Consider the following 144,179-nt stretch of genomic DNA (forward strand, 5'->3'; position numbering starts at 1 on the left):
TTCTTTTCTGTCTACTGTTTTACCATGAAATGAAAAACTGAGCTTGTCCTCATGCTTCAGAGCACCCAAGAATCAGATGGAAAGCTTGGTAAATACAGATTTCCTGCACAGGTCCCACAGCATCTGACTCAAAAGCCCTGCGAAATCTTGGAATCTGCATTTTTAATACAGATGAAAATGCCTGCTGGAGAGGCCTATTCAGGTGGTCCGTGGATCACACATAAAAAATCAGGCCAGAGCTTCCCTGGTGGCGCAGTGGTTGAGGGTCCGCCTGCCGATGCAGCAGACACGGGTTCGTGCCCCGGTCCGGGAAGGTCCCACATGCCGCGGAGCGGCTGGGCCCGTGAGCCATGGCCGCTGAGCCTGCGCGTCCGGAGCCTGTGCTCCGCAACGGGAGAGACCACAGCAGTGAGAGGCCCGCGTACCGCGGGAAAAAAAAAAAAATCAGGTCAGTGGTCACAGCAATTACGTTTTTAAAAATGTCCTTAAATAGTGGAGTTATTTCATTTTCTCAAGGTTACCAAGCTGGTACCCACTTCACTTCCTCCCAGAGTTGTGGATCCAAACCTATGGGAATCCCAAATAATAAGGATATTTTAGCTAGAGCTCTGTTCTGATCTGATTGACTTGCAAAATACCCAAATAAGAGTAAATATTATAAACCGTTGAATAATGTATATATTTTGAAGGCATTTTGAGAATACTTATACTACTAAACCACCTTGTTTGAAGTGAAATATATGAGTACTGTGCAAAGTTCTTTCTTTCAGGGACAGAGTGCTGCCTGACACATCCAAGGTATCCAATCATACTTCCAGCAGAATTTTGGAATATATCACGTCACAAACAGAAAATGGAGTCGCTCTTACTTGGATATGAATTTCGGAATGCAAAACCAATTTATTTTTGTTTTGACAGTTTTAGATACATTGTGCATGGCATCGTGACACCAGCCATCAGGACATCTCTACGCGTTTTCCACAAAGCTAATATTTGAAAAATGATCACTGTCGCCCAGGTCCTGGGAAAAATACATAAACCTCCAAGGTCTGTGTAAATTATTTCTAACTAGGTCAAGTGCCCTGAGTCCCTCAAGACACATTCAGCACCTTTTCTGTCTTTAATTTCTCAACTCATCTACCACCTAGAAAATGTGATAATTAGAAATATGTAAAGGTGTTTTGCAAAATGACTTGCAGAACTGGAATATGATTTTCCAAATTATTTTAACCCATAATTGTTTTCCTATTAATTCGCTAGTGGCACAAAGAATACACCTTCATACAGCGCTTCCCTCTACACGCAGGAGGTTGCATTTGTACATTTCAATCTCACGTGTCATTAAGCTGACTTGGCAGCGAGGATTTTACTATACATTCTGCAGATGTTGATTCTAACCAGGCTCAGGGTCAAAAATGAAAGTGACTCGGTTCTCCAGACCCCTTCTCTTCTAGGATTCCTTAGAGTCGCCAGGCAACCACCCTGCCTGCTTGACTCAGGTGACCGTCCAGGGAGGCCTGTGACACCAGGACAGCTCACCTGAGGCTGCAGGTGTTGGCCTTGTGTACCCACGCCTGCTATTCTCACCTAGGTGTGACCATCCACACCTTGGGTGTGAACTGAATTTGTGCTTGGCGTGTAGAAAAATAGGCTGTTGTGTGAAAGATAAAACAAACACTCTTTTTTTTTTTGTCCTAAAGTGTGAGCTTCCGCTGAGCTGAACATATGTAATGTTATAGTGGAAAGACCAGTGAACTAAAACAAGTAGAGATAGAACTTTCTAGAATAAAATCCAAAATGGACTCGCCCCAAAACTTACATTTGTTTGATTTTTAAACATCATCACAATGACACACAGACCTGTTCAGGCACTTGGTACTTGGCCTCCATCCTCCCAAGAGAATCGGTCAGCAGTGGTCATTGGGAAGTTGTTTATTCAACAAGCCATTCATCTAAGAATGTATTGAGTGTGAGTGTGCGTTTCTCGAGCGTGAGCTGGACACTGTCGCATCTTCCTTGCCCAGTTTACAGTCTGTGAGGGCACAACAAGCAAACACACAGCTCTAACATGGACAGATTCGGGTTATATTTGTGGTAAGGGCAGAGGGCTGGCACGTGGGCTTGCGTTTTCTGGGTTCCACGCAGAGCAAGCGTGTCCTCAAGAGGAGGGCAAACGGACCACCTGGAAAGCATAATAAAGCCGCTAGCTCAGTGAGGTCGAAACAGCCACAAGAGCAAAGAGCCAAGGAAACATAGTTCACCTTGTATCTCCCTTATTTGTCCAACGATAGGAGTTGTGAGCGACGCACGGGTGTTTGTCATCAGCCAACATTGTACTTTGCCAAGAAAGGCATTAAAACAACGACGACAATTTACTATCTTTATCAGTTGGCCAAATAAAGGACACGTTAACACTAAAAAGGCTTAATCTCAGGATCAGGGAGCGTGATCTGCTTTCTGTAAATCTGGCTTTCATGAAAGCCCTCCGGGCACTGTCCTCATTCCTCTCATTTTGGGGGACAGGTGGAAGCGTAGCAGGGCCAACAAGAACCTGTGCGCCAGCATCTGGGAGACACCCCTTCGTCGGCCCGCAAGGGTGGGGGTTATGGGCATGGGTTTCTAGTTCACAAGGACCATGCTGGCGGCCGGGTGGAGGATGAGCTCAGGGGGCGCGGCTGGAGTTGCAGGTACAGGGAGAGGTGATGGTGGCCAGGACCAAGGTGGAGCCCCGGAGAGAGAGGAGAGGAAATGAGGGGGCGCGACACAGAAGCCTTAGAGGTCCATGTGATGGCGCGGGTGTTGAGAGGGGAAGCCCTGTGGAGGGTGTCCGTTCAGGTTTCCACACTGTCTGCTCCAGCTTCTCACTGGCTTTTTTGGTCTAAAATATCTCAGTGACGCCTTCCATTCTTCTGTTTGGAGCCTAGAACTGCTCACCCCTCACTGCTCCCCACGACAGCCACGTCCTCCACAGCTTCCCTCCCCGACCACGATGCTTAACCAACCCCTCCCCACTTCCCAGTGAAGCCAGTCGTCAACGCCTGGGACCCCCCAGTCCTGACCCGCCGTGTTCTCAGACGCCCCTCTTGGCCTCACTGCGCAATCAAAAGCCACACCGAGTCCATCTCCCCCTTCCGTCGCCCACACCCTCCGGCCCCTGACATCCAGGGCAGTGCAGGGGCTTTGGGACCCCCGGCTTCTCCGCGGCTAACCCGACCCACACCTCCTGTCCGGGTCTGTCACCTCCTCACCCCAGTCCCCCAAAGCCTTCCCTTCCCTCTGGGTCTAACCTGGCATTAAGCCTGCACACGACCCTTCGTAGAGCAGCGTAAACCCCAGCGCCTCTGAACCCCTCATTGTCCCCGGACTTCGCCTCTTCAGAGGCCTTCCAGGCCGTCCTGATCTACACCCGCTCCTTCCCCTAAGGTCACGGTTTTCTCAGTGTCCCTCATAGCGCTTAACCTCCACCTGACCTCACACTGAACATGGATCTAGTTTACTGGCTGTTTCCCCACTAGCGCGTGGGCTCCATGGGGACACGGATTACACCCCCAGGGCCAGTGCCGGACAACAGAAGGCACTCAACCAGCATCTCTTAGTAACCCCCTTCCCCTGCCCCTCCAGAATCTTCTCAGGATTTCCCCTCCACCTTGGGGTTTCTTCTCAGAACCCCCAAATATACAGCCACACTCTCATTCAAAGCCCCGTCACCCAACAGGCTCCCCGCTCCCTGGAATTCTTTCTTGGTCCACTCTCATGACAGTGCCTCAATCTCCCTTGAGTGTTGAATATTTGCCCCTGCTCTGGGTTACAAACCCCTGGAAGCCCAGGAACTACTCCTCTCCCTTGATGGGTCGCCCTTGAGCCTCTGCGTGCCCATGACGGCACCCAGACCACATATACCGATGAGCAGCCTGCTAGCCCTTCTGCCAAGCTGCCTGTATCCCGCTGAGGTCTATGCTGCTCCCTCAGTTTTGGTGGTTCTTTTGCTGTCCCCAAACTGGAAATTGCCTTGAAAATTGTACCATATACATATGACATGAACATAGATATTCTTGTATTGATAAAAAGTAAACCAATTGAAATAGAAAGTTGAGAAAAATGACTTGAGATATTAAAAAAGTCATAGACACAACCAGCTAATTTCTTCCAGTTTTTCTTCTCCCCTGTTAGGTACGCTATTGGCTCAGAGAAGCAAAGCTTTAAAAAGACTATTCTTGCCAACCTGGAGCAGAAAATATTAATACAAGCAATTCAAACAACAGGTATAGCAAATCTTGATGATTCACTTTCCTTAGGAGGAGTTTTTTTTTTTTAAATAAGGGAAAAAATTGCATCTTTATTTTCATGAACTTTTAACTGAACATGAGCATTTCCTTCAAGTATGCATGGAGGCAACGAACCTCTGTAATATTAGAAATTCCTGTGATTTTGTAAACAACTGCTAAATCTCAGATATTTTTATGCCCATTAATGTTTTTGCAGCTATTGAAATCCTCATCACTACCTGGAGCTTATGGGGGATACGAGACCTGCTACTAGACAGTGCTATTTGGTATATAAAGCACATCACAATTTAAAAAAACCTTTGGGTAACTGGATGTAAGGATAATTGCTTTCATTTGTGATCCCAGGTCACGAATGCACATCACTTGATGCATTTATGTGATTCTGAGGTGTCTACAGACTTCAACACACTGTCAAGGGGGTCATGGCACAAAAAGAGTTAAGAGCCCTGAATCTCACTCCCTAGTTTTCATAACCAGACCCTGGGGGTGCAGGGAACTGGAGCTATAACTTTTTTCTTTCACATTAAAAAAATTGTGGTAGGGCTTCCCTAGTGGCGCAGTGGTTGAGGGTCCGCCTGCCGACGCAGGGGACGTGGGTTTGTGCCCCGGTCCGGGAGGATCCCACGTGCCGCGGAGCGGCGGGGCCCGTGAGCCATGGCCGCTGAGCCTGCGCGTCCGGAGCCAGTGCTCCACAACGGGAGAGGCCACAGTGGTGAGAGGCCCGTGTACCGCAAAAAAAAAAAAAAAAAAAAATTGTGGTAAAATGAACATAAATTTACCATCTTCCTGATTTTTAAGTGGTTCCCCCAGTCAGCAGCGTCAAGCACACGCACATTGCTGTGTAACCCACCAAGGACGAGCTCTCGGGTGGAAACGACTGGGTCTTAAAAAGGAAAACTTTGTCTATATGTTCACTGTACCTCAATAAAGCTAAAATTCCAAAAACAAACCCAAAAGGGAAAACTTTGGCTAAGTGCAAATATTTTAAATACTCCTGATTTTAGGGAAACGGCCACAAAATAGTGATGCCCAGCGTGCACACACATCCTGCCAGAGATCTGTGAGGGCAGAGTGGAGACACCCGTCTAACCCTGACCCACAGCCAGGCTGTCAGTGAAACTGCCCCGGCTCTGGCTTTGGGCATTTGCTTCTCAAGCAATGGCCTTTACGCCGTTTCCTGCTTCTCATGTGGCACGGCTGGGGGTGGACAGAGCTGGGCGTTGGCCACTGGGCCAGCTGGGCCTGTTCGCTTTCCCTGAGTCTCAGGGTTCCCATTTGTGAAACCAAGGTGGTCCGGGGGGTTAAAGAGAACCAACCCTTCATAGAGCACTGGCGCTAAGCAAAGCCTGGGCACTTGGCATTCCCTTTTGCCCCAACATTCAGGTTACTTGACTATTTAGGATGAGGTCATTTCACTCTATTCTATGTAAAACTCAATTTTTATTACAGCAAAAACCAAGGTCCAAATATATGTGGCCCTTGTGCCAGGAAATGAATCATTAGGGCGTGTCATTTTTGTTGGTGTGCACTCCATTGAGTTCCATCCCTGCCATGCTTTTCCCTTTGAATTCTTTTTATTTATTTATTTATTTTGCGGTACGCGGGCCTCTCACTGTTGTGGCCCCTCCCGTTGCGGAGCACAGGCTCCGGACGCGCAGGCTCAGCGGCCATGGCTCACGGGCCCAGCCGCTCCGCGGCATGTGGGATCTTCCCGGACCGGGGCACGAACCCGTGTCCCCTGCATTGGGAACGCGGAGTCTTAACCACTGGACCACCAGGGAAGTCCCTGAACTCTTTTTAAAATATGAGCTGGGTTTGATGCCTTCACTGCTGGACAAGTTCCACTTATTGCTAACACTGGTTGTAAACCCAACACAAAGCCCATCCTACGCACTCCAGTAGCCAAAGTCATCCACATTCTGAGATGCATTCTTATGGCAGAGATACGGGTAGTTCCCTCATGCAACACTCATTTATTGCACAAAGCTCTGGGGACTCAGAGACGAGTTTAGACACGGTCACTGCCCCAAGGAGCTCAGTGTGGCTGATGAAGGAAGGACAGGTGTTTCACCTCAAAAAGAGCCCAGGCAAAAGCAGGGAGCTCTGAGAAGGGGAGATAGTCAAGGGACCTCTGCAACTGGGGGTGGGGAAACCCAGAGCTGACTGCACAACGGGCACTAGGAGTGTCTCTGGGTCTTCCTTTGTATCCCATGGAGGGGGCAGGAGCCTGGGCAGGTGGACTTAGGTGAGAGGGTGCTGGAGTAGCTTGGCCATAAAAAGGAATGAGAGCAGAGACACAAGGCAGAGGTCGTTAAGTCCAGGCATGGCAGTAGGGATGGTTGGAGGACCAACTATGGGCTGCGGGGATCTGCAGACCAGACCCCTGGAGGGGAGGGTCCCAGGACTAAAACGGGGCTTGGTGACTGTGGCCAGGTGACCGGAGACTACCTGAGGGGTGAGGTCTTGGTGACCACAAAGCAAACGATCTGGTGCACGCCCCGTCTGACGTGACTGCTCGACAGTCAGACGAAGGCCAGGGCAGGAACTGACCATGCGCAAAATGGCCCTTTTCCTGGGAAACCAGAGCACAGCTTTTTTCAACGAAGTCTTTCTTCTGAATATGTGGTCCTCAAAAACACCTACAAATACTATAACTGTATATGCCAATTATTACCATTATCAATGTCAAAATCAACATCAATAAAGGACTGGAAATTTTAACCAAGCTTCTTGGAGTAGCCTAGAGAATATTCAGAACAAGTAGAAAAGTCGTTCACGTTCAGACTAGTAGTGGCCAATTCCGGACGTGCGCAAGCCAAGGAAAGCTAGTGTGACTAAGTTCTCTTCATGTTTACCTGACATCATCCAGGTGTGAGCGGGATGTCTCCCTTTTAAGAGCAAACCCGTCACCCCTCCAGCTTTCCCGTTTACAGCAGTGATCTGGGAATACCGGGACCTGAGATTAAAGGGATGCCGGCCACCATAACGCCACAGCCTCCGGGGCCTGGAGGTAAACTCTGGTTGCTGCAAGGAAAGCCTTCAAAGGGGTCATTCGGGGACCTGGGCTTTGCTGCCTGACTCTTCCTCACCTTTAGGTCCCTGGAATTCCTTCTGTTCAATTGGGACAGTGGAGGGCTGCCCGGAAGGTTCTATGGGACCGGCCTGATGGCGCCTGTATCACCAACACTCATGTGCCACTCGCTGAGTCACTCGGCCACACTTACTTGCAAGGGAAGTTGGAAAACACTTGAGCTGTTTGCTCAGGAAGAAAGTAGGTTTGGTGACCTAGCCAGTCCCATCCCAAGTAGTTTCCCCTTTTAAAGATTTACCTTCCTCTGCCCCTCTGACTTTTGCATTAACCTGGGCAGAGACCTCCAGATACTTCCAGCTGGATTCCTTCCCTACCTTCCCCCAAGCAAGCCACATGCAAAGGCCTTGGAGAAGGAGGCGGGGCTGTGAGTTGAATTCTGTCCTTCAAGATCTGTTGGAGGTCCCATCCCCGCAACCTGTGAATGTGACCTTATTTGGAAATAGTGTCTTTGTAGAAGTAATCAAGTTAAGATGAGGTCACACTCAATTCAGGTGGGCCCTCATCCATGACTGGGGTCCTTAAGAAAAGAGAGGTTTGGATGCAGACACAGGGCAGACGGCCAAGCGATGCCTTGATCTTGGATTTCTGGCCATCGGAACCTCAAGAAAATAAATTTGTTATTTTACGCCACCCGGTATGTGGCACTTTGAGACAGCAGCTCTGGATTAAAACCTCCACTTCTGCCACTGGCCGTGCAAGTCAGTCAACTGCAAAATGGGTGTCAGGATACGGCTGGCGGGGCTGGAACTGAGAAGCACGGAGGATACAGGTGCACCCCGAGGTTCTTGCTTGTACAACACGCCCCAGGCCCATGGTGGGGAGGAGGTGAGCCTTTTGTGGTCCTTGTACTCTCTCGGTGCTGCAGACACCCTGTTCCCCAGGTCTGGCCTGGCCTTGGGCTCACTGGTGCCTACTCAGCCTTTGGCCTTGGATTCAAGTTACTTCTCAAGGGGGCTCTCCTTAGCCCCACTCCTCCCTGCCACCTGCAGGTGGGGCTGGTCCCCATCAGTTGCCCCCCTACCCTCATCCTGTTCTCTCCCTGGGCTTGGTGAGCGCAGGGCCTGTGGGAGTCCGGCCTGTTGTAACCTGATGAAGATGCCCGGCCCTGCCCGGCCCTCAGCTGTGGATTTTGGGTTTGGGATTGGCCAGTTCCAGGTACCCAGGACCAAGAAAAAGGAAAGCCACCCACTTGAACCCTTTGGGTGCTCTAGGCAACACTGATTCCCATTAGTTAGTTGATGACTGAGATCCCTAGATTTCAAGAACAATTAAATCAATAGCAAGAAAACAGATACCCACTAAACCAACTGTCACACTGTCACCTAGGGGAGACCGGGTTGGGACAGAGCCATGGTTCTATGCACAGACACTTACGCTAGGTTTTGTGTTTTATTAAAAGTCTGGGTGCGTACGGAAAAAAAACACACACGCTTATGTTAAAATATCCAAAGAAAATTTACTGCAACTTTCGTAGAATTGAATTTGTGCTACAAGACATGTTGCATAGGAAACTATTTAAAGCCCCTGAGGAAAAAAATCTCAGTATTTAAGGTGCGACTGGTTTTGTTTCTTCTTTGGGGAAGAGTGAGAGACGCTCTCTGGGAAGACTGAAGGCGGAGAGTGAAGAACCAGTACGTAAGGTGATTTCGTGTGATGATTTGGGGGAATTGTGTATCTTGGTTCTTGCAGCATAAAACGTGTAGTGTTTTTTTTTTTATTGTTGTTTTCTAGTCAGTTGGCCTTCCGTATTTGAATCAATAGATATATAAGAATGTTTTAGCCCAGTAAGGGATTTACATTGATTATACTAAGTAATTAGCATGTTTCCAGAAAGCAGATTTAGAGAATGAGATGCCAGAACCCCAGATGGCCCAGTATCACTCACGTAAGCACAGCACATATCCTGGCCCCTTCCTGGGGATCAGCTCTATTGATCTGCCAGTATTTCTTCCTCCCTGTCCCTCACTCCCTTCCGAGATGCACGCACAACACAACTGTAGAATTCAGCGCAAGTTGATCTCCGACCATCAAGGTTATCAATGCAACAGTCCGCCAAGTCCCAGATTTTATGTGGGAAACATTTTCAGACGACATTCATCCGGCACAGATAATCTTCATATTGTTTAAAAAAAAGAGATTCCTCTATGCTATTTATTTCCAAAGAGAGACGGGCACACCAGGAGGGGAGAGGGGTTACGTTTTAGGTGGAATGAAGTAGAGAGTTTGGCAAATGGCAGCAGGAACCTCTGGACATCAGCGTAGGGTGTGCTTGTGTTGACGTTTTCTTCGTGCCCAGAGGAGAGGCTTCGAGCTCTGCAGCGAGCACTCCCCTGTCCCTGGGGAGAAGCAGGACCTCTCAGAGCTGCAGGGGCTGCCTCTCTCCACGTGGCGTAGCTCTTTTTTTGGATTAAGGGCGCACAGGCAGGGGCCGTAGAGAATGCCACCTGCCCGCCGCCTTCTCATCTCAAGCGCACCCAATCGCTCCTGCTGGATTTCACTCCTCCTGCTAAAGCTCAAAAACGCTTCCCCTGTGCTGCGGCCGTTCCTCTACTGCAACACGAGGCCACGGTACAGAAGGTAATAAAAATCACAGGGAATCGCAGGCCTAGGACAGCCTCAGGGAGAAGGCGCACGGACCACACTCATTGACTGAAACACCACGTTTCCTATTTGATTTCTTTTCTTTTTTACAAGTACAGAGGCAAAAAGGTCCAACATCTGAACGAGTGTCTTTCCGTGCTAAGTGTTGAAATGCAAAGAGAATCCGGCGATCAGAAATGCCCCCATGACCCTTAAATACATATATACATCTGTAACATAATTTAAAAAGGTCTTTATAGAACATAAAAACCTCAACAGTATCTGCCCCTATGAAGTATTTTCTTTTTCTTTTTTTTTTTTTACCTTTATGGTCCATTAAAAAATTAGATACCACCTTTCTCGTACGCCCCCCCCATACTTTAAAAAAAAGTTATTTAAATTTATACTTAACAAATAGAAAGCTATTTGATTGGCAACAACCTGCAGTAGAAATTCCCTCCAGGTCTCTCCCGTGACAGAGGAGGCGGGTGGAACATCGCGTGTGCTCGGTCCTGGGTGTGGGTCCAGCCAGGAGGGACCCTGGGTCTGTCTGAGCTGACCTTCCCTCCCTCCCCAGTTCTAAGTGCCCGCCTGGGCATCCGGGGCAGACAGAGGGCACGCACCCCGGGGCAGCCCTCTGGGAGGGCGTCAGAAGGTCGCAGACCCGTTCAAATCACGAGGTCGTCGTGGTCCACGGGACTGAAAGCGGCCGCTCGCAGGATGTCCAGGGAGTTGACCATGATCAGGGTCCCTGTGAGGTGTTTCCAGCGCTTGGTGATGGGGTTTTTCATCTTATCCAGGCCAGTGTGCAGCTCCTGGATGACATCCCGGTAGCTGTCCCCGACCTGGTGGCTCCAGGTGAGTAGAAAGTCGTACGCAGGCTTCCACATGGCCTGGGTAGTGGAGTTGTCCAAAACCAAAAGAGAGAGAAAAGATTAGGGGACACTGAGAGACTGGGTTCTAGAACCTCTCCTAGTACCAGTGTCTCTGTTCATCACTGACACAACTTTTTTTTTTCCAGTATGCGGGCCTCTCACTGTTGTGGCCTCTCCCGTTGCGGAGCACAGGCTCCGGACGCGCAGGCTCAGCGGCCATGGCTCACGGGCCCAGCCGCTCCGCGGCATGTGGGATCTTCCCGGACCGGGGCACGAACCCGCATCCCCTGCGTTGGCAGGCGGACTCTCAACCACTGCGCCACCAGGGAAGCCCCACTGATGCTACTTTTTAAAAGTTTATTTATTTTATTTTATTTATTTTTGTTTTGCGATATGCGGGCCTCTCACTGCTGTGGCCTCTCCCGCTGCGGAGCACAGGCTCCGGACGTGCAGGCTCAGCGGCCATGGCTCACGGGCCCAGCTGCTCTGCGGCATGTGGGATCCTGCCGGACGTGGGCACGAACCCGCGTCCCTTGCATTGGCAGGCGGACCCTCAACCACTGCGCCACCAGGGAAGCCCCCTGATGCTACTTTTTAAAGAGTGAAATGAACCCAAAGAAGCCGCCTCCGTCCCGGGCCAGCACATTTCAGAGGGAAGAACCACACGCCTTGCGTGAGAGCAGGTGTTTAGTACCAAGCAGTGACCGCACAGATAGAAAGGTTTCTCTCTCCTTCCAACCTCCCGCAGCACTTTCCGTTTATTTAGAAACTCCTCACATCCATCAAGGATGCCCTTATTCTTGGGACTCCAGCTTCCGAGGTCCTGCAAGCCTGACCGTCTTTCCAGAAACTTAAAGTGACCACCACTAGACAAGTGAGAAAACAAAGACTCCCTGAGCAGGAACCCAACCAGCCTTGGCCGAAGCTGACAGCATCCCAGGTATGCATTTCACACCGTGTGGGGTGGAGCCCCAACCAGAACTGATCACGAAGGGCTCCGTCAAGCACCATCGGGCGGAAGGTAATTTAAGATCAGGACCAGGGACGGATGGGCAGCTCTGAGGATGCTGTTCCAATGCCCCACTTGACGGGATAGTGGCCTTGCCGCCGCCAGGGCCCGGGCTCACAACTAAGGATCCCGGGAAGGATGAGACTTGCTCCCGCTCGGCGAGAGCCTGCTATGTGCCCAGCACCTGCCTTCACGTTTTACCTATGTTGTCCTCGTAAAAACGCTGTACAGTAGACATGGTCCTCACTGCATTTTACAGGTGGAGGGAAGGGCAGCCCCACTCACCTCGCTGTCCACCACCCCATTCCTGTCCCGGTGGGGAGACTCGTATGCGTCCATCTGCTGCTTGGACACCTTGGCGAGCTTCTCGGCCAGCTCCCTCCAGCGCTGGGCCACCTCGACCGCCGTGGTCAGAAGCACGAAGTCCTGGATGAGTCTGACCACCAGGCCCTGGCAGTCCATCTTCAGTAAGGCCTAAGGAGGAAGGAGCAGGCATGAGGCAAGACACAGGGCAGGCTCTGGTTTCACGGGAAGCCTGCACCGCAGAGACCACGAGCCAGCACCCTCAACACTGCAAGGCCTGAGCGCCAGCACTGCCGGGACTCCCAGGTGCAGGAAAAACCACGATCTGTGGGAGGTACTGGGTCCCCCCCCACAAATTCTCGTCCTCCTGGAACCTCCCAACGTGACTGAATGTCAAAGTAGGGATCTTTGCAGATGTAATTAGCTAACATGAGGCCCCATTGGACTAGGGTGGGTCCCTCGTCCAATGACTGGTGTCCTCATAAAGAGAGAAACAGACATGCAGAGACAGAGAGAAGCAGTCCACGTAAAGATGGAGGGAGACATGGGGTGATGCAGCCACGTCACTGGAGCCACCAGGAGCTGGGAGAGGGGCACGGGCCAGACCCCCTCAGAGCCTCCAGGAGGAGCCAGCCCTGCCGACACCTCCAGACCTGTCACAGGATAAACCTCTGCGGCTCAGAGCCTCCCAGCTTGCGGTACTTGGTCGCAGCAGCCCCGGGACGCTGACAGGCGGGGTGAGTGGGATGACAGCTGTTCATCTGTTCCCTCCCCGACTGGGGCACCTGGAGAGGTGATGCCCTTTGCCCAGACAGCCAGCTCGGCATGGCCTGGGGCTCAGGGCAGGACAAGCTGACGTCTGCAGGTGGGGAGCCCCAACGGGCAGGAGAGGTGCAGGTGAGGGCTCAGACCCAGGCCTCTCACGTTCTCGAGACACATGAAGGCCTCGCGTGGGGGGGAGGCTAACAGGACCATCAAGAAAGTCTCCAGGATTGATGGGACTGTTCCCTCGGCAAAGCTGCGAGAGCCTTCTAGTGTCTCTAGGATGGGGATCACTAACTATGGAGGGACAGGGGCTCAGGAGGGAAACAAACGCCCGTCAGCCAGGAAGGAGGCAACGGCCAGAGCCTTGCCCAAGTCCCGGCACGGCCCGAGCAGCACAGGGCCACCTTGGACTCGATCTCCCATCCAGGAAAGGGGCTGGTCAGTCAGGTGGGCTTCCAGCACAGCGCTCGACATCCTGCGGGTTCTGAGTGGCCCCAGGCTGGAGGCTGTGTCACATTAGCATTTCTGGCTCAAGGAAACAAAGCCACATAAGCAGCACAGACCCGCAGCCCTCCTGTCCGCACGCATCACCCCAAGCTACGAGCTGCACGGATGGCTGCTGCGTGTTGGGCTGCGGGTCCGGTGAGAGCCGGTACAGTGAGTGTGCAGCTTTGGGCGGCCAGGATGGAGCCCCAGGCAGGGGGAGAAGGCGCGGTGAGAACCAGACCCTCATCTGCAGAGCCTCTGCCGTCCAGCACATCCTCGGGCTACAGCCTGACACCTGCAGAAGCGGACGTCGAGGATGCAACCAAAGAGATGCTGCTACCAGTCACCGGGCCCGGCCTTCTTTCTGTCCCTCTATGCTCTGTCCAAGCACCTGACGTCACTTCAAGGCTCCGAAGAGAAAGTGTTAAAAACAGCAACTGACCAAGCAGCAAGGCCCTCCCCAGCTGAGCCAAACGCACGGCTCACGCGCTCCCTCCAACATCCCGTGAGGACGCAGGCGGCCTGGCGTCTGCACAGCATCAGTCTGCGGGGCTGCTACTTGAAAGAACGCCGCTATTTCTGAGTATTCTCACCTGCGTTTTATGTTTATTTGGGGGGAACTTAACAAATGAAGAAATGGTGACTTTTGGGGGAGTCCCTGAATGCAGAGGCTGATGCCCCAGCATCTCAATCTTTGCCTTTAAAACATAGGATCAATCTGAGGCCGTCCTGGGTCCGAGGGGGCCATAACGGTGGGAAGGCAGAAGGGAGCTTGAGGACCACATGGTCCTTTTCTGATTTTTGTTTTTGATTTTAAATAAACTACCTTCATTGAGTATTTCCAGTGAGCCAGGTGCAGGGCGCATCTACCTCTCAGAACCCCCATGAAGGGAAGCCAAGCTCACCCCAATTTGCAGGTAAAATCGGAGGGAAAGGGAGGGGCTCCCATACCTGGTGAGGGGCTCCAGGCAGCCTGTCCCCAGCTGCTACCCACCACGTGGGTTGCACGGTGTCTGTTTTATAGACCCCGAAGAGGCTGAGTGGCTTGTCCAGGGTCCCACAGCTCGAGGGCACAGAAGTGGAGGCAGGCCCAGACCTCCCGGTGCTCAGGCCAATGGCCTTTCCAACTGTGTGGGCACCGCGTGACATCAGGAACCGAGCACGAGGCGTCATCTCAACGATTTACAGACTTCAGAAAATGGTCTCTGAACTTTGGTATCTTCAAGTGAAATTGTTTGAAAGAACTTAAATGTTTACTAGATTTGTGCTGCAGAAGATGTGAAGAGTATACAGGGGTGTGTGTGTGGTATGGGGGAGACGTGTGATAAACTGGTAGAATTCTGGATTGAAATTCTTTTGCCTGAATAAAAAACAACAACAAGGTCCTACTTATAGCACAGGGAACTACATTCAATATCCTGTGATAAACCATAACAGAAAAGAATATGAAAGCAATGTATATATATGCATAACCGAGCCCCTTTGCTGTACAGCAGAAAGTAACACAACAATGTAATTCAACTCTACTTAAATAAATTTAAAAAAAAAAGTTAAAAAAAAATTCTTTTGGCGTGGTGTGGTTTGAGCCCAGACACACAGGAGAGGCAGGGTGCCCTCCAGCCACGCCTGGTGTCCTGAGAAGGTGTCTGGCCAACCTCCCGTGACAATGGTCCCACCCAGGCTTCCTCACAGTGTCCCAGCAGTGTCTGTGCGCTCAGTTATCAGGCTCCGCAGGTGGCCTTGTTTTCTAGGTAACAGAACACTTCAGAGTCACCTGCTTCTGATTCGGGTATCCCTGGCGGGGGCGATCAAAGCTGCTCTCTCCCAGGACACCGGGTGCAGGCACAAAGGTCCTGAGAAACTCAAACCCTCTCTCTGGCCCCGAGCGGTCACAGCTGGGGCAGAGCGCTGCCCACACCACCGCCAAGGGGTAGTTCATGCCTTTTTTTTGTCTGAACGGCACATTCTGGGTGCCCACCAAGTCTCAGCAATAGAAAATTTCTCAGGGGCAGGGATACGGTGCTGGAACCTTTTCCCTGTAGCATCCTCTTTGATTTCTGCACACACACCGGTATACACAGGTGATACCAGAAATAAAGCACAAGGCTGGTTCCAGCTGGACTCTCGCGAGCTGGAGTGACCCATGACTTAAGTCAGGGTGGCCAAGTCTGTTCCAAGGGCAAGACAGGACCTATTTTTGGCTTTGTGGGCATGGCGTCTCTGCCTCAGCCCCTCGACTCTGCCAGTGGGGCGTGAGAACAGCACGACAACACTTGAACGAGTGGGCAGGGCTGCGTTCCAGTAGAATTTCATTTACAAAAGCAGGTGGCCCGCGGGCCAGTGTGTCAATCCCTGTTTGAAGAGACATTCTTATGAAAATACAACAAAACATCACTTTGCTGTATGTTCACTTCACCCCAGTCGTGCTCCCATTCCTGAGATGCTGAAACACCAGAAGGGCAGTCACCATGGCAACCCTGCTCCTCCCTGTAGTAGCAGCCTTGGGCTGTGGGACCACCTGGCAGGAAGTCCCCAGGAACCTCCCTAAGTGCACAGCAGGTAGTTAACTGTGTCCTCTTCTGAAGGATAAAGAGATTTTGCTCCTGATTCAGAGAATCCCTCCACACTGTCCTCTCCAGCCCTAGCTCTCCCCGATCTCAATCCCCCCTTATTTCCATTAGTTTTCAAGGTTCTCAGTGTTGATTTCACCCCGCACCTCACTCCTAAAGCAACCACCCATCTTGACTTATATCCTACAGTAACTTTCCCTTTTTCAGAGAAACTTCTCTGAGAGCCCAGACAATCCATCCTTCCTTCCTTCCTTCCTTCCTTCCTTCCTTCCCTCCCTCCCTCCCGGCCAGAAGGACAGACACTGTGCCTCTCGTAATCCCCAAAGTTGGGAATAATCTCTTACACTGAAAGCGTGTTGTTGAACAAAAATACTTCCAGTTCAAGGAGAGCTGGGTTCCTCAGTGTTCTGTCTGCCACCCTCCACACACACACACACACACACACACACACACACACACACACACACACGCACACACGAGATGGCCATCACCCAAATCCACGCAGCTCTACAGCACGAGCCAAATCCTCCTCTCTCCTCAGTGCTGAGTGTTGTCATTAAGTCCTGGTACAAACACATAGCAATGTCTTCTGCTTGGGCTTTCGACCACGCTCAGAAAACCCTTCCCCAAACCCACAAAGTGTATGAGAAGCAACATTAATGCCCTAAAAACAGAGGAACGTACTCTGTCGTTTCTTGCCTTCATGAAACAAAACAAAAACCGACATCGAAACCCAAGGCTCAGAGAGGGGAGGAGAGTTATACACACACCAGCAGGGCTATTCAGTCTGGTCGCTGCAGTGATAGCTCTTGACACCAGCAGGGCTGTTAAGGCAACCCCTGTCATTCTCAGGCCTTGCACGCCCCGAAGTGACACCCACTGCCACGCGCCAACGCTGGCTCCTCCTGTCTCGGGAGGGCTCCTACAGCTCGCAGAATGTTGTCACGGAACGGACAGGGACAAGCGTGCAGAGCCACGGGGCCGGGACCCGGCTTGGAGCAGAGCTGGTAATGGTGAGACCAGGCACCGCTGCCCTACCGGAGACCGAGGACCAGAGCACCTGCCCGGCTGCGGGGCGCGCAGGCTCCACGCAGACACAGAGCCGCTTGTACATGCTCTCCGGACGTGTACAGGATGCAGAATATGGACAGCACAGAGCAAACTCCAGGGACTGAGGAATATCGGCAGTGTCTACACTGCAGACCACTAACACGGGCCGCCTCTGGGAGACGGGCCGGGCACTTCTGCTGCTGGCCCTCAGGACAGGCAAACAGCACCGCAGAAAGCAGCATCTGCTGTTTTCACAAACAGAAAAGTCAATGAGGATGATCTTCATTCCGGAAAAAAGCAAAACCCGGGGTGAGCCACGGCAGCGGGGCCGACCCCAGGACCCCAGGGGTTCTGACGGTCAGTACGCGTGCACGTGGCCTGGGAACTGCCGCAACCCAGACCCAGGGCCGTCGGCCATCCAATCCCCACCCGCCAGGGCAGGATGCAAGAACACCCCGGGCTACGGCACAGGGCGCCCTCTTGCTAAGGTCGGCCAGGTCTGAAGGCAGATGTGGGTAGAAGCCAAGGGATCCAGGCACAAGCGTGTGAGGGGCTCCCCGCCTCGCAGCACTTCCGTTTGACCTGTACTTTCCATCTCTAACCTCTGCTAAAAATGACCCGCCCACTCATTGCCTTAACAAGAGGAGAATCCAGGGGTGTGTGTGAAAATTAGATCCTCCACTGCCAGGTGTCCCGGTATTCTGAAAGAATGACACTCAGAGGGTGTGTGTGGGGGAGGGGGAGACTGGCTGTCACCTGAGTGGCTCTGAGACTAGAAGGCAGCAAGGAGCAACACACCTGGGTAGATCCCCAAGGAGCAGGGACACACCTGGATCCCCAAGGAGCAGGGACACACCTGGATCCCCAAGGAGAAGGACACACCTGGATCCCCAAGGAGCAGGGACACACCTGGATCCCCAAGGAGCAGGGACACACCTGGATCCCCAAGGGGCAGGGACACACCTGGATCCCCAAGGAGCAGGGACACACCTGGATCCCCAAGGAGCAGGACATACCTGGATCCCCAAGGGGCAGGGACACACCTGGATCCCCAAGGCGCAGGGACACACCTGGATCCCCAAGGCGCAGGGACACACCTGGATCCACCTGGCTCCCCTTCACGTCCCCTAAACACTTAACACCCCCCTCCCCAATGCCCACAGAATAAAGCACAAGCATTATCCAGCCCAGGTGGCTGCGTGCCTCCCTCCCATCCCCCCATGTATCATCATCTTGATTCAACCCAGCCTCCGGCCTCTCCCAGCCTCTGGTTCTACCCCATCCCGTTCCTCTGCACCCTTGGCCCTTGCCCATACTGTACTTTCAACCCGACAGCCCCTCCCTGTTGGATGGGATTCTGCACATCCCTCCCTCAGTCAGGGGGGATGTTTGCCTTTCCCTGGTCCACCCATGCCAAGGGGATCTTTTCTTCGGGGCCCATTACGAGTCTGTCTTGCACTCCTGTGGTTGTTCACTCGGCATCTCCCTCAGGGGAAGGCCCAGCACCCAGCACCCGCACTGAGCACACAGTAGGCACCCAAGAAATGCTGAATGAGTTTGGGGCACAGACACCTGCCTGGCTGGCGGCGACGGCTCTTCCGAGCTCCGTCAGAAGCTGCAGCCTTACACTCGTCACCCGTTCTCGGGTGTGCCCATTCCAACCCACAAGTCCCCCCAGCTAAGAGATCCCCAGGGGTTCATTCAATGACCTCTAATGCCTGGGGACTCTCGGAGCCCTGTCCACCCTGGTCACTCTCTTTGGGGTCAGCCCAGCATCATGCCTCCCCCCATTTTCATTATAGTCGGGGGGGCATCATCGGTGTTGGATGGCCGTCCTCTGTCACAGACATGCATGGCTTCTACTGGAGAGCTGGGCGGACCGGGGACAGACGGGTATTTTCCACGGTGGTCACACCATGCGGGTGAGCAATGCAGCAGAGGCACAGCAGGAGGTCACACGGGTACATAAGGTGCCCCTGGACCAGCTCTGAGATTGAAAACATGCACTAAAACAACAGAAAGAGGGGACGGAACCAGAGCACAGGAACATGTCTGACCTCACGAGACTGCGTCCAGATCAGATTCTTAGCCTGCATCCGTTCATTCATTCACTCATTCATTCACTCATCAACCATCTGGTTGTTTCCTATGGGCCAGCATCCCTTCCCTCGTGGAGTTCATATCCAGTTAGGGTAATGACAAGAACCATGAATACAAGTAAACAAGACCGTTTCGGATTCGAGAAAGCACCGTGAAGACAATGCTACAGTAACACAGACGGTCAGTGACCCAGAGACACAAGGTTGCTTTATCCAGGGTTGCAGGAAAGGTCTGACAAGAGGACATTTGAGCTGGAATCTGAAGGACGATAAAAAGCCACGACGTGAAACTGGGGGAAGAGAATTCCAGGCAGAGGGAACAGCACGTGCAAAGGCCTGGGGCAGGGCAGCTGGGTGTGTCCAAGATACAGAGAAAAGGCCAGAGTGGCCGGTGTGCAGGGGCAGGGAGGGGCCCCCGGGCTGTGATAGGCGGCGCTGGGTCTTACAGGGCCTGTGGGGCAGAGGAAGGGGCTGGACCTTGTGCTGAGAGCAGTGGAGGGAGGGACAACTCAGTTCTTGATTCTTTCTTCCTTCCCATCTCCCCGCAAATTTACCATCCAAAACCTTCACCCCTTCTAATTCGTTCAATCACTGCTTCCAAACCAAGGAGCCATACTAAACAGAAAACTACCTTCAGAACGAGAGCGGTGGGGAAGAGGTGGTCTGGCTGCGACACGGCCGGAGCGGGGGCGGGTTAGATCAGTGGCTGAGGCCCCAGGAAGCCCGAGTGCTCAGTGGTTTGTTACGTCCCTGGAAAAAAAACACCTGGTTTCCAGTGACTCCTGAGACATGCTGGGATAAATCAGCCTGTGGTTTCTAGAAGTCTGGCCAACCATTCAAATCTGCCAGCCCACAAGATGAAGAGATAGGAGAGGGGGTGGTGGGGTGGGGGGTGGGGGGGGGAATGCTGCAAAACCGGTTTCACTTCTGTACCGCAAATCTAACCTGTCTCAGGGCCACGTTCCTGCCAAGGTCAAGGTTCATTTCCTCCTCTCTGGGAGTCCTGGTGGCTGTGGGCCTGGCGGGGGGTGGGGGTGGGGGGAGGGGGGGCAGGGAGATGGTCTTGGACGCACACAGACCCCCGTCCTCACACACAGTAACCCAAGGAAGCCACCTGAAAAACCTGCTCTCAGGGAAAGTTCTCCAAGTTGAATAAAACAAGATGGAAAGAAATGAGCAGGAAATGGAAGTGAGAGCCGCCTCTGTGCCGCCCAGGTTGATGCATCCTGCACCTCTGCCGGTTGCAGGTGAGCATCTTCTAGCTGTGACGAAGGAACGGTCGATACCCTTTATGTTCCATGAATGCACATCATTCCACCGTCCACGGAGGATCCCGGCTGGACGCTCACCCCGGCCCGCTGTGCGAGGTCCATCGCGAGGGCACCGGGCAGCTCGGGCCGCAAGCAAGCTCCGGGAATCGATCTCACAGGTGGGCCAGCGAGGCGAGCCCCTGAGGGGAGGGTCCTGGGGCCCAGCTGTGCAGGAGCCCCATCAAGCGCAGGGGTAGCCTCCTCTGCTGCCCATCCCTACCCCCGCCTCACCCCTCCCCATTGCCATGACAGCCGGCTTCCTCCCCACCTCCCCCAGCTGGAGCTGCCATCGCGACCCGTCAGCGACGATGCCCCCAATGACCCCCTGGATGCCACCTCCAGTTCCCGTCTCCCTCCTCCGGGCAACGTCAGGTTCTCGCCTTGCTCCACGCATCTGGCACTTTCTAGTATCTTGGGGCCACCGACAAGGGGTCTTTCTTCATGCCCCGATCCCTTGCCGGACTGCAATGCATACTCCCTGCAGCAGGGGCCATGCCACCGTGGACCGTATTCCCTTCTGTCCCCCCAGCCCCACAGGGCAGTCCAGGACGTGCATGCAGTGATGACCCTCGGCTGTACACCTCTGCCCACGCGTGCATCCTCACTCACGCAGACACGCCTGGCCCATCCGTTCCAACAGGCATTCCCTCAGGATGGCAAGTGCTGGGGGGAAGGAGGGGAGTTGAAGCGGCAGAAGTTCAGGGGCGCTGGGAGTCACACCTCACAGAGATAAGGAGGCGAAAAGGACTGTGTGGGGTCGGAGGAACATGAGAGAAGAGCCTGTGACTGAGGCCCGGGGGTTTCCCGTGGGAACAAAAACTAGGGGCGTGTCCACATCACGAGGACCAGGGAGAGACCCGAGTCGGCTTCTATCACAGAAAGAAGTCGACAGAGAATGTCCGGCACAGATCTGACTAGGGATGCCCAGAGGACATTAGGCTTCTCCCAGGTATAACTCCTCCAAGGCCACCACAGCCGAACTGTGGTGAACAGTTAAGAGTGGACTACCTGAGGGCGTCATGACCGGCGCAGAGCCCAAGCCTGTTGGAGGCCGTGATCGGGTCCAGAAAGCTTCCCATTTGGCTTGCGGGCCGGCTGTGCCCAGCAGTGGGACTCCCCCCTCTTTACTTCTTAGGGTCCAAGTTCCCAGTTGTGCTGGCAAAACAGCGGCCGTCCTCACCCCAACTCCAACACACGCAAGAAGGAGGAAGAGGAAATGACACAGAGAGAGGGGAGAAACTTCAAGTAAGGCCTGGAGAGAAAATCTCACAACAAGATAAAGTCAGACTTTGGGGCGAGTCACAGGTCCCGCTGGGAATCTGATGAAAGGATGGATCTTGTCCCAAGAGATCTAAACAGGGGCAGGTGGCGCACAGGGTCCCCCCTTGCGTCCCCGACCGGGCAGGCAGAGATGCATGCCGGACCTCCAGAGGAGCTCACAAATCCAGCAGGAGGAGACCTGGACGACCCTCGCCGCAGTGGCTCCGAGCTGTTTGGGGGCCCCTACCGGTCCCACGTCAATGCCTATCCCCAGGCGTGTGTGAGTTTCAGGGAGCAGAACGGGGGCCCAGACCCCGGCCCACTGACTCCCGACACCACACCCGTTCGCACACGCGCAAGGGCAAGGCTGAGGCTGGACCGAGCCCCATCCTCTAGGAACCCAAGCCCCACCGGGCACTTACCATCATGAGCTCCTTCTGGAAGGATTTCCGGTCTTTGTTCTCCGTGCTGTTGCAGTCCTCCTTCAGCTTCTCCAGGACGGACGCCACCCGCTCGGGCTCGCTGTCCAGCTCGGCCCGGCAGAAGAAGGTGAGCGGCAGGTTCCCGTAGCCCAGGGCGTCGGCGAAGGAACGCCAGCTGCTGATGTTCTCCATGAGCAGCGTGCGGACGGAGGCGTAGATGTAGGTGAGGAACTTGCACGGGCGCAGGATCTGTTCCAGCAGCAGCGACGTGCTCAGCTCGGGCCCAGAGAGGAGGCTGGGCCGCGCCTTGCCCACCACCAGCACGTTCTTGGCGTGCACGAGGCCGACCCTGCCCTGGTGGTAGCCAATGTACCACTCCTTGGTCCACAGCTGCCCCTTCAGCCGGATCTTCTCCTCGCTGAGCAGGGCGATGGCGTCCCCCTTCTTGTACTCCAGCAGGTAGTGGTTCTTGCTCTGCCGCACCACCGTCTTGAGTAACTTGCCAAACTTGAGGCTGGACACAGGGCGGTCCTGAAAAGTCGGGTACTTGGTGGTGGCAGCAAACGGGGACAGGATGATCTTCCCGACCTCGTTCTTCTTGAGGAACCGTCTCTGCCCGGATGGCTTGACGGCACTTTTCGGGGGTGGCTGTGGGGTCTGGACGCAAAACTGGGTCAGGATGGCCTCCTGGTCGTCTTTCACCTGGACCCGCAAGGTGAAGTCGGAGAGCTCGCTGGCGTTGTGGCAGCTGATGGAGAAGATGAGGCGGCTTACCTTGCCCAGCTTCACCTGGAAGCCTCTCACGGCCTTGGCCTGCTCGCTGGCTTTGACCTCGTAGTTGGTCATGTTGGAAAACATGCAGACTCGGAGATCCTGGGGCCTGGACAAGACGAACTGGTGCTTGCCCCAGAGCTGCAGTGCCACTGGGGCCGGGCTCGGGGCCTGGCGGGTGACCTCGCTGACCAGTAGGGTCTTGGGGGCACAATCATGCCCGAAAATGGTCACCACCGTCTTGAAGGATGGGTGGATGTGTTTGGGGCCATAGAGACCCACGGTGACTTTCTTATTGATGAAGTCCCAGACCGTGGAAGGGTAGAGGATGTTCGGGCCGTGGGCAACGATGGCCAGGTACATACAGGGCTCCAGGTCGTCCAGCTGGGCCTGGACCGTGTCCCCATAGCTGTAGGTGTGTGGGATGGGGACATAGGGCCCCTCCTTTGAGTCGCTCCTCAGGCACTGGAGGCCCACTGTGCTTTTGCTGAAAATGTCACTTTTCACCTCAGCTGAAACCTTCATCTCCAAGACGATGTGGGTTTTCACCTCCAGGGTGCTCAGCTTCACCTCCAGCACCGGGCTGATGCAGCTGCACCTGTCGCTGTTGAGCTCCAGCGGGGGGTCCAGCAGAGCCTTCATGGAGATCTGCTGCGTCTCCCCTGGAGCCACGTGGCCTTCGGGCACGTGGATGCTGATGCTGGTGTCGGGAAGCTGCACGGCGCCCCCCGAACTCTCCAGCTTGCACACGATGTTCGTCTCCACCGCTTGGGTCTGGCCCCAGCCGGGACTTTGGCCCAGCAAGTCCAGGTCGTGGCAAGACCGGGCCAGCTTCCGGTGGCTCAGCCAGGCAGCCCGGAAGTCCTCCCGGCTCTGGAACTGCTCGGGGGCCGGCGATTTCAAGCCCGTGAAAAACCCCGAGGATGCGGGAGTGTCGGACTTGGCTTGGAGGACGGAGAGTTCCGAGAGGCTGTAGGAACGCTTGCTCCGGAAGAAAGGGTTGTCCCGCCTGACCGTCGGCTCCGCGTGAAGGCGGCTGGTGGCCGGCAGCTCGTCGAAGATGTTGGTCGTCGCTGAGCTGGACTCAGTGAACGAAGATGTGCCCGTATCAAAGAGCAGCAAGTCCACGGTGCTTTGGGGAGTCGGTAGGTCCACGCTGGGCAGCGCTGGCACATTCCCATTGAGAAACGGGTTTGTCTGGACACCGTTCCAGAAAGGATTATTACTGTAGGTTTTGCTCGACTCCCTCCTGTCATCTGTCCATCCTCCGAGCAAATCTAACTCCTTGGCTACTTCGTCCGGGCTGTCTGGAAGATTGTCGATCATCCCACTGTCACTTAAGGTGGAGTTCCGGTAGTTTAAGGGCTGCACGTAAGAGGAAGGGATGTAGCCCATCTCCGTGGTGTTGTGTGCGTACCACCACTCCCCGCCTGACGTATCCAGGACGTAGAGGTGGTCGCCCTTGGAGAACTTGAGGGTGGTGAAGTTGGTTGGGCAGTAGTCCTTGATGGCGATCACTTCCTTTGCATTTCCAAAGGGCGTGGGATTGTCTACTAGCAAGGCACTGGGAGAAGGCACTGCGTAAACACAAAGAACAGGAGGTGAGGGTGGGCCCTCAGGGCGAGGCAGAGCATCGTCAAAACCAGGGAGAAGAGAGGTCTGGAAAACCATCACTCCCGACAGGGAGACAACGTGTCTGGCAAGTAAACGACAGAAACAAACCAAAGTAAAATCTGGTGGGCGATTCACCTGACAGACAGCCTAAATCGAGCGTTGTCTCCCCAGATTCTATCACATCCCAACGCACGGTCTGAGTCAGGTGGAAAGGCCACAGAGAGTCTCTCCACCATCCACAGAAACATGAATCAGCATAATGGGATTATCAATTATGTCCCAGGTTTTAAACATCTCATTTTGACCCAACTTTTCTTTATTGTTACTAACTTACCGGGACTGCTGCTAGGTCGAAAGAGAAGCTGAATGTGATTTACTTAGAAAACACAGTGATGCTGCGTTAAGTGACCCACTGCATGTAACCAGGGACTGGAAAAGACCTGCAACAGAATCTCTCGATGTCTAAGAGCTGATTCCATGTCCTGCCTTCAGCATAAAATACATAAACCAAGGGGAAGGTTCCCTTGACTATCAGGCCCGTTTCCTAGTTTCCAAGTTGAACCCATTCTTCATCAAACTGTTTATATGAAATAAGATTTTTGAGGTTGGTCTCTTTCAACCTCTTTTTTTTTTTTTCTTCTGTATGCAGGCCTCTCACTGCTGTGGCCTCTCCCGTTGCGGAGCACAGGCTCCGGATGCGCAGGCTCAGCGGCCATGGCTCACGGGCCCAGCCGCTCCACGGCATGTGGGATCTTCCCGGACCGGGGCACGAACCCGTGTCCCCTGCATCGGCAGGCGGACTCTCAACCGCTGCGCCACCAGGGAAGCCCTCTTTCAACCTCTTTTAAACGATCATTCAGAACAACATGGAAATGGTCTCTCTGTTACCCCTTGAAAATCAAAGGTTTAGGTCTGGTTGTAATTCACATTCTTTTTGAACAACTCTTTAAGCAATGTGAAAAATGCCAACACTTTAAACAGCGACTCAAGCTAATTTATGGTTCTTGGCGTTCAACTGCGTGTTACCAAGGTAGACAGCAATTGGAACAGCAAAAAAAAAAAAAAAAAAAAAAAAAAGTCATCTAAACAAGTAGGGTGTGTTTTGAAAAATAACAGATAATTAGAAATCTAAGTGTTTTCTCTCCCTCCCATACATAACAAAGTACATATACTCAGAGGATGAAGAAACTTCTTTCTGATGGAAATAAGCCCATATATTTCTCTCCAACCGCCCCATCCCAACTGTCCCTTGTTTTATGGTGTTTGCTGCCTTCCTGTAACAAACAAATGAAAGTAAACTTTTTTTAATTGCTTATGTAAACAAGCAAAGAAAGGACTACATTTTTAGTGGAACAACACCTACGTCTTGTCTAATATATGATTAAGTCAACAGACATCCTATTCTACCAAATTGGTCCTCCTCCCCCCCCAAAAAATCATTTGCCAGTTTCCTTTTCCTTTAAAAGGAAACAATGAGGGGACTTCCCTGGTGGTCCAGTGGTTAAGACTTGGCCTTCTAATGCAGAGGTTGTGCGTTTGACCCCTGGTGGGGTAGCTAAGATCCCCCCCCCCACAAAACCCAAAACATAAAACAGAAGCAATATTGTAACAAATTCAAGAAACACTTAAAAAAATAAAAAAGGTCCACATTAAAAAAAGATCTTTAAAATTCAATAAAAGGAAATAATGAAAATTAAATTGCACGTCCTCAGCAAAGTCTCAGGCAATAGAGTAGGAAGCTTCTATTTATTTACACGAACTAAATTACAGAGATATGCTTCTTAGCAGGGTGTGAACCTGGGCCTCGAAGGCTGTCACCTACCACCCTGTCTGGGGTGTCGGGGAGAAGCTGGTACTGGGATCACCAGACCTGGGATTTGAATCCACACCCTTAGCAGCGGTGTGATCTCTGGAGCCTGACATTCTTCACGGTGGATGAACCAACCACCTTCCCTCGACGGGCTCTGGCAAGGATTAAGCAAGACGATGGTGATGACGTGATTAGCACAGCGATGCTTAGTACAAGGTAAAGACTCACACAATGTTATGTTTAAAGAGACATCTCCGGCCCCCTCCTAATTTAATTTTTCTCCACAGCATTGGTCATGAACCAATATAAAATGTACCATACACATCTGTGTTGGTTTTGCCGGGGAGGGCGCCATTGCCCCACTAGGGGGTAAGCTCTGTTCGGGTATGTTTTGCTCGCAGTGGTGTCCTTGGAACAGGGCCTGTGTCACATAGCAGGTGCCCAATAAACACCCGTGGAATGAGTGCTCATCCTGTGCGCTTACAACAGAGACGCCATATCCGTGTCACTGGGACAAGGTGCTGTCCAAAGGCTAAGTTAGAATCCCCCTGGGCTGCGCCCTTCTGCTATAAAATCACACTTGACCCTGAAGGGGGGCAGTGACTAAGAACAGCCAAGTCAGAGATAATGGCTTCGAGGGGAGGTGGCAGAAGGCAGATGGGTCAGCTGGGGTCAGGGGATAATATAAGATTTCCCCTCCCACTTTGTTTTCCAGTCACAGGCTCCAGTTTCCTTGACACATCTCATGAAAATGTCACGTCAAAATTAAAACCAAATGAAGATCAAAGAAAGCTGGCCAGCTACTAAAATCTTGTTAGAATTCCTCAAAAGTTATATCCCTATTGTGTTCCTCCAGAATAGTTCCCTTACAGTAATATTTTTTAAATTAAAAACCAAAGCTATTAGGCAGGCTGTGTACATAACCTGAGAAGACGTATCAGTGCCAATGATCACTTTAGTCTTCTTACCAGACCAGAGAATAAAACTGGTTTTACTCAAATTTGCAAGCACTCTCCTTAGGAGAGGAGCAGTAATAGATATGTCACTCAAGGATGAGGCTTGTCTGATGGGAGACGGCGCCCCTTCCTGTTGGGCCCCCCGTGGGAGTGGACCGCGGCGTGAGCTCCCTTCCAAGACCAGCCCTCTGTCAGACAAGGGCCGCACAGACACCTGGGGTGTACACAAGGCTGGGGCTTCCGGCCAATCAAATGCAGGAAAATCCGTATCGAATTCCATCTTAATGAATTCTGAGAGTGTTGCCAGATTCCCAGGTACCTTGATTTTAATACAAGAAAAATATGCCTGGGTGTCAGGAGGTTCAGTTCGCTGAATAATACATTTCCTACCCTCTGCCTCGGGTCTTATGCAGGAAAAACACTCATTAGGGCAGAAGATTCTGCAGCAGATATTCTGGTTGGAACAGATTCCCACCTTGAAGCCGTTTCTACCGTCGGCACGTGTGGGGAGCAGCTGGGCCGAAATGCTGCCTGGGCCACAGCCTGCCCCTCGGCAGTGGAGTCAGGGGGTCTCTCTCCCCCCCTCTGACCCCCCCCCCAAGCTAACCAGCCCCTCCTCAGCCTTCCTCCCCCAGCTGCAGTGTTCTTTGAGGAATAACAGCTCCTCCTAGATCAACATCATCATCTTTTAAAATCCAGCTCTCTGCCCCTCGTTTCAAAATCCCAGCCCAAACGGCATGACTTGAGCTCCCAGTTTCCCACTTCAACCATGACTAGCTGGGTTACAAAGTAAGAAAACAATGCCCGTCACCAGACTGCGAAAAACAAACGGCGCGATTACTCACAGCAACACCCAGTAGGTCCGCTGCTCTTATTAATAAAACCTCATGATTCCCTTGCTAGGCTTTTGTTTAAAAGAACATTTTAAGCGATGCTCAGGGCCACAAGCCTAAAGGACAGACAGGAAAGAAGGGGAAGTTGAGGATAACTGGAAGAGAGGAGAAGAAGGGCAGAAGCAGGCACGGTATGATTTCAGTACATCGGGGTCGTGCATCATGATTTTATCTGGGAGGCAGCAGATTAGCTCCGGAAATATTTATTTAGCACCGATTTTGTGCCAGGGGCTAACAATACAAAGGTAAAGCGAAAGCTCTTGCCGTTGAGCTGTCTGTGGGCAGCGCAATGGATCATTTCAACAGAATTCGGTGAACGCGGTGGGAAAGTCAACTGACGGTGGTGACGGTGATGAGGGCGACGAAGTACAAGATGCCAGGAAGCTCAGGGGAGACACTGACCGTGGCCAGTGAGGGCAGGATGGACTCTAGAAGGAAAATGACCCGCTGGCATCCACCTCGGTGTCCAAAAGATAGGCTTTATCACCAGCCCAGTTTTACGCGGCTGTTAGGGAAACCCCGGGGCCACCTCTAAACCAGGGGTTGGCAAACTCTGGCCCCCGGGCCAAATTCAGCCGGCCGTTTCTGTAAAGTTCCGCTGGAACACAGCCATGCCCGTGACTGCTTTCTCGTTACAATCTCGGAGTTGAATAGCTGTGACAGAGGCCGTAGGGCCTACACAGATTCAAGTATTCACTCTCTGACCTTCTGCAGAGAAAGCGTGCTGACCCCTGTCCCCGGACCCCCTTTTATTCTGCAGTGGCTCTCAGGACCTCATCGACTTAGTACGCTCTCCTTCCCCCTACTTTTGTACGCCACCAAGCTCTTACCTTAATGTCACCAAAACTCATGGAAAGAGAAACAAAGTCTGCATTAACAAGAAGTTTCATTACAAAGAGGAAAATTCAAAACAACCTCCCAACCCATCAAAACAAAACAAGTGGGTATTGTTCCAGGGCTGAATTCATAACGTGATGAAGTTTAGAGAGCTAAGATTTAATTATCTGAACGTGAACTTGGCAGCCTGTAAGTAGAGGAGTCCTTGGGTCTTAGAGCTCTTGCAAACCCCAGCCAGTGCTATTCCCAGGAGCTCACCTTTGACATCATTAAAGCTTGTTTCTGAAAACCCTTCACTCAGGTCAATCAAGGTCCCCTCGGACTTGCACCGCGGGAGGCCGCTGGAGTTGGCAGCTCGGATGCGCTGAGCTGCCATCTTGAAACTCTCTTGCCGGGTGAACGGCTAAGGTTTCATATTTCCCCTCCAGTTATTCCAGCAATTGCTGAAGCTTCTGTCTCAGGCAACCATGCTGCGCTACGGCATCAGCTCTGCAACGTGCTTCTTCCTGTGAGCAGGGGAAGAAGAAAGGAATTTCCCTTGAGCAAGTGAAACACGGTTAAAGAGTAAACTGATGGCAAGTGGGAATCCTCTTTCTTGCAGAGGCCGTGTCACTTTTCCTGGCCCGAGGGAGCAGAGCAGGGCTCACTCCCCGGATTCTATGCCCACTTTATGCCCGTCTCATCTGTTCTGTCGCTGCACACAGCCCCGGCAGTGTTCCCTATCCTGCTGTTTGCACTCCCTCTTCCTGGGGCACAATGAGGCTTGTGAGATCTGCTTGAGCACCTGGCCGGCCCATTCATTAGTCAAAGAGGAGGACAAAACAGGATCTGTCCACACCGCGAGTTCCAGGGTTCAGGGAAGGGGAACTAAATCTCCTTCTGCCCAGAAAGTGGCTGGTCCCATCGTAGGAACAGCCACCGCTGGGCAAGCAGCACTTGGCATCGCTGCAGTGGGTTTGAGGGGACGGCTCCCTAAATCCTCCCTGGACCCCAAATAAACAAACACAAATAAGACACACGTGGCCACTTGTGGATATAAGGTATTCTTGTGTGACTTCTGCAGACGAAACGTGGTATATTCACTGGATCACTGTGCTGTTACCAAGCCAGCAAAGGAAATGTTTGTGGGAAAGAACACAGATTCTCTCCTTAGGCCTCGGTTTCTCTGGGAAACGGGCACCCGGGCATGTGGCGGGTTCTGGAGGTGAACAAGGTGACTGGCTCCAAGCAGACCTCTCACCAGGGCCAACGGACAGGAAAGGACCTGCCAGGAGCCAATTTCAGAGCAGGGAACTTCACATGCTCTCCCAGAGCGGACCTGGGCAGGCAACGCTCCAGCTGGCCACAGCTGGCCACAGCTGGGCCACAGCACTTGGAGCAGGGGGGTACCCAAGGGCAGGTGAATTTCACCCCAGTATGGCTGGGTTCACGTAACCTGTCCTCAGGTCCCTTGTTCTTTGACTGCTGTCCACAGGCAGCTGGAAATTCGTCTTCTGACACAGGTGGGTGGCCCTCCTCATGCGAGGGACCTGGGGGCCCAGCGCCACCCTCTGCAGCTTCTGCAGCGGGGATGACACAGCCCGGCCCCAGGCTCTGCGTGCAGTAACCATGCAGCAAGCAGACGGAGTTTGCATCCACGCTCTGTGTCTCCCGGGGATGACCCTGAGGTAAACAGCTTACACAAGATTCACTTTCATCTTTGTAACATGGGATAGTAACAGCACTGTTCTGATTTGATTTGCGTGAAGGAGAAAAAGAGAACCCAGGCAAGGCGCTGAGAACATGGGGCAGGGCTCAGTGCCTACGGGAACCCCCCCACCGTCTCGGCCAACGCAGGCGCGCATCAGCAGCCCCAGTCCTGGCTCTGAGGGGCCCGCTGGCAGTGGCTCCAAGGTGGATTCCATGTCATCCCGAGGCCACAGAGGCCGCATTCCTGCACCTGAACACCCTGGAGAGAAGACCTGGGTTATGGGCTGAGCGCGTCCCCCTCCAAATTCATTTGTTAAAGTTCTAACACCCACTGTGGTTATATTTGGAGGAGAGGTCTTTGCCGGGGGGCGGGGAGGGATGAGGTTAGATGAGGTGGGTGGAATCAGGGCTCTTACAGGAGGAGGCACCAGAGAGCTCGCTTCTCTCTCTGCTGTTTGCCAGGTGAGGACACAGCAAGAAGGCAGCCGTCTGCAAGCCAGGAATTGGGCCCTCACCCAAGATCTAAATCAGCACCTTGGTCCTGGGCTTCGCAAACTCCAGAAATGTGAGGAAATAAATTTCCATTGTGCAAGCCCCCCATCCTACGGCATTTTGTTACAGCAGCCCTAGCTGACTCATGCTGTGTGTGAGGAGGGCAGAAGGGGAGAGCAAGGGCCCTGTCATCCTCAGGGCCAGGGGGCCTAGACACACATGCACAGGAGGCGGGACAGCAGTGGCTGCCTCTCTGGGGAGGGAGCAAAGGTGGGCCCGGGGGTGACACGTCCCTTAAATACATGCCCAACCTGCGCCCAGACCGCCGTTCCTCCCACCCACATCCCATCCTGGAGTTCTCCAGTCCATCCGGAACACCCCCCGCAAAATACACAGACACACAGACACACAGACACACACACACACACACACACACAGACACACACACACACACACACACACAGATACACACAGACACACACACACACAGACACACGCACACACACACACAGACACACACACAGACACACACACACACACACGGACACACACACACAGACACACACACACAGACACACACACAGACACACACACACACACGCACACACACACGCACGCACACACACACACACACACGCGCGCGCACACACACACACACACACACACACACTTCTATTTGTGACTCACGGATCAGCACTCACAAACATGCCAGTTATTTGAAGGAAGGGGTGAAGCACCTGGATGGTTTCCCCAGCTGAGTGGGATCCCAGATTACTTCCATGCCTGCCCTGTGCCGTTACAACGGATGTGACCACGCGCTCGGACTCCCTTTCCCTCACAGAACCATGCACGGAGCTGGGCCTCCAGGAGAGGACAGCACTGACCCAGCTGGAGGCACGAGGCAGCTGTGGCCAGGCTGTGCTGCCCGGCTTTGTCTCCCGGTCCCCACGCAGTTGCATGGCTCCTCCGCATGCAGGGTCCACCCTCTAGCCGGGGACACCGGCCCCCACCATCAGCGGCGGTGGCCGCACGGCTCTGTCCGCACAGGCTGTGTCGGAGCCAGACCAGATACCTGGTCACCGGGCTGTCACGGCTCTGCCCCGACCAGGCAGCCTGTGGCCGCGTGTGGAGCTGTTTACTGAGACGAGAGAACGTGAAAATACTTCGGATCCAAAAGATGAAGACTCGTTTCCTGGCGGGAATCAACGCAGAGGATAAAATGGGATTCGTGGGTGGGCGGGCGGGGAGGAGAGCTTTATGATGGTTTTGAGCCCGCAGCCTGTGTGTGACGGCTGGGCTGTCACATTAATGACAATTCCTACCTGAGATTCTGGGTCTGACCGGGCCTCTTGGGAGGTGGCAGCCGGACACAGGGGAAGGAGCTGGGAGGCGGCACAGGGGAAGGAGCTGTGGGTTACGGCCAGGGGATGCGGGTTACGGCCAGGGGATGCGGTTAGCTGCGGGATCTGACGGCCCCCGCCCAGGCCAGGCTGCTCCCGGGACTGGGACTGAGAGGCACGCCCAGAGAGGGGACCACCCTTCCTGCTGCACGTCCTCCAGGCCCCCCACCCCACAGGCTCCTGCTCAGGACACGGGAACCCCAGCAGCGGGGCGTGTCAGGACAAAGGACGCCAGGGCTCTCCCAGGGCAGCGCATCCTGACCACGCTTCGAGAGATGGAGAGAACGAGGCCCTGGTCCTGGCCCCCACCGCCCTTGGGAGTGTTACCGAGTCCCACTCAACATGGGGGTGCGGAGCACCTAGTGGAGGGTTTTAGAAGAAGCCCAGACGGGCGCAGTCTCGAGGCCTTACTGCACAGCCCTGCTCCCGAGGACCCCAAGGCCTGCTGTAGCAGCGAGGTTCCGCAGAACCGGGCCAGCTGCCCAGAGGAGGTGAGGTGCGCCTGGGTTCTAAGCGGGGTGGGCGGGGGGCATAGCCAGGCAGCGCAGGGCACGCAGGCCTGGAGGACACGGCGGGCTGAGCACAGCAGAAGCTGGAGCGCAGGGGCCAGATCGTGACGGCCAAGGGTCTGGCCTCGGCCCTGGACGCTCCGGGAAGCCCCAGGAGGCTTCTGATGACATAAATGGAAGCAGCAATGCCGTTCTGTCTTTGAAAACTACTGACACAGTTTAGGAGAAGCTGCTGAGAGAGCTGGTGGAGGGGAGAGACACAGGTGGACATGCCAACAGACAGGGGCCATCCAGACGAGCCCCAGCCCGCCTCAAAGTCCCGCACAGACGGCCACGTCCTCAACAGAGGAGCTGGCTGAAGTCCGGATGGGGTGGATTTGACCCAGGGCTGGGAGAGTGATAGCTGAGAACTCAGCTGAGGCCCCTACAGGACACCGGGACAGCTTGCCAAGGGCGGCCAAGGAAAACGGAAATTAACATTTAAGAGCGATCAGATTCCTGCCGCCCCTGCCAACAAGGCAGGAGGGCTGGGGGCGAGGCGGGGGAGGGCCGCGGAAAGCAGGGCCTCAGGGCTGGGCAGGGAGAACAGAGCACAGACCACCACTGGGACTCTGCGAGACAGATCCTTGTTTCTGTTTTGTCACTGATGGGGGACACAGTGATTACCCTGAGCCGCTGTGTGTTAGCAGCTACATAAAGAGATGTGTAGTCCTTTTAAAACACAGATACACGCACTGAGCTTGCCATTCAAGGAAGGTGGAAGCCACTAACTGCACGGCCCTGACAACGTCGCCACTTACCAGCCGGCGACTGAAGTCTGAGTCTGATTCCCGGACCACCAGGAGCCTCGTTCACAGGAGCTTCAATGCGCCCATTCACTCTCTCTTCCTCGGGACCAGGACCCTTTTGTCCCGTGATGCTCAATGCCCCGTGGGCTGCCCAGAATGGCAACTTTTCCCAGGGGCAGGGGGAGACCGTCCTTGGAGCCAGTCCTGACATCCACCAATACATTTGCAGAGAGTGCAGACACCAACCTTCGCCTCGGGCATGTTATTTTATAGCAGAGAAAGACAGGCAGGCAGCCTGGCTGGGCCACGCCTGGGGGCTCGCCCCTCCTGGCACCTCCGCGAGCTGACACCCTCAGGGTGAGGGCTCAGGGCTGAGGCTCTCTGTCTCCACCTCCTCCAGACCCCAACGGAGGCGCAGCTACAAGATGCTGTCAGCTTCCCGCCGTGCTTCACAGAGCTCACCACACCTTTGCGGCTGCCTGTGGCAGTCAGATCCCTGAATACTCCCTCCCTGGTGCAATCCATATGTGACCTTAATTTTCTCAAAGGTCCCTCCTGCAGCTCAAAACCCTCCAGGTGTGACTTGCTTTTAAAGGTGGACATCCCGCCCTGGCACTCAGAGCCCTCCACTGCTAGGCTCACCTGGGCACCCAGGTTTATCACTTACCTCCACCCCCATGTGAACCAGGGACACACTTCTCAAGCATGTGTGTTTCACCTTCCGGAGCTCGCTGCCCTCACCTGTGGCACCAGGAAAAGCGCCTTCTCTCTCCCCACCCTCTTTCTGCTCCGCCCTCCTCCCCGCAGCCCTGCAAGCTCCAGGTTGACTCAATGTGCTGACCTCAGCTCTGTAGCCAGTATCCTGGAGCCTCAAATTCAAGTGGCCCAAGTTCAAGGCCACGCCACTTGAATTATCCCTGCTTCATTAGAAAATAATGAGGGAAACTGAGTTATTTGTAGTAAGGTGGATGGACCCAGAGTCTGTCATACAGAGTGAAGTAAGTCAGAAAGAGAAAAACGAGTATCATGTGCTAACACATACATATAGAATCTAAAAAAAAAAATGGTTCTGAAGAACCTAGGGGCAGGACAGGAATAAAGACGCAGACGTAGAGAATGGACTTGAGGACGCGGGGAGGGGGAAGGGGAAGCTGGGATGAAGTGAGAGAGTGGCATGGACATATACACACTACCAAATGTAAAACAGATAGCTAGTGGGAAGCAGCCGCATAGCACAGGGAGATCAGCTCGGTGCTTTGTGACCACCTGGAGGGGTGGGATAGGGAGGGTGGGAGGGAGGGAGACCCAAGAGGGAGGAGATATGGGGATATATGTATATGCATAGCTGACTCGCTTTGTTATACAGCAGCAACTAACACACCATTGTAAAGCAATTATACTCCAATAAAGATGTTAAAAAAAGAAAAGAAAAGAGCGTGGGGGTAGATGACCTGATGCTCTAACATGGGGGTAGACGACCTGATGCTCTGATCTGCTCTACGATGAGCTCACAAAGGTTCACTAACACTGCATTTTACTGCATGGTATACTACTAGTATATATTACTACACGCTATGCTGTTTTTTCTATTTTTTAACCATGTCTCTATTTTCTTATTTAATTTTTATTATTATTACTTTCATTATTAATTATTTTTACCATTTTCTTATTTATGTACATATTTCAAAATGTTCACAACAAAACATTTTTTTAAATTAGGGAAGTAATACTAGGAAAACTTCATCACCTGCCTTTCCACGAGGGACGTGTCAGGAATGAAGGTGTGTGTGTGTCTGTCTTCTTTTGACTGGGAAAATCTCTAAGGAGCCCTAAATCCAAATGCCCAGGCGGTCTGAGCCCCCTCACAGCACAAGTGGACGTGGTTGGGTTCCCACTTACCGACAAGTGACCCCTGAACGCCAGATTCAATCACCGAGGGCTCCCCTTTAGGACTGATGGACATCCAGCACCTCCCAGGTCCAAACCCAACTTGGGGTTTGCCCCAAACCTCCTCCCCAACTTCACCATCTCAGCCCACAGGTGAAGGGCTCACTCAGCCAGCCCCAAAGCCCATGTCCCTCCCCAGCGGCCCCTCCCTTACCCCCTCTCTGTGGAGGGTGTGCACGCCACTCCACGCCACCACGGGCAGCTCCGGCTGAGCTCCCCTCAGCACCTCCACGCCACTGTCACCTCTCAACTCATCAATCAGCTCCCTTCCACCAGGTCTAACGTGTCCAGCTCTGCCTTCCCACAGTCCACCCCTCAATTAGCAAGTCAGGACTTTAAAAAAAGCCAGTCGGGACTCTGTTCAAAACCCTCCAAAGCTCCTTAGTCTTCGTGCTTACAGTGCCCTCAAGGCCAGCATCCTGGGTCCTGCTGGCTCTTTGCTCCCGTTTCTTGAAGTTCTCTCCCTCCCACTGCAGGGCCTTTGCACATGCTGTTCCTGCGTCCTGGGAGGCCCCTGCCTATTATTCGCCAGACTGGATCCCTCACTGTGTTCAAGCGTCTGCAACAGCAACACCCCTCAGCCCACCCTCTTCCCCTACTTTCCTTTTTAACACTAGATATATCCTGTGCTCTTCGCTTTCTAGCCTGATTTCTCCAAGAGAACATAAGCTCCCCGAGGCCACGGGACTCAGCCTGTTTCCTCGCTCCCTGGGTTGTGACAGGCCTGTACAGAGCAGGCTCTCAAACGTGAATGAGCAAATGAACTCCATTTAAATACAGCTTTGGAGCTATCTGGTAGGTATCCCTGGGATAATCTCCTTGAAAGAGCCCAAATCCCCCCAAAAGTGTCAAATGTCCCCCCAGATGGCTGATGTGACTTAACTATACTCAGCAGGCTAAATTTAGGAATCTTACCCTCTTTTGGAAATCCAAGTTATACATTTCTGAAACACTGACGGGTTAGCTGTGTGGGCACCTGGGATGTACCTGGGCAGCTTGGCCTACAAGTTTGGCCACCCTCCACTAGGGTCTGGACTTCACCCACGGGCCCCAGGAGCCACCACCTCTCCGGGACAGCCCGCAGCTGCATGCACTCTCGGCCAGGGCGGCCGGCACTGGACCTCAGGACAGCTCAGAAGGGTAGGCTGTGGAAGCCCCTGCATCCCCCATCCCCGAAACCACGCCTCGACTTGGGAAGCCTCCACTCCCCCCCTCACCTCCACGTGGTAGGAGCCGGGTCTAAGAAGTCGGGACGCTAAAGCTTACTAATGTCTGAGTCACAACTAATGAGGTTTTCTTATCTTTAGTATAAAGGCCAATTCACTTAGAGAGAAAAGAGCCTGCTGCCAGCTCCTCCCTGGTAACTACGGGGCTGGCCTCTGAACAGACAACACCGTTGTACAAGGACAGACTTACTTACAGATTCCGGTGGCAAACTCGCGACCCCGCACACAGCCCCTCAGCTACCCCTGTGGATCTGCCACTCCCCAGATCCTAGAATCCCAGAATACTCTTGTGGGGGCCTGTATGCCAACGTTCTGCCCGAGGAGCAATTAAAAAACAAACCAACCAAGAAAAATAACGGGACACGAGCATCTGCAGGATGGAGAACACCCTGGTCAGGACCCCAGCGTGTGCACAGCCAAGCGCCAGGTCCTCCGGGTGGCCCAGACCCAGGAAGGTGCAGAAGGAAGGCGCTGGGCCTGGACCCCTCCCGCAGGAGGGCATCGCGCATCGAGACTGCCTTTGGCTACTCCCTGGAGAATTCTGTTCGTGCCTTGTTTAAGATGACTCATTCTCCACATTTGACTTTAATTTCTGGAGTAGGAGTTTCATGTTGATTTCATCAGCTTTCCTCCGGGTTAAAAAGAAAGCATGAGTTTCTACCCGCTCCGGGGGATGTCAGTCACCAGGCTCTGTGGACAGGCACTCCATCCCATCTGTCCCCACCTCACTCTCTCCCCAAGAAAGAACATGTTCCCAAGGATGAAAGTAATCCAGAGATACCCTCCCTCCCAAGCTGATCTGCTTCCTGTGAGCAACTGCCCGAAACCCAACGCCCTGGGCTCCCAACGGGCCGCCACGGAGAAGCCGACATGCCCGGTCAGGCTGCAGGGATGGACCAGGGACATCTGGTTTCACACCCCTCCACGTTGAGGAAGAGCCCGCGAGGAAGGTGAGCTGGTGGTGACCCAGCGGGGTGACAGTGAGCCTATCTGCGCGCCTGTGGACATCTACGACATCCTTTTCCCTCCAAAGCAAACTGCCCTGGAGGGAGGCCCATCCCACAGACTCCAAACAGCACCCCAGCTCCCCCCGCCTCCTGATCTTTGACCCGACCGGTCTGGGCAACGGCCCAAGTGGAAAGGCAAAACGTGACTGGTGTCCCCTTTCCAGGCTCTCCTCTCTTGGCAGGGAAGGCACAGGCTCTGGTTTCGAGAGCACGGTCCTACACAGCGAAATTCGAACCTTCCCATTGCGGTGGCGGGACACTTCCTCCCACCTACAGGAGCCTGATCTCCAGAACCCTTCTGTATCCACCTGGAGCAGAGCCGAAAGCACTGCCCGGTGGCCTGGAGGAGGGCTGCCTCCTTTGGGGGGAAAGCGCATGGCCCCATCGGAGAGAGGGGACCACAGGGAATCAGCTGGCCATTCCAGTGTTTGGGATGTATTTCACTTTGGTTCAACAGTGACCTCAATTGATAAGCAGCAGCTATTGGAGGCCCCCAGCCGGCCATCTGGGCAGAGTGATGAGGTTCGCGGGCAGAATCGTGTGTCCTGGTCCCCGGGCACCTCCCGAGCAGGGGACCACATTGCCTGGGTGAGCAGCCCATGAGAGCTGCACCTACTTCTAGGAACAGGCTCTTGTGTGCAGGCGCTGGGCTGGCAACATGCACATGTTCAAGGCCTTCTCTGTCCACGCAAAGCTGGTGACTCAAGCTCAACACCCCCTCAGGCTCTACGGGGTGCGTGGGAGGGGACCCCGCAGTTGTGGGTGCCCGCTTCTCACTTGCTGCTTTTATCGTGTAAAGTGTGATCGTTGGAGAGAGCTGGCCCAATAACTCGGGGTGTTTTCACCAGCCAGTGACAAAGTAAGAAAATCAGTCTGGACAATCACGGGTTGTGGGTAAGGGTCAGGGAGGGGAAGGGGTGGCCAAGCCCCTCTCCACCGCCTCTGCGGGGCCTGAGCCTCTTACGCCCTGGCTTCTTGTCTCCAGCCTACTTGATGCCCAGCGGCGAGACTGTGCTTCAGGGTGGGCTGGACCAACCCCATCATTTTCTTGGGTAAAAACAACAATCTCAGACTTCCCTGGTGGCACAGTGGTTAAGAATCCGCCTGCCAATTCAGGGGACACAGTTCGATCCCTGGTCTGGGAAGCTCTCACATGCCACGGAGCAAATAAGCCTGCGAGCCACAACTACTGAGCCCACGTGCCACAAGTACTGAAGCTCATACGCCTAGAGCCCGCGCTCCGCAACAAGAGAAGCCACTGCAATGAGAAGCCCGTGCACCGCAACGAAGAGTGGCCCCTGCTCACCGCAACTAGAGAAAGCCCGCGCACAGCAACGAAGACCCAAAGCAGCCAAAAATAAAATAAAATAAAAAAAAAATAAATTAAAAAAACAAAACAACAACAATCTCAGCTTCTTCAGAGGCTCCTACAGTCTGCAGACGTCAATCCAAACCTGGCTTGTCTTTCCAGACCCTCCTTGCACTAACTCACCCTCCATGTCCGCGTCACATTCTCATTTGGATGCCCTGAGCTCGCCAAGCACAGCGACTGTTTCTTTCATTCTGCTCCAAACACCCCCACCATCCCCCGACCTTAAGCCTCCGTCTCTCTCCGCACCCCACTGACTTGAAGACCCAACAGTACCCCCAGTTTCTGCTACGTTAGAACCTACCCATTTGAGAGAGACCCCCGTCAAACAGTGCCTTTGCAGACGGAATCCTACCTCTTCTCTGAGCTCTCTGGGGACTCATCCGTCATCTTCTCTGGACACTTAACTGCTTGCAATCTGGGCATCACAGTTGTGATTCTGCACGTGATTTCTTAGTTCCCTGACAACTACCCTCGTTTCCTCGAAAGCCAACTGGATACCTGGCTCCTCTGTCATCCTCCAGCAGCAAGCACAGTGCCCGGCCCAAGCTGGTGTGTGGTGTCATCTGTTAAAGGACAAATGCTCCACCCAAACATTGATTCAGCATCACCGTGCAGCAGGGACCACCAAAGACACGAGTGGATGGAGACCTGGTCTTCTCCCTCAACTGCTGATCATTTAGTTGGGATGACAATGTGTATGAAACTGACCCCAGGAGGAGGGGGAGGGGTGATGCCTCCACCACACCTTCCGGGCCTGCTCGGGACCTTCTGGGCCTGCACGGACCTTCTGGGCCTGCATGGGGCTGGAAGCCCAGACACCTTGGTTTGCCCAACACACCGTGTGTGCTATGTGGATGCCTTCCACCCACATGTCCTCCTGTCCCATCACCCTGCTGCTGACAAACAATGGCAAGGAGTTCAAAGATGACCCGACACGTGCATGTCAAGTGCTCCCCAAGCATGGGGTTTAGGAGGTCTGGTGGGGTGGGGTCAGCCTCCCCGAGTCACATGGGAAGAGCTGCAGCAGACAGGCTGGGAAGTAAAATCTTGTGATCAGCCCGGACTAGAAAAACTTCCCCACTCTGGTCCCCAGCCAGCGACTAGAAAGAAAAAGCACGATTATCTCTGCAGATGTTACAAAAGACATGAGAAGAGAGGCCCATTCACTTGATGGGCTGGTTGGGGGTAGACTCAGATTCCTGACCCCTGTTTGATGAGTTCAACAAAACTGCAAAACACAAGCACTGGAAGGACTTGTGGTTTCCAAACATTAACCATTGATCTACTGTCTTCCTTAAAAAAAAAATCAAATTACTGGGCTTCCCTGGTGGTCTAGTGGTTAAGACTCTGTGCTCCCAATTCAGGGGGCCCAGGTTCGATCCCTGGTCAGGGAACTAGATCCCGCATGCCAGAACTAAGACCCGGAGCAGCTAGCTAGCTAGCTAAATAGATAGATAGATAGATAGATAAATAGATAAATAAATAAATGTTTTAAAAAATCAAATTATTTAATATTTCTTTTTAAATCAACCTACTTTAACAATGTAAGTTTATTCAAGAAAGTTATTTTAAAGGCAGCTTTCTATATCTTTAAAAAGGAAGCTTCTATCCTTTAAAAAGAAAGGTCTTCCTTAGATATACTGATAAATCTTTTCTAGTATATATTAACTTAAAACATTTTTTTAAAGTTCATCTTAGCTACCATTCTGGGAAACACAAAGTAGCTGGTGCCACTCATTTTACAGGTGAGGAAACTGAGGGTTTTTATTGAAAGAGGTTTCCCCCGGGGTTCATTTCTGAGACTCAGATGAAAATGCCGGGTTCAGACAAGCTAGCTTGCCTGGGGAGGCAGCTCCTAAGGCTTCATGATGCCCCCAAATCTATTGATGGTTCTCATTAGTGATACATGTGCCACATCTGAGCTCAAGTTCAAGTTTAAGTGAAGACGGGGGAGGAGGCAAGAGTTGCAGAGACCAAAGTGGTAGGGGGGTGGGGGGCGGGTGATGAGCTGGGTGAGAACACTCCCCAGGCAGAGACCAGAGCCACGCCCACCAGACGGTACCACTGGAAACAACCAGCAAATACAGTGAGAGCCTGTCGATGGGCCCCCAGAGCTGGGAGAGAGACGGCTACGTGCGGCCCAGCTCCTGAGGACCGAGGCGAGGTCAGTGCTCAGCTGACTGGTTCACTGCTGCCTCTCAGCCACACCCTCCCCTGGATGGAAGAACTGTTCCAGTTTTATCCACCCATTTATCGAGGATCTGGCATCTAGCCCAGCAAGCAACCAAAGAAACTCATGGAATGAACGAATTTCTTGACAGAAGTTCTATGGTGTCCATGAACTACGAACTGAGATATCCAGGGTAATAAACCAATCACTGATCTATATACTTCATCAATATTTATTAAGGGAAGTAGAGAGGACAGGATTCTTATTGTCTCCCATCCCAATACCCCTCAAACGATCTGTCCTTGGGAAATCAAAGACGTAGGTGAAGTGACTTACGTACAGCACTGTTTACAGTGATCCAGGAGGGGTTCTACCTCCAGGACGGGTTATGCAGTTGTTAAAATTTGTTTTCTAATACTCAACAGAATGGAAAACACACACGACAGAACGCTGAGGAAAATGAAATCCACAAACTTCACAATAAAACTCACTCCACTTTGTTCTTAGAAATGTATATTTACTAGAAGAAAGAAGTGTAATGTTCACACCACATGCTGACAGCAACCACGTCCAGGTATGGCAGTCGTACGGCTCATTTTGTTCTTTATTTTTCCTAAGTCTTCTACTTTTTGTAATTAAAAGAAAAAAACACACATTTTATAAAATCAACTTCCAGTCTCCTTCCCAAACACCATGTGTCCAGCAGGTTCTTTCCAGCCTTGAAAGGCCATTTTCTGAGCATGTATAACAGTATGCCATCTGTGGGGTTAATTCCGAACACTTTCCAACACTTGACTGAGCGCCTAGAAGGATGTATTAATCCCAGTGGATCTAAATCCAGCCTTCCCAATTCCAGCTCCATGACTTGGGGAAAGTCATTTTCCCAATAACTGAAAAAAATGCACTCCTATTCCTCCTGGCCTCATGATTCTACTAACTAGGAAACAGAGGATACCTGACTGTGATATTGTGATTTATAGTATATAATATATATAGTAAATAAATAAATATATATATATATTATATATATGCCTGTGTTCTATTTCTGGCACAGAGCTCCCAAAACCCTGGGGGATTACCCCAGGTAACCTAAGGATGGGGGCTTTCAGTCCTGCCCTCTGGCTTCTGCGGAGGGGAGAGAGGCTGCACAGTTCCATAAATTACAGGTGGCCAATGATTTAATCAATCGTGTCTGTATAATGAGCCCCCCTAAAAGCCCAAGGCTGGAGTTCTGAACGCTCTGGGCTGGTGAACACATGGAGATTTGGGGAGGGGTTGCTAGGAGAGGGCGTGGAAGCTCCCCACTCTTTCTCGATGCCTTGCCTTCCGTGTCTCTCCCATCTGGCTGTTCCAGAGTTATATCCTGTTATACTAAACCTGTAATCTAATTAGTAAAATGTTTGACTTCTGTGAGCTGCTCTGGCAAATTAATCAAACCCAAGGAGGGAGGGTCACGGCAAGCTCCAATCTATAGCCAGTTGGTCAGAAGCACAGGTGACAACCTGGACTTGTCATGGGCGTCTGAAGCGGGGAGGTGGGGGGCAGTCTTGTGGGACTGAGCCCTCAACCTGTGGGACCAGACTTCATCTCCAGGTAGAGAGTGTCCGAATTGAGCTGACCGGCTGGACAGCCAGTGTCTGAGAACTGGCAGTCGTTTTTGGCAGGAGAAAGCCCTTTGCAGGAAAGAGCTCTCTGCAGGAGGCCCCTCCGTCCTGTCACTAACCTTAAACCAGGTGCCCCCATGCACTACTCACCTCTGGCCCTAGCACACCTTTCAAATCTTTTGATCACGAAATACTCTGCCTAACCTGTTGGTTCCTTCCGTAGATGGAAGAAGTAGAAATGAAGAATAAGTAATTAACGGAAGACGAGATCTCTTCCCTAGCTCCCCCTTCAGTAATTTCGCCAACAAACTGTGAACAAAATAGTATCTAAAGATAGACCACGAGGAGCTGACAAGCCTGTACACAAGCCTGCATGCAAGCCTGCACACAGTGGGGGATGGCCACAGCGCTGACCCCCCTACCTCAGTGATTAACGGAGATGACTTCCCTGTTTCCCTTCAAAAGCTTTCATGGCTAAGCAGAATCTCTGGAGGTGGTTTTGGGGGGACGCTGAGTCCACCATCCCCCCAGACTGCCAGCACTCCGATTAAGGGCATCTTTGCTTTCTACCAACACTTGTGAGCACTGATTTCGTATGCGGCGAGCAGCGGGACCTGATTCAAGAACAGAATCATTCCTGATGGAAAGTCATCACTAAAGCTCCGACCAGCGGGGCTCGTTTTCAGGTCTGAGGAGGGGGGGCACCCTGACCTGCTGCTCACAGAAGGCTCCCAACTTTCCACCACTATAAACGGCAGGGTGGTTGGCGGCCATCTTATCCTTAATCTTCCTCTGAATTGTGGATTCTTTTCTTAAGATGACTTTCTAGTAGGGGACAAAGCATTGCCAAATGCTTTCCTGGAAAGCTGCAGACATTTATCTTCGCAACAGCACCGGGGGTCCCTTTTCACCCTTCTGCCAGCCATTTGAGAAAACCTTCCCTAATATGACAACTGGGCAACGAAATACCAAGTTTAAATTCACATTCCTTTGACCATCGGTCAGAAACTTTCAAATATGGACGACGTCTTCTTTCCTGCTTCGTGACTATCATTTTGCATCCTTTGCTTGATTAGAGTCTGAAATTTCGTATCAGTTTCAAATATCTTCCCCACTGTTGCTCACGCACACCCATCCATTTGCTAACTTCAGGTAAAGTCTCAGCTCTCTGACCCTATCAATCCTTCCTTTGTAATTTCACCCTGAAGCACAGAAAAGGCTCCCCTAATGAAAAATTTGATAAACATTTCACATCTATTTTCCTCTATTTAAAAAAAAAATGGTGTGTGGACTGACATCAACGTACAAAGAATTTATTTTGCTGCTCAGCAAGGAACTTTACAAAATTAATTAGCAAACAGCTAAGCGATTACTCCTTTATCGGTTCCCGAACAATCTGTCCCCTCCGTGATGTCATCTTAATGCTTTTTAAATGTGTATAGAGACACCAGGGTTTGAATCTGGCCAATTCCATGTCATGAGTCTGCCTATTTTTATAACAACACCAGCCCTTATGTAACTCCGGGAGCTTTACCAAGTTTGGCCATCTGGAAGGACCAGCCCCCAAGAACCATTCTATTTCAAAGTCTCCTCCTATCAGTTATTTGAACCTGTTTTTTTTCCCTCCAAATGAACCTGGGAGTAATTAAGTAATATGTCTTCCCACCTCTTCATTCCTTCAAAAAAGTTACCCCACTGGGTTTTTGTTTCTGTTGGCACAGCAATGGTAAAAACTGACATCTTTATACTATTGTATCTTTTCTTCCAGAAATATGGTGGGTCTCTGTTTATTTAAAAATGAGTGCCAGGGGGCTTCCCTGGTGGTGCGGTGGTTGGGAGTCTGCCTGCTAGTGCAGGGGATGTGGGTTCGAGCCCAGGTCTGGGAGGATCCCACATGCCGCGGAGTAACTAGGCCCGTGAGCCACAACTACTGAGCCTGCGCGTCTGGAGCCTGTGCTCCGCAACAAGAGGCCGCGATAGTGAGAGGCCCGCGCACCGCGATGAAGAGTGGCTCCCGCTTGCCACAACTAGAGAAGGCCCTCGCACAGAAACGAAGACCCAGCACAGCCATAAATAAATAAATTAATAAAAAAGAAAAAATGAGTGCCAGGACAGTGTATAGGGGCTGGCACACTCTTTCTGTAAAGGGGCAGAGTGTAAATTACGCTCTGGGGACCATACGGACTCTGTCAAAACCCCTCAAATCCAGGCAGTTCCACAAGTCCAAGCGATTCCACCTCCGAAGTATGTGGATCTGACTTCTGCTCTCTGCTCCCAGCTGAGCACCTCATCTCTCTCTGGACTCACCTCAGCAGCCTCCCACCTGGTCTCCCTGCTCCTCCGACCCCCAAAACACACCACAAAACCATTTTTCTTAGAGCAGCTGGGCCCCTCAGCAAAGTAAGTCTCTCCAGGGGCATTTCCCTGCAGTCTCCAACCTCCTTATTGGGACTACGTGACTATGGCCCCACCTGCTCTTCCACGGCCCCGTTTCCTTCTAGCGCACTCAGTTTCTGAATTTAACTCATTTCTGTCCCAGGACCCTTGCACCGGCAGTTCCCTCTGGCTGGCAAGCTCTGTCCTGCAAACTTCACTTGCTGACAACTCTTGCCACTCAGGTTGACTCAGGTCAAGGTCACACTTCAGAAGAAACCCACCTGACCACTCACCAACGTAGCCATGCTCAGTCTGACCTTTGTGCCTCACTGTTCCCAAGTGCAAGAGGACCAGAGAGAGAGCTTGCACGTGGGAATCACATGTGCACACACAGGGCACGGGGCCCCCAGGCACGGTACACACCCCCACAGAGTTTGTGGTCATGCTGTTTACACTGACCCAGTTCACGCATAAGCCCTGTACTTTTCACCAAGTTCGAGACACACCTGTTTTTTTTACACACCACCGTGGTCTGGAATGCTATGAGTTTCACTGCAGCAAAGAACTAAACTTCCTTGGCTCACAGGTGCTTTACTAAATGAGGTAGTATAATTTCTTTATAAACCACTAATCACTCCATAAATTCTATCTCCATTGCTAGTTACAACAACTGTGGGTTGTGGGTCGTGAAAGTTCAGTATCACTGTACCTTATTTCCATTTGCTTGAGCTATTTAAGGCCTGACCACGGGGTTCAGGTCAAGCACTTAAGCAAGCATCTTTTGGCTAAAACCTAAAAGCCACCAGGTTGGGGAGAGGACGGCACTGAGAAGTCACATATGGTCACGTTTTTCTAATACCCTCTTGTTATGAGTTGAACTGTGTCCCCCGCAAAGGCTGCTGAAGTCCTAACTTCCATACCTGCAAATACAACCTTGTTTGGAAGCAGGGTCTTTGCGGATGACCACGTTCAGATAAAGTGCTACGGGTGGGCCCTCCTCCAATAGGACAGGTGTCCTCACAAAATGGGGAAATGTAGGCACAGGGTGAAGATGACAAGGAGACAGGAGAAGGCGGCCGTCTGCAAGCCAAGCAGGGAGGCCCGGGACAGCCTCTCCCTCGCGGCCTCAGAAGGAGCCAGCCCTAACGACACCTCAATCCCGGACTTCAGGCCTCCAGAGCCAGGAGGGAATGAATTTTGGTTGTGTTGAGTGACCCAGTTTGTAGCAGTTTGTGCTGGCGGTCTCAGGAAAGTCACACACCCTCCTAGGGGTGTGGACACAGATTCGGCTTCTCAGACCTTCCTTCACTCTCCTTGGCCGGCGTGGCCCCCAGCAAACTTCTCCCCGGCTTCCTCTCTTTCTGTCACATCTAACAAAGGGAACTCCACGAAGCAAATGAAAGCCAAGACCCCAAAACAGAGTTCCGGCCTCTGCAAAGTGTGGTCTTGCCTCCACACTTCCGGAACACTCTCTCCTACGATCCCAAACTACCTGGCCATCGCCCAACCGCCACTCACCTCACATTCCTGACGGCTGAGTCTGATGCCGGGGGCAATCGGACCTCTATATCCCGAGTGCTACTGTGGGAAATCTTGCTAAGTCACCGCAAGCGCCCCGCAGAGGCATTTCTCGGTGGCAACCAAGTAAGTCGGGGTGTGCAACAAGCTACTCTCACCAAGATTCCGGAGCTCTCCTAACATTTCGACTCACTGAGAACACACTAGAACCATTAGAAAATAGGAGGCCAGTGCCCCCTAAGCTGCGGGGAGAACCGGGGACAGCCCCCCGCCCCGGGCTCCACCGCAGGGGCTCCGAGGCCACGAGATCAGGTTCCTTCTGAGGGGGCCCAACCGGTCTGCAGCAGGACATGAGCCAAAGGAACAAACATTTAGTAACACGGAAAGACACCCAACGTAGTGACAGTGAAGAGGCACAACCCCGACAGAAATTTCCACCTGCTTAGAAGCCGAGTGGGAAAGCAGCTGAGGGTGACAGATAAGCCTGCAGGGGGCACTCGGGCTCCCCAGGGACATGGAGACGGAGCGGGCAGGGGAGCACAGCTCCGGATACAACAGAGATTCGATGGGACCCGCTGTCCGGAAGGAGAAAGGCCGGCTGAGGGAGTGACAGGCCGGCGGGAGGGCAGAGGCCTGCAGGCCAGACAGCCTGCTGCTGGGCATTTAGGGCGTTAATATGTCTTCTGGCACAAGCCGGATCCCACCTTCCCTCATTCCTCGACTTACAAGAATACTGGGAAAACACCAGGGAGGAAAAGGCTGCTTTGGAAACGTTTGTTGTGAGCTCATCCTCTCCCAAGCTCATCCTCTCCCCCCAGGCCAACCGTCTCTACAGCCTAGGAGATAAGCAGTTCCTTTCATCCGGCACCACAAAGGGGAGACACGGCAGGTTTGCACGCTCAGCACCTTGCCTCCAGCCTGGATGTGGAAAGGCCCAGCTCTGTTCCCTGAGGCCCTGCTTGGCCTTCTAGCGTTCCTCACCTGATCCTTTATCACCAGAGTCTTCCTCCTCCGACTCCTCCCCTGTAGGCGGGACTAAATTAAGGCTGACAGCATCCTCCAAAGAAGGAAGAAACACAGGGTTTTGGGGCCAGATCAGAGTGTGACCAGCAGCTCCAGCTGTGTGCTCTTGGACAAGTGACTTAACCTCTCTGAGCATCTATCTGTATCACCTGCAGCAGGAAGATAGGAAAACCTGGCTCACCAGGTGAGCGCATAGGAGGCGCTCAATAAGGACCATTCCTCGTCATCGTGCCTGGAGATGAACGCCGGCCGGCCCAGCACTGATGTCCCCAAAGAGGGATGTACCAGGGACTCGAACCAACTTACAAAGTCTCCTGCACACCACAAAGTCTCTGCATTTTCACTTGGAGGCGTTGGCACTTACTCAAAACCCAGGTCACCACCCGCTCACCTTCGATGACTTCCCCTTCATCCCTGGTGGAACCCCTCAGATGGGCGTAACTTAACTTCCTGGGGCCTCCACTTCCTTGTCTATAACTTGGGGAAAATTACACTCTTGACCTCTTCAGAGCGTGTGGATAAAATCTGCTGGTTCATGCCGCGTGCTTAGGGAAGAGCCGGCACACAGCTCTCCCCAAGGTAGGGTTTCCTGCTCTTGGTGCCAGAAACACTCTGGGTGGGACCATGCTCTGCGGGGGACTGCCCTGCCCACTGCAGGATGCCTGGCAGCACCCCTGGCCTCCACCCGCCAGAAGCTGGGGGCATCCCCACCCCCAGACAACCCAAATGTCTCCAGGCACTGCCAAGTGTCCCCCAATATCGCCCCTCTGATAACCACTGTCCTCAGTGAGGGCTATTGTTATTAATGTTATTTATCCTCTTCCTTTACCTTTAAGTCTGAGCCCCGCTGGTGTGTTGACACCTCTTCTCTCTGGCTCCCTTCCTTCCATTTCCAATCTCCACCTCCCACGCTCCACCCCATGGTCACGCCCGGCACCCCTGCACCCCAAAGGGCTCCTCTTAACAGTTTCCCCACCCTGGATGCCAACGCCAACCACCTGGAGAGGCTTTTGAATAACACGGTCCCACCCTGGAGATTCAGCAGTATTTTTAAAAAGCTCTTCCGGAATTCTAATGCACACACAGGGCAGAGAATCACTGTGCAGCCCGGACTCACTCACCAGCCACCAAAGAACCTACAACAGTCCTTTCACTTAGAACCCAGGCCCCATTGCCTCAACTTCAAATGGTGGTCCGAGGTGCCCCCCGACCTCGTGGAAAAAAGCCCACTTGTTCAACCCCCTGCTTCATTCGCACCCAACCCCCAGCTACAAGGGTCCCAAAGGCCAGCTAACAGGTCCCCTCCCCAAATTCGGCACACTCAGCTGGGCACGCTACTCACCTTACCTGGAAGGTTCCCTCTGGCTCCTCTAACCCTGGCCAAACCCATCTACCCTTCAACAAATCCTTCCCGGACGGCTCTGCTGTCACTGATCCCACACCTCCACCCATCACAAAACCACCCAAGGGCAGTTTCTGGGTCTTACACACAAGGTCCTGGGTCAACACACCCAGGGTACTAAAGTCCTGGAGGCAAGTTCTGCAGACATACACGAGGCACAGACACAGGGACGCTCCAGATGGATGACTCATCCCCCACAGGGCACAAGCCCGCAATGCGGGTGATGTAAGCTCTGCGAATCCATGGGCCACTGTGCCCTAGAAAACATTTGACCTTGAAGGGATCAACATGTGTTTTTATTTTAAAAAATTAATTAATTAATTTATTTTTGGCTGTGTTGGGTCTTCGTTTCCGCGCGAGGGCTTTCTCTAGTTGCGGCAAGCGGGGGCCACTCCTCATGGCGGTGCGCGGGCCTCTCACTGCGGTGGCCTCTCCTGCTGCGGAGCACAGGCTCCAGACGCGCAGGCTCAGTAGTTGTGGCTCACGGGCCTAGTTGCTCCGCGGCATGTGGGACATTCCCAGATCAGGGCTCGAACCCGTGTCCCCTGCACTGGCAGGCAGATTCTCAACCACTGCACCACCAGGGAAGCCCTCCACATGTGTTTTAACAGGTAAGTGACGGCTGGAGGCCAGACAGAGGGCCCAGTACGGAGCAGCCTGATGTGGCCTCAGGAATCCCAGGACCTCTTCATGGCCTTCAACCCCAATTCGTGGTGTCAGTGTTGCTGCCTCCAGAACAGATCCAACTGCACTTCGCTGGGCGTCGAGTCTGAATTGAAGCAGCTCACAGGAATACCAAGCACCTGGGACAACTCCCCGCATCAGAAGGGCCCCGGGAGCATCAGGGCTTTATTTTTAGAAGCAGGACACATTCTTCAAAGAAAATCTTTGCAGAAACCTTGAGCCAGAACTAGGTAAATACGAAGCAGCTCTGTCAGAAGGGCGGAAAGGGGAGGCGTGAGAACAGGTCTGGGGAGGAGACGGGTCCACCCGCTAGCCCACCTGCTGCCTGCCCAGCCCCATCACTTCCTACCCCAGATGGAGGAATCATTCACTGACCATCCACCTGCACGAAGGGCAGCATGAGCACTTTACATGCACCAGACATAGCCATTCCACCCCAGGCACACGCACTCAAGGGAAAAGGAAGTGGATGTCCACAGAAGGGCTCGCGTACAGATGTTTGGACTGGATTCATTTTTCATAATGGCCCCAAACTGGAAACAACAGTGACGTCCAGCAATAGGATAAAATAAACCAACGGCGGCACATTCATACGGCACCACTGATAGGAAATACACGTCCACGCCACACCGAGGTGGCCCACAGCCATGAAGGTGAACACGGAAGCCAAACCCAGGAGCACGCGTCTTATAGGATGTATGAGAACAGGCAGGTGGACCCTCAGACGTCAGCAAGAGTGGATGGCAGGAGGAGGCGGGGCCAGAGGGGGAGGGGCACAGGGAGCCACTGGGTGATGGGAACGCAGCTTGAAGGAGTGTGGGTGACGCAGGCGTCAAACCTCAAGGATGTATGACGTACGGAAGTGCAACGATGACATGACACGCCTTTCAGAGTATAAAGAAGTATAAAGAAGCAACCGAAGCAGAAACGTGGGGTTTCTGCCTGCAGTTCGGGAGCTAATCACAGAGCTGGGCTGAGAACCAGGCCTCCGGGGAGCCTCCACGGACTGGAGGGTTTCACTGCGCCGGACGGAATTGTCTGGCATCACCTGCGGCCGAAGCCCCAAGCCTGGCCCCCACGTGCCTACACGCACCAGGGTCTTCGATGACCTGTTTCCCATCCACACAGACAAAGGCCTACCTGACCGCCCCTCCCCCTCCCTCCCCCTCCCCACGTGGCCGCTCTGAGTCCCCAGGGGCCCCCGGGATGTGCTGTGCTGGCTAACACCTCGCCAAGGTGCCCTGGGGTCAGCGAGGCCTCGGACGGGCTGGTTCCCAAGCTGCTGTAACAAGTCACCCAAATGTGGTGGCTTAAAACAAAGAAACCGTTCTCTCCCACCTCTGGATGCTGGAGGTCTGCAGTCAAGGTCTCTGCAGGGCCCTGCACCCAAAGGCTCGGGAAGAATGGGATCCAGGCCTCTCTCCTGGCTCGTGGCGTCACAGGCAAGCCTTGTCTTTCCTTGGCTTGCAGGTGCCCCCAAATCTGCCTCCATCTCACGTGGCCTTCTGCCCTGTGTCTCCACGTGGCTGTCTTCTGAGGACACCAGTCATGGGATTAGGGTCCACTCACTTTGACTAAGCCAGTTACATCTGCAAAGGCCCTATTTCCACAAAAGGTCACATTCCGAGGTGCCAGTAGACGTGACCTTCCGGGGACACGATAGCACTTGGACATCGAGTAACAAGGGAAGGTAGGTCGGGGGAAGGCCAGGCAAGAGGCGGGCGGCGGGCTGGTTCCTGCCCAGAGCAGCCCCACGGGGACTTCGGCCCAGCCGGCCGGGCAGGTGAGACCTGAGCCCTTGTGAGAGTGGCCTGGGACTTTGTGGGACGCTGGCTGGGAGTTAAGGGAACGTCCCTCTTGTCTAGTGAAGTGGTCACATGCCCAGTTAGACGCAGAGGTGTCAACCCCTTCGGGGCCTTCTTTACCTAAGACATGCACATAAGGGAATCCAGTAACAATACGGGTGAAAACTTGGCAGGTAACTCGGGTTTCACCCTCAGCTCCAGTTAAAAGAACTTCAAGGAGCACGTTCTTAACTGTTACGCTTCTCACCGGGGCAAACGGAGCCTACTCCGATGACAGACTGTCTGGCGAAGATGCTGGGTCAGTCGCTGCGTCAGTCACTAAACTTTGCCGTACCGCGGGGGCCCGCGGGACCCGTGAGCAGGTGCAGGGACGTTCCCGTCCCGTGTGCCCATGCTAGGGCAAACGGGGAGCCTGCCAGAGTCTGAGGGACGTCCCAAGTCCTTAAAGCAGTAGGCTGCCCTCTGCCAACACCACATCTGTGGTCACCAGCCCCGGCACCCCGGGCTCCCCTACAACAGGACCCAATCGCGCGACTCTAACTGCTCATTTAATTGTGTGTCTCTCCAACCAGGCCGTGAGCTCGAGATCAGCAAGGACCTCCAGCATCCCTGGCACACAGCAACAACCTCTCAATGAGTAGCACTTACACCAACCAAGGGCTTACAGGTTGCTCCGATCTCACAGTATATGAACGGGGCGGCTTCTCCAAAGCAAGATTTCTTATGTTCATAGCCTTCTTCACGTCTGTCCTGAAAACCTGAAGGTTATCAGAAGTGGAGTCCTTTTTTTTCTCTTTTTTTGCGGTACGCGGGCCTCTCACTGTTGTGGCCTCTCCCGTTGTGGAGCACAGGCTCCGGACGCGCAGGCTCAGTGGCCATGGCTCACGGGCCCACCCGCTCCGCGGCATGTGGGATCTTCCCGGACCGGGGCATGAACCCGCGTCCCCTGCATCGGCAGGCGGACTCTCAACCACTGCGCCACCAGGGAAGCCCAGTGGAGTCCTCTTTAATTTAAGTCACTACAGGGGTGCTAAGCACTTGTCATGCACCTTGTTAGCTGCTACAAGAACACAAGGAAAAGCAAGACCACCCTGCTCTTAGCAGGCTCGCGGAAATGATGAAGACACAGACGTGAACTACAACAGAAACCATAATACCGGTAAAACAGCCAACCCCATCCACTGCTGTCAGCTGAATGGTGTCCCCCCAAAAAAGATATGCTCGAATCCTAAATCACGGACAGGCCCTAAATCAATCACTGGTGTCCCTATAAGACACTGGGATACAGAGACACAGACACACAGAGAAAAGATGGCCACGTGACGATGGAGACAGAGATGGAAGTGACGCAGCTCAAGCCAGAGGGTGTCAAGATGATGCGTAAGCGACCAGAGCTGGAAGGAGGCCAGGAGGAGTCCTCCTTGAGCCCTCAGGGGGAACCTGCAGACATCTTGACTTCAGACTTGCAGCCTCCAGATTGGAGAGGATCCATTTCTGTTGTTCAAAGCCATGCAGTTTATGGTCATTTGTTATGCAGCCCTGGGAAACTACAGGTAGACCTCCGAGATAACACAGGTTCAGTTCCAGACCGCTGCAATAAAGCACGTATCAAGATAAAGCGAGTCACATGAATTTTTTGGTTTCCTGGTGCACAGAAAAGTTACTCTACACCCTGTACTGTAGTCTACTGACTGTGCAACAGCATTGCCTAAAAAATGTACAGGGGCTTCCCTGGTGGTGCAGTGGTTAGGAATCCGCCTGCCAATGCAGGGGACATGGGTTCAAGCCCTGGTTCGGGAAGACCCACATGCCGCGGAGCAACTAAGCCCGTGCGCCACAACTACTGAGCCTGCGCTCTAGAGCCCATGCGGCACAACTACTGAAGCCCGTGTGCCTAGAGCCCATGTTCTGCTCCAAGAAAAGCCAACGCAATGAGAAGCCTGCGCACCGCAACGAAGAGCAGCCCCTGCTCGCCACGAGAGAAAGCCCGTGTGCAGCCACGAAGACCCAACGCAGCCAAAAATAAAATAAATAGAATAAGTACGTGTATTAAAAAATAAAAATAAATGAAAAAATGTGCAGGCCTTTATTAAAAAAATACTTTATTGCTAAAAAATGTTAACCATCATCTGAGCCTTCAGTGAATCGTCTTTTTGCCACAGTCACATCAAAGATCACTGATCATGGCTCCCCAGCACAAATATAATAGTTATTATGTGAAATAGTTAAATAAATATTTATTTTAAAAAGTAACAAGAAGTTTGAAATAGTTGAAGAATTACTGACACGTGACTCAGAGACACAAAGTGAGGAACTTTTGCTGGAAAAAGGACGCCAACAGACTTGCTCGATGTGCGGTCGTCACAAACCTTCAATTTGTTAAAAAAAAAAAAAAAGTATCTGCGAAGTGCAATAAAACGAGGTGTGCCTGTCGCCCCGCCCTACCCCCACAGCGTTTGTTGGTCGTGTGTCAGGCACTATTCTAAGTGCTTCTTAGAATCAGGCACTGATTTACATGTCACAGCCACCCCATGACACAGACGGTTGATCATTCCCTCCAACCACAGTCGAGAAAACCGAGGTGCAGAGAAGCTAGGTCACTGGTCCAACGTTTCCCAGCTGGGTGGCCGCAGGGCCTGCTGCGTGAGCCCGAGGCTGGTGTGAGCCCAGCACAAAGATGGCAGGGTTGGAGCAGCTCCTTTCTAGACCATTCTGAGACCACCAGCTGCTCCTCCCCTGTCCGCTGGGCCAACAGCAGCCCGGCTCCTGGAGACCAGAGCAGGACCCCCAAGCTGGGCTGCTGGGCAGAGCTAGCAGGATAGTCTAAGTGTCTGCTCTGTGGTTTTGTTCTGTTTTTGTAATCAAAGCATAAATTAACAAACCTGGCGTGAAATCACTCCCTGTTTTTCTGCAGAGCCTCTGCTACAAGTCTGTACCAGGCAGAGATGAAATGGAATCCAACCGACCTGACAGGTTTCCTGCGGGGAGGGTGAGTTCACCAGAGGCCCTGGAATCCAGGTCCCTGGCCTTTTGATAATCAGCTAATTTCCTTCCAGTTCTGAGGATGACACAGGAGAGGCGCTTGGCCAGGGAGAAAGTGTGACCTGGTTCCAGAGGGCAGTCGGAGAAGCTTTCCTTTTGCCTCCAACTAAAAAGTGCCCGGGGATGATTATTTTATACAGAGGGTAAGAAAAAGGATCAGGGGAAGAAAGAAATGACCCACAGTAGAAAGGGGCTTCTCCTCAACCGTTCCGTCCTCTGCTTTGTTTTGTCACCATTCATACCCAGCCGTCTAGCGGCATCTTCTCCCTGCTGCCACTCCTCCCCCATCCTTCCTCCTCCTCCTGGTCCGCAGGAAGGCTGTGCCCTCTGTCACCCAGAGCCTCGGCTGGGACCAGAGCCCCGGGCGGCACCGGCAGCTGGCTCGAGCCCAGGGCTCATTTCTGCATGGCCCCTGAGCTGCTGCTCTCCTCCCCTCACCTCCCCCGAGGCGGCTCCTGCCCCAAGCCTTGGACACACTGCTCCCATTGGGGTTGGTGACGAGGCCACCAGAGCTCCAGGTCCTGAGGGCATTTTCCTACGTGCGTCTCACCGGGCCGCTTTCTAACCACTGACCTCTCCATGGCCTCCCAGGGTGACGGCCCTCTCCTTCCTCTCTGAGCTGGCCTTTGAGGCTTGTCTTGCAGGTGTCTCCCCAGCACCTGCATGGCTGGTCCTTCCCCCTTCCTTCCGAGATTTCCCCTCCTCTGTCTGCCTTCAAGTGTCCAATGTCCTTGTCCTTCTGCTCTTGTCGCTTGCAGCATTCTCCTTAGGGGGCCGAGCCACCCCAGGGAACAGGGCGGGGATGGGACCACCTAGTCTCTGCTGATGCCCAAAGCCTGGTCTGCCTGGCAGCCCTGTCTCTGCAGCACCTCCCACATGCCCTCAGGATGGCGACCTCAGGGCCAGCATGCCTGTCTCATCTTCCCCCACCCGAGCCTGCCCCATTTCCCGCATCCCCATTCCTACAAAAGCACCGCCCACCTCCCCCGAACCAGTCCGTTCTCTAGTTGAAACAGGAATTTTTTTTCTGGAAAGCATCGTTTCTCAACCTTGGCACTACTGACATTTGGGGCCGGATCATGTTTTGCTGTGGGACCCGTCCTGCGCACTGCACGTGGCCAGCAGCACACCTGCCTCCACCTCCTAGATGCCAGGAGCTGCCCCCAACCTCAGCTGTGACAAGCAAAAATGTCTCCAGACGCTGCCAATGTCCCCTGGGGACACCACTGCTGCAAAGGGCCAGACAGGGAAGATCGTGGGCTTCGTGGGCCACTTGGCCTCAACTCCAGCCACTCAGCTCTGCCCCTGAAAGGCAAAGACGGCCAAGACGGTGAGTGCGCATGGCTGGGTCCCGATCAAACCTTACTGACAAAAGCAGGGTGCATGCAGGATTTGGTCCTGAGGCCACACGCCACTGGCCCTACTCCGGGCGTCACCTGCTCTCTGGCCGGCTCCCATCCCCTCCGTGCCTTCTTCGGGGCACTACCCATGCCTCACCTGGACACCCACGTCCTTCAAGTTGCCTGCCACCTGGACCCCCTACTCAATTACTCAGGTACGAGCCCACCCTGACCCTACAAAAACAGAAATCGTTTGAATCCTAACTAGGAAGGTAACACCCTTTATCGTGGGCCAGGCCCCGTGCCACAGGCTTTATCAACTAATTTAAATCTCCAAAGCGGATCCGGTGAGTAGAGATAACGAAGCAGATGTGGAGAACCAACTTGTCCTAGGACACACAGATACCGCGCAACTGGTCCTAGGACACACAGATACCGCGTGGACCCCACACCTTCATCCTACCTGGATCCCACGTGGACAATTCGCTGCTGTCACTGCCCGACACTGCCCCCCCACGGTGCCCTCCTCCCCCATCTCCTGTCTCGGCCCCTCTGGGTCCACAGGCAGGGCCACGGGACCGAGGGGTGGCGCTGGAGGCCCGCCGCAGCACAGACCAACACTCGCATCCTCGCAAGGGCTCATGCCCTCCTGGGGACACAGGCCCAGCAGATATCCAGGCCGGCAGCCGCGGGCAGCATCTCAGAGTGAGACCCATGGTTCTCAGCATCCGGTGGTCCTGGCTGCCTCTGTCCAGCTGGTTTCCTTTCTGGGAGGTTTGTATTACACTTAAAAATCATTAAAAACAAAAAAGAATATACTTTGTTTCCCATAAAAATGCTAAGCCAGAGGTTTCTGGTTGATCTATTCTTTATCAAAACCTAGGAATGTCAGGTACAGTACTCCCAAAGCAGCAAGTCGCCCTTCTGAGGTTTTCTGAACGTGCCCAGGCCCAAAGGAAAAGAAACAAGAAAAGAAACGAAGCAGCAGCTCCCTATGGGAACAAAGCAGGAAGAGATGGGGGGGGGCGAGCCTGAGCCCCCCTCCCACATGCCGTCCTTTCTCTGTTTCGCGCCCCCCGCAGTTAGAGAGCAGGCTCCCAGCACAGCTTCCCAGTACAGAGAGGGCAGCTTTCTCGGGTGCCCCCGCTCGGCCAGCCCAGGACAGGATTAGGGTCGGAGCCAGAGGGCTGGAGCCGGACAGCGGACAGCGGCAGGGAATCTACCCGCTCCCCACCCACCCGGAGGTCAAAACCCCTCCCTCGCAGGATACAGGCTCCTGGGCCCACCTTGAGGTTCTCACTGGGTAGGGACAGACAGGCTGAGCTGTCACTCAGATTAGCACCATTTGAGTTGAGTTGAGTAAAGGGACAATGACAGCAAGGTGGGAGGTTGCAGGAATGCCCCAGGGTAGTGACAGCAGGGGGGTGGTGGAGGGGGAGGAAGGTACTGGAATCTGGGGAGCCAGGGAAGGGCTGCTCCAACCTCCCCACCCCCCGCCCGCCTTTCTACTGGAGGCAAGGGAGCCCAGCTGATGCACTGATTTCAGGTGAACCCCCCGGGCCAACACCCCCATTCCCCCGCAGGTGTGGAAAGAGCACGAGGGGCAGCCCCAAGGCAGTCACCGCATGCGAGGCCCAGGAGGCTGCTTTCTCGCAACAAGTCTCCCTGCGGTCCCGATGCAGGCGACCGAGGGGCCACATCTGGAGAGACGCCTGGCCTGATGCCCCTCACTCAGTAGAGCAGCCCTTCCCGGCACTGCCGTGTTAGCTCACAGATGGGTGAATCCACAGGACCTGCCACCGCATGACAGTGACCCAAGCCAGTCCATGCCAAGGGCGACTTCAAGTCCAGGGCAAGCCCTGGCTCTTGGAGACCCATAAGATGCCAGGGACAGGCGTGCAGGTGGAGGGACAGGGCTGGTGGGGGCAGGGAGCCGGAGTCTAAAGCTAGGGTCTCGACAAGAACTTGGAAATGAGAGAAGATGGCTCTTACAATTAAGTCAGAACATCACAGGGCGATGGATCCTAGCAGCGCTATTCACAACAGCCCAAAGGCAGAAACAACCCGAGCATCCGGTGACAGATGAACAGACCCACACAGCGGGGTCCCTCCATACGGCGAATATCACTCAGTGCGAAAAGGAAGGACGTTCTGACACATGCCGCAACGTGGGTGAACCTTGAACACACTACGCTAAATGGAAGAAGACAGTCACAAAAAGTCACGTATTGTGCGGTCCCGCTTATAAGAAATACCCGGAAGAGGTAAATCAAGAGAGACAGAAAGCAGGTCAGTGGCTGCCAGCAGCGATGGGAGGGATGCCCCGTGGCTGTTCCCAGGTCTCCTGTTGGGTTGGTGAAAGGCTTTGGAACTAGAGGTGGTGGTGGTGCAACTTCGTGAATACACTAAGTACCACCACATCGGGACACCTGAAAACGTGCCCACCAGAAACCCAATTCGGGCTAAAGTGTGTGTGCACGGAAAATAGTCTGCAAAGATACCTTTACTTAAAACATTGTACACGTTGAGATATAGCTTTGTTATAAGCGGGGTAAACTACTAAGGGATGGAGAAAATAACCCCTACATGTGGTCAGGAGGGAGGCTGGTCCAGCAAAGGGAAGAAGCCATAACAGGAGGAACCAAGGCGAACTGCACCCCAGTTACGGCCAGGAGGCAGCCGCTGGGCAAGGGTGCTGACCCAGAGCCCCCAGGCAGTGTGGTCCCACTAGTGCAAGGCATCCCCAGTAGGGACAGGTGCGGGGAATCGGGGGTGGGGTGGGGGGGCAGCGGGGTGGACTCTGAACACGCAACTCAAACGCGCTCAGCAAAGATGGGAACAGACTGGGGCAGTCAAAGCAAGCTGCGGGAGGACGGGATGGGGGCCTGGAGGCACCTGGATGCAGAGACTCAGGCCTCCCAGCCTGCGGGCCCTCGTCCTCACCCCTGTGGGTCCACCTTCATTACAGCAGATCCACTGCTCCACCACGAATGTGGGAGCGAACTGTGAAGGCACCGCCCTCCCCTAACTGCAGCCCCCATCCCCATTCTGCAGAAGAGCAAACTAAGGCACCACTGAGGGCCGGTGGGCAGAGCCACACAGCTTTAGTGACTGAGATCTGCATGCAGACGGGCTTGTTTCAGAGTCCAGGCCACCACCCTGTGGCCAGGACCCCATCAACCGGAGCTTAGTGAGATTCACTCTGAGGCCCACTCTTGAGTGGTACCCTGAAGAATGTCTACCAAAACTTAGCATCCCAAGGAGAGCAAACTACTTCCTAGCGACATATGCAAACCTGCCTCATGACAAATATTTATGCCCAAGCAGATGGAGGCCTGGTTCTCAAGTTACATTAAGTCCACTGGGAATCTAGAGATCCCTGGGGTGTCCTCTGATGGAGCCCCATGGTCTGGGCCTTGGCCCATTGAACACAGTCTTCATCAGTAACAGGTGTGTCCCCGTGGGGTTTATGGACCTCTAGCTGTCAGTCCATTTAGAGGGTCCTCAAGACCCCAAAATGATAGGTACAACTTTACAGGTATAGCTGATTTTCTAAAGGGAAAGCCCATAGCCCTTATCAGAGTCCTCAAATGATTTTTGCCCTCGAAACCCCTGACTTGGAGGAAGGCCTGAGACCGGCTTGGAGATAAGGTGACCGGGAGATAAGCCCGTGTTGGGTCTGACTGAGGGCCTGGAGGTCTGCCCTTGACCAAGAGTGTTCAGCCCAAGCCCGGATGAAACTCTTCTTTCCTTTATCTGGTTATTATTTCTCTTGCTTTTTGTTCAGTCCCAATGATATTTGCTCCTTTACAGAATGGGGAGGACCTGGCTTATGAAAATCCCCTTTGGACTTGTAGCTGACCTGGGTTTGCTCTGATTCATACCTGAAAATCGGAGATGCTGTGCGGGTGGTCAACAGGGGCACCTGAGCCCGCGCGTGCTGCCACTACTGAGCCCTCGAGCCGCCTCCTCACTCTCCTGGGAGTTTCACTGCCCGGTCCAGGCACACCCCCAGCCTGGACACCCCATGGCCCCGTCCCCTCCGATGGGTCAGCAACAGATACCACGTATAGGTGAACCAATCCACTGTCTGCCTGCCGACCCAGCAATTGAGGACCAGCTCAAAAGGGTCAGTGGGGCCCAACCCACTTCCAAGAGCAGGGAGCTGAGAAAGTCAGAAGTGGCCCAGGGGCACGTCCTGCACGGGACGTGCTGGCTGGTGGGCATTCCTGGGCCAGGTGCGCACTGGCTGAGCAGCAGAGGCCGGGTGACAGGGGAACATGCAATTCGATTCCTGAAGAGCAGTTTCACTTCTCAGATCCCGGTTCCCAGGTCTTCTGTGATCTGGGGGCTTGATCTCTGGATCTTTCCAACAATCCTCCCACTTTTTCTCTTGAGCAAGTTTTGAGTGCATATTCGATTCCTTTTTATCTCTGAGAACCTTCTGAGACTGGCTCCATCTTTACAGATGAGGAAACCGAGGACAAGGAAATTAATTTATGCAGAATGCTTATGTGCTCCTAACTGAAATTTGTCTCTGCTTGGAAAAGACCAATGCGATAAGCTCTCTGCATAGACATTTTTCTGACCCAAGAATGAAATACAGTCACTCAGTCCTTCCTAAATTGCAGCCAGCCCAGTCAACTTTAAATAATGAACAAAAGGGGAAAACTCCAGCCAGAGATAGGGAAACTGGGGTTTTCTGATTAGATTGGGAAGTTCTTTGTAGTCTAAGCAGGTTTCATCGACAGACTGGAAGGCTCTGGGAATAAACAACAGTGGAATCTTTCTTTGACTCACCTCTTTTATCTCCAGAGCCTCAAGTATGTTAAAAATGTCTCAGCAGTCCTAATGACACGCCTGCTTTTAAGAAGGGTGAAGAGGCAGGCTGGTGATGAGATTAAAACACAAGACCTGTAAGGATGCAGACGCCGTTTCTGGGGGAGCGCATGGGTTTCTCACCCACCCGCATTCTCCAGGCTTCACTCCGTGGCACCTGACCTCACAGTCAACTGCAGCCTTTATTTAATGAGGCAGCACTTACGTGAGGCTTATTCATACAGAGGTTTTGAAACAGGCTGAGCGCTGCCTTACATTCAGGCAGTGCGTGGCCGGGTCCCCATCCCCCCAGTGGATCACCTGCCGACCACTGTGATGTCAGACCTCACCTCCAGAGGGGCCCTGCAGGCCTGGGAGGCCAGCCTTGGTTGCTCTGTCCTGAGGACACCTGAAAGCCAGGATCTCCCTTACACACAGACTGGCCCCCGATTCAAACCTCAAAAGTAAACCAGTTAGTGGTGGCCAGGGCATGGGGACAGGGGGCAATGGTAGTAGTTACTTAATGGGGAGGGCGGTCTTCTTCCGGGGTGATGAAAATGTTTTGAGACCAGAGACAGGTGGTGGTCACACAACACTGTGAATGCACTACATGCCAACCAATCTGTACCCTTTTAAATGGTCAATTGAATGCTGTGTGAATTTCAGATCAAAAAACAAGACAAACTCACACAATCAGAAACTGCGGAGATCCCGGGTCTGAAAAGTAACCCCTGCAGAGCAAGAATTCGTCAGTGACTGTACATGTGGTCCAGACGGTGCCCAGCCAGAGTCCCCTGACAGGAAGCGTGGACAAGTTCAGGCAGCTGGACAGCACCAGCCTTTGAGATCAGCCAGCTTACTTCCTAACTGTATCCTGTTCGAAGGAAATATACCGTTCTAAGAGAAAAACTTTAATTCCATCTGTTTATTTTGACTCTAAAAATTACCTACGTGGCTCACGTTTCTGACTCACAGTTGACAGCTACCGGCCGGAGTGGGACTCGGGGATACTGGCCCACGTAGCTCATGTGTCCTCCCAACAAGGAAGGAGGACTTGGGGCACACACACAGGCTTATTAATAACTCTCTGAACTTGGACTTGAATGAGGCACTCTCTGACCTCACTTCTTGTCTGTGAAATGGGCAGGACATATGGAGTGTTCCTGGGCTGGAGGAGATACGCCAGAGGAGGGTGAGCGGAGGCTGGAGCTCCCGCTTCCACGGCCACTGGCAGGATCACGGGAACCAGCCTTGACCTCCGTCTCCCCACAGAGTTCCTCCTTGGCTGGCACACCCCCCCCAAGGAGCTGTCGGGCCAAGTTGTTACTTGCCGGTTACACTGGTCCTTCACAGGGGTCTTAAAGTGACGGGAACTGGAGCCAGGCATCTTTCCTGCTCCCTCACCTGGTCCATCACCTTGAATAGCAGCTTCCACCGGCCCTTCAATAAACTACTCCTGACAGTGATAACAGAGGGGGAATTATATTCAAATCACAAAATTAGGCACCAGCAAAACCCTGGGAAGCTCTGCCTCACAATGAACTTGAGATAAATCAGATCTTGAATGTTAAGAAGCAAAGAGGAAACACTGAATTTATGTTTCTGGAGGAAAAAAAGCCACACAAATTGGCCAGATGTCAAGATCCCATTTTGGTCACAGCCAGTGGGTGGTCTCTTTAAATGCTGGGAGACACATGCCCACTCCCCTAAATTCCTCACAGGGCCCATCTGTCATCTCCAAGGCAAGCAGAGGTGATCCTCCAGACTCCCAGGAACCCCTAAGGACAAGAGGAGAACAGCGGGCACTGCTCCAGCTCATCTTGAGATGCAAGGCTGTCCCCCTCAACCTCCTGTTTCCTCTTCCCAGAGGTCCTGCTGCCCCGGGTATCCTGGCTCAGTGCCGGAAAAAGCAAACCACATAAATGACACCCAGGGGAGCGCCAGAGCCAGAGAGGGGTCCCAGGTGGGGCCCCACTGACCTCCTTTTCTGCTTTGCTCAGGAGGGGCTCTGCACCAGACCCCCAATGCAAACGCAGAGGTGGGATCCTGTGGGGGTCAGGCAGGGAGCCCTGCCGCACCACCGCTGGCATCTATCACGTTTATCTACAGAAAAGAACCCAGCTGCATACTTGCTTGCTGGACTTCAGAAACCCCAGCGTTCAGGCCCATGCCAGTCCAAAAGAATGTGAGGAATGTGGATGCCTTTCACTGGGTTTCACTGCAACCCAAACAGACCACAGCCTCCAGGGCTGCTTCCTGGGCAGAAATATTTTAAGTCTCTAAGACCTCAGCGGGGTGAGGATTAGCCCTGGGACAAGAACACCCCTGAATTCCTCACTCACCATTAAAAGTCCCCGGGTCACAACCTGCAAATGTCCCCAAACATTCTTTCGGTCCTAAAGCCCAGGCTGATACCGGAAAACAAAGAAATGTGATATAAAAGGTGGGGAGGGAAGAAAGTTGAACCGAAGCCAATCATCTTCCCCCAGGTGAACAGGAGGCGCCCAGGACGTAAAGAATAACCTTCACTAATGCAAGCACTTTATTTGGAACGGCTTTTATCATTCAAACCTGACCCTGAAAGGAAGCAGCCTCTGAGCTGTTCCGTCTCAACTCCCCTCTTCACCCCGGGTCTGCAAATGACCCCTTTAATTTATACCCACTCCTTTCACCTGGAGAGGAAAGTCTCATTTTTTTTAAACACATGAAGTCTGCACTGTATTATGTAGATGATCTTACTCAACTGATTTTACAAAAGATGGCTTTTCCTACTCGTATTGCCAGCCGCAGGAATAAAGATCAAAAACGGCTGAGAACGTATCCCCGAACATTCTACCCGGCCACCCTTTACGCTCCCTTCTGCTGGGAGTTGCCGGATGCCTCCCATTCTTACTCCTGAACACGGGCTAATGCTTCCTGTTAACATTTTCTGCCATCGCACTCCTTCCCAGGACTAACCTCTCCCAGACCCACACAGCCAAACGCGCGCACCTCGTCACTGGTGGCCATTGTTCGGGAAACTCAGAACCTCTTAGGTTTTAAGAATAACTCCTTTGTGTAAACACACAGGACAGCCAACCTGGGCTCCTCCGTCCCCAGGCTGTTCCGGGAGGAGGACAAGCTGCCCGGCTGGTTTCTGGGGAGAGCGAGAACGTTCCACCGGTGGCCACAGAGAGGAACGTCGCGGAGGTAAACAGAAACCAGGGGCTGTTCTGGGAAATCGCCGGTGCCAGGCACACCGGCGACATCTGACCTTCCCACGTGGGGACACGGACAGCTGACGAGGATGTGAAGACAGGGCTGCAGAGCCGGGAAGCGCTGAGAAGGGTCATGGGGAAGGGACCTCTCCCTCCCGAAGCTCTGCGGGCACACGGGGCCCGTCTCCCAACACGGGTCTGTGCCTCTCGGTCACGACACAGCCACCTCCATGCGGCAGGCCCCGGTCCGGCTGCGCATCAGAAGCCTTGCCACCGGGCCCAGCGACGTCAGAGGACCAGTCCCAGGGCCTGGCCTTCTGTCCAGAGGAGGAAGATGCTACCAGACAAAAGGGGGAAACATGACTAAGATTTAGAGTCTCGTTCAGCTGAAGAACTCATTTCCACCTCTTCCCTCCAAGACTCTTCCACACCAAGAGCAGATTATGTTCTAAACTGCATTTATCGGGAAGGTGAGGACGGCAGTGGATGGCTGGGATGGGGCACCGGGACCCCTTTGCACCCCGGCTGCTGGGAGTGTGGCCGGCTTCCCAGAACTGCCTCCTGGAAAGAGGCACTCCTCCCCCCAGATCATGGCCCCGCCCTGGGGCGGCTACGAAGGGGTGAAAGGATGCCCGCCACCCCTCTCCCAACCCGGACGAGTGGGAAGTGCAGTCCCAGGGCCGGAGTGTCTGTGGGGTCTCCAAGGGCTTCCCTCTGCCCCCAACCCCCAGTCTCTTCCAAGGGGGCCGACCCCAAGAGGGCGTCACAGTAAACCTGCATGGTGACCTGTGTCACCGTTGGCTTCTGGGAGCCCAGCCTGCCACAAGGGCTTTTTTTTGCTTGTGTCTCCCCGATGCTGCACCGTCTTCCTCACCTGCTGTTACTTCTGCTGCAGAGACGGGCAGTGTTGGCTCAACAGAATAATCTTATCAGCTGAACCCAAAAGATGTATTCCTGGTGCCTTCCCAGCAGTGGGGTTTCCTCCCCACTTGCTGGTCATTTAGGAGGTGGTTACTAACAAGTAACCATGGAGGCCACGTCCGTGACAGATTCCTTAAACAAGGATGCTGATGGATGGTGGAATTGAAGGTACCACCACCGCATGGCAGCCCCCCGCCACCCCAATGTTCTGGACGGCAGTAACAGAGCTGCTCCGAGCTTTACAGGAACGCTGCACCTGGCCAGACTGTGAAACAGGAGGAAATTTCATCCTGGATACCTTCCCTAAATCACTGTCCTTGCCGGAACAGACAGCCCAGAACTGACCCTCGGCTGCGAAAATGATTCACATGCAATTACAAGGAGCATCACCAGAGGGCAAGAATTACCCCCTGAGATGCCGGGGCAGCTGGCCCGTCCTCAGAACATCGTTTCCCCTTGGGACTTCCACGGTTCAATGAATTCCGCATGTACTGAAAGCCCAGAGGGAGGGAGAGGGAGGCACGGAAGGAAACCAACCAGAAGCAAAGAGAAAATCCGGCAGGTGTACAGTTAACTCTCGAGGTAGAGACCGACCTAAGCGCACAAGCAATGTACGAAACCACAAAGGCAAAAGCAAAAACTCCAGTGAAATCGATGAACGCCACGAAAAAGGCAGCAACGACCGAGGAAATATATTCAAATGTGACAAAAGTTTAGATCCTGAGAAGATGAGAAAATGCGGGAATGAGGGAGAATGTTCAGGACTCAGAGGCCGCTGTCCACCCATCGCGTGGATTTTGGATGCGTCCGCCACACTGCTCTCGGGTCCAAGGACCGCGGGGTGTCATCAGATGACTCGCGGTACCCCAAAGACTGTCAAGACAGAGCAGGTGGGAACCTCGTTGTATTAAGGGGGCAGAGGCACTGAAAAGGCCCGGGGCAGGTGAAACATTGCAGAGGCAGCCTCTCCGAAGTGGGTTCATGGTTTTTGTCTGCTTTTCCTGACTTCTCTAAGCTTTCCACTTTGTTCTATGGTGAGAATAGTATGCATTTATTGTATTCTTTTTTGTTTTCAAGTCACTATACCAGCCTAAAAGCTTGGATGTCTCCTTTCCTTTATAAACCCCAAAGCCCCCGTAACTAGGCTGGGGGATGGGACTTTCTATCTACCCTACATCCCGACCAGGGGCCCACACTGCCGGGCCTCTGACCCCTGCACGGGTCCACCTGCAGGCCCTTCAGGAAGGGCAAGAAGTGGCTGGGGGCTGGCGAGGCCACGGGGTCTCCCTGCAAAGAACACCTCCGTGCAGCTAACGGCCTTGGCCTCTGGCATCCACGTTACTGCTCACGCTAAAGCCCATCTCCCAGACACAGAGCGTGACCGTACACTCTGCGGAACCGGAGCAGACCGCCGCCAGGTCTTTCTGAAGAGAAAAGTATGTTTCCCCTCTCAGTCCTCTTGCAGCATCCTCATTCACTGCGGCTTTAGGCGCCGGGCCGCTCAGCACCTGGGGCAAGGGCCTAGGGAGCCACTGGGCTTTTCTCTTGTCTACTCCAGCAGGCTCCTGGGTACAGAGCTTCTGTTTACAGCCCAACGGCCCTGAAGCTGAGCTCTATTCCCTCAAATGGACCCTGGCAGGTTCCTGGATGGGCCATGGGCAGGTACGAGTGCACACCTGGAGCGCTCTACCCACTCGGTGTTCACAACTCTGGCCGTGAACAGTCATGCCGATGAGGTCCAGGGTGGGGGGCATTAGGTGAACAGGACCGGCTGGCCCCTTTCCACCTCCCCAGCTCCAGGCTCTACCTCTCTGGAAGCCCCAGGCTTCTGCACAAAGACCAGCTTTCCTGACAGGACAGGGGTGTGGTCCTTCGCCCAAAGAGGGAGCCGCCAGTCACCAGGGGGCCCATCAGTCCCCATGGCCCCCAAAAGAAAACACGGGACTTAGTGTATGTGGACCAAGTTAGCCCAAAGCTCTGGAGTGCAGAACGTGCCTAATTCCCTGATTTTCTCGTTTGTTTCCAGACACATCAGTGCTTTTATTAGCCGAAGTTTGGGGGAAGTCTCCGAGAACCAGAGAGCTGTAAAAAGCAATGCTGAGAAGACTCTGTTGTCTTCCAGAGCCTCCAAGCATGAGTGCGGTCCAGTGAGAACAGCACTGAGGGCACCCTCACGCATCACTTAGCAGTTGCTTTAGCCACAGCTTACAATCTCGGCTGACGATGTACCTACAGAGTTAATCCTACCTGAGGAAGTCTGGAAAGCTCCGTAGGTAAACTTAGAGGTTCAAGAAACGTAGACAGTAGACTCTATTCCAACAAAGACAGAGATGACGGCCCTGTCTTCAATTCTCACCCCGGGACAGGCCCCAACAAGACACTCAGCCATTCTCTCCACTTGCCCTATGTCATGAATCAAATTATGCCCCCCAGCCCACGCCTATGTTGAAGCCCTGACCCCCAGACCCTCAGAATGTGACCATATTTGGAGGAAGGGTCTTTATAGGGGTAATCAAGTTATAATGAGGTCGTTAGGGTGACTCTAAACCCAATATGACTGGTGTCTTTACAAAGGGGTAAACTTGGAGGCAGATACACACACACAGGGAAAACTCCACATGAAGGCAGGGGTCAGGGTGATGCCAAGGGTTGCCAGCAAACCACCAGAAGCCGGAGAGAGGCCTGGGACAGCTTCCCTGGGACAGCTTCAGAAGGAACCAACCCCGCGGACACTCAGTCTTAGAGTTCCAGCCTCCAGAACTGGGAGACAATACATTTCCGGTGTTTAAGCACCCCCGCTTGTGGTCATCTGTTACAGCACCCTGGCAAACTAATACAACCTATCTGCAAAACGGGGTTAGGAATTCTCACCATGCTGCCTGTCTTCAGAGCTGAAAGTGACAGGTTCAAAAATGCTCTGTAACCCCGGATCCACCTGGACCGACAGCTTGGCCTGTGTTAACCCCACGAGAGCCGTCCGTGCTGCAGGACCAAGGCTCTCGGGGCAGGACCTACGTGGTCCTTTGATGTCACTGAACACCCACACCTGCGTGCTTTGTTCCTATGATCCCAGTATGCGCTCAGTGGCCCTATATCCACGCAGACGCCCAACACAGTTCTTCAAAGCTGGAGGGGAAGCGTTTCCAGGGGGGTTTTGGGGAGACTGGAAAACCAGGAAGCGTTTTCCTTAGGTTTCCAACCGTCACGATGGAGACAGACGGATCCACCAGCCAAAGCATCCTTTCCATCCCGCATCTGACAATAGCTAGACTAGATCTCTCCGCGGCAGGGCTCGGTTCTCGCCCACCCCGACCCACCACACCTGGAAACACCAAAGTAGCAGCGCTAAAGCACACAGCAGAGGCCAAACCCAGCGCGACACACGTCTCTGCCCGTGAATGAAGAACAGTTTTCAACAGCTGGAGGAGAAAATCAAGACTATTTCATGACATAAAAACTATATGAAATTCAGGTCACAGGGTCCAGAAATATAATGTTATTGAACACAGGCACACCCGTCGTTCCTTTACGGTTTGCCTGTGGTTCTTTTGTGTGTCAATGACCGAAACACTTACTGCCTGGCCTTTTACAGTAGAAGTGTGCCGACCCCTGCTCTACACCAGCCCTACACAGGCCACGGGGCAGAGGGCCAGGCCGGGGTAGGCGCAAGCCACAGAGAAGTGGGCGGCACCCGCGGCAGGTGCGTAGCCGAATGGCCGAGGGCTGGCCAGGTAGCGGAAACAGGAATGGCCCAAAGGTAAACTCATCCACTGGAAACTGTTTACTGGAGCTGGCTCCAACCTCCAGTGAGGAGGGTTCCCGGGCCCCAGCCCTGAGCGCAGGTTAGCACCACTGTAGCACTATGGGATGCTCAAGGCACGTCGGGGTCCTGGGGCCTGGCCGTGGACTTCACCCTCGGTTTTTCATTGTTTATGGAAGAAACTACAAGGCCACCAATTGACAAAACTGAGAAAAATCACGCTTCTGCAGACTGACCTTTGTATTTAATGCTAACAAAATAAACACTAGTAAAACTGTTCACTGAAACGGTATTTAGGTACGTGGTGGGTGATGCGGCCGAGTGAAATCGTGCCTGATCTACGGGGCAGAATCTTCTTACACAGAATACGGAACTGGTTCACCTACCTCTCCTAAAATTTCACCACATTTCAAATGGTATAGATGGTGCGGTAAGGAATACCCTTCCCTCTCTCGTGTATGAAACCAATATTGAATATGAAGCACAAAGGGGGTATTACTGAGACACACATCAACCAGACGCCCACAGTGGTTTCACCCTGTACATCTGTGGGTTCCCACCTGGTGCCTGACATGGTATCAAGTGGGTGGTTTAGTTCATTGTGCGCGACCGGCGTTTCTGAGCATCCTTCCTCCCTGGCAGGGCGGGGAAGAGGTCTCTCAGGTATGTGGACGCCCACACCTGTGGCCAGAAGGCTGCAGTCTCCTCCTCCTTTAGGCTTCTGCTCCCACTGGATGGAGCTGGTGGGCCTTGTTACGGACATTTTAATGGATTTAATTATCACATAAATAATTATGTGAGATGAGCAGTTTCCAGGACTCATCAGGTGGAATATTTTGTAAAAGACTCGATAATGGGGAATCGCTTAAAAACAGGCTGGTAAACTAGACCACGTTAAACATTTAAGGAAAAAACAATAAAACTCCAGAAGAACTCTGGACTCAGACAGCTTTGCCAGCCTTTGTGTTGTCACTTAACTTTAAATGGGGAATCAAGAGGATGTACTAGATTGTGGTCCATGCCAGACACAGCCATGAAACGCACACTCGGAGAAAGACCTTCACCCCATATAGGAAGACCGGAAGATCCACATACACTGGCTTTTTCCATTAAAAAAAAAAAAATTCTATTTCTTCCAGGCTTAGACTAACTTCTTCTACTCACTGACCAATGACTTAGGGACTTCTACAATCTGACCCGGGTCACAGTTCTGGGCTCCCAGCTGAGCTGGAGGCTTAAATCCAATGTCTTGATGATCACCACTTAAAAGCTGATGAGGGGGCTTCCCTGGTGGCGCAGTGGTTGAGAGTCCTCCTGCCGATGCAGGGGACACGGGTTCGTGCCCCGATCTGGGAAGATCCCACATGCCGCGGAGCGGCTGGGCCCGTGAGCCATGGCCGCTGAGCCTGCACGTCCGGAGCCTCTGCAACGGGAGAGGCCACAGCAGTGAGAGGCTCTCGTATGGCAAAAAAAATGCTGCCGGGGTAAGTCCTAGGGTTTTCTTTTGTTTGTTTTTTACATCTTTATTGGAGTATAATTGCTTTACAATAGTGTGTTAGTTTCTGCCTTATAACAAAGTGAATCAGTTGTACATATACATGTTCCCATATCTCTTCCCTCTTGCGTCTCCCTCCCTCCCACCCTCCCTATCCCACCCCTCTAGGTGGTCACAAAGCACCGAGCTGATCTCCCTGTGCTATGCGGCTGCTTCCCACTAGCTATCTGCCTTACGTCTGGTGGTGCATGTGTGTCCATGTCACTCTCTCACTTTGTCACAGCTTACCCTTCCCCCTCCCCATAGCCTCAAGTCCATTTTCTAGTAGGTCTGCGTCTTTATTACCGTCTTGCCCCTAGGTTCTTCGTGACATTTTTTTTTTCTTAGATTCCATATATATGTGTTTGATGCTGACCGTAACCTCCTCCTTTGAATAATCGGGGAGCCGGCGCCAGCCCGGGGCTGGGTGTGGGAGCTTCCACCTGAAGAAAGGCAGCCTGGAAACAGAGGCTTCTGAGATGGTCCCCAGTCAGACCTGTGGGCTCACAGGTCAGCGCCGCCCTTCACTGGCCTGACGACCTTTGCTCCATGACCTAAGTTGACTCTGGGCCTTGGCTTCCTCAAGTGTAAAAGGGCTCTCATATCACGCGAGAGATTACTCTTTTCTCTCTTTTTTCCTACTTTATCATCTTTTTTCTCCGTATCACATGAGAGTATACTCTTTCCTTCTCTTCTACTAGCCTATGGACCACCTCGAGGGCAGGGACCCTGCCTTTCTCTTCCTTGAAACATAAAAGTCCAGAGATTTAAGCCAAATACACAGCGGAAAACTCACGAAATGCTTATGGCATAAATGGCTGAGAACTTAACTTCTTACACGTGAACAAAGCAGTGGTTCTCAAACACGGGCACGTATCAGACTCACCTAGAGGGTTTGTTCAGACCCAGACTGCCGGTCTCCACCCGCCGAGGCCTGAGCCGGGCCTGAGAATATACATTTCTAACTTGCACCCAGGTGCTGCTGGTGCAGCTGGTCCCTCGACCACACTGTGAAAACCACTGATATCATGCACGGTAGCTGACAAGGTGCTTCTCCATCTGGCCTCCTGGTGGTTGGAGGTGGGCAAGGCCGGCATCACCGTGTCCTTTTCAGCAGACGAGGGAACTGAGGTTCAACAAGGGTTTCAATGACTGATCGAGGTCAAGAAGTGGGAAGCTGGGATCATAACCCCCGGTGCAAAGCAGCCCCCATGACCTTGATGAACAGACTAACAGTCCAGTGCAGAGAAAACCAAGGCAGAAAAAGGAGATTGCAGGGACTTCCCTGGCAGTCCAGCGGTTAAGACTCTGTGCTTTCCATGTAGGAGGCGCGGGTTCGATCCCTGATCAGGGAACTAGGGTCCCACATGTCACGTGGCTTGGCCAAAAAATACAAAAAGAAAATATTAAAAAAGAAAAAGACAAAGCAGGCTACAGTCAGAGCAGATGTCTCCACGTGAGGGTATAACATGCCGGCCTGGGTTCCAACACTGAACGCCTTCCTTCTTTCCTTCTTCCAAGACAGCAATTAGAACCACACGCCCCCTTCCCAAGTCTACTATAGTAGGAAGAAGTGCAGTATCCTGCCTGATATGAGCCACAGGAAGGGAGTTTCTGCGCCAGTCCCGGGAGATGGCACAGAGAGAGCCTCCCGACACACGCAGAAGAGGCTGAAAATCCTGGGACAAGTCGGTGGTGGAAGCTCAGCCTCTGTTGGAACAGGGCCTCAGATCCCAGCTCGGCCCCTGAACGTGTGACCCCGGGACGTGTACCCTTGTTCCTCGGTGCTGGGTGGGGCGGGGAATTACCCGGCCTGTGTGAGTGGCAGCCTCGGCCCCTGCACACGTGGTGTCCAGCGCTGGTCCCTTTCTGCCAGAATCCCAACAGCTACCTCCTTCCTCAAAGCTGCCCTCCTGCTGGCTCACCCCTCCTGACCTCGGGCAGAGCTGGGCAGAGCTGTCACGATGAGGACCACCCACCCTCTGACCTATTGGATTCTTCTTCCTGGGGACCTTCACCCAGGCAACCTCTCACCTTAGCAACTGTGAAAGAGGCAGGAGGGGGGAATTGCAGCTGGAGCCTCCCTAGCGGGCCTTTCCAGCCGACCCAAATTCCCCTCCACGCCCGACTCACCCAGAATAAGGCCCCCGAGAGGCCCCTTCCCCGCTGAGCTTTGCAAAGAGGGCTAATTTCAGTTCCATAAGCCTAGTCGAAGCGGTGGAGAAAGGGCGGAATACCTGCTTTGTAAGAGCATCGAGTGATTGGTCATTCGTTAATCCGCTATGTATTGCAATATCACAGACCACCCCCTACTTTTAGATAACAAGTCCTGCTCTCAAAGACAGGTAGAAACTGGGTCAGAAACAGAATCACTGCAACAAACATTTTCGGAAGCCCGAGACCTGATTCTGGTTATAAGAGGACCATTCTGTATTTTTATTTTTTTCCCCCAAAGTGAATCCTCAGCTTCTTAATCACTTCTTTGAGATAAGCACAATGTTACGCAGAAATGCAGTCCAGTCCCCAACCTCGGAATATCCTACTTTTTGAACGAGACTTTTTAAAAAAATGCAATCTTCCCCAAAAAATTTAAAAAAACAAAACAAAACAACTTGAAGAAGCCATTTCAATGGCCGGCTCTCCACTGGAGTGGTGGGCATTTGGGCAGATGCTTGCATTAGTGGACACAGGGCTGGGGGACCACACTTCCCCACCCCCAGCAAGGCTGGGCAAAGGGCGCAGCTCCATGGGGTCATATCTCTCCCATCCCCCAGCTCCTAACTACAGGCTGGAACGCGTGCGCAAGTGTGGAATCAGGTCCTGGTCAGAACCCTCCAGCCCAGGTAGTTATTATGCGACATGGGAGGTGGGTCGTGTTTACCATCCCTCACTCCCCGCCAGAGCCATCTGAAGCTCTGTGATGAGTCTCTCCTCCCACTGACTGCTCTGCATACCTACTTATCCTTACCTTCGTCACAAGCAACCACCAGTTAGGTGTAAAAGGATAACACCACTTTAAACACAGTTCAAGCTCTCCTGGCTGGTGCTCGTTTGGTTTTGAGGGACATGAGGTTAGAGTGTCAACAGATCCCTCCGCCGTCTCCCAAATCCTCACTCCGGCTCTGTTCCTTGCAAGCTACAGAGGGATGGACAACATAAATACAACACGTGGGTCCTGCGCTCTAGAATGGAAGTTTAAGAGAAAGCAGGTACCTAAGGCTGAAAACAGAAGATGCCAGGACGTAAAGCTGCTGGTGTGAGTACAGAACTAGATGGAGAGAGAACCCCTGGGTGGAGAAGGGGTTCCTGGGACATGGACGGGGTACCATCTGGGCCGACTGGGCTCCAAACAGGTATCGAGAGGATGCTACGCACAGGGGTCAAAAGTCCTTCTGCGGGTGAGGTGCTCAGTACCTCTGGGTCCCCATCACTCCCCACACACACCCGAAATTTCTCCGATGATCTTCTGAAAACCCTTTGCTTTGCTGGTGACTGACAGTCGTGAGGACAGACCTTGGAGGCTGTCTCAGCTCTCGCTGGGCGGGGCTGTAATACCTGCCTTTCTCACGACCCACAGGGAACAGTCAAGCCTGGATTTCGTGGAGGCCACACCGTACTGGACTTGTGTGCAATCAGTTACCCCCTTGCTGTGCTGTCAAGATGCCCTCCAAATGGGCGGCTACAACCCCTCCACAGCAGCCAGGCCCACAGCCCTCACTCAGCCTGCAGGGACACGCTCCCCAGGACAGCCCCTGTCCTCCAGAGGGACGACGCTAAGGTTCCTCGGGAGCGTCCCCAGCAGTCACGGGGACCACGAGCTCAGCAGTAACTCACCCTGCACTCGCTTCCCCAACTTCCTTATGTCGCCCTCCTGCATCCCATTCCTGCTTCTGGGGACCACCTCTCCCCAGAATACCAATCCCCAAGTCCTCGCCTCAGGCTCTGCATTCGAGGGTCCCAAACGAGAACAGACGGCCCACGTCAAGCTCGCACTAGGCCACTGGGGGCCTTCTGGTCAAGACACAAGCCCAGCTGAGTGATGCGTGTGCACATCCCTGGTCATTTCTGGTCAAAGCCGGTGGGCTATTTCGTACTGTTAGAAATTCCCGATTTAGAAAGCCAAGGAAATATTTGGTTCCATTAATAAGATACACTTACACTCAGCTAAAACTGGAGAAAAGCAAAGGGTATTTATATCCCGACTGACATTTTTACATTAAAAACGTAAAAAGGCACTGCGGCTCTCGCAGGTCCAGGCTGGAGGCCATCAGAGTTCATGGTTCCCAAGGAACTTCTGACTCTAAGCTGGGCCTGTATCCCGGTTCAGGCCCCGTGGTCCCAGCGCACAGGTCAGCAGGGAAGCCCACCCCCACCTTCTGAAAGCATCATGAGTGAGGACCTTCGGTCACCCACACCGAGGGCTCTGCTCGAATGTCACCTCCTCAAACCCCCAGGCTTCTGTGTTACTTTCCTAGGCTACTGTTACGAACTGCCACAAACTTGGTGACTTAAGAACAATTTATTCTTACCGTCTGGAGGCCAGAAATCTGAAACCAGTTTCACTGGGCGAAAGTCAAGGTATTGCTGGGTCTGGTGCTTTGTGGAGGCTCTAAAGGGAGAAGCCGTTTCCCTGCTGGCATCCTAGCGGCCACCTGGATTCCCGGCGGGTGGCCCCTTCCTCCATCTTCAAAGCCCATCACTCTGTCTCTGTCTCATCACATGGGCTTCTGCTCCGTAATCACATCTCCCTCTGCCTCTCTCATAAAATGACAACGGTCATTACGTTACATTCAGGGCCCCTCCGGATATACGGGGTAATCTCTCGTCTCAAGATCCTTAAATTATCACACCTGCCAAGTCCTTTTGGCCATCTAAAGTCACATGCACAGGTTCTGGGAATTAGCATGTGACTATCCCTGGGGGGCCATTATTCAGCCTACTACACACCCTCTCAAAACAACACAGCTTTTCCGCCCATGCCTCCACCTGGCTTCAGGGATCACTTCCAACATTCTTTGTTTATCATCTGTTTATTTCCTTTCTCCTCCACCAGAGAAAATGCTCCTTGAAGGCAAGGAGTCCATGCTGTACATCCGGAACCACCTGGAACACAGCAGGCACTCAGCAAATTGCTACAGAATCCCCTCGAGGAATCAGCATCTGTATCTTTCACGAGCTCATCTGTAGGGTCCATGGGCAGGAATCCACCCTCCTGACTCAGTGTTGCATCCCAGCCGCTGCACGGAGCACGAGGTAAGATGCTCTGAGTACCTGCTGCCTGAACATAAAAGAAAAGTCCCCCCAGGTACCTCTGATCTGCACCCCAGTTTTGGAGCAAATGATCAGCTATCTCCCGGATGGTCCCAGCCGCACCTACACCATCCATACTCTGGCTCCCTCACCTTCAGCGATTATTCCCCTACCCATGAACACAAAGTGCCCTTCTGCCTCCTGCCACCACCCCACCTGGGGGCCAGGCTTCTCTGCCCCGGCTTAAGCTCTCCCCAGCTTGGCCCCATCCCACCAACCTCCTTAGCACCCACTGCCAATTCCCTTCACTCCGGCCAGATCAGCCGCCCACCAGAAAACTCCTACACACACATCCCACCTCCTCCTTCAAGGCCCAGTGGCTAGCCAGGGCTCCCACAAAGAGACCTGTCATTCCAGGTCTTGGTGACATGCACGCCCCCACCCCCCCAGCCCGTTAAGGAACGGCACTTCCGGGCAGTCCGGTGCAGGTGAGCTTGTGATGCCTCTGGTTCCCTGGGTGTGAGCCTCTGATGAGCACTTCTGTTCTCCAGGAAAGATGATGCTCCATTTCTCCTGTGCCCTCCAGCCTCTGGGCTTCGAGTGACAAAGCAGGAGGACTCTGACGTTTATGAGCTACTCGAGCCGTCCGGCACGCCCTCCGTCCATAAAATGGGCGCAGCATGGTCCATGACCGCCTGACCGCAAGCTTTACCCCAGCAGGTGAGAGCGACCGGCCCAGCGCCGGCACGAATAAGTGTCCAAACACAAAAGGGACAACCCTGGAAAAGCCACAGGTGCCACCAGCCAGCCAAGAGCAGGCGACATCCCTCCTCATCTGGGAGAGACCAAGAGAGACCAAGCCCGAGGACCACAAGGTATCACCGGGGGTGAGGTGGGGGAGGTGTTAGGGCCTCCAGATAAAATCCAGGACACCCAGTTAAATTTGAATTTCAGATACACAACAAATAATTTTATTACTCTAAGTATGTCCCGAAGAGTCAAACATACTGGGATGTAGTACATTTTTACTTGCTAAACCTGGAGGAAGGGGGGTGTGAGGGTGGGCCCCCAGGCTGTGCCAATCAGAGGGGGCCCCCCAAGAAGTCCAACCTCAAGGGGAGGAGAGGTGGGAGGTGGCCACCCTGGAAGGGGGCAGGGTGAGCCAAGCCCCCATGGGTCCAGGTCCTCTCCTTCCAGAGTTCACTGACAAAGAGATGCACTCCACGGTATCAACCTCCCATTAAAGAGCTTTCTCAAAAAAGAAAACCTTTCTTGCTAGCTATAAAAAGGAGTTGTTTCAAGCATATTTTTTCATGCTGGCATAATTCTACAAGAAACCACAAACAAAGCTGTGATTCTGACAACAAAGATTGCCATGGAAACGAATCACCTCCATCCTGAAAATCATGACTTCACCTCGCATTCCACCAGAAACCGACCCCAGATTGTTACCAGAAGAATCCTTGTGCAAACAAACACCAGCCAACTGTGGCTGAATGGCAGGAAGTGTAGCCGCTTTTTCTAATTTTAACTTCCTCCAGGAATGCATTCGTTCTAAACAGGCTGCGCCCAGGCTCCCCAGACCCTGCGTTCCTTCAGTAAAAACACCCACCTCCAGAGGCCACAGTGAAATGCAGATTTAAAGCTGCAGGGCCGGGAGGAAGTGCACCCCGCGCCCGCCCGACGTCCAGTGCTGACTCAGATTTTCTCCAAAAATGACTAAGAGACTAAAGCAAGCAGTTGGAGCAGGAAAGCCTCCCAGACCAGAGGGTGAGCCAAGAGGGGAACAGAAAGGGAGAGACGCCTTGCGAAGGCAGCAACAAATAATTGCAATAAGTGGGACCTAATCTCCCAGCCGCGACGCCTTGGCCAAGACCGAGGACCCATGGGCCAGAACTGGAAACGCCTGGAAAACAGTTCTGCAAATTATCGCCCAGGACTGGATTCGGGAAGTGCCTCGCTGGATTTCTGAAGCCCGTGTGGGCAAGTAAACTGGGAGGCAATGTTTGCAATGCTCACAGCCAAGAAAGGCTTATCTTCCAGAAAATTCAAAGAACTACGATACGGTAAGAAAAATAGGAAAAACCATGAAAACGATCTTCAGATCAGAAGAAACTGGAGCGGCCAATAAACATTAGTTTATGGCTGATAATGAAGAAAGCATAAATTAAAAGCCCTCTCACCTCTGTCAGGCCTCCTCCCAAAACGAACAGTCAGACAACATCAGGGATGGAGGGACGGTGAGGACGTGGCACCACATGAATGACCTGGAATGTGGTTGGTGGGACGTGAAGGGGACACCCTCCATCCCATGGCCAGATTTGTCCCATAGATGGGTACAGAGATGCTGTGCTGAAAAGGTGACTTGTAACAGCAAAGTGCTGAAAAGAGCTCTGATCCCCAAGAGCAGAAGGAATAAGGAAACTGAGGTCCAGTACACGGAAAACCATGTCAGAGAACTGCAGCTGTGGACCTCAAGAACACGCGAGCCAGGAGGGAACACTCAGAAGGGCGTCCATCAGTTACCTACTGCTGGGTAACAGAAGACCACAAACAGGAATCCAGGTGTGACTTAGCTGGGTCCTTTGCTTCAGGCTGCGGTCAACGCCTAGGCCGGGCTGGGGTCTCACTGAAGGCTCGACTGGGGAAGGTTCTCCTCCTACACTCCCATGCTTCATGGCAGCACTCGGTCCCTGGATGGCTGTTGGACTGAGGGCCTCAGCTCCTTGCCATGTGGGCCCCTCTATATGGAAGCTTGCTTCGCCAAAGCTAGCCAGAGAGAAAGTCCGTTCTCAAGAAGGACGTTATAATCTTACGTAGCCTGTTCGGGGCAGGGACACCCATCACTTTGGACGAATTCCGTCAGTTAGAAGCAGGTTGCTAGGCTGGCCACATCCCGGGGAGGATGACACAAGGCTGTGAATGCCTGCAGGTGGGGACCACAGGGGCCACGTTAGGGATGGCCAGCCACAGACAGAGAGCGCGTGGCTCCATTTACATAAATGAGAAGACGTGAAAGACAAACGATATTGCTTAAGGAGACGATGCTAGCTATGCTGTACAACTATAAATAGCAAGGGAATGACAACCACAAAATGCCTGAGGGACTACTTTGAACACCTATAGGGCATATCAGATAAAACACATTCGGAAGGGGGCAGGTGAGATTGGGGAGGGGCAACAGAACTTCAAAGTCAAGGGTAAAGTTCCACTTCTTGGCCTTGGTAGAGGCTATACCAGTCTATACGAGTGTTCACTGTTTCTGCAATTTGCTATTCATCCCAGATATTTAAGTTTTATTTGTATCTATTCAAGATTTAGGGACCACATGGCTTGGCCCCTGATACCCCACGGAATAGAAGGGGCAAAGCACTGCAGGGCTGGGGATGGAGCCACTGCTTCCCGTTCGCCTCGCCCTGCAGAGAAACAGACCAGCTGTGACCTGAAGTAGGGCCCCACCTAGAAGTCCTCCTCCCAAACCAAACTCACAGGCCTCCAGCTTCACCTGGAAGCCATGTCCTCCCGGGCTGGATTAGGACTCTCAGAATTCACCCCAGCTCTTCCCACTCACTCCCCTGCAATTAAAGGCGCAGGTCCTAGACGCTGCTGAGCTGGGCTCTTCATTAATCCAGGGCTCCCCACAGGGCCCTGAAATGCCCTGTGATTGTGGGGTTTGTCCCTCTTCAGGCAGCAGAAAACAAGAACCTTTGGTTGCTGGAAGTTGGGAGTGACCCAGACCACATCCTGTTTGGCTACGGCATGGATTCAATCATGGCAATATCATGGAACAAAAGAACTTTCTACGCGGGCTGATGGGCGAGACTGCAGCCTGCAGCAGGGAAGGAGCCCAGCCAGAGGTCAGCGCACAGGGTGACCCTGTTCGGTGAGCACACATGGCCAAGTAAGTGCACGCCAGCTGGGCCTGGGGGGTCGTGAGGTGCAGGGAAAGGGTATCTGGTCCCTGCTGCCCACGGACGGAAAGCAGACTGTGCAGGGAGCCCTGCCCTTTGCCCACGCCCTACACCCCCGGACGCAGCGGGCTCTCAAATACTTGTTGAATGAATGAGTGACAAAGCACGTTCCAGATGGAGTGAGGAAGGAAGGTGAAGCTGCTCTTGGCCGTGAGAGCAAAGCCCGAGGACCACGGCAAGGCGGCCACCCTGCTCCTGGGGCTCCTGTCCCACAGCCGGCAGAGGCACAGGGAACATTCAGTACTGAAAAATCAGGCTCTCTGTAGAAAATCCTCCACAAGCTGCACAGCCTGCTTGCACTGAAGAGCTGAAAAGCCCAGAAAAGGTGTTTTCACAGCACACCCGAAACGTGTAAGGAATCTGGAGGAGTTTCTTCCAGGAAGGCCTGGGGAATGTGGTGGTATTATCTCAAACGGGGGATGAGATCGGCACACCTGAGTTTGGGAAGCAAAGAGTGAAGAGAGAACCTTTGGGAAAGCCCAGACAGCAAGGAAGAGGCCCCTGGTGGGGTCAGAACACCAAAGCGGCCATCCCGGCTCTACGTCCATCATGTACGAGAGCCTCCGGACCCAGCGCTCGTCTGAGAGAAGGGTGACCCCAGAAGTTCCCAGGACCCGGAGCTCACCCAGCGCAGGGACCCTAAGCTCCGGTTTGATGCTCGTCCGTGTAAACACATCGGCTGGGAAACCCCACCTGAGCGGGTGCCGGGCTGGGTGGGTTGCCCGGGGTCCAGAGGCGCAGCTCCCACCCTCGTCCCACCAGTGGGACTAAAGCAAGGAGCAGACCTGCCCTCATCTCTAAAAAGGTGCGAAAGGGGCCTCCCTGGCAGTCCAGTGGTTAGGATTCTGCGCTTCCACTGCAGGCGGCACGAGTTCGATCCCTGATCAGGGAACTGAGATCCCTCATGCTGCACGGCATGGCAAAAAAATTAATTAAAATAAATAAATAAAAAGGCGCAAAAACGGCATCCAAATGGACATCCAACTCGCAGGCTGCTGCGGGGAGCACATGGTACACGTGAAGCGCTTAGAACAGCTCCGGGTCCTCGGTCGACGCTACATAGGCGCTCGCGGTTTTACTCTCCGATGAGGGACCACGTGTGCACACAAGGGCCGCCCAGGACGGCTGCCATCTCTCCTGCTCTCCCACCTGCCAGCCCCTGGTCGCTTGCCAGCTGAATCTCATCCCTGTTCTCACGTTCAGGCTTACCTCCCGATGTATCCACCTGAAAACATTGCAGTCCCGGCCCCCAAGGAGAAGCACGAACCCCGCTCCTTGCAGAAGTCACCCCCCACCAGCCCAGACTGAGCCTCTGCCACTCAGAGTGCGGTCCCCACGCCGGCCACCTCCTTCCTGTCACTCGGGAGCTGGTCAGGAACGCCCGGGCGATTCCTGGGCACGTAAGATTGGCCGGAGGACGGCAGGTCCAGCTGGAGATGTGGACATTTGTCCCCACGCCGTCCTGGAGCTCGGTCCTCTAGGAAAGCCTTCTGGCCTAAGAAGATTCCAAGCTCCAGGGCATGCAGGGGCCCTGTGCCCGCGTGCGTGTGTATGCGTGTGCATGTGCGTTCAGTGACTTTCCCAGTGCTGGGCGTGTAACAGCGCTCACTCCCTGAGCCCTGACTCACCGCATCAGCAGAGAATATCTAAAGGAGCAGATGCCTCGATGCAGCCGTGCATGCTTTAACCAGCCATCTTCGGAGGAGAGACACTCTCACCATCTCATGTCATTTTCCATGCATCAACCCCTGAGCCGCTAACAGGATTAGGGGGACCCTCGGTCACCACTGCAACTCCCACCGCCAGCCTAATGCTCCACATTCTGAATTTGAGAGCAGTTTATACACAGGCCCATTGTCCCCGCTGCTCTGCTGCCTTTCTCAAGTTCACCTGGCAGAGATGACCCGTGTTTGTGTTTGGAAGCCGGCTGCCTCGCTGGCTGGGAGAGCAGCTCACCGTTCAAAGTCTGGTCCAGGAGAGAACAAAGAACACGCTGGCCGGAAGAGACAGGCCATGGCCTGACCTCGAGGGGGCTGGGCACCATGTTTGGCAGAAAAGGCAGCTACTAGCCCCGGTGTGGAGGCCTGGGCTTCTCCCTGGCAGGGGGCGGCCGGTACCACTGGCCGGCGCTGCAGGGCACCCTCCGGACACCAGCTGCGGTCACTGTGCAAAGCAGATGCAAGAGCAGAGGGCCATTCCTGGCCTGAGAGCCGTGCCATGGAACCCCTGCCACCCACTGGCCTTCCCTTCCGCTGCTTTGTCTCTTTTCTAAAATAAACTTTCTTTCAGAATAGGTTTAGATTTACAGAAAAGATAGCACAGGGCATTCCCATACGCCAACCAACACCTAATTTCCCAATGATTAAATCGTGCACTAGGACAGCCCGTTCGCCAACGAATGAGGATGACACGTTATTACGATCTAAAGTCCGTCCTTTGTTCAGATTCCCTTAGTTTCTCCCTAATGTCCTTCTTTTGCTCCAGGATCCCATCCAAGTGCCACATGACATTCAGCCCTGTCTCCTGAGGCTCCTCTGGGCTGCGACAATTCCATAGACGCTCTTTGTTTTCAACGACCTTGACAGTTTTGAGCAGGACCAGGCAGGTAGCTTGTAAGTGTCCCTCAGCTGGAATGTGTCTGATGGTTTTTTTCATGGTGAGACTAGGTTTGTGGATTCAGGGGACGAAGGGGGCAGAGGTGAAGTACCCTCATCACACCGTATCAAGGGCACGTACTGTCAACAGGACTTAATACTGGTGATGTCAACCTTGGTCACCTGGCCTGGCCTCTATGAGCCCCCTTCTCCAGGTCCCTCCCTCCTTCTCCGCTGAAAGTCCCCCTACATCCATTGCCAGCCAGAAGGGCCAAAAATACAAGCTTTTCTATTTATTATAAAACAAGCAACAGAAGTGCTCAGCCCAAGTGCAAGAGAACAAAAGCCTAGCACGGCTGCAGGAAGCTCTATGTAAAGGCTTCTCAACCACACACACACTGCCCTCCGCTCTCCTGAGGATTTAAGCTGGCGACTCAGAACTTTCAGCTGACTATAACATCAACAGGAAGTCACAACCTGAGAGGCCTGGATAAATAAATAGAGGTGAAAACCAGGCCTGTATTGATAAAAAAGCAATTTCTAGGAGAAGGGCCCAAATACCACCTGTCCTGTTTGGGCCTTTATACATACCTGGCCAGGTGACCTGGAGGGCCCCCCTGCACGGATGGATGGATTACCTGATGAGGTCCCTCAAGTCTGTGGGCGTCCTTCAGAGGGGTCACTGGATGAGAGCTGGGCCCCGAACCCTAGGAGACGCCGGCACGTATGGGGACATACACTGTCCCTGACACTGAACTCTGCCCCAGACCCCTGTGCTCTGGAGTCATCAATCAGTTTAGAGAATTGCTCAGCGTCTGTGTGCGACCTGGAAACTTTGGGTGGAGGAGCCCCGAGGATGAGACGGGAGGAAAGAAACACATCCTCTTTTAGCTCCTTTCTGGAAGAGAAGCAGCAAAGTGGCTGGGGGGTGGGGAGGGAAGAGAGAAGCCTCCAAGTCAAACCACTTTTGTTCGATTTTTGACCCTCAAAGTTTGGGGGAACTTCTTGATGCCTCGGTTTCCCCAAACGTTGCATGAAGAGGCTCACAGTGCCTGCTTCCTAGGTAGGATTCTAGAACCAGGCATGAGCCTCCAGGCAAAGGAAGGTAAAAGCTGGTTACAGGATGAATTCAGGCCCTGGATGGAAGGGGCCCCAAGCTCGGGGGCAGCAGGACGTCTGGGTTCAGGTCTGCCACGGTGGCCTTGGCACGTGACTGAACTTCCCCAGGGAAGTTTTTCCAACTGTGAAAGTGACAAGGGGCAGCAGCTGCGGGCAGAGGGCTCAGTACTGCGCTGCCCCAGAGCTCACAGGCCGGAAGGATTCCTGTTGGGGAAAACAACTCAACCCAAACCAAGCTCCTTTCTCCCGAAGAGCTCTCCACAGCAGAGCTGCTGGACACTGGCAGGCACGGCCAGCTCTGCACCAAGCCAGTCCCAAGGAATCACCGTACCCCCAGCCAACGCACACCCACGTCCCTGCCCTGTCGCCTCGGGGGGCCAGGCCGCTACCAGCTGGGCTGAGATGTGAGCCAGGCACACTCCACACGCGCCTGTGATCGGGGTTAAGTTTTACGATTATCCCCATCGCAAATCACCACGTGTCTCGGGCAGCAGGCCTGAGCGGCTAAGGATGAGCTGCGTGCCCCGGGGTGGGCACACAGACTGGCTCAGAGCCACCTCATTCCTGCCCCTCCTCCCACCCAGCGGCCAAAAGCAACCCAGTACCTGCCAGTGAACGGGGAAGCCAGTGGGGGGGCTACAGAGAAGCCGGAGCAGCTGTGCTGGGCAGGAACCCCTCACTCTTTCTGAGCTAAGGAAGCTGGTCCACGCAGCGAGGGAGCAGAGCTCCAGCCTCGCGGAGCAGCTGAAGGGCCAGCCCATCAAGGCAGGAGCCTCAGGGCCAAGTGGAGCTAAAGATTCCAGAAGCTTCTGGGCTCCCAGCAGGCCTGGCAAACCCAGAGTTGCACTTCAGGTTAACTGTTAGCCAAGGGCTGCGAGTCCACAGGGCCGCCCACCCTACCCGCCCCCCACACTGCACATTTTAGGGGGCAGCAAAGGATCCAGTTCACGCCTTTCCCGAATCTCCAACTGACCTTCCCCCAGGTGAGGAGCTGACCCACTGAGGCAAGTGAAAACATTCCTTCTCGAAGGTTCCAAAGCACACCTACCAAAGTGGACACACACCTACCAAAGCAGGAAAAACACTTCGAGATTGGCTCGCACTCGGGTGGGCAGTGCGAGCTACAGCCCCCAAATTCGGGCTTCAGAAAAAGGAGGGGTCTCTGGGAAGCGTCCAGCTGAAGGGGCGAGGCAGCCTCCCTGTCCCAGAGGGTGTGTAACGTGCATTTCTTCTCCGGAAGCTGGAATCGCTTTCAGCCTGGTGCCACCGCAGAACAGGCAGTGATGAGATAGCTCCTTGCCGGCTCCGTTTTGGAACAGAGCACCGAAACTACCAACCTGCAGCTCATCCTGCAGAGAAGCGAAGGGAAGGTGCTTCTCCTGCCGGAGGACACCTGCTACAATTCCACCTTAGGCAGTGAGGCTGGGAGGGAGATGTCCAAACTGGAATGCACAGGAGTGGGTGAGCTACTGCTTTCAATCAATGCAGGGGTCGTGAAGAAGTGCTGACATCACCTCCTCAGACCACGGCACTCAACTCGTCCCAGAGACGGCTAAGGAGCCGCGTGGCATGGGTGACACTGGTGTGGCCAGAGAACGCTGTTCCGCACAGCTGCCGAGTGAAAAAAGGCTGCAGGAGTGAGCACGAGTGACCCCGCTCCTAACACCACATCCGTGTGACAGTGATGGGGTGACAGGCAGTCAGATGACTTTTCATTTCTCCTGCAGGCTGTATTTTCCAAATCTGTGATAAGCATGGATTACTTGTAAAGAAACAGAGAAGACAACCGATGGCCCCTCTTTCAGAGGCACTGGGTGGCTTCAATTCTTACATTTCAAGTCTACAGGGTGACAGTCGTCACAACACACTTGAACTATATCGACTCTTTAAACAACCCGCAAAGGGGAACGTGGCTTTCTGGGATGAATGCGGGGAAGGGGTGGGGGGTGGGAGCGGGGGTGTGCCCACTTTTCACAAGGAACTCCCCCTTCTGAATGGTCTATTCAGAAATAAGCTCCCCCAGCACATGTACATGGGAGAATCCCTCAAACTCTGCATCAATCCACTTGAGTTTTCATTTTTACCACAAGTACCTATAAAGAAAAAGGCGCCTCAAAAACGCTGTAAAGAAACTCTAACTAAATACTGTTTAAAAAGGGCAGGCTAAGCCAATAAGCGTAGGAAAAGATGCTCAGTACACGAATCTTTAGAGAATGCAAATCAAAACCATGGGCCATCACCTCACACCCCTTAGGCTGGCTACGGGCAAAAAACGGAAACTGACAAGTGTGGACGAGCATGGAGAAACTGGAACCCTTGTGCGGCGTTGGTGGGAATGTAAACTGGTACAACCGCCGTGGAAAATGGTATGGAGGATCCTCAGAAAGTTAAACATAAAACTATCCTATGATAAAGTAACCCCACCTCGGGGTATCTGTCCAAAGGAAGTGGAAGCAGCATCTCAAAGAGATATCCGCCCACCCACATTCACAGTAGCGTGATTCGCAATGGCCGAGAGGTACAAAACAAATGTCCAAGAACAGAGGGATGGATAAACAAACTGTGGTCTCTCCATATAACAGAATAGCTTTCAGCCTTAAGAAGGAAGGCAGCTGTCACGTGCTACAACCTGGATGAACCTTGAGGACATTATAAGTGAAACAAACACCAGTCACAAAAAGACAAACACTATATGATTCCACTTATCTGGGCTGTGTAAGAGTCAAATTCACAGAAACAGAAAGTAGAACGGTGGTTAGTTAGCAGGTGGTGCTAGGGGAGAGGGGGAAATGGGGAAACGTTTAATGGGTAAGTTTCAGTTTTCCAAGACGAAAAAGTTTTAAAGACCTGTTGTACCACCATGTGAATACAATTTACACTACTCAACTGTACACTTTAAAGAACTGTTAAGATGGTAAATTTTTTACTAGGTTTTTTTTTTTTAAACCACAATTCAAAATAAATAAAATTTTTAAAAAGAGAGGGAGGGGGCTTCCCTGGTGGCACAGTGGTTGAGAGTCCGCCTGCCAATGCAGGGGACACGGGTTCGTGCCCCGGTCCGGGAAGATCCCACATGCCGCGGAGCGGCTGGGCCCGTGAGCCATGGCCGCTGAGCCTGCGCGTCTGGAGCCTGTGCTCCGCAACGGGAGAGGCCACAGCAGTGAGCGGCCCGCGTACCGCAAAAAAAAAAAAAAAAAGCAAGATAAATGCGCTAATATCAATATGATTAAAACATGAATATAAATTTGGAAGATCAATCATTATAGCACTGGGGTTTAAAATAATAGATAAGCAGGGACTTGCCTGGTAGTGCAGTGGTCAAGGCTCTGCGCTCCCAACGCAGTGGGCCCAGGCTTCGATCCCTGGTCAGGGAACTAGATCCTGCATGCCGCAACTAAGAGTTTGCATGCCGCAACTAAGGAGCTGGCGAGCTGCAACTAAGACCCGGTGCAACCAAATAAGTAAGTAAATAATTAACTAATTAATTAATTAATTAATTAAAAACAAAACAAAAGCCCACTTTGAAGAGGGCTTAAGGAACAGAAAAATAGAAAATGAAAAAGAGGGGAGTAGGAAACCTTTGCTTTTAAGGCTGGAGAATTTCCAGAGAATTTCTCTTTCAAAGAGTTGTGGGTGGGGCTTCCCTGGTGGCACAGTGGTTGAGAGTCCGCCTGCCGATGCAGGGGACACGGGTTCGTGCCCCGATCCGGGAAGATCCCACGTGCCGCGGAGCGGCTGGGCCCGTGAGCCATGGCCGCTGAGCCTGCGCGTCCGGAGCCTGTGCTCCGCAACGGGAGAGGCCACAACAGTGAGAGGCCCACGTACCGCAAAAAAAAAAAAAAGAAAAGAAAAGAGAGGGAGGTCCTATACAGTAGCCTATTTTGTTTTCTTCACGTAGTTTCTGGAATTTCAGTCTGGCAACGCCCCGCGGCAGCACACATGGAACTCCTTTCCACTGGGGCCTGGGGGCCCCACAAGACAGGTCCAAAGCAGTTTAAAAAAAAGTCTCCTTGCCAATCGCTTTACGAGGCAAAAAGTGATCCTGACCCCTAAAGCTAACAAACCAGAAAGGAAACTATACCTAAGCCCCGCTTGGGAATACAGACTCGGAAACCTGAGCGATACAGGTCGGCAGAAGAATCCACAACACAATGGAATTAGCCCGAGGAAGGTGGTTAAAAGCAGAGACACAGCCTGCTCCAGTGGGGACGAGTGACTCACTTTTCACTTGCCAGGTGTCGGTAATATTTGGAATTGTTACAAAAGCACTCTATTCTGACGATAAAACAATTTAATAAGCACCGTGACATTTTTGAAAAACCATCATCTAAGGAATGATGCCATTCAAGACATGGGTTCCAATGGGGGTCACTCTAAGCTGGGCATAGAGTCACCTAGGATGCTTTTAAAATGAAGGACGCAAGGGGCCCAGCCCAAGGCCAACTGACTCTAAGGGAGGGACCTGAGCAACCCTCACAGGTGAGTGTGACGCTCGGAGCACGAGAGAAGCCCAGCTGAGGTACAGAGGTTCACCAAGACCCCCCCTTAAGTTCAGGAGAAAGGAAGGATGGCATGCAGGCCAGTCCTCAATACCAATGACTGCAACGGTTGTGACCAACGTAGCTGGAGCTAACACAGGAAGACGTTAGGGGTTACAGTGAGTGAGAGAGAGAGAGAGAGAGAGAGAGAGAGAGAGAGAGTGTGTGTGTGTGTGTGTGTGTGTGTGTGACATTTAGCCTGAAGGCCTGAGGAGGAGGGTCCACACGCATCAGGTTGGGGACCACTGTGGCATCTCAGGGACCAGCGGGCAGCTGCAGAGACAGGCAGGCCAGACAGAAAGCTCGAAGGCCGGCCTTCCAGACCCAATGCCGTGCTGAAGAGCTCAGGCTTACTCTGTGAAACCAGGAAGGCCTCGGAGTGTGCAGGTCAGGAAGAAACACGATCAGCTTGTGTTCTCAGTTCTTGGCAAAGGGCAAAGGTCATGGCTGAACCGTGTCCAGCACGCTGAAGCCACCAGGCGTGTCTGCTGAGGGAACCAAGGAATGAGCAGCAAGGACGGGGTGGGGTGGGGGTCCGCCTCCCAGGCAAAGGCAGGTCACAGAGCCACGCCAGGCACAACTGAGGCCAGCACCCAGTGCCATGTGACCACGGGGTCCCACCGAAACCCTGTCCACGTGACAACACACAACCTCCCAGACGCACAGAAGGGACCGAGCGCTGGGGAGGGGGCCCCGAAAGTCTACAGGCCAGGCTCTGACTGCACCTCAGTCATCCCCAGATCCAAGTGTTACACAAAATCAAAGCACACTCAAGACTGCAAACCCCAACTGATTAGAGAACCAGAGAACTCGGCAGCATCACTGATGCAACGTCACAGGAGGAAAACGGCGCCCGTGGACCCTGGGAAGAGGGGACCTGGGGGAGGAAGCCTGGCTGAAACGCTCACTTTGTCCGGGGAGCAGCAGACCCGAGTCCTGACACGGCTCTCAACACGCACCAGGCACTTACAGCAGGAATTTCTCCTTTTCAATGAATGCAACTAAGCCACGGGCCACGGGTCTGCCTTCCAAACCACAGTCAGCAAGAGGACACGAGAAGCAAGCCCTTCAAGGAACAGGGCAGCAATGGAACCGAGCGTACGAGTTAGTACAACAAACGTGAATCACCCAGGAAGGGGCTCTAACCCAGTGAGGAGAAGCATTTGTCTCTGCGTGAAACACACCTGAAAATGACCCAGAAGGGGTGACAGTAAAGCGGTATCAGAAAAGGTAAAATTCAGGCCACAAACACTGAATACACACACAAGAGCATTTTTTGATTGACAAAATGGTGAAGCGATCAAAAGATCCAATTATGCTGAAAGAACAACTAACACGTACGAAGGAGAAGCTGCTAGAGTTGATCCAGAGAACTTGACAAAACCGCAGTCACGTCAGGAAACAGGAGCCCGACCCTCGAATCTGACAGCGCAGCGGACAGAGCATCATCTGGTTACAACATGAAACATAACATAATCAACGAGCATAACTTAAATGATCCACACCCACCTCCACGTCCTGGAGAAAATGCAAAAGGCCGTGCGAGTATCCAAGGAACATTCGCAAACACTCAGAAGCATTCTTGACACCCGAAAAACTCTCCAAATTAGAAAACTGTATGGGACAGCCCCTGGCCCCAGCGCAGTCAAACCAGAAGTTAACTAGAAAGTAAGAGGGAGGAAAAAGGGGAAAATAGACAAGGAAAAAAATTAAATACTTAAACAAATAACTCTTGGGTTAAAGAGGATATTAAAATAGAAACGAGAGATGCCTTAGAAAACAACAAGGACGGCATTGGGGTCCACCTGGCGCCAGGCACTCAGGTGCTTCTCCAGAGTACCATAGCACGGAAACACCGCTGTAAACCCACCCACCCCACGGCCCACCAATGGTTCTACTGATGTTGCTACTTCCAAATATCCCCCCATGAGTTCAAGCAGCCAATGAGGCAAGATCTGGAACCTTTCATCAGTCATCACTGTGGTCACCAAGGTAACCGGGGTCCCAGATCCCTTGGTGGACCAAAGCCCACCTTTCATCCCGTCAGCCGTGGATGGATGGGTCCCAGAGGACCAGACGGCCACCCTCGCTTGACGGAGGGAAGTCCAGTGCGGTTCCTCCATGGCTGGCAGGCAGGAAAACCGGAGGCACCATGACGGTAAGCAGGGAGCTTCCCATACTGCACTAATTCTTAGTTGAACATGTCATGGCTAATCAGAAAAGCACCATAAAACAGAGTTACTTGAGTACAAGCTCTTTAGGTACAAAAATTTACCTCTAAAACATTTACCACGCAGAGTCACGAAGACACCTGGACCGAATGTCTGGCACAGGGCCTGATGGGCGCAGATCTTGATAAACGACAGCTTTGAAGGAGGCAGGAGAGGACTGGGCCACAGCAGGAGGGCTCACATGTGTGCCAAGCGTGACAGTGCAGTGGCGGGGGAGGGGGGTGGATTGAGACCCCCCCCTACCTGCCCAGCTCCCCTGCCGCCCCCCAGCATTAAGGTCTCTCTCCTGTGCTCAAGCCTTGGCTCCGGCTGGGGGTCGGGAATCGTCCCCGTCAGATGAGCCACCTGGCTGTTACCTGCCCATCCTCATCTCACCTGAGACCTCATGTTCCCTGACCCGTCTGCCCCCCGCCCCCGGCCTGGTTCCCATAAGCACCTTGTTGGCCCCAGGATTTCCCCGCCTGGGGGAGACCTGGCCCCCGGTGCGGGGCAGAACAGGTAAAAGTTGATGGCTCAGACCCAAATCCTGGCTTCTGCACTCATGGGTCAGACAAGTCCCTTCCCCTTTGGCACCCTAGCTTCCCTGTGATCCAGACATGCTAAGTGTCCCTCCCATCATAGGATGGAAAGATGAATAGTTTAGAGGTAAAATGCTGAAGACGTTGGCTGGCATACGGCATATGCTACTGGTGTCCTAATTATTACCATCGTTATGAGCACAGCATAAAGGTGCTACGCAAGAACGCCAGACAAGGACCCAAAGGAGAGGGGATACGAAAACACAGTTTGTTAGCAAAGTGGGATTACGTATCTTTGTACTACTCCTATTATCAAGGGTAATGTCAGCTTCGTTAAGGAGAGCATGTATGCTTTCTCCACGGACAGGCAATGTGTACATTAGTTTGATACGGGCACCATTTGCCATCAATGAAAAGAACTATTTCCGAGGTTTCTGATCCTTGTAATTCAGAGGAAGATGAGAGAGTCAAGGCACAGGCATCCTCAAATGCAGGATGTCGATATAACATTAAAAACAAGATGCCGCTGTCTAAGACGGGCCCACAGGGGCAAGAAGTGGGAGGCGTGTGGCAGCGCTGATCTGACAGGTGCTCGTGAATGAATACCCTCCAGGGTAACGTCTGGTTCTGTGTCATTTTCAATCACTTAATCCTCCCACTCCAACAGTCCACGTATCCACAATGGGACAGCTGCATGTACGGCCTGGCATTCATGTTTTGGGTCAATAACCCCCTCAGTTAATATCCAGGCATAGAGACCACATAAAAGTTTACTCCCTGGTATATTCCGATACTCGCTGTGTCCATGGACACAATAACTATCTTCTTGGTTTCAGTTTCATCATCGGTTAAGACGTGAACAAGGCCACCTACCCCTCTGCGTTTTGGGAGGATCTCATGTGTGAGTGAGAGGACCTCGTATGCTGACTGCCGGTAGGTGTTTTACAAATATTAGCCATCATTTCTCCTTTTTCTCCCCAAAGCATGTTAAATTTACAGTTTACTTTGTTTTGTTAAAGACAACGGAGGGGCTTGCGGTTGGGTGGGAGATGACAGCCCCAGACCTGCCCACCAATTTTCACACCCAAACCACTGTTATTTCTGTTCACTCCCTTCCAGCCCTGTGTGCAAGCTCTACGGAGCTGCCCATCTCAATTCCCAGCACTAAAACCTGAAGGCAAAGGACAACCGCAAACAACCTGACATATTCAAAGTCACACACGCTCAAGTTTTCCCCTTATGCCTAATTTACAGTCACCTGCTAAGCCGTAACGGCGTGTCCTGAATGCCTTACTCACCTGTTACTCTCAGGCTGCCAACACCGGACCCCCAAGGGAATCACTGCTAGTCTTTCCATTTTCCTGCTCATCAAAATAACCCCGCTTCTTTCCAGAACAATAATGACCCTCAATTTAGCAAGCAGCCAACTTCTTGACAATTTCACTAATGACAGAAAAAGTGGTGTTTATGACATCATTTTCCAGCTTTCAGTTCTGTCCCTTTTAACCTTGATAAAGTCACGGTGTTACCCCGAGCAAGTTGAGGACAGCTGGTTGTCCGACTGGAGCAGAAGTTTTTCCCCAGAAGTAGACACAGGATTAGCCAGGTTAACGTGGGTTAAATACAGAAATCCTCCACAAGGCCAGCAAACTCTGCAGCGACCAACTCAAGTCGGGTAGAGAAGGGGGATGTCAGGAGGGGAATGACTGCCCGGCCTGGTGAGGTTTGCAACCTGACAAGGAAAACCAGGACTGGCCCTGCCTGTGCTCCCGAGCCGTGTCCTGGGGGAACAGCCACGCTCAGAGACCGCCAGGGACTCAACTGACCAGGGCAAGGTGCTCTCATCTGTCTCACTGGGTCCCTCTGACGTTGTTTTATCTGGAAAATCTCCACACCTTCATCAGTACCTTTTCCTTTCTGGAATATAAGATGCTGGGACTCTTTTAACGACCCGACAGTTGGCTCAGTTTCTAAGTGTCATTTTGGGTAAGAAGCGTAACTCTTAAAACTGAACACGTTGGTCATTTAATCCATCGGATGATTCTGTGAGACTCTCACAGCAGGTCAGGAGGGAGAGGTGCCCCGTGTGGGTTGCAGAGTGGGGCGCCAGGAGCCCCAGGAGGGGAACCCAAGGTGGCTGTGGGGCATCAGGGCTGTGAGAGGAAGGCACGGTCATCAGCTCACCTCCCGGGCCCCTTGCAAGTCAGGCTCACACGTGTAATCATCTTCCTGGTGGCCTGAGATAAAAGTTCAAAGCTGACTGAAGCCCAGAAGGACCTGCCCTTCCAGCCACCTGCCCCCTGCCTCAGATCCTCACCCGGTGCTCCCAGAAAGCTGGCACCCCTATCGGTTCCTGGCACTCACTCAACCACCCGCTGCCCCCAAGTCCCCCCTGTGGGCACCACCCAATTCCTTCCAGTCCCCCTACTTAGTAGGGCTTCTTTGGGGAGCCAGTCCCGAACGCCAGCACACCCGGGGAAACTTGACCTCCTCTCCTGGGGCACTGGTGGCCGATTCCCTGCACAGAGGCTGTCCCTGGTGGTCTCTCCATCCCCCCAGTCCCCCACAGCCCATCTGGCACACACTGGATTCGGAGTGAGGGAGGGAATGAATGAGTTCAAGTCAAATACGAGCTAACGGGGGGCGGGGGGGGGGCTAGGGCAACGTCCCAGAGAGTTACAAGAGGGCCCGGCTCTCAAGCCCCCCAAAACTCCATGAGGTGGACCTGGCACCCAGCCAGCACGAAAGGACAGCCCGAAAAGTGCCGCCTCATCTAACACCAGTGAACAATGACTCATGGATACCTCGGAGCCAGGACAGAGGAGGCAGCCAGGCCCCCTGCAGAACCACACGCAGGACACAGGCCAACAAATATTCCGCCCTTAACTCAGCTTCCCTCTCCTGCCAGAATGAAGAAGTTCTGTGACACCAGACCACAGCTAGAAATCAAAATTACAGCCTTACCATCAGCGGAAGGTACTAAGTACTTTCTCCTCTGACTGAACCCAAAGGTCTCAAAAAGCAAGTCTGTGCCGTCACCGTGTGCCAAATAAAACTGCAGCTCATCAGGGGACGCAGCTCCAGGAATCACTCAACGCCCAGTGACAGGACCCTGGGGAGCTTGGAGTGCCAGTTCCTGAAGCTGAACGCGTGGAAATCGGACTCGTCCGCTTCTGGGAAGGAGTGAGCCCTGAAGACGCCCCCCAGAAGCATCTCCTAGGTTTTAGGACACACGGTTTCCCCCATATGTTACTGTTTCTGAAAGTGGCATGTATGTGCTCTCCCTAAAATTGAGATGTGCACTTCCAACCCCTGCCCGCGAAGCTCACGATGCAGAGAACATTAGCACTCTTGATCAGAAATCAGTTCCCCCCAAAGGAGTCCCAGCAAGGCTAAGACTGGTCTCAAAGTTCACCAAGTCTTCTTCAAAGTACTTAATACCTTCCACTGATGGAACTTTCCTGAATATCACTACCTTTGGACATGCTTTTCTGATCAGCAATTATACAGTTCACTCAACCATTAATATAGTTACAAGTTCTTTATACATTTTAAGGATAAAAGAACAAAACTCATTGGAAGAAGAAGCTTGCATGTATTGAAAGATGTTCACTGCAGTGCTGTTTATAATTTCAAAGTCACTGGAAACTGCCCATGAATGCAGACTTGTTAAAGAGGGTGCATCCCCGAACAAATGTGACGCAAAGTACAGGATGCAAACCTGTACTTATTGATCTGGAGATATGTCAACAATTTTCAATAAAAAGCATAATGTTCATTCAACAATGAATGACTGATTGAAGGATTACTACACATCAGGTATCTAGTGAACTAAAAACAAGTTCCCACTCCACCATCCTGTTTTGTTTGGAAGAGTCTAGATTTACATGTGAAAATACCTGAAAGACACAAAAATGCCCAGAGCAGTCACCGTGAGTGGCAGAATTCCACTGATGAAACTTTTTTCTCCTTTTGCATTTTCTAAGGTTTCTAAGATGAACATACGATTACTTGAGTAACTGTGGGGGGGGTGGGGGGGACTTAAGCAGACAGGGTTTTTTTAAGAAAAGAATGAAAAATCACAGCAAACTCTTTCCCTCTTCCCATACAATTCATATATCTAGAAAGGACGTATGTTGAACACAAGATGCTTCACCTCCCTCCCCCACCCCCCAAGGTAGCTAGGGCAGGTAAGGCCTTCTTGCAAAGAGGCACAGAGGCCTCCAGCCACTGGCTGCTGGTCCCCCCAGCCTACCAGCCAGGGCCATTCTGGATCCCAGGTCTCGGACTGGGGTGTCACTTGCTGACTCCACCCCTCTCCTCACTTGTCACCTTCCAGTCCGTGAAAACTTATTTCAGCTATTTCTGTTCCCTGACGATGCATTGGGTACAAACAACAGTGTTTAGAAGAACACGATGGACGGTTAGTCACTTAATTCTTGAATCACCTACAATGAATTTCAGTTGTGCAAATCATGTTGCTTCATATTTGATTGACGGAAAAGAAAGAGCCATGTACAGAAGACTCCAACATGGGCCTGAAATGTGACCAAAATTTGAAACGTTGGTTTCCTAATCCAACACCTAAAAGTGAGGTAGCCAAAAGGCTGCTGAACGGCACAAAACCAGAATAGAGCTGCCCTCCTAGAAATGTCGGAAACGCTGACTTCCGAAGCCACAAGGGGGAAAAACCCACAACTTCTGCAAGAGGATATTTGGGACGGGATGATGGGGAGGAAAAGTGAGACCGGACCATAGTAGGTGACTGCTTTTACACCATCACTACCGCCACCACAGGCCGCCGAGGGGCCCTGGATCACAGGCCCTGGCCCAGCCCTTCACATGCATTACTTATATGTGCTGTCAATACACCAGCTCCAACCATTATTCCCAGTTAAATTCAAACACGGACCTTTATTTTCTACTTCTGTAAGGGACATATACAAATATTTGACACCACTTGTCAAAACGACGATTCTCAGGGTAATTTTAAACGCTTAAAGGTACCTGCATTTTTCAGATACTCCATTTACAGATGGTCCCTGACTTACATCTCTTGACTTTACGAGGGTGTGAAAGCACTATGCATTCAGTAGAAATAGTACTTCGAATTTTGAATTTTGCCCTTTTCTGGAAGCTAGCGTATGTGGGTTTGACGCTTTCTCATGATGCTGGGCAGGGCAGGGAGTGATCACCGGGGCCAGGAACCGACACGCTTAAAATGATTCTGCACCCCGACAATCATTCTGTTTTTCACTTTCTGTACAATATTCAATCAATTACGTGAGATATTCAAAACTCGATTACCAAACAGGTTTTGTGTTCGATGATTCTGCCCAACTGTCGGCTACTCTAAGCGTTTGGAGAACGTTTAAGTTAGAGAAGGCTAAACTATGATGTTGGGTAGTTTAGGTGTAATTAAATGCACTTTCAACTGACGATATTTTCAGCGTACGATGGATTTATCGGGACACGACCCCATCCTAAGTTGAGGAAGAGCTGTATTTCTCTGTATCCGAAAGCTATAAACATTAAAATCCTTCCCAAAAGGGCCACAGCATGAACGGGTAAACAAAGGCGGGAAGCCGGACTCAATGAAACGGTAAAGGGCAGAGCTGCGAGGGGGCCACTGGACAGCGTTTACAAGTCAGCTGATCATTATTCACAGAAATTACTTCTATCCTTTAGCGTCATTTTTAGCTGTGAAGATGTCTAAGAAGGCTCTCAGCGCTGCGGCTGTCCGGTCCCTTGGTGGGGCACCACCCTCGGTCTTCATCCTGGCTGGTCCCTCTTCACTCACCGAATGTGCTGTCTGTGCAGCGAGGATGCAGAGATAAAGACGCAGCCCCATGCCTAGCAGAGCCCCGCCTAGGGGGACAACGGACAGGTGAGGAAGCAGCGGTCAGCTCCTGGCCTGGGCAGTCAGGAAAGCCTTCCTTGAGGAGCCTCAGGGAGCTGGCAAATGAGGCCCCCAGCCAACCCCCAAAAAAGGCTGGTGAAAAGGCACGGGGGTGAGGGAGTCTTCTAACCAGTTGCTCCCAATGACAACCACTCACACCCACCTCTATCCCTGATAGTCCACGGGGCCGCCCACACCCCCTCACTGGACCCTCCATCGCTCCGCGCTGGTCCTAACACCCCATCAGCCCCCAGCCAGGCCTCCGCAGCCCGGAGCATCCCAGGCCCTCTGACTCAGCTCTGGATCCTTCCTGCCTTGATATCCTCAAAAGACAGTCCTTTTTCTTTTATCACTAACTCAGTGGCCTATACCCCTTGTCCTTGGTTTTCTAGAAGCTTCCCCACTACCACAGTCACATGGCCCTAACAAGCCAAACCCAGTGGCCCCTAGACTTCCGGGGGTTAATTCTCTGATGATTTGTAACCAGAACTGTCCTGTTTGCACGGGGCTCCCTTCCCCCACCCCCCAACCTTCTCCTCGGCTTCAGGGACACGCGGCACACATTCTCCCACCTCCAGCTGCTTCTTTCCCCCGCCCCCTTGGCCTTCCCGCCCCATCTTCATGGGGTGACTGAGAAGCGTGCTCCCAGGCCCACTCCACACTCAAGGCTGCAGCGAGCTCTTCCACGATCACGGGTTCGGCTCTAGGGAAGTGAGGCCCGAGCCAGCCCTCTCTCACACGGGTGACCCCTGACCAGCAGGGAGGACACTGCGTGTGTACAACCCAAGGGTGATGCCTCCTTAAGTCTGCACCTGCGGGCCTGGCTGGCCCCTTCCTGCTCACAGGCCTGGCTCCGAAGTTCAGTGACACTCCCCTTCCCACGCGCCCGCTGCCTCTCAAGGAAGCGCTTACATTTTAAATAATTGGACTGCTAATTACGACAGAGAGAAAGTAATCAGCTTACGTGAGCAACCAAGCTCAGACGCATGAAGAGCCCTCAGCCGTTGAGCTTCTCCTTTCTTCACTCGGACGGTCCTGGGAAGCTCCCCTAGATGCCGGCTCTCTGCTGCGACATCCGAGGTCAACTCACCAAACCCACCCAAGGAGCCATCTCCCCAAGGAGCGCTCTCTCCCTTCATCCTGAACCCCCCCTTCCTCCACAAAGACCCGTCTCCGTTCCAGACCAGCAGAAGCAACCAAGGCAAAACAATGTCGTCCGCCACCGCGGAGGGGCCACCGGAGTCAGACTGGCGACTGGCAACTGGGAACATGTGGGCCCTTCCTCCACTCCGAGGCTTCTGCTGGAAAACCTTCCCTCACCCCACACGGAAAACGTTCAACTCCTTGGCCTCACATACAGGGTCTGCCATGCCTAATCTCAAACCACACCTCTAATTTTCTTCTTGCGCAAATTCCCTACATCCGTGGAGTTCAACCCTGGATACACACAGAATGCCCATTCCACTGGGCAGCTTTTAAAATACCCCAGGTGATTTTAATGTGGAGTCTGAGTTTTGAAGCACTCTACTCTTGCTGGCCAAACGAGTCTACTCGATGACATCCAAATCCTCTCAGTACGTCTAGCTCCTGGGCAGCCATGGTCCAAGCAGAAGCCCAGGCAACCATTCCATCCATTCTACAAGGGGGGCTGAGCTGCTGAGCTCAGTGCGATGAAAGGCAAGCTGCAGCCCACTCTAACTGGCTACACAGATTGTCAAATACTCAGTAATATTGCCAGACCCGACTGGCAGCTTGAAATCAGCCATGGTGGGAGGATTTACACCAGGGCAGTTGACGGATGCTACCATCAAGACGCTTTGTTTTTTTTCCGGGGAGCAGGTTGCCCAGCACACTTCGGGCTCAGGGACCTGCAACATGGAAAAAGCCACGAAAGGGAACATGTGAATTCCTTCCAGGCCTACAGAGCTTAGGAGGCTTCCCTGTTTCATAAGAACAGGGCAGGGTTGTCCTCAGTGAAGCAGACTGGGAGAACAGGGAAAGGGAGAGAGATGAGAGGGAGATCTAGTAAGAATACGGAACCACAAAAATCCTTTCTCGGAAAGGATTCTTTTCAATTTGTTCAGAAGAGTTGGGCTACCAGGCATCAGCTCTGAGAGTTCCCCGAAGACCTAGCTTTGATGGAGCAGGTAGGAATAATCTCATTAGTATATCCTTTATTTGATTGTAAAGTGGAAGGCGGACCCTTAGCTTACATTTACTCAACAGCCTTTCCATAACCTTAATCTTATTCTAGTAACCTCATCTGCCCAGAATACCCTCTTTTCATGGTACGAGGACAAACTTCAGAGCAGATTCTGTCTGAGTTGTCCCACCTCCAAAATCGCAATCTTCCAAATACATCAAACTTTACCTTGCAGACCGGGCGCAAGGGCACGGCTCCCGGGGAGCAAAGGTGCAAACGGGTTACTTTCCATTTAGACGACGAAGATTCCTAGGGTTTTAAAGATTTCATCACCTTTTTTTGGTCATTGTGTAAGGGAGGCAGGCACTCTGCTATCTCCATCCCTGTGTCTTCACGCTCCCGAAGTTGTGACCTGTTTCTTTCGTTCTGGCACACTGGGAGTTATGATGAAGAGCTCTGGGCCCAGGCAGGTCCAGAATCAAATCAAGCACTTACTGGGACGATTAGATTGGAGCAACGACTTCAATTCTAGCTTCCCTGTAAAATGGAACCCCTAGCTGTTTTTGCAAGGATAAAAGTGTGCACACCGGGGCTTCCCTGGTGGCGCAGTGGTTGAGAGTCCGTCTGCCGATGCAGGGGACACGGGTTCGTGCCCCGGTCCGGGAAGATCCCACATGCCGCGGAGCGGCTGGGCCCGTGAACCGTGGCCGCTGAGCCTGTGCGTCCGGAGCCTGTGCTCCGCAATGGGAGAGGCCACAACAGTGAGAGGCCCACGTACCGCAAAAAAAAAAGCGTGCACGCCGGACCTGGTCTATCACAAACCCTCAGCAAGCTATGCCCATTAAAAAACACCCCGAATCTCGACTTAAATTAGTTGAACTCAGTACACCATTCTATCCCCACAAGCCCACATCTTCTTACTGAAGGTTTGGGAAGCTACTTTGTACACCTGGTGGATGGGAAGCAGTGAGGCACGATAAGGAATTTCACCCTTCCTAGAAACACATCACACACCCTGTTTCTAAAATACCTTCGGCATTCTCTTGCCTTCTAAAGGCTGAACACCACAACACCCTTTCCCCTGAGACGCTGATACTCATGGCATCAGACACGTGGTCCAGTAACACACGATGCCCTTGGGGCCCACGGAGAAGCAAGCTCGGGCTCCCGGAAGACCCTGAGGAAGTAGCTGGATGGTTCCCTTGTGTGTGAGGGCTGGCTGAACTATTTTTTTGTTACTCTCCAGGGTGTGATGGGAGAACATGGGACTTCTATTGTGCAAACAGCTGGGGAGGCGGGGGACCCAGCTCGCTGGAAGCCCAGTGCAACACTGGATGGCCCCCGGGTTCCCCTCCGGGCCACGCAGTCACGGTGAAGTCTACTTAGCTACTCGGTGACCCTTCCTAGTTCCTGGTTATCAGGCAGTGACCTCAGGGCAAAGAAGTCCTAGTGTCCATCTCCAGGGCCTTAGGAAATATCCCAGGGGCCTGAATCCAATTCTCAGAAGAAAAACTGCAACGTGGCCCAATTCGGGTGTCGAATTTGAAAATAACAAAGCTAAGGGAAACCCACGTGGATGGAGCAAGGCCCACTGGCTGAACAACGGCTTCTCCTCAGTTGAGTATCGGGCAGGCACACGGCTGGTTCCTCAAACACGGAGCCATGGAGGTTTGCCCCGAGCATGGGGTGAGGTCAGCCAGGGCCCAGCACAGCGGTTAACTCCTAACCTTGTTCGGGCCAAGGGCTCCCCTTAAGAAGCTGAGGGAAGCCAGCTGGCCTCCTCCCCGGGAAGAAGGAAGCGCACACACCCTCCCACACTTCACAGGCCTGAGTGCCAGGATTTAAACTCAAGAGTGGCCTCCCAGAACCCGGGGTGCAAACCCCATTGACGTTAGCAAGTCTTATCCTCACACTAGAACCATTAGAATAAGAAAAAGGTCTGTTGAAGCAGCCGGCAGGAAAACAATTCCAGGCTGCTGGGTAACCAGAAATCCAGTTTGCAAAGAGCAGCAGAGAAGAAAATCCAGGAAGACTCCCCCTTTCCCCCCTACGCGGAGAAAATTCGGGGCACAGTACTAAGAGCTGATGAGCCCCGGAAGGACACTTAACAGCAACTTGCCCAGACCATTTTCTGGGTCCCCCCTGTGTCTGGGCTGTGGTCAGCTACTAGACATTGGGCAGAACAGAGTGCTGGTGGGAGCGACAATAAAAAAAAATGAAACTATCAAATGACAACTGGAGCCCTGGAGACCTGCTAAAGAAAGAGGAGCTTCCTTCACGGCGGCTTTGCAAGGGGAACAAAAGGCAACCTGTGTGGCACCTCCGGCTTTCGGTATCAGACGTTAACAAATGATACGAGTTTCTCCCAATTGTTTAAAAAGCCCCGTAAAGCACGATGCCAGAGGCTTGGGACAACAGGAAAAAAATTAAAGCTCACAGAAGCTTCTCAGGCACCGCAGATCTGAGCTAGTCATTGTTCATTTTGTAAACAAGGGAGCCATAAAACAAATGCCTAGGAAGCCAGGGCTGCTCACAGCCTGAGCCCTGCTCCCAGAACTAACTGTTCCCTCTCGGATCAGCAGGCCTCGGCATTCTGGATGGCCGGGCATCAGGCCTGTGAATCCTGGGGCCCGTCTGAACGTCAAAGCCCCCTTACACATCTGCCCACGTGCAGAAAGCAGACAGGGAAGGTGGATTGGGGAGTTCTGTCTCCTTCCAAGCCCCCCATTTTCTGAGGGGCTTAGCCTGGGCCGACTGTACTGAGCAGGGAACCAGGAACCTTCTCCAGACCCCACCAGTCACTCCTGGCGCCCGTTTCCTGGTCAGGATGGCCAAGTAGGAGATAGATTGTTTTATTTGATGACGAAAGCAAGGGACACCCCCGCCCCGCAAAGTACGGCGGCTGTCCACCCAAGGGTGTCAAAACGCTTTGCAAACCACCCATTAACTTTTATGGTGCTCTGAGCAGCAGACTGAGAATCATTACCTTCATTTTTTCAAGGCAAGGAACCAAAACCACAGCCGATCCAGTCTGAGCCAGTGGTCTAGCCGACTGCTGGCTTCTCTCTCCACCTCCAGCCTACAGAAGGCATGGAGAACACCACACACTGGAAAGGGGACTCAGCCTGAGAAGGGAGCCTGGCCGATACACCCAAACTTTGGTGCTCGGAGACAAACCCATTTAGAAGGGTGGGAAGGGGAGAGTTGCACAAAGGGATTGCTTTCATTTAGTCAAGAGAGGCTCCACTGGTAAACTTATCGATTAGATCGGCAAGCCTGTGAAATGTGACTATCAAAGAGTGTAAATACTGAGGCCGGTAGGAACTGTGGGATCAATGATGGTTTGTTTTACTGTTTATACTTCTGATTTCTACCCAGAGAATATATTGCTTTTGTGATCGGAACAAAAGTTATGCGAACTTCTTACTACTGACAAAGCACACGGTACCGATCTGCTGCACTAACTTGGAAAGAATAAGCACGGATAAAATCCAGCCCGGCGTTCCCTTTTTAAATCTCATTGACCGGTGAGGCTCCACCGGCCTCTCCGCACGCAGGAAGCCCGGCCGCCGTCCCGCTGCGCCCCCCTGGCGGCACCGCCGGCCGCCCAACACCCCGGGGAAGGGCCAGCGCGGCCTGGTCCCACTGGCTGCACGACCGGCCCCGGGCTAGGAGTCGCCGCACTCCAAGGCAGGGATCCTACAGACCACCAATCCGCACCGCGGAGCGGGCTTCCCGGGAAACTCCACTCAGCAACGTGCGTCTCTGCCGGCCGTCCCCACCCGCCCGCCGCCGGCGCTGTCACCTCGCGGCTGCTCGGTCCCCGGACGGCTAAGCCAGAAAGCGGGGTTTTCATTTCCATCCTAAAATGAAAGGTCTCCGAAGAAGTTGAAATATGCATTGTCACCAAGTTTAACCCGGGACCGCGCGCCCTTCCCTCCTCCCCAGGGCCGCGCCAGAGGAAGCCCCGGCCCCTCCAGCCCTCAGAGCGCCCAAGCCCCCCGAGCCGAGCGCCCCGAGGACGCGTCCGGTCGCCGAGGCGGGCCACCCTTCAGGGCCAGCCTCGGGAACTGCAAGGGCCAGGGGAGAGGGATCCCCCGGGCGTACGCGGGGGCCATGAGTGCCGCTCCGGGCCCGGAACCCCGGCTCGCCCGCCTGCGTCGGGGTGACTGGGTCCCTGGGGAGCACGAGGAGCGCGAGAGGCTTCCCGAAGCCGTCCGGCGCCAGCCGCGCCCGGGCACCCCGGAGCCCCGAACTCAGGCGGCAGGGGAACGAGCAGCGCCCGCGAGGCGTGCAAACCCGCCGAGCCCCAGCAGGCGCCGCGGCAGAGAGGCTGGGAGCGGGGCTGGAGCGGCCCGCAGGGGACAGCCCGGGGTGCAGCCTGCCTACCTGGCTCGCATTGCGTCCCACGGGTTCCTGAGGCTCGCCTCGCGGTCTGAGAGCTCTCCCGGCCGGCGGCGCGCGCGGATCCGCGGGAACCACCGCGCGGCGGCGGTGGCGGCGAAGGGCCGGGACAGCCGAGAGTGCCCCGAGCGCTTGGCCCCCGCCTCCGCGGGCGGAGGGTGGTCCCCGCACCGGGGCGGGGCCGCGGGGGCGGGGGCGGGGCGCGGGAGACCAGGACCAGGGAGCCAGCTGCAGGGGTGGTCTCCCGACCCGGGCGGGGTCCAGGGGGCGGGGGTTCGGAGGCGGGGCCGCGGGCGAGGGGTGGTCCTGCGCCGGCGCTGGGCCTTGGGCGGCGGGGGCAGAGTCTGAGCCGAGCCCCCTGGGGAGACTGGGGTGAGAGGAAAACCTGGAGAAGGAGGTGACGGGTCCTAGCCTGGGCCTCCGGGAGGCAGGGGCGGAGTGTGGACTAGCAGGGGGAGGGGCAAGCTCAGAGGGGGTGGGGTCTAGAAGGCGGCCGAAAGGCGGGGCGGGGTGTGAATAATTAGTGGGCGAGGCTATAGTGGAGGGGCGGGGCCTATCTGAAGCTGCCGAGGGGAGGGCGGGGGTGAGGGGGTGGAAAAGCAGGGGGTGGGGCCGAGCCTTTGTCGCCTGGAGGCTGGGGGAGGGGCAAGCGGCGGCGGCCGGTAGGCGGGGGTGGGGTGTGGTCCGCGGGGGGCGGGGCGAGGGCTGAGGGGCGTGGCCGAGCCGGGGCGCGCGGGGAGGCCGGGCGGGGGAGAGCGCGCAGGCTAGTTCTGGCGCCGCGTCTCCCCGAGCCCCGGCGGGGATCCGGCCTGGGCGTCTCCTCCTCTTCCTCCTTTAGGCGCCGGCAAGGGAGCGAGGTCCAGGCGGCCGGGCGCCTCCGGGATCGTGGTCCTTGATACCGAGCAAATCTAGAAGTGGCTGTTGCATATCGACATTTTGGCAGCGCTCATAAGCCCCTGGCATCTCCATCCTCCCACTCCTTCACTGGGAGCCCCAAGCGGAGACCCCTGGGTGAGGTTTGGATCCGCAAGCTGGCGTTGACCAGGCCGCGGACGGTGGCGCCTAATTCTCAAAATCCTTCTTACAATACACTTGTCTAGGACCGTGGAAAAAAAGCAGGTGCGAGACTGCGGACCAGCGCAAAGTTTAAGAAGTAAGAACTAGAAAAAGGCAGTCGCATCGAGAATTACAAAGAACTTCCTGCGAAGCAGATCGCAAATGGAATACATAGCGTCTAGCCATTTACACTTTCAATGGCTGGTACACCGCTGGGTCACCAGCGCCTAGAACATGCCTGGCACGTAGCAGGTACTCAATAAATGCTCTGTGAATGAACGCACCACTTACTGTGTGGCAAGCACTTTCCATGGACTGGAACATTTAATCCTCAAGAAATCCCACACTTGGCTACCCTCCTTAGTCCATTTCACACATGAGTAGCCTGAACCTTGGAGAATTAATTTGACAGCAACAAACTGGTAGAACCAGAATTTGACCCGAGGCCACTCCAGAGGTTGGGCTCTAACCACTTCGGGGACCACCAACTACCCTACTGCAGGCCTGGAAGCCCCCTGCAACGCAGAAATCAGAGGGAAGCACAGGTCTTTAGCAGGAGAAACGCCAACATTTGTTGTTCCGTGGCCAGAACTAGACACTCCTTGAGTCATTCATCACCATTACCTAGCAAAGCCAAGAGTATTACTATTCCCATTTTGTAGGTGACTTTAGACCTATGTACTGTGTCATGATCCCTTGGGGCGTGAGTCTAAATTTAAACCCAGTATTTTCTGGATCCCAAGCCCTTGCAGCTCCGTTGGTCTTGGAGACCTCCCTTTACCTCAGGGATCTGGTTTTCTACCACCTCAACTTGAAGTCCGTGTTGAATTTTCAGAAGGAGACACAGGAAGATAGAGACATGGATCTGGAAGGGTGGAGACTGGTGTTCTGATTTGGGTGTCATCTATGTGTTAGGACAATTGAATTTCTGAAAATGGATACAATTAGCCCTAAAATATATGTTGCAGATTTCAAAAGGAAGCAGTCACCCTGAAAGGACAGGTAGAAAAACCTCGGAGAGGAGAAGGGTGTCTAGGGTGTGTGAGGGCCCAGGATGTCCTTAGTGGTATAAGAACACGTTTGGAGCACTAACCTGGGAGCCAGACTGCTGGGCTTGAATCTCTGTGACTGAGGTTCCTAGATGAGAATGAAAATTCAGTGGAGCATGCAAAGCGCGTAGCAGAGGGCCTGGCGCAGAGTAGCATTCGTTATGCTTTAGCTACTATCATTACTGCTTTTCCCAACGACTAATAGCCTTACTCTGTAAAAATGCCTGTAAAGCGCTGAACAAGACAGGCCAGTAGAGAATGGACAAAGGGTATGAAAAGACAATTCCCAGAAGCACACAAATGGCCCAACGCATGGAAAAGTTTGCAAGGGCAAAACACAAAAACAATCAAATAAGAAAGTCAAGGTCCAGTCTGGGAAAAGCTGAGTTCACTGATCAGTGAGGGAGGAAGAGGTGTTAAAATTCACAAAGAACAAATTGCGGGACAAATGCAGGGTACAGTGCAAATAAGCAAAGCACCTGCTCCATTCACCTTGAGGGACAAATAGCATGTCTCATGGTGTCCACAGCTGTCCCAACCCAGCACTTGGTATTGTGGTGCCATGAGCATCTTCAAACCAGCCGGCATCCTTCGAGAGGATGAATTTATGGAAGTCAGAATGTTTTGTTTGTTTTTGCTTTTTGCGGTACGCGGGCCTCTCACCGCTGTGGCCTCTCCCGTTGCGGAGCACAGGCTCCGGATGCGCAGGCTCAGCGGCCATGGCTCACGGGCCCAGCCGCTCCGCGGCATGTGGGATCTTCCCGGACCGGGGCACGAACCCGCGTCCCCTGCATCGGCAGACAGACTCTCAACCACTGCACCACCAGGGAAGCCCTGGAAGTCAGAATGTTTAAAGAGAGTTGCGAAAAAGACATGAACAGATTCTCTTGTACTCTCTTACTGCCGAAGATCTTGGATTTGAGGCAGGAATGAGCTGGAGAGACAGTGTCCCATGGCCAGGGGTAAGTTGTCTGTGGACTGTTCTGTCTTTGCTGTTCTGGAAGGCAAGGAGGTCTCAAGATGCTGCTCCTGTTAACTTTATGCTTTCTCATCCTGCCAGTTTTTCCTACTTGCCCTTCCAAAGGCAAAAGAAAAGAAAAAAACATGAGCCATACTTAACATTCAGTGACTCAGTAAGCATTTCTAGTGGAGACATTCAGCAAAATCGATAACTGGTTTTTTAAGTACAGAAATAATCCATGTTTGTTTCAAAGGATTCAAATGATTAGAGGAGTAGGGTAACAAGTAGGCATCGACCCCCAATTTCATACCCTTTCCCACAGTTAACAGAGTACTGTGTCCACCCAGAAACTTTTCTTAAGCATTTACATATATGTGAGCATGTGTGTATGTATATATGATACATGTGTGTGATGTGGGTGTGTGTACATATACATATAGGAATGTACATATGCACAAATAAATAGAGTACTGAAATCAAGCTGCCTGGGGTCGAATGCCAGCCCCACCACTTAATGGCTGGGTGTTTTCTCATCTTGAGATGGGCACAATACTTGCAAGGATTAAATGAAATATTTTGTGAAGATTGCTCAGCGTAGAGCATACAGCATTTATAAATATAAGCTATTGTTATCATGTATACACACACACACTTACAAGTTATTCTTTCATTCCTGGTTTTTTATCAGCTGTACATAGACATACCTTTTTGCCAGCCACCTTAGTTCCCAAGGAGCCGACCTCATTACCCTGAGGGAAAAGTGTTGATGAGAGAGTCCAAGAAAGTGACCTTCAGACTTCACAAAATGACTTCACCTGCCAAATTTCTCCAGGAGTGTGGGCTCCTCTATTACGGCATGTACTCAGTGTATCGGAGAAAATGCCGTTTTAGGAAGTCTCCTGTGTGTAGGAAAGTGAAGTTAGAGGAGGCTGGAGTGGATTTGGACCGTCAATATGGCAGCGCTTTTTAAGGCAGTGGTGGTGTGGCCAATCATCACCACCAAAGATTCATTCCTGGGGCTTCCCAAAGTACATACAGCACAGCCAGAAATAGCAGCTCAAACAAGAATAACTCCTAAGGGATGTATACTGCCCTGAACTCTACCAAAGCTTGCTAACGTTGCAGCATTCTAGCCACCTGTAAAAATATTCTTCACATTAGGAAGTAACTACCCAGAAATCTCAGGTGGGCTCATGGTGAAAGTACCTTTCTCTGTACAAGGACATTCTCAACAAGGGAATCCAAAGAATAATGTTCTTTTGGTGAAGTGAAATCAGTAATGACCAAATGGCCACGTCATGGGGAAAAGAGAACAAAAAGATCCAAAACACACCAGCTAAGGGAGAAAAGATGAGCGTGAGGCACAAGGTATTTTTCCAGTGGAATCTATATCATCAACGTGGCCGAATGGAATTGCAAATTTGCTGTTTCTGACTCCGAATGTGAAGAGGGGGTCCTTGGGAAAACCCTAGCCTGGCTGAGTACCCTCTGTGGATTTCAGTTGAGGGAGAAGATGCTCCCGGCATGAGCCACAAGCCTAAAGAGTGACAGTTGTGCACTTGAGAAATATTTATTGAACACATGTGTGCTAGGCCCTGGGCTCAGCCCTGAGAATCGGAGGTTGGGCGAGACAGCATCAGCTCTGCTCTCTCGGTGCTGAGAGTCCAGTGGTGGTTTGAGACAGAAGGAGAGGGACAGGCCTGTGGGTGGCACATGCTCTAAAGGACATCACTTGAGCCAAGAGATAATGAGACGCCTGACTTAGCTAGGACAGCTAGAGAGGGCCCTCAGGGGAGGGGACATCAGACCCAAAGTGAAAGAAATCAGGGAGGGGCACGCCAGGCAGAGAGAACAGCATATGCGAAGACTCTGAGGTGTCGATGGAAAAAAATGGCACAATCTAAAATTTGAGTGTTATGTTTTATTTGGCAGACATTCCGAGGACTTCAAGCCCAGGACACAGCATCTCAGATGACGCTAAGAAACTGTTCTGACGAGGCAAGGGCGGTGGAGGGAGCCAGGATATATAGGAGTTTTTGCAACAAAGACCAGGTAGTTGGAACATCAAAAGATTACTGTTAATAAAGGAAAACCAGGTATCTCGTCAAGGAGCGTAGCGCATTTTTACGAATGGGAAGGTGCAAGGGTCTGGGCGCACTGAAGTCATTCCTTCGATACGCACCTCAGCTATCTGGGGCCAGCATCCTGTGCTCTCTTATCCTGAGTCTCCCCGGGTGCACCGTGCGTGGGATGGGTGGCTGCAGCCTGATGATTCGATGGGGGGGGGCATCCTGCCTCCATTCAGAGTTCCCTCGGGGCTCACCATCAGGGCAGCGTTAATGTGATGGCTTGATGACTGCAACCTCCTTTGTTTACTGATACAACAGGCAATATTTTAGTTCACAGAGGCTAGAAAAAGCTTCATGCCCCTCTGGAACTGCCATGACAGCAGTGCAGTTGGAATGAAAGAGTGAGGTGGAGAACCGTGAGAGGTGTCGGTGGAGAGGTTCACAGGTGCTGGGCCCCCAAAGCCCAGCGACAGTGCAGGGATGCGGGGAATCAAGGGGCGTTCAGATGCTGCTCCATCCTCAGCTGCTCCCCCACTCAGCTCAGAATTCAACAAGTCACGAGCTGCAAGAGAGTCTCTGTTTGGTCAGAAAATGTTGGGTGACCTATTTGCCGTTCTCGGAAGCCTCTGTCCTTCCCACCCTAAAATGCTGTGACACTGAGCCCTCCATCCTGCTGGGTGTCCTTAATGAATTCATACGCACAGGGGCATGACTAGGATGTCACAGGTGCATGTGCAGAATCCAGAAGGGAGATAGACAAAAAAGTCAGCTGAAAGGAGTTCTGTGGCTTTCTGGAAACTTCTAGAAATACTTCTAAATAAATATTCATTTCCTTCCTCATTTATTCAGTTACTTATTTAACAAATATGTCTAGAATTCTTATTATATAGCAGGCAGTGTGCTAGGAGCCCGGGATAAGAACATAAGTACAACCTAGATCCTTTTATCTAAGAATCAGACAGCTGTGGGAACAAGAAATTACTCTGTAGGGTGTTAAGCAGTCAGTTAGGTGTCAGGGTGCACACAGGGCAGCCACCTGACCCAGCCTGGACGCAGGTCGGGGTGGGCACCCTCAGGGCAAGTATAATTTGTCTTAGGCTTAGAAGCCGGGAAGAGGGGCAGAGTCCCAAGCAGAACCTGCTCTGGGAAGGAAACAAGCTGTTTACTGGGTGTCGTGCCAGGTGGGATGTGTGACCCCAGGGACGCTGTGGCTGGACAGACAGGCTAGCTCCAATCCTGGGGTGTCCTGCACAGCACAGAATCCCAATTGCATAAGGCTGTCCTCACCACAGTGAATATTTCAATGTCAAACTATGAGAGTTTAACAAAATTCAGTCAGTTTGAGAATTTAAGGGTGAGGTCAGTTTGGGAATTGCAAGCGGTGCTTAGGAAGCAGCACGAAGAGCAGAAAAGTCTGCCTGGAGGTCTGAGCTTTGCCTGGACTTGTCCCTATTGTGTGCACATGGCTTTCCACGTGACCAGGGGCATGCTGGTTTCTTCTTTTTCAAAAAAATCGGTTCCTACTGGTCATATCAACATGAGTTTAAATTAGGCTTAAATATAGGTTCAAATTGGGATTAGAATTTTCCAGAACCAGTGAAAATTGTTGCACTGCTGCTGTAGGGAGTGCTGATTCCTTTTCACAGTGCCCTTGCAGTAAAACACGTAGTCCACTGCTTTATGTTCTGGAGTCCTTTGGGAAAGACCCTTGGGTGGATTTCAAATATGTCAGCATGGCAGGAAGGAGAGCCTTAGAATCCTTAGAATCCTAGGTGTCTAAAACCTTCCAGGGGGAAGTCATTGTTTATGAGAATTCATTGTTTGTACGAAAAAGAGAATTACACTGGAAAATAGTACCTTGGTCCAAAACCCACCAAGTCTTTCATAAAACTCAACTATCAACATACATTCTTCAATTTTTATAGAGCATGAACGGCCACAAGCAGCGTTAGACTCTCTTCCTAATGACAGAGAATTGATGTGGACACAGATTCCTTAGCAAAGTTTTTCTTCTGTTTTTCTGTTATGTCTCCTGGTGGAGTGGGTTTTTCTATGTATAAGATTTTAAGAAGAGCATTCTTCTCCTTCCCTCCCTCCCTCCCTCCTTTCCTTCCTTCTTCTTTCCTTTCTCTTTTTCTCTTCTGTGATAAGAAGCTTTTCTTCACATTGTACCCATCTTAGCCACATTTTTGTTTTCATAGTCTTTTTTTGGGGTCAGAGAGAAAAATGGACTTGAGGTGACTATTTAAATAGAATGTTTCTCACTGGATAGAGATAAAGTTCTGGTCATCATGTGGTTTTTAACCCTTCAAAAGTTAACAACAACCATTTGAACTACTGGCTTCTAGTGTGTGCTTGGATTATCTTATCTACCATTTAAACCCCCTCAGTTTCTTTCAGGGAATCATACTCTCATATGTGTGCTTCTAGTAGGGCTCACCCCACCCCCAGCTCCAGGCCCTGCCAATCAGAACTTCCAAATCTGGGGCTTCCCTGGTGGAGCAGTGGTTGAGAATCTGCCTGCCAATGCAGGGGGCACGAGTTCGAGCCCTGGTCCGGGAAGATCCCACATGCCGCAGAGTGACCAAGCCCGCGAGCCACAACTACTGAGCGCGTGAGCTGCAACTACTGAAGCCTGTGCGCCTAGAGCCCGTGCTCCGCAGCAAGAGAAGCCACCACAGTGAGAAGACTGCACACCACAACGAAGAGTAGCCCCCGCTCGCCACAACTAGGGAAAGCCCACGTGCAGCAACGAAGACCCAACACAGCCAAAAATAAATAAATAAAATAAATTAAAAAAAAAAAAAAACACTCCAAATCTTAGGTATGGACACAGAACAAGTCAGCCAACAGGACATAAACCTGTCACTTTTTCTGGAAGCGTGGCCCTGGGATGTAGAGGTTTTCAGGTAATAAAGATGGTAATAATTGCCACAGTGTATCAGTCCTGGCAGGGGCCTCGCGCCAGCACCTTAGGTGGGTGACTATGCTCAGTCCCCACAGCAGCCCTAGAAGGTGGGCATAATCCTCATCCTCCCCACTCTGAAGTTATGGAAACTGTTTTCAGGGTACCCAGGATTTCTCCTAATCATGTATGCTAGGACATGCAGATGCGGAAGTGACAAAGACAAAGAAGCCTATTATACTCACAGTTCCCTAGAAACAGGAGACGTGGCACACAGGGCCATATGGAGAGGCACCAGGCTTTGGTGGGAGGCAGAGGGAGTAGGGGGATGTGGGCAAGAAAGCTGTACTGTGCTTTCCAAGGAAAGAATGGGCATGGCAGGGTAAGCAGGCTTGGACTGGCTATTTTGAATAATTGCAGCAGGTTCTGGGGCATAGAGCTGCCCCTAGCCGTCTGCTATCTGGCCCTAGTGTAATTAGGGCAGGTGGATAATAGCCTGGAATGTGAGGGCCTAGTAAATGAGGTGGTCGAGTGTGAACTCTGGACTGGTTGCTCTGCATTTGAAAAGCATGCTTCAGGGCAAGTTGTTTACTATGTCGAGGAATTGGCCCCAGGTGTCAAAGTACCACATGGTTAATCCAGAAACAGAGACTCAGAGAATTTGAATGACTCCGACTAAGAATAGACATAGACTTTGACTCTGGGTCTGCCCCACTCTAAAATCTGAGATTCCAGCCACTGACGAGTGCACGGGCCCTATTTCTCCAGTCCACTTGGCATCAACGGAGGTCATGCTCATTGGGCCTCCACAACAGTCTCAGTCTTTTTGTTTTTGTGGTTCGCGGGCCTCTCACTGTTGCAGCCTCTCCCGTTGCAGAGCACAGGCTCCGGACGCGCAGGCTCAGCGGCCATGGGTCACGGTTCCAGCCGCTCCGCGGCACATGGGATCCTCCCGGACCGGGACACGAACCCGCGTCCCCTGCATCGGCAGGTGGACTCTCAACCACTGCGCCACCAGGGAAGCCCTCAGTCTTGACTTCATGATTCATTCTTCCCCAGACACCAGCAGACCTTATTGCTTATCTGAACGTCCTGGAAGTAAATCTGGAAGCTGTCAGGTCAGCAGCAAGTCAAGCATCCTCAGAACCACTACACAGGAGGAGAGGATGGTGCTGGGAGGTGGCCTGCTCTGGGCTTGGCCCTGGGGTGACCCCCACCCGGGCTCCAGTGCCTCCCTTTGAGCTGATTGTTCAGCGTATCAGCCTGAGGGGCTTCCGCCACTGTCCCCCAGACAAGGCCAAATTAGGGTTAGGGGAGGGCAGAGGGCAAGCGGCAGTTGATCTGCCCTCTCTCCAGATAACCAGGTATGTTCAGAGAGAACCGTCACGAGACAGCAGTCGGATAGATTCTCTGTCCAGAAGCACTTAGAAAGAGGGCCCGTGGGGCTTTTTTGTTTCCACTCTGAGCATAAGAATCTAAACTTTCAGAGATGGGGGAGGGGAGCCATCTGTTTCTGAGTCGAATATATTAGAGACTCTTTTAGACAGCAGCAAAAGCACTTGCTCTTGAAGTATGGATCAAGAACTGTCACATGTTATAAGTGTATAACCATATACTGCACACACAAAAAGATGCCCAGGTGTCTGGTACCCATTTCTGGTTCTTCCTCCTAGAGGCCAGGGTGTGGCCTTAAGGGAGCCAGATGCTGGTTCCTGTGTTGTTTCTTAGTTCTTTGCTGAGCTGATCTATTTTTGTTGTTGTTTTTTTGTTTTGCGGTACGCGGGCCTCTCACTGCTGTGGCCTCTCCCGTTGCGGAGCACAGGCTCCGGACGCGCAGGCTCAGTGGCCATGGCTCACGGGCCCAGCCGCTCCGCAGCATGTGGGATCTTCCCGGACTGGGGCATGAACCCGTGTGCCCCGCATCGGCAGGCAGACTCTCAACCACTGCGCCACCAGGGAAGCCCTGAGCTGATCTATTCCATCTGCACTAGGACCCTGTGGCTAGGTCCTTGGTACTACATCTCTCAGATGAGGACTCTTAGGCCCAGGTGATTGGCACTCTGTTTACACACTTGCTCAGCATCCAGCTTTGGATTCCAAGTCTTTATCAGTTGTTTCCATGGGAAGCTCCTCCTGCCGTTTATTCTGCTCTGCACCGTGCAGGTGGACCACCTAGCCTGAGCTTGGGGACTCTCTGATCCCCTCACCTCTGGGTCTAGCTTCACAGGCAGCTGCAAAGAGTCAAAGGCACAGATGATCTCCATCATCATAGGATCCCGAGCACGCTTTCCAAGGCAGTTCTTCCCCAAGAAACACTGAGTCAAACTTGACTCACAGTTCTTGAGTGCTTCTAGCAGGCCAGATGTTATGCTACATGCTTGACCTCATATTATTTTCATTTTTACAAAAGTCATTCTAAATGATTAAATAGGTGCTCAAGATCACACATAGCTAGGAAGTGGCACGGTGGAGACTTGAACCCAGGTCTGTTTAACATCAGATGTTCTTCACCAGCCACTGTTGCACCTGCTACTGCTTCCTAGCAAGTGAGACCCGTAGTCCTAGGTGTGGCCACCACTGCCTCTGTGACCATGAATGGTTTACTTTTCCTCTCTAAGTTTGGGTCAAATAAGCAGATGGCCCAGACCATCTCTGAAGTCCCCTCAAGCTCCAAGATTCTAGCTTCATTTATTCACTTAACAAATATTGAAGAGCTGTATGGGCTGAATTGTGTCCCCCATGCACCATATTCCCAAGTTGTAGCCCTAACTGACTGTATTTGGTGACAGAGGCTTTAGGGAGTTAATTGAGGTTAAATGAGGTCATGAGGGTGGGGCCCTAATCTAAGAGGATTGGTGTCCTTATAAGAAGGGAAGAGACACCAGAAAGCTCTCCCTTTCCAAGCCAAGGAAAGGCCATGTGAAGACACAGTGAGAAGGTGACCGTCTGCAAGCCAGGAAGAGAGCTCTCACAAGAAACCACATTTTCCACACCTTGATCTTGGACTTCCAACCTCCAGAACTGTGAGAAAATAAACACCTCTTATTGAAGCAACCCAGTCTTTGATATTTTGCATGACAGCCCAGTGGATTAATAGAAGAGCTTTCTATGTGCCAGGGGTTGTTGTAACCATGGGGAATATAGCTGGGGGTATGCACTCACAGCATTAAAAATCTGGTAGAGGAAACAAACAATAAGTAACTACATTAAAAAGTCTAGGTTGGTTGTTTTTCTTTCTCCTTTCCCCAAACATGACAACCATTGCAAAAGAAGATCATCAATGGTTCAGAGGGAAGAAAGAACAGTTCAGAACAAGGGGTGGCTACCATCAACAGAGGTGCCCTGGGATGCAGGTAAGCCCCCATCAGGGGCTGGACACACCTGAAAAGGTGTGATGGAAAGAAGGGAGATCTTCCTTCAGGCTTATTTTTCATGCTCATGTGTCTCCCAAAGGATTTAGACAGTTTATGATAAATAATACATAGACCATAAAGCGATTAAAAGGAAAATAAATGTTTAAGAGTCTTCAAATATTATTTAAAGATGGAAGTAGTTTTTCCCCTAGCAAAACTTGACCGATCAGAGTGCCTGCAATTGAGTCTAGAATTGAACTCTGTGCTCCCTGGCAACCAAAGAGAAGGGAAAACCCAGGAAACCATGCATAAGTAAGTTATCTATTAACAAGAACTTTATCACTTCATCCAGAGAGACCAACGGTTTTTACATCTAATGTGCAGAGCCCATGTTATGGATGTATATTTTTTCTCTCTCTCAATGTACTTAGAAACTTCTTTGTTTCTAGGTTGTGAAATTTCTTGAGCTCTCTCTTGATGTTATTCATCTATTCTGGTTTGTGATGGATAATTTAACAGCCCTTTCAATCTGGAAACACATATCTTTAAATTGTGGGAAATTTTTCTGAATTTTTTTCTTTAATAAACCGATAGTCACTCCATTTTCTCTTTCAGGAGCTCCTATTATTCAGATGTTTGACTTCCTGGATTGATGCCCTGTTTTTCTTATATTTTACCCCCACCTATTTTCTATCTCTTTGTCCTTTTGCTCTGTTTTTTTCTCTTTTTGTGTGTGTGTGTGGCTTTTATTCTTTTTTTTTTAACATCTTTATTGGAGTATAATTGCTTTACAATGTTGTGTTAGTTTCTGCTGTATAACAAAGTGAATCAGCTAGACATGTACATATATCCCCATATCCCCTCCCTCTTGTGTGCTCTGTTTTTAAAAGATATCACCTCCATTTTCTTTTTCAAATATTTTACCAAATTATCTTTACTTCTGCTATTGTATTTCTAATATTCTTTTTTTGCCCACAAATGATAGCATCCCATGCACAACATTCTGCAGCTTGCTTTTTTGCATAAACAGAATATCCTACAGATGCTTCTGAAGCAGTTTACAGAGCTCTGCCTCCTTCTGTTTAATGAGAATAGTGTTTCTTTATATGGATGTGCCGGCATTTACTTAACCAGCTGGGGATGTATTTTGAAGAATGATAGGCATAAATTAATTGAAGAGGTTCCAGGCATTATAAGCAGAGGAACAAGGGAGGCGGGTGGGGGAAGGCATGGGGATACAGAACAGCAAGAGATAAAGCCAGGGCTCACTGGTGACTCAGGGGTGGGATGGAAGAGTGTGTGTGCGTGTGCGTGTGTGTGTGCTGGGGAGGAGTACACTTAAGAGTCAAATAATGGACAGATCCCCTTTCCAAGTGATTTGGACTAAAAACTCTAGACTTAAAGCAGGGTAGGAATATAGTGAAATCAGTTCTTCAAATGTCTCCTCTGTCAGGCATATACAGGAGGGACCAGAAGAGGATCAGATTTAGGTCAGAAGAACAGTTAACTGATTGTTACATTTGTGGCGAGAAGCGCTGAGTACTAGGACCAGGATGGTGACATTGTAACAAGGCAGAGGGCACAGGTGGAGGTGGTAGATCTAAAGGAGCAGAAACTATACAGTTTGGTGGTTGCGTGGGGGGGATGAGGGAGGAGGGATCTGGAGAGAGGCCTCAAGTTGAGCCTGGTGGCCTTAGTGGACCATGACTCCTTTCCTGGCACGGCAAATCCTGGATGAGGAGAAATTCTGGGGGGAAATGATGTAATCAGGTTTGGACATGTTGAGTCTGAGATGCATATGGCACATCTGAGTAGAGCTGCCTTAACTAGGATCTGATTTTTCACTGCGAAGTTTGAGCTGGAGTAGACTTGGCTTCACTGGGATGAAGGTGGTAATGGAAGTTCTAGGCTTGGATGATGTCCCTCTCTGAAAATATACAGAGAAAAAAGGCTAATGGCAGCTCCCTGGAGAACACTGGTCTTCCTCCTTGGTGTGCAGGTCCCTTTGTCATTTACCCCCGGACACCTTGGCTTTCACTTTCCCTCTCGTCTTCCTTCTCCCACCATATTCCCCCTGCTGCTCTTGGAACATGCCTAATAGACACCTACCTCAGCATCTTTGGACTTGCTCTTCTATTTTCCAGATGCACCGTCCCCCAGGTCTTCACATTGGTCACTCGCTCCCATTATTCCAGCTCTGAGGAAGTGTCTCCTTGGAGAGGTCTTCTCTGATCACCTTAATCCAATGAAAGACCCCATCCCACTGTTACCCTCTATTAGCTTTGCCTTGATTTATTTTGCTGCCTAGAACTTATGACCCTTTGACATCAGATGACATACTTACTCATTCATCACTCGCTCCTTGCTCTTCCTCCCTCCCCCCACATCGGATTGTAAGTTCCACTAGAGAAGAGACTATTGTCACTGCTCTATCCACCGGCCAATAGTTGGTGCTCCATAAATATTTGTTGAGTGAATGAATGAGTATCCAAAGAGTAGTTAAGAGAAGCCTAAGAAGGGACAGACAAAGTCATAGAAAGGAAGTCAGGGTAGATAAGGGTCTCTCAAGGAAAATAGTGAAAATATTTCTAGTAAGAGAAAGGGTTTGGCAGTGTCAAATGTCAGAGAGATGACTAAAAAGATGAATGCAGGAAAACATTGGCTTGGCCACGGGAAGATCATGGGTCACTTTAGTGATGGCCTGGCAGAGTGGCAGGGGGGAAGAGGGCAGACTGCAGGGGATTGGGCAAGGCACAAGAAGTGAAGGCGGGTGACAGTGCTCAGGACTTTCTCAAGAAATTGGACTGAATGAATAAGGACACGAGGACACTAACAAGAGGGTGACCAATTTTTTTCAACTTGCTGTATGTTGGTTTTAAGGGCAGCAGCCAGACAGATGAGAGGGTGCAGTCTGAATGGGAGTCTGGGGGCACCATTTCAGAGGTGGAAGCATTTGGGATGGTGGTCACAAAGGTGGGTGATGGGAGGGACCATGGTGGCTCTGCCTCTGCTTTCTTCAATATTCATCCCTCTGAGGTCAAGTCAAGATTAGAGTCTCCTCCTGCTTCATCCCTTCTGCTGCTCCTGATTTCCTTTTAAGTGGTATGCTGACAAAATTGACTTCTGTAAATATCTATTTTCTGCCAGGGACAGTGCTGCTAGAAGCAAATAGAAGAAGCACAGCCCATTGTCTTATAAAGGGGAGTGTAAGTGTGTGTTTTTGTCCCCCTAAAATTCATATGTTGAAACCTTAACCCACAAGGTGATGGTATTTGGAGATGGGGGCTTTGGGAGGTCATTAGGTCATGAGGGTGGAGCCCTCATTGTGGGATTAGTGCCCTTATAAGAGATACCCTAGAGGGCTTCCTCATCTCTCTGCTCTCCACCATGTGCAGACACAGTGAGGAGGTGGCCATCTGCAAACCAGGAAGAGGGTTCACACCTCACCTGACAGAGCTGGTTCCATGATCTCAGACTTCCAGCCTCCAGAACTGTGAGACATAAAAGTCTATTGTTTAAGTCACCTAGTCTGTGGTATTTGTCAGAGTAGCCTGAGCTGACTAAACTAAGAGAGAAAGAAAAACTATATGAAGGACAGCTCTAAAGATTACAGATCATAGCCTTTCAGAAAGAGAGTGCAGAATGGAGATGGAGCAAAACCAATAATTAAAGAAGTAATGGAATTAAAGAAATTTAAAAAATAGTGGAATAAAATAAAAATCAGCCCTAAAATAGAACTCAAAATTGAGGAAATCATGGCTGGAAAGAGCAGAGGGTGAGCAGAGTTAAATACTGAAATAAAGGTAATTTTTAAACAAACCCACTGCCTTCCTCAAGGGATATTACAATGTCTGCCTACCTGCTGACTTCGGTGGCTGGTTTCCCTTAAGGTTAAGAATGAATTTTAACTGCATTTTAAAAATCTATGATGTGACAATTAACGGAGTTAAAAGGCTATTTGCCCTACAGATCACAAAGTTTAGTATCACAAAAGAAAAAAAAGGAAACACAAAAACCTATCCAAACAAAATAGACTAGAAAGCAAACAATCAGAAAACAAAGAAAAGAGCATAAAACAAGAAGACAGAAGCAAGTTGGAGTATAAATGATGATGCTGAGTAAAAATGGGTTATTCCTCTAAGTTAAAGAGGACAATTGAATTAAAAAACCAAAAAAAAACATGATATGCTCCTTACAAAATCAGGCCTAAAATATGATGATGAAAGAAGTGGTACGTAGAGGCAAACACATATCAGGTCAACTGCAACTGAGGAGGAAGTGAGGGAAGATATGTTAGTAACTGTCAGCAAGTTCCATGTGAGAAGCATCCCCAGGAAAGTGGAGGTCAGTTCACTTTGATGAGAGAGAACTCATCTTCTCTCCCTGCACCTAGTTCATTATCAGTCATGGGCTAACCACCCCTAATTTACACCTCAGGCCCGGATCCATCCTATCCACTCCATACAATTGTCTGCTCACCACCCCTTCCCAGCAGTGGCCACTCCTACCTGCTAGGTGACCAACCAATTTCCAGTTTGCCCGGGACTGAGTGACTTTTGGCACTGAACTGGGACAGTCTCAGGCAAACCAGGATGGTCGGTCAGCCTGAGTCCCTCCATCACAAGATGTCACAAGAAGGGAGACGTCTTGCCACTTTCCTCAGAGTCGCTCACCGGATTGTTTTCGTTCCAGGCTTACTTCTGTTTCCTTGTCTCTAAGTTCAGGAGGGCAAAGCCTGTGCTTGGGTGTGTTTGCCTTTGTGTGCCACCCTCTGTCACAGTGTCTGATGCTCAGTCAGTCCTGGTTGTATGAGAGAATATATGAATGATGACACTATAGTCAGGAACCTTCCTGTGTTACATAACAGCATCAGAACATGCAAGGCAACTTCCAAATAATTTGCTCATTGAAATACATTTCTAAAAAACAGTACAAAATGACAAAACATAACTGCGTGTGTGTGTGTGTGTGTGTGTGTGTGTGTGTGTGTATTCCATTTGGCCATCTTCTCTCACAGAGATCATTCTGGAACACTTCTGTCTCCACAAAACCCATCCCCTGCCCTTCAGTTGTCTGCATCCCTTTGTTCTGCTTCCCCAAAGCTTAACTTTTGCAGGCATTTTAGTTTCCTAAGGTTTTGGAATGTCTTCCACTTTGTTGAGTAAGTTCGGATTCCCAAAATCAAGAATTAAAATAGATTCACCGCTTATTACCAACTAAAGATTTACCTCTTGACGTAAGAATTGCTCATCTTCGTCCCATTTACAGAAACACTTTCACTTCCCTAAATATTTATTAATGAAATATTTTTATCGGCCAATATGCCTTCTAAATATTTACTTCTTAGGAATCCTCTTACAATGCTCTGTTTAGAAAAGTGCTCGGAACAGGCGAGAGCAACTCTGCGTTCACGGGACCGGAGTGACTTTGACAACCGAGGTGAAAGTTTGTTTGGCTGTTGGCTTCGCTGCTATTTTCTGAGTAGATCTGATGCGGTCATGTTTTGTGCAGTTGTTCCAATGTTTAGAAATACTTATCCAAGAATAGATGCACGCAGATTCTCTGGAGGGGCTCTCCTGTTAGTCCCAAAGAGGAGAGTGAAACGTGAGACTCAGGACTGGGGACTCTAATTTTTGGTTCACAGCAGTGCAGGCTGGTGGACACAGCCCCGTGCTGCCTCGCCAGGCACAAAGACGCACCTACCACGCACACCTCATGCTCACGTGGATCGGGCAGCTCCCTCCATTCTTCTCTGGGTCTCTTTCCATCCCTAACTGTCCACTTCTGTCCCCATTTGGGCTGAGCATCTCAGTGCTTCCCTGACTTCACCCCATCTTAGATTTTACAGGACCATCTTGAATTTAAATATTTAGTCTGTTTTTTGACCATCTGCAGCAGATGTGTTCCAATCTGGGGCTTGGAAAATGTGATCTTCCCAGAGCTGGGTGCCTTTCAGTACTGTACTTGGTAAAAGAGAAGAAATTCTTCAGTGTGCCTATCCCCAACTCCCTAGGAGACGTTGGGCTTAGATTTAATGTGTTTAGTTGCTTGTAAAATAACTGCCTTTTTTTTTTTTTGGAGTGTGTCACTTAAGATGACGAGGTTGTTTTATTCTATACTCCGGGTCAGCTCGTTTCATCTGGGCTGTTGCAACACGCAGGGGTAGCCTGCCTGCCTGGTGTACTCCAAGTCATTTGTTACAGGCAACGTGTAAAGGACTAAAGTTGGTGAATGACTTAACTTTACAACAAGTCAGAGATGCTACTTCCAGGATGGAATCCTCACTGACTCACATGTGTTTTGTTTTACTGGAAGGGGTGGAGGGTCGGAATGACAGCCAGCAAGCAGGGTCTTGCTCCTACACCCGGGCAAAGCCCCGGGACTGTGTCAGTGACTGTGTCACTGTGTTCACGCCTGTGAGCGTCATCTGGTCAGTGTACCTGGGGGAGCCAAGCTTGAGGACGCCTGCATTATGTCACTTGTTTTCCAGAAATGCTTCCAGCTCTTTTCTTTCTCTCTGAGGTGAAGGAGGCAGTTCTGGGAAAGGTGCTGGATGTCTGATTGGAAATGGAAACCTTTAAGCAGAGCTAAGGAAATCGTTGATTACAAGATTCATAATAGTTTCGATGTACTTTATACAACTAAATTATTTGTGCTAATGGAGGGGGTAACAAGAAGACAATGCAAAATGGGTGCAAAACCTAACGGTCTTTATTTTTAGCTTTAGATTGAGTCTGTGTGTCTCCAACCAATCGTCCTGCCCAATTCTATTTTCTTAGGTCAGTGTTACACTGAACGGGCATTCCCACTTGTGGTGAGCAAGCTGTAGCCAACCACAAGAAATGTGTCCAAAATGTCTATACAAGGAAACCTAGAACTTAATGTTCATTATAGAAATCCACGAATTGGATACTCTGCGCTCCCTTAGTTGCGTGTTAGTTAAAAACAGACAGGGGTGAGGGGCTGGGAGGGATAAATTAGGAGCTTGGGATGAACAGATACACACCACTATATATGAAATTGATAAACAACAAGGACCTACTGTCTGGCACAGAGACTGTATTCAATATCTTGTAATAACCTGTGATGGAAAATAATCTGCAAAAGAATATAATGTATATAAAACTGCATCACGTTGCTGCACACCTGAAGCTAACACAACATTGAAAATCAACTACACTTCAATTAAAAACAACAAAACAGACAAACAGAAACCAGCACTGTGTCCAAGTAAATGGAAATGTAATAATTTATGAAGGCTCTAATAATGAGTGATGTCATCAAGATCTAGTGAAACTGACCACTAAATGAATTTATCCTAATTACTCATTCTGCTGAAAAATATGTCTTCTAGATGTCTATAGGAGTATGTCTAAAATTCAGTATTCTTCAAATAGCAATTTTATCTTTAAAATTCACCTAGCAATTATTCCTCAACTGCCATAGGGTATCCACCCAATTGTTTAGCCGCTATTTAGAATTTTAATTATTCAACTTTTCTCATGCTTTCTTTTCATCTGTTCAGTATTAGGGATTATTTTAGTAACCAGAACCCTCTGAAGGGCCGAGAACAATGTCTACACGGGGTAAAGTTCCAGCCAATTTTAATTCGATTTGCTTCTCTCCTCTCAGAGCACAAGGTCTCCTCTCCTTTCAAGGTCACGTGTTCACAGAGAATGTTAAATACCATCTCTTTACACAGACAGGACTCACCCCAGACGTGGGGTTCAGAAAGTATCACCTCAGGGCTGGAGAGCGGACCACAGGGTGCGCTGGGTTAATGGAGCACCTGTGTGGTTGATGTTGTTTTTAGCTTCGGCCACTTTGAGGATGTTGTTGGGAAACCTGGATGATTCTCCGTCTCGCAGCCCCGTGGGGGGTTGAGCACCACCCGCTGCCCTCCATTGCTTGGCCCTAGAGCTGAGCTCCTTGTGGGCGCTCACCATCAGCTCAGTTGTCTTTCTTCACTGCCTTTGTCTCTGAACAACGGTGCGCCGTGGAGTTTCACTGTAAATGCTTTGTCCCAGTGATGTGCTCTTGACCCAGCTGTATATCCAGGATCTGATATGGGCAGGCCAGACAGACCGGGCAGCTCTCACTGATGGAAGAGCTGGCTCCTTGAGTTTTCCCTGGGAATTACAGGTTTTCCAGCAGGTCATGGGGAGCGTGTCTTTTGTGCCCCAGTCTGGCATGGGACTCGAACACGTCTCCCAGTGTGCCCAGCTCGGTCGTGAAGGACTAGCCGGAGAACCCCTGAGGCCACCTGTGGACACTTGAGATCTACTTTTCTTGTCTTCTTTTTAATTCCCCCATGACAAAATTCATACAGATGAATGCATTTTCTAGAAAAATGGAAAACACACCAGGAACAAATTACAAAATGCTCATGATTCCTCCTACTTTGTTTCCTAAATTAGACTGAATATAAAACGATGTATATTGGAGTCTTGTTGTTCTAGTAACAGAATTTATGACTCGAGATTATGTTGAGAAGCAAGTCTTAAATATGTCTCCCCTGGTATTTCCAGGAATTTGCCCTCTAAAATGGACTTGAGGGACTTCCCAGGTGGTCCAGTGGTTAAGACTTGACACTTCCAATGCAGGGGCCTCCGGTTCCATCCCTGGTCGGGGAACTAAGATCCCATATGCCGCGTGGCGTGGCCAAAAAAAAATAAATAATAATAAATAAAATGGACTTTGAGATGGAGGCTGTTTATACCACCCTGTTTTACTGTGGATGACTCTGAGTGAGCCCTGAAGAGTGCTAACCTTGCATTCCTATTTTCTGAATATTTAACATCCCACAAATGTGTTTAATGTACCATCTGAATGCATAACCATTTATCTTTCACTGTAAAATGCATGGTCAAAATGATGTACTGTTCACTGAGCTGTGTGTGTGTCAAGGATTTGATATCAAATATCTTAGTCCAATTATAAGGGATCTCAAACAGGCAGGTATGGCTGGAGGTACTATATCACCATAGAAACTGGAAGCTTCTAACAGAGAGTGAAATAATTAGCATCATGTTATACTGAAATCTTGAAAATTCATTATTGTTAAGGAAAGTCTACATTTCCATCTATCTATCATCTATCTATCTATCTATCTATCTATCTATCTATCTATCTATCTATCTATCATCCTCCATACCTGTAGGAAGGTGTAAATTTTACTAGCTTAAGAATTAGGACTAGAATTTTTCTTGGGAAAATAGCTGCCTGTTGAAGAAAATAGTGTGATAAGCCACTTGAAAATCTAAAACCCTGAGAGTATTGGATGGTAAAGTACAGAGAGACAAAAAGTTAGCTAATCTGCTTCATTTTAAAAGGATATGCAGGAAAAAATGGATGAGAGGACTAAGGGAAGGTGAGTGATGTAGGCAACTATGCTAGAAGCTAAGTTGTGAAAATAGGTAGAGGACTTCTAAGAATTGGCACATTGGCCGTTAAATTTTTAAAAACGAATTTAATATTATAAAAATATACATACATAAGTATTTATAATAAGTCTTGAAATCAGGCAGTGTTAGCTCTTCAACCCATTCTTTTTTCAATATTGTTTTGGCTATTCTAGATTCTTCGCATTTCCAAATAAATTGTAGAATTGGCTTGTAGAATCCCAGCTCCCAAAATGCTTGTTGGGATTTTGGTTGGGATTGCATTAAATCTATAGATCACTCTGGGGACGTTTGACATTTTAACAATATTGGATTATCCAGTTCATTAACCTGATATACCTCTTTATTTATTTCGGTCTCTTTTAATTATGTGCAGCAGCACTTTGTAATTTCCAGCGTAGAGATCTTGCACGTAGTTTGTTAAATTTCTCCCTCAGTATTCCATAGTTTTTTGATGCTCTTGTAAATGGTGTTGTTTTTGTTTCAAATTTTATTTTCCAATTATTTGTTGCTGGTATATAGAAATTCAATTGCTTTTCACATACGTATTGTTGCTTTATCCTGTGATCTTGCTAAATTCACTTAGTAGTTTTAATAGCTTTGTTATCATCAGATCTTTGGACTTTCCCTATGAATGATCTGCAAACAAAACAGCTTTACTTCTTCTTTTCCAATTTTTTTTTTTTTTTTTTTTTTTTTGCGGTACACGGGCCTTTCACTGTTGTGGCCTCTCCCGTTGCGGGGCACAGGCTCCGGACGCGCAGGCTCAGCGGCCATGGCTCACGGGCCCAGCCGCTCCGCGGCATGTGGGATCTTCCCGGTCCGGGGCACAAACCCGTGTCCCCTGCATCGGCAGGCGGGCTCTCAACCACTGTGCCACCAGGGAAGCCCTTCTTTTCCAATTTTATACTTTTATTTCATTTTATTTTCTTGTTGCATTGGCTAGAAACTCAAGGACAAAACGGAACAAGACTGGTGATAGTGAAAACACTTGCCTTGTTCCCAGTATAAGGGGAAAGCGTCCAGTTTCTCACCATTAAGTACAGTGTGAGCTGTAGCTTTTAATAGATGCCCTTTATCAGCTTGGGAAGGGATGCTTCTATTCTCAGTTTGTTGAGGGTGTTTTTTATGTGTTCTTTTAAAAAATAAATTTATTTATTTTTATTTATTTATTTTTGGCTGTGTTGGGTCTTCGTTTCTGTGCAAGGGCTTTCTCTAGTTGTGGCGAGCGGGGGCCACTCTTCACAGCGGTGCGCGGGCCTCTCACTGTCACGGCCTCTCTTCTTGTGGAGCACAGCCTCCAGATGCGCAGGCTCAGTAGTTGTGGCTCACAGGCCCAGTTGCCCCGTGGCATGTGGGGTCTTCCCAGACCTGGGCTCGAACCCGTGTCCCCTTCACTGGCAGGCAGATTCTCAACCACTGCGCCACCAGGGAAGCCCGAGGGTATTTTTTTAAAATCATGAATGAGTATTAGATTGTGTTAAATTCTTTTTATTTCTTTTGCCTCTCTTCAATTTATTCTGAATGTATTCAGAATATTTTATTCTGTTAATAAATTATGTTGATTGATTTTAAAATGTTAAATCAACCTTTCATTCCTGGAATAAACCCAACTGATCATGATGTAGTTTCCTTGTTACTGGGTTCAATTTGCTAACAAAGATGGTTGTATCTATGTTCCTAAAGGATATATGTCTGTACTTTTCCTTTTTTTAATGTCTTTTTTGGTTTTGGTATGAGGGTAACACAAGCCTCACAAAGTGAGTTGGGGAATGTTTACTATTTTTCTATTTTCCAAACAAATGTATGGAGCTGGTCTTATTTCCTTCCTAAAGTTTCTCTAACATTCAGCAATAAAGCCATTTGTCTGGTGTTTTCTTTATGGAAATAATTTTTATTGCTTTGAACTCAATCTCTTTTTTTTTTTTTCTTTTTTGCGGTACGCGGGCCTCTCACCGTTGTGGCCTTTCCCGTTGCGGAGCACAGGCTCCGGACGCGCAGGCTCAGCGGCCATGGCTCACGGGCCCAGCCGCTCCGCGGCATGTGGGATCTTCCCGGACCGGGGCACGAACCCGCGTCCCCTGCATCGGCAGGTGGACGCTCAACCACTGCGCCACCAGGGGAGCCCTCAATCTCTTTAATAGATATAGAGCTACTCAGATTTTATAGTTTTTATTTTGTCAGTTTTGGTTATTTGTGTTTTTCAAGGAATTTATCTAAGTTATTATTGGCATGAAAATGTTCATGATATTTCCTTATTATTCTTTTAATATCTCTAATATCTATAGCAATGTCTTCTTTGTTATTTCTGATATTAATTTGTATGTTTTTGTTTTCTTAATGACTTTAGCTAAGGTTTATCCATTTTAATAATTCTTTTTCAAAAATCAGCTTTTAGTTTTATCAGTATTCCCTGTTATTTATCTGTTTGCAATTTTATTCATTTTTACTCATTTTTTAATTTCTTCTACTTACTTTGGTTCTAATGCTCTTAATTTTTCCCTTATGTTGGAAGATTAAATAATTGTTATTAGACTTAAACTTTTCTAATATAAGCATTTAAGCTATAAATTCCTTTATAAGTGCAGTTTTGACATATTGTATTTTTATTTTCATTCATTTGGAAATATTTTCTTGTATCTCTTCTTTTTCCTTAAACCAATGGGTTATTTAAAAATGTGTTATTTAACTTCCACATGTTTGGAAGTTTTCCAGATTTCTTTTTCTGATGGATTTCTAATTTAATTCCATCATGTTTAGAGAACACACTCTGTGATTTCAGTCCTTCTGTATTTATTAAGGCTTGCTTTATGGACAGCACAAGGTTTTTCTTTGTGAATGCTGTATTCATTTGTAAAGAATGTTTTGTAAATAATTGTGAAGAATGTAAAGAACTGCATTTTGGGGGTGGACTTTTCTAGCAAAGTCAATTATGTTATGTTGGTTTACAGTGTTGTTCAGGTCTCCTATATTTTTACTCATTTTCTGTCTATTTGTTCTATCAGTATCACTTTTTAAGTTGCTAGCACTGCCACAACATAACTATTTCCATCTTCCTTAACACAAATGCCTTTTCTAAATGTTTTATGGACGAATCCAATTTAAAAGGCTGAAGTTCAATGCCATCAGAAGAGAGACAGCCCAAGGAGCATGGAGACAAGGGACCAAAATTGAATTGTTGGAAATCCCAGAGGGTAAGAACCAGAAGTATCCATGGAATATCTAGACCTCCCTAGAAAACCTGGAGAAGGCTTGGGGGAGGAGGGGTCATTGGACTATTATATAATATATGGAGAGTGATTTAAAGCAACTCTATCTGTAATCCAAGAGACGGAGGGACACTAACGTCTATACATCAAGCCAGTGTTTTTTAATTGTGCACTTACTATGTTGCAAATACTATTCTGAGCTTTGAGTCACAGTAGTGAAGAGAGTAGTTACTCCCTTTCCTAGTACAGATTCCATTTTAGTGGAGAAGACATCTATTAAGCAAATAATTAGATGTATAAAGTACAGGTGATAACAAACCTATGAGGACAGATGAAGCAGAATATGAATATGGAGAGTAATGGGCACATGTGCTTTTAGACATGTGATTGTGGAAGACCACCCTAAGGAGGTAACCTTGTGTGGAGGTCTGAACATAGACCATGTGAAGGTTTGAAAGCAGAGAGACTATTTCAGAAAGAGGAGCTAGTGCAAAGGGCCTGAGGTGGCAGCTTGCTTGAAGGGGAGTTATAGTTTGGTTATTGCAATACCACCAGAAGAGGGAAACTTCTGTGTCCTGATAGAGGTTGCAGGAGTAGATGAGGATGGAGTTCTCATGGTGGTGGGGCATACATACTGATTTTGAACGAGGGGTAAGGCTGTTTCATGAAGGAGATACTTTCTCTTTGGAATACTCTGAGGCCTTTGGGAAAAAAGCTAGGAAAGGCCTCCCACCATCAACCCAGGGTCTCTAAGGTAGGGAAGAAGGACACAAAAAATGCAGGTATGGTGACTAGTTTTCTTGTTTGCCCAAAACTAAGTCAGTTCTCAGGACACGTCCTGGGCAAACCAGGACCAGTTGGTCACTCTGGGAGCAGATCCAGGCTATGGGCTGAACCTTCTTGTCCCCTGAGGCACAGTCCTCTGCTAGGGATCCTACGACCTGCTGACCACCCAGCCGTGACTCAGGATACTCCACGCTTGAGGTTCTTTACAACTGGGTGGAGCTGAGCTCCGTGGCAAGGAGCCTGCTTTTTGCACAGACCATGGCTGATGCAAGGGGTCTCATGAGGCCCCAGTGACGTCTCTTAAGGGAATCGCCTGCTCAGCCAAACCTTGTTGAAGAGTTAGGGAAGCTGGGAGCTGATGCCAGGAGGGCTACTGAGAGCCCATTGCAAAGATTGCCCCTTATCCCACCTCTCCAAGCAAAAAAGGATCCTTGGGCCAGGAAAGAAACATTGGCAAAGGACAGCAAAGTTTTACTCAGGAAGGGGAACCATGGAACCTCAACTTGAATGTGAGTTTGTCTATCCATGGCTGGACACTTAGCTGCACATCACCATGGAGACCAGACTCTGTCTGTGGTCTCCACGACGTTTCCATTGGGGGATTCCCAGCAATGACGGGGGGGTGAGGTGGGCTGGGAGCTGACATAGCAGACAGTGGCCAGAACAACAACAAATTCTATGAATGATCATTATTGGGATCAGAAACTTCTCTCCAGGGTGGTGTTATCTGGATCCCTTACCTGTGTAGCTCTTTGTCATTCATGATGCTGAGTCATTCGCCATACTACAGTGGACATGTGCCAGAAGCTCTTATTTGCTCTTCACCACATTTTTGCATCAGTGAAGAGTACTCTAAGTGTGACACCTACAATTAGAGATCAAAAGGAACAGCAAAAGAAGCAGAAAGGAGAAGGACCCCGACTTCACGGCTTCCGCTGGATGTGGCTGTAGGCGTATGTCAAACGGGACTTGGAAAGACAGCTCTGGGTTAGAGGGACTGCCGTTAATCCAGGTAGAAATATGCACTCCACCAGACAAGGGAAAATGAGACCCATCTGCTGGTTAGCATTTCCCTATTTAATGACTCCTTCTTTATGGAAGATTTAAGGCCTGTTAAGAAGCGAGTCGTAAAAGATACACAGGTTCTAGGACCAGGAATTTTGGGGCTCGAGGGACAATTTAAACTTATGACAGTGAACTTTCCTCTATAAGATGTGATTTTTCCTAGGTTAGGTTAGTGAATATGCTGAAAATATGACTCTCCTTAAAGAGTTGTTTGAAAGTATATTTCACGTTGATTCATGAGGCAAAGGGAAAGGAATAAAAAAAGGGAGGCTGCTCATTTGAACCATGAATACAGAAGTGACTGGACATTTTTCTCATGGAAAAAAAAGAAAGATAGTAAATGAAGCCAAGATAGAATTATGCATAAAGACTCTGAGAACTTTGCTGTGTGTTAGGGATGTGGTTACGCACCTCCGCAGGTCTGTGTGCTTGCCGTGCTTTCTGATGAGAGTGGCCCTGGCAATGAGGGGATCCAGGCCACTGTCACCTTAGGGACCACTGAGGTGGTTGCTCCAATCCTTCGTGTGGCCTGAGGGCAGGATTGGACAGTGCCCCTTGTCACACCCAATATCTCATCTCCTGTCTCTGGGCATCCCTGTTGTCACCAAGGATGGACCATGGGGGAACCACCAGTGTCATGCGTGCCCCAACCCGAAAGTTCAGGGCCGTGATGCTCTGATGAACAAGTTTTGACCAACAGGGGTGGAGGCTGGAGGATCCATTTTTCTCCACGCCTCCCTCTGGTTGGACAGTTTGGATCTGCAGTCACTCTTCAGAGTACATATAGCTGATTCATTTTGTTGTACAGCAGAAACCAACACAACGTTGTAAAGCAAATATACTCCAATAAAAAAAAAAGAGTCTCTCTAAAACTGTCCCGTGAGACACTCAGTCATCTTGTCCCAAAGCGGTGGCCAGCTGGGTAACAGGATCTTTACACCCACTGCTCCCCTTCTCTGCCAAGTTAAATCTGGACCGCTAAGTACTCAATGAGGTTTGAAAATAAATAATTTTTAAAAATTTCATAGGGGGTGCCTTCAAGATGGTGGAGGAGTAAGACGTGGAGATCACCTTCCTCCCCACCGGTACATCAAAACTACATCTACATATGGAACAACTCCTACAGAACACCTACTGAGTGCTGGCAGAAGACCTCAGACATCCCAAAAGACGCCCTCAGGCGACCTACACGCAGAGGCGGGGCCAAATCCAAGCTGAGCCCCAGGAGCTTTGTGAACAAAGAAGAGAAAGGGAAATCTCTCCCAGCAGCCTCAGGAGCAGCGGATTAAATCTCCACAATCAACTTGATGTACCTGCATCTGTGGAATACATGAATAGACAACAAATCATCCCAAAATTGAGGCGGTGGACTTTGAGAGCAACTGTAGACTTGGGGTTTGCTTTCTGCCTCTAACTTGTTTCTGGTTTTATGTTTATCTTAGTTTAGTATTTAAAGCTTATTATCATTGGTAGATTTGTTTATTAATTTGGTTGCTCTCTTCTTTTTAAAATTTTTTTTATATATATATTTTTTCTTTTTGCTCTTTTTGTGAATGTGTATGTGTATACTTCTTTGTGTGATTTTGTCTGTATAGCTTTGCTTTTGCCATTTGTCCTAGGGTTCTGACTGTCCATTTTTTGTGGGTTTTTTTTTAGTATAGTTTTTAGTGCTTTTTATCATTGGTGGATTTGTTTTTTGGTTTGGTTGCTCTCTTCTTTCTCTCCTTTTTTTAAAATTACTTTTAAATTTTTTTATTTTTTAATAAATCTTTTCTATTTTAAGAACTTTATTTTATTTATTTTCTTTCTTTCTTTCTTTCTTTTTTCCTCCCTTTTCTTCTGAGCTGTGTGGCTGACAGGGTCTTGGTGTTCTGGCTGGTGTCAGGCCTGAGCCTCTGAGGTGGGAGAGCCGAGTTCAGGACATTGGTCCACCAGACACTTCCTGGTCCCATGTAATATCAAACAGTGAAAGCTCTCCCAGAGATCTCCATCTCAACGCTAAGACCCAGCTCCACTCAACGATCAGCAAGCTACAGTGCTGGACTCCCTATGCCAAATTCATTCTACAAGGCGACCATCACCCTGATACCAAAACCAGACAAAGATGCCACAAAAAAAGAAAACTACAGGCCAATATCACTGATGAACATAGATGCAAAAATCCTCAACAAAATACTAGCAAACAGAATCCAACAGAACATTAAAAGGATCATACACCATGATCAAGTGGGGTTTATCCCAGGAATGAAAGGATTCTTCAATATAAGCAAGTCAATCAATGTGATACACCATATTAACAAATTGAAGGAGGAAAACCATATGATCATCTCACTAGATGCAGAAAAACCTTTTGACAAAATTCAATACCCATTTATGATAAAAACCCTGCAGAAAGTAGGCATAGAGGGAACTTACCTCAACATAATAAAGGCCATATATGACAAACCCACAGCCAACATTGTTCTCAGTGGTGAAAAACTGAAACCATTTCCACTAAGATCAGGAACAAGATAAGGTTGCCCACTCTCACCACTATTATTCAACATAGTTTTGGAAGCGTTAGCCACAGCAATCAGAGAAGGAAAAGAAATAAAAAGAATCCAAATCAGAAAAGAAGGAGTAAAACTGTCACTGTTTGCAGATGACATGATACTACACATAGAGAATCTTAACGATGCTACCAGAAAACTACTAGAGGTAGTCAATTAATTTGGTAAAGTAGCAGGATACAAAATTAATGCACAGAAATCTCTTGCATTCCTATACACTAATGATGAACAATCTGAAAGAGAAATTAAGGAAACACTCCCATTTACCACTGCAAAAAAAAGAATAAAATACCCAGGAATAAACCTACCTAAGGAGACAAAAGACCTGTATACAGAAAACTGTAAGACAGTGATGAAAGAAATTAAAGATGATACAAACAGATGGAGAGATACACCATGTTCTTGGATTGGAAGAATCAACATTGTGAAAATGACTCTACTACCCAAAGCAATCTACAGATTCAATGCAATCCCTATCAAACTACCAAGGGCATTTTTCATAGAACTAGAACAAAAAATTTCACAATTTGTATGGAAACACAAAAGACCCTGAATAGCCAAAGCAATCTTGAGAAAGAAAAATGGAGCTGGAGGAATCAGGCTCCCGGACTTCAGACTATACTACAAAGCTACAGTAATCAAGACAGTATGGTACTGGCACAAAAACAGAAATATAGATCAATGGAACAGGATAGAAAGCCCAGAGATAAACCCACACACATATGGTCACCTTATCTTTGATAAAGGAGGCAAGAATATACAATGGAGAAAAGACAGCCTCTTCAGTAAGTGGTGCTGGGAAAACTGGACAGCTACATAGAAAGAATGAAATTAAAACACTCCCTAACACCATATACAAAAACAAACTCAAAATGGATTAAAGACCTAAATGTAAGGCCAGACACTATAAAACTCTTACAGGAAAACATAGGCAGAACACTTCATGACATACACCTCAGCAAGATCCTTATTGACTCACCTTCCAGAGAAATGGAAATAAAAACAAAAATAAACAAATGGGGCCTAATTAAACTTAAAAGCTTTTGCACAGCAAAGGAAACCATAAACAAGACAAAAAGCCAACACTCAGAATGGGAGAAAATATTTGCAAATGAAGCAATTGACAAAGGATTAACGTCCAAAATATACAAGCAGCTCATGCAGCTCAATATCAAAAAAACAAACAACCCAATCCAAAATGGGCAGAAGACCTAAATAGACATTTATCCAGAGAAGATATACAGACTACCAACCAACACATGAAAGGATGCTCAACATCACTAATCATTAGAGAAATGCAAATCAAAACTACAATGAGATATCACGTCACACCAGTCAGAATGGCCATCATCAAAAAATCTAGAAACAATAAATGCTGGAGAGGGTGTGGAGAAAAGGGAACTCTCTTGCACTGTTGGTGGGAATGTAAATTGATACATCACTATGGAGAACAGTGTGGAGGTTCCTTAAAAAACTAAAAATAGAACTACCATACGACCCAGCAATCCCAGTACTGGGCATATACCCTGAGAAAACCATATTTCAAAAAGAGTCATGTACCACAATGTTCACTGCAGCTCTATTTACAATAGCCAGGACATGGAAGCAACCTAAGTGTCCATCGACAGATGAATGCATAAAGAAGATGTGGCACATATATACAATGGAATATTTCTCAGCCATAAAATGAAACAAAATTGAGTTATTTGTAGTGAGGTGGCTGGACCTAGAGACTGTCATACAGAGTGAAGTAAGTCAGAAAGAGAAAAACAAATACCATATGCAAACACATATATATGGAGTCTAAAAAAAAAAAAAGTTCTGAAGAACCTAGTGGCAGGACAGGAATAAAGACATAGAGATAGAGAATTGACTTGAGGACATGGTGAGGGGGAAGGGTAAGCTGGGACAAAGTGAGAGAGTGGCATGGACATATATACACTACCAAATGTAAAATAGATAGCTAGTGGGAAGCAGCTGCATAGCCCAGGGACATCAGCTCAGTGCTTTGTGACCACCTAGAGGAGTGGGATAGGGAGGGTGGGAGGGAGACACAAGAGGGAGGAGATATGCAGATGTATGTATATGTATAACTGATCCACTTTGTTATAAAGCAGAAAGTAACACACCATTGTAAAGCAATTATACTCCAATAAAGATATTAAAAAAAAATTTTCAGAGATATTTGGAACATTTCACTGTTAGCTGTTTTGAATATTTATATGTATATATACATGAAAGTATGTATATCTGAATATGTAAACACGCACATATACAAATGTATATATTCAAAGCTAATGTGCTTCAATTCATCAATTCAGTTATACCTTTATTATTCCTTTATTTCAAATTGAAATTTGCAAGGGCCGTCACGTCTGTTGATTATTTGGTTGACTAATGATAATTTGTAGGTCAGGATGGTTGCTCTTTCTACTGTAGGGTAATTGCATTGAAACGTCTCTGCTGGACATCATCACTGCTGGTCACTGAAGCCTGGGCTGTGGGCACAGCCATGCCCCTCCTTCCCATGTGCCCCCTTTTTTTTTTTTTTCGGTAGGCAGGCCTCTCACTGATGCGACCTCTCCCGTTGCGGAGCACAGGCTTCGGACGCACAGGCTCAGCGGCCACGGCTCACGGGCCCAGCCACTCCACGGCATGTGGGATCTTCCCGGACCGGGGCACGAACCCGCGTCCCCTGCATCGGCAGGCGGACTCTCAACCACTGCGCCACCAGGGAAGCCCCCATGTGCCCCTTTTAAGTGACCAGAGTCCAGTTGGTCATCCTGGCAGCTCTTTCTCAGGTGTGTTCAGAGTGTAGCCTGCCTGCTGACAGCAGCCCGCACTCCTGTTTAGTGATGGGTAAACAGAGGTTTTTGCTTTATATTGAGAAAACTTTTTCAACCCAATATTTGATGATTTAGATCCGTGCTTTAGGATTTTACCTTTTTAATTGATTATAAGCCCCATGTTCAAAGCCAAATCCAGTTGGATTTAATGGGGTGGAATCACAGAAATCAGAGCTAGTGTAGTTCACCTTCATTGCCCCCGAGGGGAAACTGAGTCCCAGAGTCCCCTTTACACGGACTTACCCAGGGCCTCACGATCAACGCCAGCCCTGAGACTGTAGCCCAGATCTTCAAATGACCAGTTCACAGTTCTTCTGTCACAAATGCTGTTTTTTGTTTTTTGTTTGTTTGTTTTTTTACTTTATTCGTTCATGTTCCAGTACATGTAACTTCAACCTTTTATCTTTCCATATGACTGAGTATTCTCAACTGTTTTGCAGTATTAAAAGAGAATCTTTCAAAAGAGATATAAACATGAGTCATACTGATTTAGGAGAAACACTTCCTGCTATTTAACTCATCAATAAATGAGGGAGCCAGTGAGATGTTACGACCTGTTCAAAGGAGAATTCCAAGTGCCACACGTATAACGGCAGATAAGAGATACAGAAAAGATCCTACAGATAGATGCAAACGGGTCAGTAATCAATTGCATTACGCCACGTGCAAATAATTTACATTTTTAGGGGCAAAAATAATTTGTATTAGTGTCAATTTTCTAAAACTTACAAAGTTGTAAAATAATTCAAAGACAGTGAACAGGGGCCTTGGAAGGGTGTGCTAGACGGGACACGCAGTAATTTTTTCTCCCACTTTAAAGTCTTTTACAATTTTCCCTAACAACAGTAGGAACTAATAGGTGTGATTCAAGAACTGAGAGTCCACAGTAACAGGTTTTTAAGCAAAGTTCGTTTGTGATTTTCTTCTCTTGGTATATGCACTATTCACTGACTGAACAGAAATCTGATTTTGAAAGCAATTGAGTTTGGGAACAAATACTAATTATTGCCTCCTTCCCTTTCTCCCTGTTTTTACAATAGGGGTTTTACAATCACTGGGTCCAATGAAATGATTTTATAGCCTTGGAGGAATGATTTCTGTTTAATCGTATTTTCTAGGGCCGTTCCCACTTCTTCTGTAGCCCAGACTCCAAGTTCCTCTTCTTTCTTTAGCTGGGGTTATAGGGACATTCCATCCTCCCTTTTCCTATGTGGTCAGATATTTTAACTTGTCCAGACCAACCCTGAGAGGCTGAGCAAGGTTTCCCTTTCGCAGCAAGCGTCACTCTGACCAGACGGCCGTTATAAATGAATCCTCCTTTATTCCTGAGCCCCAAGAGACTGGACCCATTGCAGATCCAGGTAATTCCACCTGGACCTTGGATTTGGTCCTTATTTTCCCTCCTGTGATGGGTCTAGTGTCTGTCCCACTTCACTTATGGCCCTGTCCCGTGGGTGCTGGATGTGCCCATCTCGGGAACTGAAATCTAACACATCCCTGTGGTCCCCTCCCTCTACAGACCAGTGATAACTTCCTGACTGATGTTGACCATTTTCCATCCCATATCAGCAAGCCTCCCACCCCATGATCTTGCCGTAGATTTCCTGAGCCATGTCTGGATACCTTTACATCCCTTCCACCTGGTGGTTCCCACTGGACGGAGCATCTCTGTAAGATCCCCCAGCATCTGCCTTGCCCCAGTGCAGAGTCTAGTGCCAAAGCCAAGGGCTTCTCTCCCGCAGAATTGACCATAATGAGTTAGCAGTTCGAGATCTCACAACTAGATTGTGCACATTCATTAAACAGATATGTAACAAGTGCCTACTATGTGCCTGCACTCCCAGGCTTCTTCTTCTCATTTTTTTTTTTTGTTAATTTTTATTGGAGTTGCTTTACAATGTTGTGGTAGTTTTTGCTGTACAGCAAAGTGAATCAGTTACCAGGCTTATTATTAGAAAACAGAAGCGTGGGGTGTGATGTGAGTTCAGACCAATTGCTGAAGTACAGCCACACGTGAACACCAGCGGTGTGACCCATGGGGAAACAGTGTCTCAGAAATTTTTTGCAATCTTAGCAAAATTCATGTGATTAAAATTATGCATTTGTCTACGTGTATTGGAAGTCTGGTTATGCCTACACCGTGTCAGCTGTTTTTACAAAAATTCTTCAATCTCTCTAACTCCATGGTAGATCAGCACAGTGCAAGTAACAACAACAGCAACAATAACAATATTAGTAATCAAAACTTAGATGAGCGGCTGGAGAAGAGCAATGGAGAGAGAGGCAGGTGTCCGTACGTTTGTTCTCTACATCTGTGTCTCTATTTCTGCTTTGCAAATAAGATCATCTTCACCATTTTTTTAGATTCCACATACATGCGTTAATATACAATATTTGTTTTCCTCTTTCTGACTTACTTCACTCTGTATGGCAGTCTCTAGGTCCATCCATGTCTCTACAAATGACCCAATTTCGTTCCTTTTTACGGCTGAGTAATATTCCATTGTATATATGTACCACATCTTCTTTATCCATTCCTCTGTTGATTTGTAAAGCAACTATACTCCAATAAATTTTTTTTTAAAAAGTATTATGTGACCAAAACTAATAAAAGTGATATCCGCCCCCCCCATGAAGAAAAAAAAGAGAGAGAGGCAGGACTTTTAAGGCCTTGGAATCTGCATGACTTAAAAGGGGACATTGACCTTCTATCAGTGAAGCTTCTGGGAGGCAGAAGAAACTGACCTTGGGAGCACTTTTTAGAGCAAATGCCCTCCATGTCCTGCTATTTCAGACTCAAGAAGGTATAAACATACACTCTTCCTGGTTTTTCTAGCTGGTGTTTATTTAACAAAAACAATTTCACATGTAATCCAGAAATTCTGCTTTAGAGACCACCTTTGAAGGAGGCAAGCAATTAACCCTTTTGTTTTCAATTTGTCTGTTATTTCCAGGATCAAATGCTATTACCAGGGAGAACTTCTCTATGGAGTAGAGATGGCAATATGTATGGGAGCCCAGGAGAGAAGCAGAGGGCAAGAATCTACTGGATCAATGGAAAACAGCCCTTTTTTGTCAAACTAAAATTTAGGGTTGTAATTATCTCAGTTTAGTTAAATCTAGGATAAAATTAGTACCACTGTCTTTAGCATGGTATTCCAGTGAGAATGTGGCTATGAAAAGGATGACTTAGAAAAAAGTGTGTTCTGATGTTATTTGAGCCTCTATTACTTAATACATAATTCTATGATATAGTGGAAAATGGGGGTGGTTTCCAAGACTTGGCTCTTGTAATATCTCTTTTTAACAATGACTTGTAAAGTCCTTTGTTTAGCAGCTAGTGGCAAATAAAAATAATTCATTTTTAGTCTCACTGGCTGTTTGTCCTAAGATTCTAGTTAAATGTTTATTGATCATTTAAATTAATAACGGCAGCAGAAAATTCTTGGCTAGGTGTTTTATGAAAGAAGAAGTGACGTTTTAGATATAGAGTCCAATAACTCCAAGGCAAAGCTGGTGAGTTTAATTTCTGTGCTAGTAGAGGCCAAGGCTATTTAAAATAGCATCGGGTCCCGGATTTGCAAATCTGTTTTTGGCAAAGCCATCAGTTTTCTGACTCGCTCTTTTAGAGATCCCTGGTGACCTCTCGAGGGCCATGGACTATATTTTTTCTCAGGGCAAATGAGAAAAAGGCTGTCAGATATCAAACAAGTGCCCCCTGAAAGTGTCTGGCACAGCTCCTCACACATCATGGGCCCTTGGAGCCACGCTGGTGATGGTTACTCTCCATCACCTTGACAACAGCAAACGCCGGGGCAGCCTGTCTTTCCCTGCCTCTCCGGACCCCAAAGGTGAAGTAAGGAAGCCCCTCCCCTTCTGGATTGCTCTGTGGCCTTTGAACACTGCCATCACTCTGCTGCCTGAAATAGCATCCTTGGTGCCCTTACAGATTTCCGAGCCCCACTTCCTTGTGGGCTCCCATCCTTGCTTTTCTCAAAAGGCAGGTCTTCTCCTAAACCTGCAAATAGCACCCTTGAGGTTGCCCAGGATCTCCGCCATGGCTCTTTTACCAGGAAGGTAAGGCCTATTGTTAAGCTTGAATTATATATATCTATTTATATGTTATCTATTTTAAAATATATTTATATATTTTATACATGCGTTTATATATATAGTTTGTCTTCTATAGTCGTTCTTTCATGAATTGTTTGGTGTCATTATCCTTACACATCTTACATTGGGAACACTTGTGAAACCATTTGTACAATTTGTTTTTTTTTGCATAGTAATGCTATTAAGCATTGGTTTGTTGTGTATGTGACACACATATATTTGAGTTCACTAGTTCGTTTTTCTGACTTTATTCATGGGTTCCAGTTTGTTTTATGAGAAGGTGATTTTTCATTGTCATCAAAGCCAATGCCTCTTAGGGACTGGGTGTGTTATCAAAGCCAATGCCTCTTAGGGACTGGTACAGTGGGGTCCGTACCCTAAATAACAGCTCTTTTGACTAACATCATTCAGCTTCCTAGAAAACTTTCTCACCTCTTGCTCATGTCCTTAAAACAAAGGGGACTGTGTCTCCATACTAGGATGGTGTGTGTGCTGTGTGCAGCTAAAGTTGGGAAGAGCAGCTGCTCCCGAGTGGGGAGAGCAGAGTGACACAAGTGCTCTGGGGAGAAAAAAGACAGACTGGTCAAACCCTGCCTCTTGGAGAGTATGAAATAAATATAGTCTGGCCTATTAAAATACAATTTAATGGTTGGATTGAGTGCCCACTTTCTTGCCTCTTTGTGTGTGCAAATTCTTGAATCTGGAGGTCTTTTTTTTTTTTTTTGGAGGTCTTTCTATTTACAGTTGCACATGGTGGCCAAGGAACATGTTGCAATACTGAATAATTCATAGTCTCTCTGTCTCCATATATATATATATATATACACACACATTGCTCTCTGTAAGGATTAATATCATACACATATACACACACATACGTGTAAATACAACGGGTGTAAAGGATGATTCCGTTTCTTTCTATTCACAACCAGAACAGCGAATGTTGGACTTGCAAATGCTTTTGTTTTATTAAAATATTTAGTAAGATTTAATAAAAATAAATTTGAAGTTTCAGTTCTGCATAGATAATAGTGATTTAAAATTCTTGTAACCATGAGTTTAAACTTTGCCTTTTAATTTTTTAATTAATTTTTTATTGGAGTATAGTTGCTTTACAATGTTGTGTTAGTTTCTGCTGTACAGCAAAGTGAATCAGCTATACGTATACATAGATCCCCTCTTTTTTGGATTTCCTTCCCATTTAGGTCACCACAGAGCATCGGGTAGAGTTCCCTGTGCTGCACAGTAGGTTCTCATTAGTCATCTATTTTATACATAGTATCAGTAGTGTATATATATCAATCCCAATCTCCCAGTTCATCCCCCTTTTTACCCCCTTGGTATCCATACGTTTGTTCTCTACATCTGTGTATCTGTATCATTTTTCTAGATTCCACATATAAGCAATACTATATGATATTTGTTTTTCTCTTTCTGACTTATCCCTCTGTATGACAGTGTCTAGGTCCATCCATGTCTCTGAAAATGGTACAATTTCGTTCCTTTTATGGTTGAGTAATATTCCATTGTACCAATGTACAATGGATGTACACTGTGTACAATGGATGTACACCAGTGTACATAGATGTACCACATCTTCTTTACCCATTCCTCTGTTGCTGGACATTTAGGTTGCTTCCACATCCTGGCTATTGTAAATAGTGCTCCAGTGAACATTGGGGTGCATGTATCTTTTTGAATTATGATTTTTTCCGGGTATATGCCCAGGAGTGGGATTGCTGGGTCATATGGTAGAAACTTTGCCTTTTAATTTTAATTAAAATCTTGAATATCTTAGAAGAAAAATATTCTTTGAAAATTCACGAAAATAATTTTAGATGTTTTATCTTCATTCAGTTTCTATTTTGAAGAAAAGAGTTCAAATTTTGTATATTTGGTATGCAATTAAATTTTACTTTTTAATCCTTTAAATCATTCGTATCAATGGAGTGCAAATTATGCAGAAAAAATAATATAGTGATTTTTGAGAAGTGAAAACAAGAAAACAATTTTATTGAATAAATATAACATGTTAATTATACACACATTTGTTGTATGACTTCCCCAGATACTGCTGGCTTTGGCGATAGAACATCCAGACACAATGCAATAATGGTTAAGTTTGGATTCTGATATTTTGCCAACTTCCAGTCATACAAACACCATGGCTTTATGCAAATTTTGTTTGCTTTTGTTGTTTGCTGTGATAGTATATTTGTCAGGTTAAAAGGATACATCATATTTAACTTAACAACGTGTTAACTTGTTTTATAAGTTGCAGATACTTACACGTGTGATATGCAGGCCGTCACGTGTACGCTGTGTTTCTGGCCTCGTAAATGTCTGGCAGTCCTGGTTGAAACCATCCCGGTGACCTACCTGTCTGCTTTTGGTGTTGAGTTTCTAAGTCCCCATTTCACTTTCATGTAATATGTCTTTCACCAGTATTTTTTTCTCTTATTTTTATGGCTTTGGATAAATTTTTAAGGATACAAATCCTTCATCTGTCAGGAATTCATTTTGGTTTAAGATGAAAAGTAAGGACTTAATCATATCTCCCAAAACCTTAGCCAATTGTACAAATATGATTTTGATGAAAAACATCTTTCATTTCCTTACTAATTTGCAATTTTACCTTTATCATATGTTACCTTTATCTGTAACATGTGTTTTCGTCATTTCCGTTTTGTTTAATTGTTTCTGGGCCATCGTTGTACTGTTGGTCGTCATTGTTTTGCTTTATAATATTCTTTAGAGTATGTCTCACGTCACCATCTTTATTTTTCAAGAATGATACAGATAGTCTTAAGAATTTATTTCTCAGATGAACTTTACAATATCTGGCATGTGAAATACAATTTTCTTCTTTGTTAGAACAAGAACAAAATATTTATGAAATTTTGGGTATGAAAGAGAAAGATCCGATAGCTCTTACAGTATTTAAAAAAAAAAAAAGTTTCCTTTCAGACTTTGGAGACAACACAAACACATTTTCCACATTGACAAGTACTGTTCTGCTTTGCTTTTTGCACCTACTGGGGCATGCTGGGAATCTGTGTTACGGTCAGCCCTTTGTTCAGTGAGGGATGGCCCCCCCCCCCCCCCACCAAATGGGTTGGTGAGGCTGGCTTTGTTCAGTGGTGAGAAATCCAGGGAGAAGGGTAGTGAGGAGGTTTGCTGACAGTCCTAGCAGAACAATGAGAGATTCTGCGTGGAATCCACTTAGAGAAAGGAGCTGTGTTTCTAGGATTCTGTCCTGCTACATCCTGGGCACAAAGGGAAGGGGTCTGGAAAGAACAGGAGGGAGAGAGTGATCTAACCAGAGGTTCAAGATGGGCCTTGACTCTGGGAGGGACTTAGGGCAGGAAGTTAGTCAAGATGGACTGTAAACCAGTGGTTGAAGCTGAGACTGGTCTGTGGGCAGAAGTGAGGGGAGAGGCATTGTGATGTAGGGTGTACAGGAGACACAGGTGCTGGGGGGCTGGGGGCCTGAAGTTTACCAATTCTGTGGGCCTGGGTGATCTTTGAGAGCTGAAATGTCATCCAACAGCCCTTCAACGTACTATAGGATTCTTTTTTGTTCCATCTTCTCCTTCAGGCATTGGAGATTGCAAAAACATATTTTTGCATATTGATGCATTCCAATCCTACTGGAAACATACCACTTTCAAGGCAGGCTGCCTAGGAACGCCTTAAACAGCCTGATCACAGAGTCTCTACCGGGCTTCCTTCCATGAAAACCAAGTGGGAAATTCAGTGACATCCTGCCCAAGCCTCACAGGGACGGTCCTTTCCTGGTGGACCTGCTGCCATAGGGCACAAAGTGTGTGCAATTTTCTCAGCATCCAGTGATATGAGGGTATGGATTTTAGAAAAGACTCCTCTCCAAACAAAACTAGCTACATAAGTTGCATGGCCTAGTGCAGAAACAAGGAAGTTCTAGATGCAAGAGCAGAACATTAAACCTGGTGCGGGCTGCCTGAGCTCGGGGCCTGTGAAGTGGCTCCTCTTCCAAAAGGGCCTTGATGGTGTATGATGTCTGAAAACCACACGTTCCAATCACCGAATGTTTCTTCTGTGCAAGGAGAATCATAATGGTCCTAGGAGAAAATTTTTGTCTTGAGAGTCTCGAGATAAACAAGGTGAAAAATTTTAGAGAATCATCATTGAAGGAGATGAAAGATTCATGAAGGGAAACTGGGGAGCAGAGAGAAAGGGAAAAAGGTACCAAGCATGCCAGGTGCTTGTGGGGTACACACTGTGATAGCCACCGTTCTCGTGAACATCATACAAAGTACAGCGTGAGAAGAAATCATGTTGATGGTGGTGACAAAGTTAGTAAAACCAATGTGCAAATTATTGAGAGGCCCAGAGGCAAAAGATAACGTCTGGCCCAATAATAACACAAACAAAATAAAGAGAGCAAGAGAGATGAAGTCTGAAATAATAAAAGATTCATATGTTCAGATAGATAAAATCAGACTTTAAGAAACAACAGGGATGTAATAATGGCAAGACTATATGCAAGGGTTGAAAAAAAGTGAAAAAAAAACTATAAAATACTTTAAAATGATTGCATAAGTTTGCTAAGGCTGTCATAACACAGTATCACATACTGGGGGCTTAAACAACAGAAATGTATTGTCTTTCAGTTCTGGAGGCTGGAAGTCTGAGATCAAGGTGTCAGTAGGACTGGTTTCTTCTAAGGCTCTGAGGAGAATCTGTCCCAGGCCTCTCCCCTGCTTCTGGTGGTTTGCTGGCAACTCTTGGTGTTCTTTGGCTTTCAGAAATGTCATCCTGATCTCAGCTTTCATGTTCACCTGGCCTTCTCCCTGCATGCATCTCTGTGTCAAAATGTCCCCTTTTTATAAGGACACCAGTCATTTTAGGCCCATCCTACTCCAGCATGACCTCCTCTTAACTAATTACATCTGCAATGACCCCATTTCCAAATACCATCACATTCTGACATACTGCGGTTTAGGACTTCAACATATGAATTTGGGGGGATGGGACATAATTCAACCCATGACAATGATAAACAAGATAAAGATAGAACCAGGACAGTAAAGAGATAATTTAAAAGACAAACAGTAAGAGAGCTAGATTTCATAGTGTAGGCTATACTACAACAGGCAAATATAAGACTTTCAAAATTAGAATATTAAACAGAAATCTTTCATGTGAACGAAACAACAAATGCAAGTCAAACCCTTCTGCAAAACAAAACCAGAACAAAGCAAACAGACAAATAAAATAATGGGTGCCTCTAACTCCCTAAAGCAGCTCCTTTTGGCTGAGGTCTCTGCAGGTGTCTCCAGGGCAGAGAGCCCAGAGATGGTGGCTGACCCGAAACAAAATAGAGAATATCTCCATGTCAGAGTCCACCATGTGATCCCCACCATTCTGCGTGGGAAAATTCTTGCTGTACCTACTACTTTCTTTTTTCCAGTTTGGCTACTCTGTGTGTGTTTTCAGAGCTCAGAGCATAGAGAAAGTAGTCAGGATTTTGAAAGAGATAGTGTGTCTATTGGAAAGA

The 144,179-nt window shown here is 50.4% G+C and overlaps 1 protein-coding gene across 2 annotated transcripts; it reads right to left on the reverse strand.

Annotated features, from left to right (window-relative positions):
* Nucleotides 1-8,832: 8,832 nt before the first annotated feature.
* Nucleotides 8,833-103,401, reverse strand: SH3BP4 (SH3 domain binding protein 4). Of its 2 annotated transcripts, XM_060301682.2 has the most exons (6): nucleotides 103,264-103,387; nucleotides 89,593-89,744; nucleotides 29,246-29,493; nucleotides 22,107-24,454; nucleotides 12,127-12,315; nucleotides 8,833-10,850 (listed from the first exon to the last, which is right to left on the reverse strand). In XM_060301682.2, the coding sequence occupies exons 3-6, from the start codon at nucleotides 29,361-29,363 to the stop codon at nucleotides 10,626-10,628; spliced, it is 2,880 nt and encodes a 959-aa protein (XP_060157665.1). In that variant the 5' UTR covers nucleotides 29,364-29,493; nucleotides 89,593-89,744; nucleotides 103,264-103,387; the 3' UTR covers nucleotides 8,833-10,625. The 2 variants fall into 2 exon arrangements, with proteins under 2 accessions (XP_060157665.1, XP_030721698.1); XM_030865838.3 differs by lacking the exon at nucleotides 89,593-89,744 and having other exon boundaries at nucleotides 103,264-103,401.
* Nucleotides 103,402-144,179: the final 40,778 nt, after the last annotated feature.

The sequence above is a fragment of the Globicephala melas genome, chromosome 7, assembly GCF_963455315.2.
Source record: "Globicephala melas chromosome 7, mGloMel1.2, whole genome shotgun sequence".
Lineage (NCBI taxonomy): Eukaryota > Metazoa > Chordata > Mammalia > Artiodactyla > Delphinidae > Globicephala > Globicephala melas.

Excerpts from the sequence above, each read along its gene's own strand:
- SH3BP4 (XM_030865838.3), bottom strand. The coding sequence starts at position 29,363 with ATGGCAGCTCAGCGCATCCGAGCTGCCAACTCCAGCGGCCTCCCGCGG. Across the intron at positions 12,316-22,106 it reads TCCAGAAGGAGCTCATGATG|GCCTTACTGAAGATGGACTG; the intron begins GTAAGTGCCCGG and ends CTTCCTCCTTAG. Across the intron at positions 10,851-12,126 it reads ATGGGGTGGTGGACAGCGAG|GCCATGTGGAAGCCTGCGTA; the intron begins GTGAGTGGGGCT and ends TCCACTACCCAG.